The sequence below is a fragment of the Quercus robur genome, chromosome 2 (assembly GCF_932294415.1).
Source record: "Quercus robur chromosome 2, dhQueRobu3.1, whole genome shotgun sequence".
Taxonomy (NCBI): Eukaryota; Viridiplantae; Streptophyta; class Magnoliopsida; order Fagales; family Fagaceae; genus Quercus; species Quercus robur.
The window spans coordinates 75,511,863-75,633,336 of NC_065535.1; the positions used below are offsets into that span (position 1 = coordinate 75,511,863).

The window sequence follows — 121,474 nt, forward strand, 5'->3', positions numbered from 1 at the left end:
ATTGCACGAACCTCTACCTGCCTTTGTTCTTTTTGGACCACTTCTTCTTCTAATCTTAATAAACTCATACATTTATGTATTTCCCTCTTCCTTTTCTCATCGAAAACCTCCTTTCCCACCTTTCAGATTCAAATTAATATGAAAATCTCTAACATTGTATCATGTACATCTCTAACCTCATTTTAGCTATATATTTAATACATGCATACACAATTGTAACCTCCAGTTGCATATGGTTCAAAACACTCAATAAAATGTTTTTTTTTTTTTTTTTGAGTTAACAGATGTGTTAAGAGAATTAATTGATTCAGAAAATATTTTTAAAAACTTCTTTTTTTTTTTTTTTTTTGAGAAAGAAAAAAAAAACTAAAAAAAAGTAACTTTTTTTTTTCATAATTTTTATATTTTTATGAAAACAGTATCATAATTTTTATATTTTCTATTAAAAAATACTCTAAAGGCACCCCCATTAACTGGACACAATATAAAATGTTGAAATTTTTTTTTTTTTTAGAAACAAAATGTTGAATATTATCATTATGGCCAGCCAGCAGTTTTGTAACTTTATGCTTCTCTTAAATCCATCCCCAGTATTGGAAACTCTGTTGGTCTTTAATGAGGCTGAACTACTATTTTGTTAGGATTCTAGTTGTCCTTGATACATCTATTTCCCAGTGTTACAAAAACAAAAAACAAAAAAAAGGAGTTCAATATTCATTTAATATACCACCAGATACATTGATTTCTTTCTTCCACCAATCCCTCCTTCTTCTTTTTTCTTTTTTCTTTTTCTTTTTTTAAGAAACAAACAAACACACACAGCATGCTTCTCAACCTCAACTGGAAGTCCCATGGACAGCATGTTTGGATGTTTATAGGTTTTATTTTTTTAATCTTATTTTTTACCCAATTTATTATTTGTTAAGAAAAATAAATTAATCCAAACAAATGACACTACAAAGAGGGAATTTTGAAAATACCAATTGTTAAACAAAGAAATTTTGTATTCAAAACTTCATGGCTCCAACTATAGTATATGCCTATTCTATTCTATAGAAAACCTAAAATAAAATTAAAAAACTATAGTATGCTTAGCTTTCAGTGGTCCCTCACTCCCCAACTGTACAAACTCCCAAATGTTGGTTCATTTATTAATTTCCAAGGTATCTAATTCTATAAGTGACGCATCTCCATAAACGCGTCAAAGTACGATTTCATGTTGGGTGAGTTTAATGTTTATGATAAACTTTTTTTTTTTTTTTTCAAGAATTCAATGAAATGATCAACACGACTGTAATGTGCTTATGTGCACAATTCAAATTTTAAATGAAATAGTAATTAAAATCTCTGAAGAACTTTCTCATGAGTTAGTAGTACTAATTCCAAAATCACCAAAGACATTCTGAATTCTCATAGTATTTTTGGCTAAATCCAAACATTCATTGAAAATTGAAAGTAAGAAAACAACCTTTTTCAAGTGAATATTTCCCCAATTTCTGAAACATCCTTTCTCTTCTTCTGTTTTTTGGGTAGGAAAATCTTTTTCAGACCCCGAATTAGCTTTGATTTCATGTCTATACCTTTTGTTTTTATTCTAATCCTAAATGTATGTTCTAAATTAGGATCATTAATTGAAATAAAATCCAACCCCCCCTCTAAAAGAAAGTAAAAACCCCTAAAATTTTGGTATTGAGTGATTGAAAAAGATAGGGTAGGGTCTGAAAATTTCCCAACCACATAACCATCCAATCTATTGCAAGTTGATCCGACCAAATGAAACTATTAAACACGTTACAAAGAGAGGACATACTGACAAAAAGAACTATGCTAATTCATGATCAAATTGCAAAACATCAACTTAATTGATTGGATTGGAGGGGCAGGGACCTTATGAGTCAATGACATTAGTTATAAGGAGAAAAAAAAAAAAAAAAAAAAAAAAGGACAGGAGGTTCAATAATACATCTGACTCATGTTCATGAATCTACAACAAGATTGTGACTATAATTATTGAACTTTGACATAATATTGAAAAGGCAAAAAGAAAAAAGAAAAATCAAAATATTGTGGTTTAAACTCATAGAATGAAACAATTTTCTTTCTAATCACAGTCTACATCTATCTAGTTAAGTTTGAAGGTTTGGTCTACTTACTGCCTTGATTGTGGCTGCCAAAATTAGGATGACAAATAATAAGAGATTTTTTTTGGTGCTGGACAAATAAGTAAATAATAATATCGCATATGTAACACCAAAAAGAAACAAATCACATATTTTAAACAAAATTGAACCTCTTAACTTTGAATAAATATAACATTCACCCCTTAACTTCTACATTTAAACACTTGACCCCTTGGAGAGGAGAGGTCAAGTTAATGTTAGACTTAGCCACCCTTTGAAAATTCAAAGTTTTAGCTCTTTCTGACTTTTCAAAAAACTGGGCTCTACCTTTCTTAGCATCTGAAACCAAATGCTGCCTAAACATAGCAATGAAAGTTTCCACTCTCTCATTCAGCTCCTCCTTTGACAGCCTTGGAATCTCAGCATCGTCTTCAACTTTCTCTTCTGGCTCATTGTTCCCTCCACTAATAATTTTCTCTCTATGTACAATCTCCTTGCACTCTATTGTACGTTCTTCAACTTCTGGTGCTGACCATGTACAACAATGACTCTTATTATTCTTGTTCCTTTCATCCTTCATTGCCACATTGTTACTGCATTGTTGGGTTTCTTTGGAGGCCTCCTCAGACCGTGTAGATGTGAAAAGAATGGCTAAGAGAACAAGGTTGAGCACTAGAAAAACCCATGCACGCCATTGCTCGACCAGTAAAGTTAGCATAGCACATTTTACACATGCCATTAGGAGAGCTAGTGTTCCAGCTGTGAACAAAATTATGTGACCAGTACTACCATCTTCATGGTTTCTCTCTTCTATTACTCTCTCACTCTTTGTGATCTTCCTCACCTCCATGTTGTGTTTTTTTTCCTAGCTGAGTCAAGAGGAAAAATAGGGTCTTGGACTCTTGGAATGAAGGTGCTACTTGCTAGTGTTACACTTTTATAGAGAATTGGAAAATGTAGATAAAATTTGATTAATTTACTTCAAGATCTGTGGTGTTTTTTATTTAAATGATTATGTGGGAGGCAGTGAGGCTTCACTTTGAGGGACCAGGTTTGATGATAATGGTGAAAGCGGAGGTATAGGAGGAGACAAGCAAACATATTGTGCCTGCACTAGTGCAGCACAAAGAGTAGCTTTATGATTGCTCCCACAGTCCCACTGATTTTAGCTTTGTAACTTTGTGCTTGTTTAGTTTTGGCGTGCACACCATTGGCATTGATCCAACCAAAGCAATTCCATTGCCAACTACGTACGTACCTTGGAATTTGCAAATGTAATTTGAGATTGTGTTAAATATTGCATAGGCCTTATCTAGTCAAGTTATTTTAATGTGTTCGTAGAGAGTGATATTACTAGGTGTATTATGATTTTATTATATTGAGCTTAAAAAATGGATGTGTCACCTATCACCAAATTCAAACATTTTACATGTGTATTACCATTTTCTATACCAAACATTTTTTTAATTTGAGGGTACTACTACTATCCAAATTTAACTTCTTTATATATATAGGAATTTCGTTTTCTGTTTGTGATCCATTCTATGTTTTAGGATGTCTTATAATATGATATCTGTAAAAGTATAATGAACACAATCTCAATAATTTATGTTAACTTAGTCTTTCAATTATTTAAGAACTAACACTCATTTTTTACTAATTTTATTTGAATACACATTGAAGAGGTTAATTTATAAAATACTTATATTTTATTTGAAAGATAATGTATTAAATATTTTTCAGATTAATTACTGTAAGTTTTTTTTTTTTTTTTTTTTTTTGAGAAACTACTGTAAGTTATATATATATGATGTTCTTAATTTCTAAACTTTAAAACCGAACCATGTTTTCCCTTAGTTATTGGTAATAAGTACTGTGGGGGCCCAAGAATCTACGGGCCCGGCTCGCTCACTTATAGGGAATCCACAGGCCCCCAAACTAAAGGAGGCCAGGTCCCAAGCCCGAAAGTAGTGAGCTCGATATGGCCAAAAGACACGTCCGAGGACCACTCCGTCCTCGGAAAGCCCAGGACCCCACTGACGAAAATGGGATACAGGCGAGCTTGAGAGGTCAGAAAATATCTCATGGAAATAGTCCTTAATACCCTTCCTTGACATAACACTGCCCCTAACAAAGCCGGGATCTTAGGCTTTATGGATCATCTACAGCAAATTTGGGACTAGACTGATGGGACAGATATCTGTCCCGGAAAGATCGACCCTACACGTGGACGAAGGACAACTAACGTAGGCTAGTATAAAAGAGAATGTTATGTGACCAAAGAGAGACTGCCATCTGGCTTCTGGAGAAAGACTTGATGAAAGTGAGGGTCTGGATAAGACACGCCGGACATCACCTAAAATCCCACCGATGGGTGACCGGGAACAGCGCCCTCACGCCTCGGATCATATCTGAGGAGCCAAATCCTCCTAGATACAAGATTGAAGGGCCTGAATATCCAGCCCGAAGCTCTTCCTCATGTCGGTATGCCTGTAGTCCGGCCCGAGATGCCGCCCCGCGACCCAACGCTGGCCTTTTGTTAAGCCCACTCTCTACAAATATCATTGTGAGGGATTTTCCTTGCGCGAGCCCAACAACGTTGATGGGCCGCTGAAGATTTTGTGTCCCTACAATTGGCGCCGTCTGTGGGGAAAGGGCTTGCGCGTTGACACGGGTGGCGCACGAGTCAGCTCTCCAGCAAACAGAGGCTCACGGGTTTTTCCCATTCCCGGCGACGTACGGTTGTTACTCCGCCATGAGCCACCGCTAGGAGCTGCGCCGTGCACTGCCAACGGAGTGGACAGCTCTAGGGGCTTGCGGCCTCGAGCCAACTCTTCCCTCTCTGGTCTAGGGGCTGACCTTCAAGGAATAAGTCAGTATAGAGAAAAGACTATCAACAACGAAGAACTCTTATAAGTAATGGACAGAACCAAGGCCTTGCATGGTCCTCGGACCCAAGCCTGTGGGGAAACCAAGTACAAAGAGGACATCTTAAAAGTAATGGACAGAACCAAGGCCTTGCATGGTCCTCGGACCCAAGCCTGTGGGGAAACCAAGTACAACGAAGAACTCTTATAAGTAATGGACAGAACCAAGGCCTTGCATGGTCCTCGGACCCAAGCCTGTGGGGAAACCAAGTACAAAGAGGACATCTTAAAAGTAATGGACAGAACCAAGGCCTTGCATGGTCCTCGGACCCAAGCCTGTGGGGAAACCAAGTACAACGAAGAACTCTTATAAGTAATGGACAGAACCAAGGCCTTGCATGGTCCTCGGACCCAAGCCTGTGGGGAAACCAAGTACAAAGAGGACATCTTAAAAGTAATGGACAGAACCAAGGCCTTGCATGGTCCTCGGACCCAAGCCTGTGGGGAAACCAAGTACAACGAAGAACTCTTATAAGTAATGGACAGAACCAAGGCCTTGCATGGTCCTCGGACCCAAGCCTGTGGGGAAACCAAGTACAAAGAGGACATCTTAAAAGTAATGGACAGAACCAAGGCCTTGCATGGTCCTCGGACCCAAGCCTGTGGGGAAACCAAGTACAACGAAGAACTCTTATAAGTAATGGACAGAACCAAGGCCTTGCATGGTCCTCGGACCCAAGCCTGTGGGGAAACCAAGTACAAAGAGGACATCTTATAAGTAATGGACAGAACCAAGGCCTTGCATGGTCCTCGGACCCAAGCCTGTGGGGAAACCAAGTACAACGAAGAACTCTTATAAGTAATGGACAGAACCAAGGCCTTGCATGGTCCTCGGACCCAAGCCTGTGGGGAAACCAAGTACAAAGAGGACATCTTAAAAGTAATGGACAGAACCAAGGCCTTGCATGGTCCTCGGACCCAAGCCTGTGGGGAAACCAAGTACAACGAAGAACTCTTATAAGTAATGGACAGAACCAAGGCCTTGCATGGTCCTCGGACCCAAGCCTGTGGGGAAACCAAGTACAAAGAGGACATCTTATAAGTAATGGACAGAACCAAGGCCTTGCATGGTCCTCGGACCCAAGCCTGTGGGGAAACCAAGTACAACGAAGAACTCTTATAAGTAATGGACAGAACCAAGGCCTTGCATGGTCCTCGGACCCAAGTCTGTGGGGAAACCAAGTACAAAGAGGACATCTTATAAGTAATGGACAGAACCAAGGCCTTGCATGGTCCTCGGACCCAAGCCTGTGGGGAAACCAAGTACAACGAAGAACTCTTATAAGTAATGGACAGAACCAAGGCCTTGCATGGTCCTCGGACCCAAGCCTGTGGGGAAACCAAGTACAAAGAGGACATCTTAAAAGTAATGGACAGAACCAAGGCCTTGCATGGTCCTCGGACCCAAGCCTGTGGGGAAACCAAGTACAAAGAGGACATCTTAAAAGTAATGGACAGAACCAAGGCCTTGCATGGTCCTCGGACCGAAGCCTATGGGGAAACCGAATACAAGAAAGCGTCATCGGAGTCCCCTATGTCCCAGTCAATTGCTCAGATGGATTGCTTAGAAATCATCAGCCTTGGACGATATTCATGCGCTCATCACAGAATACACAACTGATATCTCGGTCAGTTTCCTAAGTTCGATTTATTACAAATTATCGATGTAATACCTGATAGTGCTGGTAGATGAGAGTTGGTTAGATTATACTTCAAAATAGCTTTGTTACAAATATTTTCAAAACAACGCATACATAGAGCACATTCGTTCACAAAGTGGTATTGCCCAATAGATCAACGCTTAAAACATGTAAGTCAATTTCCATTTTTATTACAACGAAGAAATAGTACAGAGTACAATGAAAAGCTGGAATCAGCCTACGTCAAAGCTTACTACAGAAGCAAGAAAAAGAAAAATACAAGAAAGCTGGAGAAAGCCGAGGAGGTATGTCGGAGGAAAGGTTGGCTACAGCTCCGAGACCTTATTCTTCCCCCGCGCTCCTACATGCCCATAACTCAGGCAGCCAAAGAAACCCAACTTGAGCCTGGCACCGTTGAAGGAAAGATGCAGGGAGTGGGAAACTGAGGGGCTTTCTCTAAATATTCGCCTGCTGCTAAGCAGAGGCGCTGATGGCGGAGAATCTTTCTTCTGACATACCAAAGTGCTGGCATGAACAGAGCCTGCTTCGGATTTTGACTAAAAGAGGGAGAGACGCCGTTCCCCCTCGGTGGAGATGGAGTACTCTTCTGAACTTGTGCTTCCTGTGCCCATACCTTACTGTTATAAGCCTCATGAGGACACGGCGCTTCTGCGGCGGAGAAGGTTCTTTCTTCCCAACCCTCGCTTTCCACATGTTATGCCAAGAAAGGAGAGCTACGGATATGGGGAGCGTGATATGAGAGAAAAATAAAAGGATGGGTGTATATATAAAGCAACCCTCTCTCCCTCCTATTTATTTGAAAAGACAAGATGATGGCAGTCAACTCACGCGGTGTCCCAAGGAACACTACAGACAAAGTGGCTTTGGCTCAACTTCCAACGTCAACTGCAGTCTAGAGACTCAAGAAGCCTCGTGAAGGCGCGCCTCGATCCCTGGGGCGTCAGAGAAGTACTGCGTGGCCAGAGTTTGCAGAAATGTATCTTGATCCGCGGGTTCTTGGCGTGAAGGCCTAGGGACACCCTGTTTGGCACCTCGGGAAATGCTCAATGAAAGGGAAGATCTGAACTCAAAGTCTTGGACAGAACCTAAGGCTTGCATGGTCCTCGGACTCAAGCTAAAAGGGAAAACCAAGTACTGATGCAGACATTGGTCTCGGACAGAACCTAAGGCTTGCATGGTCCTCGGACTCAAGCTAAAAGGGAAAACCAAGTACTGATGCAGACATTGGTCTCGGACAGAACCTAAGGCTTGCATGGTCCTCGGACTCAAGCTAAAAGGGAAAACCAAGTACTGATGCAGACATTGGTCTCGGACAGAACCTAAGGCTTGCATGGTCCCCGGACTCAAGCTAAAAGGGAAAACCAAGTACTGATGCAGACATTGGTCTCGGACAGAACCTAAGGCTTGCATGGTCCTCGGACTCAAGCTAAAAGGGAAAACCAAGTGCTGATGCAGACATTGGTCTCGGACAGAACCTAAGGCTTGCATGGTCCTCGGACTCAAGCTAAAAGGGAAAACCAAGTGCTGATGCAGACATTGGTCTCGGACAGAATCTAAGGCTTGCATGGTCCTCGGACTCAAGCTAAAAGGGAAAACCAAGTACCGATAAAGACACAAGTATCGGACTCAAGCCAAAGGGAAAAATCAAGCACATAAGATAAAACGCATAAGTCATGGACAAAACCCAGGTCTTGCAAAGTCCTCGGACTCAGGCTTCGCGGGAAATCGACTGCCCGAATGAAGAAATTTCTCGGTTTAAACACTGGAAAAGGTTAAGGCTCGCATGTCAGGAAGATGGCAGGCCAACCTAATGATCGTCAACCTAAGGGGGCCATTCATCCGAGGGGTAACATGTCCTCGGAAAAATACTTCTCACACTTTATCGAGCATTCAACACCCATCACTGCTAACTTTAAGATAAGTCTCATTCTTCGCTGGTTGGATTGTTATGATGAATAGTAATCTCTTTAAAGTTATCGTGGCATCTTTTTATCAAGGATTGCTTTGGCCTTAGTTATTATAGATTGAAATGCTATACTATTATGCCGAGCAGCGCTTTCACACTTGTTAAAATATACAAATAAGACATAAGAAATAGAGTAACACTAACTTTTATTACTATGAAAATTTGTTACAACGTACAAAGAAGGGCTCAAACAAGCCTATATAAAAAAAAATTTTACTGTTAAAACAGTAACAATATCCGTAATACAAATAAGTAAACCATCAGGTGCCTTCTGCATTCGTCTTCAAAGTCTTTCTGAAATCTATGCCTCGGTACTGCTCCTATCAGGGGAAGATCCTTATACAAAAATAATGAAGGAGAAGGAAGAAGAATTGGAACACATGGAAGCACTTCAGCAAGCTCTTGTTACTGAAGAATGCAAGGGCAAAAGAAAATGGAGGATATGAGCGGGAAGGAGGAGAAGAAGAGTGAAGCAATGAAAAGAAAATAAAAGGAGCAAAAGAGGGAGAAGGGGAGCCTTATTAGGTATGCTCGTGAGAGAGCAGATGGAGATGACAAGGGAAGTTTTCGACTCAGTCACACCAGAACTGGGGTGTGACGAGTCCCTGCTTCGGATTTTGGCTAAAAGAATAGGGAAGCCAGTCTTAAGCCTCCGCCATCCTTGCCCAGACCGAGCCATCTCGAGTTTTGTTGGGATATGGCGTTTCTGGGAAAAGAAGGATTTGTTCATGGTGGATTACTGAGAAATAAGTATTATAGAAGAGGGAGCAACCAGAAGGAGGAAATGGACTCTGGGAAGAACGTGAGGGATTCTGATATGAAAAGGTCACCCCCTGTTTTCTCTCTTTATATAGAGGACGAAGAAGAGGGTATGTGACACATTCGGACCCTCAAGGAAATCCAGAGTACGACGCGTCGCTTCGTTCTCCCACACCATCAGTAACCGTTACATCTGGAAGGTCTCGTAAATGGCAAGGGATTAAAGGCACGTTGCGGATAACCACGCGGCATAACGGCAGCGTACGTAAATCTAGGAAAAACGACTCGTAGACTGGCGCATTCCTCGGGGAGGTGAAGAGTCACCAACGTTGATCAAGGGCCGAAATTAAATGAGCCGCAGTTAAGGCTCGGAATTACCGAAACCCACCTCTCCAACCAGGACGTTGGACAGCAGGGTTTCGAGAGGCTATTGTGGGGGCCCAAGAATCTACGGGCCCGGCTCGCTCACTTATAGGGAATCCACAGGCCCCCAAACTAAAGGAGGCCAGGTCCCAAGCCCGAAAGTAGTGAGCTCGATATGGCCAAAAGACACGTCCGAGGACCACTCCGTCCTCGGAAAGCCCAGGACCCCACTGACGAAAATGGGATACAGGCGAGCTTGAGAGGTCAGAAAATATCTCATGGAAATAGTCCTTAATACCCTTCCTTGACATAACACTGCCCCTAACAAAGCCGGGATCTTAGGCTTTATGGATCATCTACAGCAAATTTGGGACTAGACTGATGGGACAGATATCTGTCCCGGAAAGATCGACCCTACACGTGGACGAAGGACAACTAACGTAGGCTAGTATAAAAGAGAATGTTATGTGACCAAAGAGAGACTGCCATCTGGCTTCTGGAGAAAGACTTGATGAAAGTGAGGGTCTGGATAAGACACGCCGGACATCACCTAAAATCCCACCGATGGGTGACCGGGAACAGCGCCCTCACGCCTCGGATCATATCCGAGGAGCCAAATCCTCCTAGATACAAGATTGAAGGGCCTGAATATCCAGCCCGAAGCTCTTCCTCATGTCGGTATACCTGTAGTCCGGCCCGAGATGCCGCCCCGCGACCCAACGCTGGCCTTTTGTTAAGCCCACTCTCTACAAATATCATTGTGAGGGATTTTCCTTGCGCGAGCCCAACAACGTTAATGGGCCGCTGAAGATTTTGTGTCCCTACAAGTACCTATCAAAAAAATAAACTATTGGTAATAAGTACTTTGTCTCCTACCATAAGAATTCTTGTAAAATTTGACAGACTTCCAATTTCTACCCATGTTTTGTCGGAAAATTTTAACCATTCAAAAATGTTAAAAGCTAGGATAAAGTTCTAAATATCTAATCACTAATAATTTGTTTAGAGTAATAAATCACAACATTCCAGTTAAAGGGAAAAAGTGCAATTAACCTTTTTGATTTTAACAACATGACAATGACCCTACTACTATAAACATGCCACCCCTTTCTCACTGGGAAGTGGGAACTTTTACAACGTAGGCCATCTATGCTACTTGAAATCTTGCTTATATGAAAGCACAGAAAAAGTGGCTTCAGAAAATGTTTTCTCACTAGCATTGAATTGATTCTTTTTCTTTTCGTTTTTTTCCTTTTGCTTACAGTAATTAATCTGAAATATATGATCAAGTACGAACTTATTAATCTTGAATAAGTAATTGTAAAGCTTTAAGAAACATTTCAGCACCAATTACACAAGTAAAAATAGAGATTTAAAACCAATGTTAGTACCATGGGGAAGTGGAAATATTCTCATACTCAAAAACCGCATGACTTTTACACAAAGGAAAGCAGTTTTGACAGTGCTCATGCAGATTTTTGCCGGTTGATGATAACAATTGAATTGAATGAATGAAACGTGACGATGCAAAGCACGCTTGTTGGATACACAAAATCATTCAGAAAATGACCCTACATCTTTGCTTTATACTACATCATCAGCAGTGAAGCAGATAATTTTTCTCTTGCTCCATTTTGCTATGAGCTTTTGTTTTGACACATTGTTGAAGTGGTGCACAATCACTTTGTACCCATCACCTTTTTTTTCAACTCATAATCCACCACTTAAAGTAAGTTGTGGCAAAATTTATTCCTAGACCTTCCTTTTTGCTATTCTTTATACCTTTTCTATGTTCATCAACAAGACTTTGGCCCAATACTCAAGAGTGTTAAATGGAATGCAGAACTAACACATGATCATTTTAGAACATGATCCATTTTTGTGTTGCCTATGAAACACTAGACCCATTTCAAATGGAGCCGGATACCAACACATGATCATTTTAGAACACGTACCATGCCTGTGTTGCATTTTAAGCACTGAACCCATTTTTCAAATATTTTTTCGCATGGCAAAGACAAGCCTTTCAGCTTTTTAACTCAGAAGAAGTGTTTGCTTCACAAAGGTAAGAAATTATCATTAGGGTGAGCCACAGTTGCCTTAACCATGCCGGTTGGAAAGGGCCTAGGGAAACTAAGAATATATGTTCATATGTAACTATGTAAGAGCACTAGCATTGGGGGTGTAAAGTGTAAACACCCCAAGTTGCTATTATAAAACCCAAGCTACCCAGAACCCACTCCATCCGGGTTTGCAAACTTAAAAAAATTTGCAACCTATGAATAGTAAGGTTATATATATATATATATATATTAGTTTAATCTTGTGATTGTGTGTGGAGAAAAAGTGAGTGGGAGGAAAAAAAGAGAAAATAGTACTTTATATTATTTTATTGGATTTTATGTAAAAATAAAAATTGGGATATAAGGTGAATTGTAAAATGAGTTGGTAAAATAGATAAAGTAATGTTTAAGAATGCAAAATAAGTTTTTTTTTGCATACCCAAATGCTAATGCAAGTATGTAACATTGTATAGGCTACCTAAAGAAATCTAGAATGAAAAAATAAAAAATAAAAATCTTGTGATTGTGTATGAAGAGAGAGTGGGAGAAAAAAGAGAGAGAATAGTATTTTATATTATTTTATTAGGTAGTTTATATTATTTTATTAAATTGTATATAAAAATAAAAACTGAGATATGAGATAAGTTATAAAATGAGTTAGTAAAATAGAAAAAATAGTATTTAAAGATACAAAATAGGTTTTTTTTTTTTTTTTGCATAACTGGATGCTAAAGCAAGTATGTAACATTGTATAGGCTACCTAAAGAAATCTGAAGTGAAAAAATAAAAATGGGCCTTCACAGCGATTTATTTATAAGCCCTACATGTTTTTTTTTTTTTTTTTTTTGCTAGGTAATTACGGGGGCTAGAACCCCCGAGCTCACGGTATCCTACAGATCCGGGTGCCACTGGGCTACAAGGCCCAGTGGCATAAGCCCTACATGTTGAGTCATTGCTCGTTACTCCAATCACTAGCAATCTACCACCCACTATCACCATGTGCATATAGAGATACATCCAAAATTCATAATTAGGCCACCACAATAATCTGCTCTGTTTGATATGACTGGAAAACTACTCTATCTCCGTTTTGTACATCTAAAATCGTATGATTATGTGGGGGGTTTTTGTATATATGCCTCACAAACCCATCTAGATTGAAGTAGATAAATAAAAATTAAAAACCCAGCAAAACAGAAAATGAAAAACTTCAAAATATTTATGGAAAGCTAGAACTACCTGCATATCTGTATATGCAACTTGTAGCCTGTTTATGAACAAAAATGACTCTAACCATCGATGCCTCAACTTATATACATAGCCTTATTATTCAGCATTTAATGGTGAGTTCTAAAAAAACTATAAACGATGCAAATGTCATTAGACCTTGCCCAAAAATCAGTACAGACATTACTGATAAGTAACATCTACATTTAGTAGGAGGATTTCATAGGAATGTAAAGAAATTAGGCTGGACAACAGAAACTTCTATAGAACAAAATTCAAAAGGCAACAATGATTAGAAGTTAATGGCCATTTAACAGCAGATTATTACTATCTCTCTCGCACTCTCTCTCTAATATATGCAGCCTGTTGACGTCAGATTTCTTCAGAAAAGCACTTTCTTGAGGAAAAAAAACATGCTAAGGTTAGTTTTGCTTGTATGTCATATCCAAATTTCTCCCTGTTGAATGTAAGAAACAGCCAACTTTACTACCACCACCTCTTCCCAGACAAAGAAACAAGCTGCACAAAAGGGGAAACAAAATAAAATTTTAGACAAGCTTATTAATTACCTGGTAACATGAAACTCAACAAGCATGAGATTATGCACTGAGAGCACCAAAAAGGCAAAAGAAATCAGTGATGTGTGTATATTTGGATGGGTAAAACTTAGGTACAATATTTTAAGTGCAATAAAATTAACTTCCAATAAATTTTTTTAACTCATAACTGAATTGAACTCAATTGTTATTGGAAAAAAATAACACTGGTTGTGCTTTATTGGCTCCCATAACTAAGAGTTTGAATTTGATTGGAGAACCTAAAGAAATATACCTAAATTTTACCCTATTTGGATTACAAAATGCATCTATCTACATAAACAATTATAATTAATTTCAATGGCGATATGATCTTTGGGAATCTTCTTATAGATCTCTCTGAAGAAAAAAAAACGATGTAGTTCATAGTAGAAAAGAAATTTGAACACATCATCCTAACTGCCTTATGAATCATTTATAACACTTCAGATTTTTATTTCTAGCCCTCCACATTCAATAGAAATGTTGAACACAGGATACCAATAAATGCCCAATGAACCACAATTCCTGCCCAGTATACGTTAGGCCAAACATGCAAATTCATAAATCATATCTGTTTACTACTCAGAATGTACTGAGCCAGGTCATAAAGTATTCATAGATATATGAGATCAGAATGAGGCATCTTAGGTCTGGACACAATCAAGGGGAAGAATTGAAGAAAACCAACCTGACGAGCAACTTGAGCTAGTCGCCGACCATCCCTAGATGATTCATTATTTAAACTAGAACCTTGTAGCTCTGGTGCACCACTTTGATTCTCTCCTGCCCTTCTCTTTTCAAGAGGAACACTTTCATCAAGGTTGCCCAAGGATTCCTTCTTGCGCTTCCTCTGAAAGGTGTATTTGAGAAGCCTATTGTTGTCTGATTGACAAGAAGAATCCTTTGTATCATCAGATGCTTCAGCATCTTTCAAATCAGAATTCATCAGTCGTATTTTGACCATCCCAACATTCAACTCCGGACTTGGATGCGTCAAATTATCGGCAGTGTCACCTTTGTGTTTGCCCAACTCAGAATCATCCATCTTTGTGTCCTCTACCGCATTCTGGATAAGTCCAGATTTTTTAGTTGCCTTCATGCTCACAGTAAGATTAGTAGAACCTAATCTAGGATTTATGTCACGTTTAATTAATGTCAGTCCTGGATCCAGACGAGTCAAAGGCTTAACTCTGGATTCAATTTCATTTATTTTCAGCCTATCTTCACCAGATTTGACATTTCCATTGACTGAATGTGAAAAAGTTCTGCAACAGGAGAGTACAGAGAATGACTGACAAGGTTTGCTAAGCTGATCAGGAAGAGACTTAATTGTGTCAATGGCATCCCCACGTTTCATCTCATTTTTCCCTTCCCGTTTGTTAACAGTCTTAAATTCCTCTTTGTCTGCCTTAATAGATGGTATAGTACAGGCACCCTCAGCAGATTTAACAAGCCCGTTGATGGAGTGCGGTTTACCACTGGAAAGAATAGAAGATTGCTGACAAGGTTTCATTAGATGACCAGGACGAGACTTCCGTAAGTTAGCTTTGACTTTTCCAAATCGGTTCCTTCTTCTTCGTGATGTGCGGACCTTAACAGGCTTCTTTACTTCTTCCCTAGTTGAGTTCTTCATTATTTTCATGATAATGGTCCTAGTTGAGGGCACGGGACATTTTCCTTCTTCCTTATGAATCATTTTAGTGGTCAACTCATTCTTTTTGGGGGAATGTTGATCACCTACATCTCCAGAAGTAGGCACTATTCCATCTGCTAAGTTTCTTTCACATGCATGAATTCTCTGTGTAAATCCATTTATGTATGGCTCAGGTTCCTTGCTTTTCTGATCTAATGGTGCATTCTTCAAGTCAGAAGTTGTCACAGTTTCTGATGCTGAACTTGAAGGTGGAGGAGGGATCATCAGCTGAGCTGCAGTAATTTCACGAGAAGATGCATCTTCTTTCCTGATCCGTCCATTTAAAGCTTTAGCTTGGCTTCTTTTCACCTTCTCCAACTTATCCCATACATGTTTCACCTCTGTCCTAAGATCTGCTATAACATCCTCTGCCTCATTGAGCTGCGCTTCAAGCTCATCAATCTTTCTTTGCTGATTTAATGATGTCATCTCCGCTTCAGCCGTCTGTAAGAAGGAAAGACTGGTCAATTCTGTATTAATTTCCAACAAAATCTGAGAAGTACACCCAGAGTAGGCACTGTTAGTGAACTCAGATGCTTTTTGAATATTAATGCACTGAAATTTTCTATAGGCTTGAAAGAGCAATGCAATTTATTGACACACTACTACGACTACCCATAGGGGCAGACCTCCCAATCAAACCAAGACCTTGCACAAGCCATCCTCAAAGAATGAAATTGTCAACATGTATAAATTAAATGAATCGGTAACTTACAATGATATTGGTGACACGTATAGTGCCTTTTGTTTCTATAAGGGTAGGGTAGATATAAAAAGAGGCATAGAAGCAAATTATAACCAAATAATAGGAAACAAGAGTGCAGATTTCTTTTTGACCAACAAATTACCTTTTCCTAGTATTATTTGTGGAAAAGGTCCAGGCCAAAATTCAACAAATCTGAGCAGAACATAGTGGACTCTAGTTACTCAAGTCACTAGATGACCTCTAACACCAGGGAGTGAAGACATTATTGAAAATTTGAGAACAGTTTACACCCAACTAAGAAACAATTAAATAGCAAAAGAAGATGGTTCAGAAATAGCTGAATTCATCAAAGACACAACTCCATCCTTTTCTGCACACAGAAGGTTGTGGTCCAAATTTCTTATACAAATTAATAAAGTGGATATGAAATCAACAGTCCATCATGCGATAATGAGATTAAATGAGTTTGAATACAAATTTCCAAATTGCACATAGATTGCTTCATTGGAATACTTTAGAAGAACCTACTCCAAATAAGAACCAATCTTTCTGGTCCTGTCAATCAAATATCTTTTGAAGCAATCTTTATGCTTGCTTCTCTATTGACACATTTTGCAATTGCTTGGGGAAATAACTCAAGGCCTAAGATGAGAGTTTACAGACATAGAAGTTAACATACGAGGCACAATACTAAGCCTCATGAGATGAGACCCCGATACTAACCCTTGAACATGTTCCTTTCCAAAACAAGTATATGACACACATGCACAGAATAAGCAAATATACAATCATCAAGCAATGCCCCAAAAAAAAGAAAAACATATTCAAGTTCAACTTCACCCGAAGCCAAAACTACATATTTTACTTCTACCCAATTAAAAAGACAAACCGAACACAAACTCTGTTCATTCACAATTCATCCCAAGTCCAATAGAAAATACTAGAAACTCTCCTTAACCAATAAAAGAAAATCACAGAAAACCAAAGACACATCATTTCTAGCAATGGGTATCACTCATTAATTTGGTAAGCATTTCGGAACTACTTTCTAGAGTATCAGAAATTCAAAAAGTAAATACACAGTTTTTTTTTTTTTTTTTCAATTCTTTCCAAACAGCCCCTAATGAAGTCTCAGAACCAATGTAACACTCAAGAAGATCATAATTTCACATCATTGAAACCGATACAAAACCCAATTGAACAATAAAATCAAACACAATTATTTTTTTTTTTAAAAAGGACCTTGGAATCGATGAGTTGCTTAAACCGAGTCAGCATTCGAAGCGCCTCGTCTTTGGTGGCACGAAGATCGTGCTGAAAGCGAAGCGCTTTCCTCTCCGACTGCATTACACGCGCCGCCGCCTCTTTCGCCGAGTTCAAAATGATCTCCGCGTAAGCTTTCTTCAACGCCTCCATTTTCTGCAACCAAACACAAACACAAACACACACAAATCTTTTTTGTTCAATTTCAAATCTTTATTTTATAAACGAACCGACAAAGTGAAAAGATAAAATCGAAGTTTTAAAAAAATTAAGGAAAACAACAACGTTGTATAATCGGCGGTGGTGGTAGTTACCGTTACCTGGGCTTGGTCTTCCATGAGTGTTGACTGGAATGTGCGTTGTTTTTGGGGTTTTCTCTCTGAGAGAGATTTTGATTGTGAAATGTGAGTAAGAGAGAATAGATTCAGATAAAAAGGGAGGTTTATTTAAGTTTATTTTTTCCCACTTCACTCGTTGCAGTGTGTGCCTGTTGTGTGTCTGTTATAGAAACCTCAAAGTGGGTTCACTTGCCGTATTACGTATTTGCCCCTGTTTTTGAATTTCAAATTTTATATTCCCAATGATTTCCTTTTTTTTTTTTTTTTTTTTCCTAAATAGACTTTTAGTCCTTACATTTTACATCTTTTCGATTTTGATCCTTACATTTTTATTTCACCACTTTAGTCCCTAAATCAATTAACGCATTCCATTTTGATCCTTACTGTTACTCACTTAAAATAAATTGTTGATGTGGCAAACGGGGTGTACTGTTGGCACATTAAATGCTAACGTGGCCAATAAAATAATATTAAAAAATGTCATGTCAGCATAAAATAATGATTAAAAAAAAGACACATAAGCATCCACATCAAATTTTGATTTTAAAAATTAATTTATCTATTTTAACAAAATAAAAAATGAAAAAAAAATTAGAACCTAAAATACACATGAATTCAGATCTAGTCTCATCTTAAACATTTACAAGAAAGAACACAAAGCCAAAATATTCAATCACATGAACACTAACCCAAAATATATATATATATATATATACCGACAAAAACATAAATTTCTCATCTCAAATCTGTAACTGGTTGCCTTATCTCGTTTCCCTAGATCTCTTCAACAACGCTCTTGCTGGATCAATCCCGTCGAAGATCGCAAACTGTAAGTTCTTGAATAGCTTGATTTTGAGTAATAAATGCCTCTTCGATTCGATTCCGTACGGTCTTAACTGGTTGAACCAGTTGAAGATATTCTCAGTCGCGAACAACGATCTCTTCAATTCAATACCAGCCGATTTGGTGAGCTTCAACAGTTCGGACTTTAACCGCAATGATAAACTCTGCGAGAAGCCTTTGGGTTCGCAGTGTAGTGGTCTGAGTAGCAAAAGCCTCGCCATTATCATCGTCGCCGGTGTTGTTGGTGCCGCTGCGTCTTTGTTATAGGTTTGTGATTTGGTGGTGGTTCTTTGTTAGGTCTAGTAGTGGAAGAGGCAAAAGCTATGGTTTTGGTAATGGTGGTGGTTTTAAAGGTGATAGTAATTGGGTTGAGCTACTTAGGTCTAATAAGCTAATTCAAGTCTCTTTGGGTCCGTTTGGATTGAGCTTATTGTTACTGAAACTGAAAACTGAAAACACTGTAGTAAAATAATTTTTAAATGTGTGAATAGTGTCGTGGGACCCATGAACAGTACGTGAACAGTGTATAAATAGTGTTTTTTGTTCCCTGCACAGTGATTTTACTGTTCACTGCAGAGCAAAAAAAAAAAAAAAAAAAAAAAAAAGGCATGAAAACGCAGGGCTGAAACGCAACTTTCAGCCCTACCCAAACGCTTACTTTGTTTCAAACCAATTGTCAAAGTTAGGCTATTGGATTTGTTAATTGCAACAAACAATATTGTTTTTTTCATCTTTTATTTTGTTAAAATAGATAAATTAATTTTCAAAATCAAAAGTTGATGTGGATGCTTATGTGTCTTTTTTAATCATCATTTTATGTTAATGTGGCATTTTTTTAATATTATTTTATTGGCCACGTTAGCATTTAATGTGCCAACAGTACACTCGATTTGCTATATCAGCAATTTCTGTTAAGTGAGTAATGGTTAGAACCAAAATGGAACGCACTAATTGATATAGGAACTAAAAATGGTGAAATGAAAATATAGGGACCAAAATGGAAAATATGCAAAATGTAAAGACTAAAAGTGCATTTACGCCTTTTTTTTTTAAGCTAAATTGTAAATTACACCTTATAATTTTGAAATGTTTAGGGCTTATTTGATACATATGTTTAAACATATGTTTTCAATTTTTAAACAATATTACATGTATTTTCATACACTTTTTCACCCACATGTATTTCCAAAAAGTACAAATAATGTTACTAAAACAACGTTACCAAACAACCCCTTACACAATAACATTTTCAAATTTAAATTTTATTTTTTGAAGTTTTATTCCATTTGCATTGATAGCTTTTTCGTCCATATATTTCTGTTAAGTGTCACATAAACTTGCCATGCATATTTAGTTTATCCAATAAAATGATACCACATCATTTTTGTAGTCTAAAAAATTTAAATAATTAAAAATGATATGACATAATAAAAATGATGTGGCATCATTTTATTGGATGAACAAAACATGTGTGGTAAGCATATATGACACTTCTAATAAGTAAGATCCAAATTCTGAAATTTCAAAATATCCAAATACTCCCAAATTTTAGCGCTGTAGTTTGCAATTTAAAATTTTTAGTCACTCTTATTTTATGTTTAAAACTTATGTGTCTTTTTTAATCATCATTTTATGCTAATGTGACATTTTTTTAATATTATTTTATTGGTTACGTCAGCATTTAATGTGCCAACAGTACACTCTGTTTGCTATATCAGCAATTTCTGTTAAGTGAGTAACGGTTAGAACCAAAATGGAACGCGTTAATTGATTTAGGAACTAAAAATGGTGAAATGAAAACGTAGGGACCAAAATGGAAAAAATGCAAAATGTAGAGACTAAAAGTGCATTTAAGCCTTTTTTTTAAAGCTAAATTGAAAATTACACCTTATAATTTTGAAATGTTTAGAGCTTATTTGATACATATGTTTAAACATATGTTTTCAATTTTTAAACAATATTACATGTATTTTCATACACTTTTTCACCCACATGTATTTCCAAAAAGTACAAATAATGTTACTAAAACAACGTTACCAAACGACCCCTTACACAATAACATTTTCAAATTTAGATTTTATTTTTTGAAGTTTTATTCCATTTGCATTGATAGCTTTTTCGTCCATATATTTCTGTTAAGTGTCACATAAACTTGCCATGCATATTTAGTTTATCCAATAAAATGATACCACATCATTTTTGTAGTCTAAAAAATTTAAATAATTAAAAATGATATGACATAATAAAAATGATGTGGCATCATTTTATTTGATGAACAAAACATGTGTGGTAAGCGTATATAACACTTCTAATAAGTAAGATCCAAATTCTGAAATTTCAAAATATCCAAATATTCCCAAATTTTAGTGGTATGGTTTGCAATTTAAAATTTTCAGTCACTCTTATTTATGTTTAAAACTTATATCTCTTTATCGATATCATTGTTCTTTACATTGTGTTTTCTTTTTTGTGAGAGTTTTATCTCTAACGTTGGCGGGAGAAAGTGGGGAAGACAACCTCCCACCACAAAACTCTAATCAAAATTTTATTTTTATCAGGTAAGTTGCTTTGTTAGTAATTTTTTAAGATATATATATAAGTGAAGTGTTTATATTATATTATATTATATTTTTTTTATAAGCTTTATGGTATAAATATAAGATTGAAAAAAAAAGGGACATGTTTTAATTTATCACAAGGGTTAAAAGTGGATTTGGCTTCACTTTTTTTTTTTTTTTCAGCTTTTCCCCCAAAATTTTAATTCTAGGAAGATAGAATTTTATTTATTTATTTATTTTATGATAGGAAGATGGGATTTTATTTATTTATTTATTTTGAAAAGATTTATTTATTTATTTTAAGAAGGAGAAGGTTGGAATTTAGAAGTTTATTGAGACGATGTCGTTTTTGCATATTATAATCAATTGACTGATTTACCCTTGGCGAAATGGGGCATCGTTTATCTCTCTGCAATTAAAAGCGCGCCGAAAAGGAAAGTGTGGGGACCCAATGGGAAAAGTTTTTTTTTTTTTTTTTTTGATAAAATATGAAAAGTCTTCTGAATGACGAACAGAAACGGACGCTGCAGGTGATGAGGTCAGCCTGTTCAAATGCGCGACCCAAATCCCATTTTCAATTTTTAAATTTTGAAAATTTTTACCGTTTGCGTGGGTGTTTCGTTGCTCTTGCGTGCCAAGTTCGCCAGTCGCCACTCTCTTTGCCTTTGAGTCAACCTTGTGTCTCTCAGTCTCAGGTTGATTAAAATTAAAAACAAAATAACTCGTCATAGGTTTCAAACAAATCTGATGTTAACATTTATACCTTGTCAAACTTAAGCCATTACATGTTACTTTCCTTTGTTTGATCAAAACACACAAGTTGATTGAAAAAAATGCAACCTTGATTTGCCACATATATAAAATTATATTTTATTTTGTGTGGGTTTGGATCCGTGTTTCCAAACCCACGTTTGCGTTTTGTTTTGTTTTTTTGTTTTTTTTTAAAGAGCAGTGCCTCATGAGATATGAACAGTGCACCAAAGCATATGAACAGTATAAAAAAGACTAAACAGTACTTTTTCACACATTTAAAAATTATTTCTAAATTAAGTCTAACTTGGTTCATTTATAACTTTAGTGGCGTTCAATCAGCAGCCAACTGGATTACAATTGTTAGATTCTAAAAATAAAGAAGACTTTTCTCTTTCTTTTTTTTTTTTTTTCCTTGACTCTTACATCTTTCTTTGCCTCTACTTTTCTTTTCATTTTTTTCCCTTCGTCTTTCTCTGCCTCTCCTGAACCTTTTCTCTTCTTTTCTTTTGGACTGATTTTGGCAAAACAGTCCAAAAATCTCCACATCAGTCTTGCCAGAATAGCATCAATTGACAGTCCACATCTTTTGAAGGTATCTCACCTCAATTGACGAGGATTGTTCATTGCCAAACCAAATAGGATTTTTTATTTATTTATTTTATTTTTTATATATTTGTTCTCTCTCATGCATAGATTAGTGGACTAGGTTTGAGACGACTTGTTCATTGACGGTGGTTGATGGCTTTCCACGGTGGCCATTAATTGGTGGGTTTGGTGGTGTGATGGGTTTGTGGTGTTGCTACTGAAGTGTGACTATAACCAACGAAGTGTGGCTGATGGATTTGAGTTTGCTTTTTTCTTTTTTCTTTTTTTTATGATTGAGAAATCTGGGTTTTTTATTTTTGGAGATTGTTTGAATTGAAAAGTTTGTGGGTATTGTTAGAATTGAAAAGTTTGTTTCTTGATTTTGGAAGGATGGAGAAGATGGTGGTTCTGAGCTGATGGTGGTATAGTTTACCAAAAAAAAAAAAAATGCAACCAAACCCAGAAACCCAATGTGAAAAAAAAAAAAAAAAAAACCTTTGCAACCAAACCCAAAAACCAACGTGAAAAGGAAAGGAAAGAAAAGAAGAAAAAGAAGAAGAAGAAGAAGAGAATAGCACAAAGGTGTGTCCCAGACCCAGCGTGAAAGACAAAAAAAAAAGAAAAAAGAAAAGAAGATAACGTGTGTTGGAGAGAGCAAAAGGTCTAGCCGTGCGACCCTCAGTCTGTGTTTAATTATCAAAATGCCATTGAAAACTGAGTTTTAGAAGCTAAAAACATCTAAAATGTGTTTTCAGTTTTCACAACTCATCACTAAAAATCAGAGAATTGAGTGATGGAAACAAAATTTGAAAACAAATCCAAATAGAGTTTTTTTTTTTCGTGGAACCCACATATTTTGAGTTATGGGTGATGGAAACAAAGTTATGAGTTATGGAAACAACAAGTCCAAACATCCTCTAAGCTTCTTAATCAGAGAGAGAGAGAGAGAGAGAGAGAACAGTGTTTTATTGGTAGGGAGGATCACTTTAGTAGCCTTTCGATAGACCTAATAATTTCTCGTCCAAAAGTTTAGGGCTGTTTGGATTTTCAATTTCCATAACTCATAACTCTGTGTTCATAAGTCATAACTCTGTTTCCATAACTCATAACTCAAAAATTGTGGGATCCATGGCTGAGAAGTCCGTTTGGATTTTCATAACTCTGTTTCCAGTTTTTGTTTCCATCACTCAATTTTCTGATTTTTGAGTGATGAGTTATGGAAACTAAAAACATATTTTAGTTGTTTTCAGTTTCCATAACTCTGTTTCCAATGGCATTTTGGTAATTAAACACATATGGAGGGACTCACTAGTCAAGTCAGCCGCAACTTTTGACCCTTTTTTTTTCTTTCTTCTCCACTTTTCTTTCTTCTCTACTGTTCTTCAGTTGTTCTTTCTTCTTTTCTTCCTTTTTGCTCTTGTCAATTCGTTCTTCCTTTTTCTTTTTTTTTTCTTTTTGTTTTTCTTCTTCTTTCATTGGTCTCCGTTGGCTGGATTTTTTTTCCTTCTTCTTTCATTGGGTTAGAGTTTCTGGTTTTTTTTTTTTTTTTTTTTTTTTTTTTTTTTTTTTTTTTTTTTTTTCACTAGGTTCGATGAGTTTGGGTATTGAGGGTTGAAGGGGGAAAAAAAAAGTAAAAGCTGCACCAAATTACAGGTATGGGGCTCACAAATAGTTGAAAATTTTGAGAGACGATAAGTTTAGTGATGGTGCCAAACACACTTTGTGTAGAGTGATGGGATATTTTAAGTGATAAGTGATAAATGACGGAAATTGAGTGAAGAGTGATGAGTGATGAGTGATGAAAAAAAAAATCCAAACAAGGATACCTACGACACAAGGGTATGAACTGAATGTTCTAATTTAATGCGATGTATATAATAGGGTTCACTTCAAAATAATTTAATACGGTTAAATCAACGGGCCGCAACAACTTATAATTATTCATGAAAGGCGAAGGTGATCAAAGGAGAGTTTCATCTCATCCTTGCACAGAACATTGCCATAGTTTTATCTAAACTAGTAAAACCATTTATATTAAAAAAATTTAATTTTTTTTTTGAGAAAGATTTTTAATTAAAGATTTCTAATTAAGTGTGCATTGTTTATGGTAGAACCGTAGAAGTAAATATGGTGAACTTGTGCAAGATGGGTTGTTATTTATTTATTTCCCTGAATGGGTTGTTCTTGTTACTTGTTACGAAGGTCGGCCTACAAACGAATATATAGCAGAAAAAAAAATGGTTTATGATTTCGTGTAGAAACAAGAAACAATCAAGGGTTGAAATTCAATTTTTTCTACGGAAGCAAGTGAGATTTTGGAAACAAATGATATTTTGGATGTGCTTTCATTGCCCCCCGAAGAAGGAAATGATATTTTGGAAACAGTAAGGAATTTATTTTTTATTTTTGAGAAAAAAACAATAAAGGTTTATATTATAGGGCAAAACTTAGGTACAATACTTATATGTTATTTCTTAGATTTTCCTCTTAAAATTCTACCATGTGACTTTTTTCTCATGGGATGAAAATATATTTTTTCAACAAAGAAAAAAAAAATTGAATTTTTTATTTTTTTATTTACCACTGCATGCACACCCTTAGTGCAATGGTCACTCCACGAGTATAAGTGCTTGTGGGGTGTGGGGGGCAATAGTCAGAGTTCAAGTCTCTAGAAGGGAACTTCACATACACATACACTTAGATTAGGCTAAAGTAGAATATATATCTTGTGTTAAAAAATATTATATATATATATATATATTTTAGTTAAGTAACGACATAACAGAATTTTAAAAGAGAAACCTAAGAAACAATATCTATGGTATTGTACATAAATTTTGTCCTAAACTATATAAAGTAGGAGAGTAGGACATTCATTACAGATCATTTAGAAATTATTTATTAAAAGAAACCCTTTTTTTTTGGGTGGGTGTCTTTGAAGTTTGAACACCTAACTTTTATTTGGATGGTGAGTTTCAGTTAAATCAATTGGTAAAATTTTTTGCTATCGAATAAAAAATCTGGAGTTCGAACACCACCTACACTAAAAATCGACTTGTGTTTTAATGATGATAAGAGGAACTATCATGGGAGTTGTTAAAATCCTATTATATCTAAAAATAATAATAAATAAATATATAACTATTATTTGGACGTGTGTGTATTCCCTCATTTCAAATATATCTGATAATCAATTAAATCATATAGGTTTCTATTAATTATATGTCCTTGCTTTTAGATGGACCTACTTTGCATCCAGTTTTGGAGAAAGCGGGATGCCTTATGGTAATGACATGTGTATTACATACTACCAAAAAAAAAAAGACATGTGTATTACATGTAAAACTTATCATATAAATATGTCATTGTGAAATGTGCAAAGGAATAAATTCTATTGGACAATGCATTTATTCAAAATAGAACAAGCTGTTCTCAACGCATTATTGCCATTTGCCATGTATATGATGATCAGATCAGTATATGCAAAACGTTATTTATATAAGCAATATTGTATCCATGTGATATTTTCGTAGATTGTCGCATCAATCCATGTAGTTAATGCCATTCTTTTTAATTATGCATGTACTAATACTATATTAACAGTAATAAAAATGACAATATGGTGACAACATAGTGACAATTTATGCCTTAGTACTCCTTAAGTGTTATGATTAAGCTTGACCAAGCTTTAACTGCAACCATCCACACCAGGAAATTGTGACTTTATTCATCCTTTACGTAAACTGAGGAATAAACTAGGTGGCTGCAATAACATCATATGTAAATCAAGTGTGGCCAGTGGCCACATTTCTTAAACCTATGCTGTAAGAAAACGCAAAGCACGGCTCAAGAAAAAAAGTATCAGCATGATGGAAGACCAGTTGGCTTATAAATCCAAATCCAAATATTAATAATAGGAAAAAGTTAACGGATACGCAAAGTATTGGTTTAGAAAATATTTTTAAAAACTTTTTATAGGAAAAGAAACAAAAAAAAACAAATGATTTTTTAAGCCAATTTAAATGTTTTCCATGAAAGTGACGGTATATATAATTTCTTAAAATAGTCCATTAATGAATATTTTAAGGGCATCAAAGATTCTTAATAATAAATCTAGCTACACTAGTAAGTTAACAAATTTTATTTTTTGTTACTATTGAGGTAACATATTTTGATGAGTATACAATAAAAATGATGTTTGATGACGTCGAAAACCGTCACCAATGGGTCACACCGTACTCGCGACTCGAATCGAACCTGCACGACGAAACAAACAAAAGAATCCTTCAGAGAAGCACCGGTGTGGTGCCGGCCGAAGGCTCTCCGACGGTCAAGTTAGAATTCCTTTGTTTTGCTTAGTGCGTTAGAGAGGGTTCATAAAAGCATACCTCGGTTTCTGTGGGTATTACGCCTTTTTATAGTGATAAGGGGTTGACTTTCCCTTTTTGGTTTCCACATCTTTTCAATGTGGGACTCTATTCCCAATTCTTCCAAACGTGGTGAGCAAGGATTCCCATTTCCGGATCATGGGCCCTCGCTGCGTCAGCAGTGATGGGCCTTCAAAGCTGGGACCATACTTACGCAGGCCCAAGAGACCCAATCCGTCAGGCCCATTAAGGTAAGCCTATCATGCCCAATATTTTATCATCTTCAGTTGCCCCCTTCACCCCAATGATCCGTCATCTTTAAGGACAAAGGATCAATGGGGTGACGGTCCTTATGTATGGCTATGACGGATTCATGCAGAATAGGATGACGGTCCCAGATGGATCAACTCGTCAAAGGAAGAATCATCAAGTTGACGGTTACATGACGGGTACAAATCTGTTGGTACGTACTGACAGGTTGTCAGCATTTATTAAGCATGCCACGTGTCACTCTCTGAATGGTCGTTGTATAGGATCGAAGCGTCGCTTCGTCTTCCGTGCACTTCCTATATATATAAGGCGCCTCACTCTTTCATTTTTCAATTTTCACTCAGAAAACATTTGTCAGAGCGAAGCCGTCAACCTTGTCAGAGAAATCCGTCGAGGACGAATATTTGCTGATTACACCAACCGTCACCTATCCTCTGCTAAGTTCGGTAAGTGCTTCTAATTTACTATAGTCAAGTTACATTTTCGTCCATGCATTGTTGTTAGGCTTTCCATACCCGTCAACACTTTCAAACCCGTCAGTCTTAGGTTTTATTGTCAATTGTAGGAAATGTCTAGTGCGTCAAGTAACCAGTCGGTGGTTCGTGATGGGACGGAATACGAGGATGTATACCCGTCCGGTCATAAAGACCAAGAGAGCCCCGGCGAAAGTAGGAGTCCGTCTGCCTCCTCTTCATCCTCAACAGATGAGGATGTGGAGATAGTTGAAGTAGATGGTTCCGACGATGACGGGGATCGAGCACTGGAGTCCGTCGTAGGTGCTGATGGACTAAGGCAGTTCATTATGTTACCAGAGTGGACGGTGCATAGGTTTACATCCGTCATTAGAGAAAAACACTTCAGCACCTTCAGAACCAACTTTCAAATCCCTGACTATGTTTCCATCCGTCTACCACATGTGTCGGAGAAGTGTTACTATGAGGGGGTAGACGGTGTCGGAGTGTACGAGCAGGCGTTGAAGGCTGGACTTCGATTCCTGCTTTCTACACTTCATAGGGAACTCTTACAGTATCTGGGGTTGTCCGTCACCCAGATATCCCCTAACGCCTGGAGGGTCTTCATAGCCATGGAGATTCTTTACGGTGCAATGTCGAACGGGGAAAGGAAATTGACGGTCCGTGAATTTCTTCACTGTTACCGTCCAGACGAGATTTCCGGATCAAGGGGGATGTACAGTTTTGCTAGTCGGAGCTCCTTGTTGAAGGTGATTTTTGAGACCCCAGACTCAAATAGAGACTGGAAGAGTTGGTACTTCTTCCTGGAGGGTGACAGATGGATGAACCATCCAGGGGAGACGGAGTACATGCCCGTCGACACAACTTGGGCAGTAATAAATCAGACACGTATGCATCCGTCTTAATTTTATACTGCTATTCATATCCGTCCATTTTTATGTCTATATCTTGATCACCTTTCTCTGCAGGTAGACGGCGCCCACAAGTCAGCCTTGAGGAGTTTAGTTTCCTTGAAAAGATTTGCAGGAAAACTACGCCGGAGGAAAGGACTTGGGCTAAGTTGGTGAACCCAAGGACCATACATTGGTACTGTGACGGTCCTGAGCCCACCCAAGAAGCAATTAGATACGACGAACGAGTTCATAAACGTAAGCCCGTCAACTTCACTTTGTCATCTAACTGCCCTTACGTAGTTTTAATTTCATCCGTCATTATTTGCAGAGATGGATGACGCAAAAAGGAGAGCTTTGATCAAATCCCAAGTCGTCAAGAAGAGGGAATCCGGCGAGGTGGTTCCTAAGGTGTCGGCTTCAGCACCTAAGAGGAAATCAACATCAAAATCTGACCGTCCGTTTAAGCAACCAAAAGTCTCACTTGAGCCCGTGGTTGGTTTGATGGCAGAGGGTGTCAAGACCGTCACCCCAGCTAAGAAGGGGACGGGTAAAGGACTGATGACGGCCCCAGAGGGTAAGCAAGAGAGACCTCCTTCCCTTCTCCGTGATGACTCCAAGTATGCATTGGAGAAGCTGTCGTCCATCATCACGGCAGAAGACTATGAAGACCTGGGAAACCATTCGACGGAGGCCATGGGGGAGACGGGCCTCTTCTCCATCGCTCAGGTTGGTTATGTTTGTCAAATAAGTTTTTATTTTTCTTTCTTCTTGTTACCTACATTATGTGACGGTCTCTTGTCTATTTGCAGTCCTTGGTCATGATGAAGGGACTACTTGACCGGTGTCTCAACCGTGAGAGTACCTTGGACCGGGTGCGCGCGAAGGCGCAGCAGACGGAGGAAGAGCTCGGACAACTTCAGAGATGGAGGTCCAAGATGGAGAAGAAGCTGGAGCTTTCTGAGCAGGCGAGGAAGGAGCTGGAGGAGAAGACGGCCACTTCGCTGACGGTCATAGAGAATAAAGAGGCTGAGATCAAACAACTCAAAGAAGATCTCCGTCAGGCTAAAGTGGCAGCCGTCGAGGAATACCGATGCTCGGAGTCCTGTTTGAGCGAGCTGTCGGATTCCTTCCTCCAAGGCTTCGATGATTCCCTCCGTCAAGTCAAGAAGGCTTATCCAGAGCTGGACTTGACAATGGTCAAACTTGAGGACCAAGCCCAGACTTCTGCCCTCCCCGTCGCCTCCGAAAACACGGAGGACCTTTTTGGCGACGGTGCTGCTCAAGGAGACGGAGAGTCCGCCCCGTCGAAGGATGTCCCAGTTGCTGAAGAAAAGAAAGATTGATGCCTATGTACTTTATTTTGTGAACAATCCGTCCCTCTTTTTTATTCATTTTTTAAGACAATCCGTGCTTTTTAATTGTATTAAACATTTGCCTTTGGGGCTTTTGGCTTAAAGTTCACATATGCTTTTTATAATTGTTTGGTACTGTTTAAAGCTCCATCTACCTTCTTGAGGGAGTATTTTTGTGAGAATATTTTGTTTGTCCGTCCATATTGAGGACTTATTTTTTTTTTATTGAGCACTTACAATTGGGGATCCGTTCATTCTGTGGTGTTGTATGACACTTTTGAACGGACTTATAAAAATTAACGTTGCTAGTGGTCCGTCCACTTTGCGTACATGCTCTTTTATTATCCTTGTGGGATAGTCTGTCCACTGTGTGGAATTATTTTCACCTTAGTGATCTGTCCACTGTGGACTTCTGTGTAATCACCTTGGTAGTCCGTCCATTGTGTATGTTTCATCGCATTAGTGATCCGTCCACTGTGTGGGATTATGTTCAACTAAGTGATCTGTCCACTTTGTGGCCTTGTATTTTTAATCACCATAGTGATTCGTCCACTTTGTGGACTTATGTTTCTTCACCTTAGTGTTCCGTCCACTTTGTGGACTTACGTTTCATCACCTTAGTGATCCGTCCACTTTGTGGACTTTCGTTTCATCACCTTAGTGATCCGTCCACTTTGTGGACTCTCGTTTCATCACCTTAGTGATCCGTCCACTTTGTGGACTTATGTTTCATCACCTTAGTGATCCGTCCACTTTGTGGACTTACGTTTCACCTTAGTGATCCGTCCACTTTGTGGACTTACGTTTCATCACCTTAGTGATCCGTCCACTTTGTGGACTTTCGTTTCATCACCTTAGTGATCCGTCCACTTTGTGGACTTATGTTTCATCACCTTAGTGATCCGTCCACTTTGTGGACTTACGTTTCATCACCTTAGTGATCCGTCCACTTTGTGGATTTACGTTTCATCACCTTAGTGATCCGTCCACTTTGTGGACTTTCGTTTCTTCACCTTAGTGATCCGTCCACTTTGTGGAAGTGATAATCCTTGTAGGCTTATCCGTCCATCCTGCGGACTTGTCTGTCCATCCTACGGACATCAAGTGATCATCCATTTGAAGGATCCGTCCATCTTATGGACTTTATTTTGCATCCGTATATTTGGTGGAACTCAGTTACTTTGTGGGCGACATTCAAGTAGAAAATCTAAGTTGATAGAAATGTGTAAAGGAAAAGTGCCTGCCCCCCCGGGCTTAAAAAGGCACGACAAGATTGTAGCAAAAATAGTTAAACAGTTGATGGAAAAGTTAATAATGTCAAAAAGTCTTAAAGGAAAAACTGGTTGTCGTGTCGCTATCACTGGTAGTATTTCCTCAAGTGCTCAGCATTCCACGGATGCGGCAGCTTTTCTCCGTCTACTGTCTCCAAGTGGTATGTTCCCTTCCTTTTCCACGACGCAACTCTGTAAGGTCCTTCTCAGTTGGGGCCGAGTTTTCCCTGTGTAGGGTCTCTTGTTGCACCCATGACCCTCCTGAGTACGAGGTCTCCTACTTGGAAGCTTCTTTGTCGGACCCGGGAGTTGAAATGCCTGGACATGCGATCCTGGTATCTAGCGATCCTCTGCTCTGCAGCCGACCTGACCTCATCTATAAGGTCCAGCTGTAGCCTCGTGGATTCGTCATTCCTGCCCTCGTCGTGGTTGTGAACCCTGTAGCTTGTGAGCCCAACTTCTGCTGGGATGACTGCCTCGCTCCCGTATGTCAGTCGAAACGGTGTCTCTCCTGTCGGAGTCCTCGCCGTTGTCCTATACGCCCACAGTATGCTTGGCAATTCTTCTGGCCATATGCCCTTTGCCCCCTCGAGCCGAGTCTTGATAATCTTTAGCAGGGATCGGTTTGTGACCTCAACCTGACCGTTAGCCTGAGGATGGGCGGGTGATGAGTAGTGGTTTTTTATTCCTAGCTGTGTGCAGAAATCACGGAAGGGGCCGTTATCGAACTGCCTCCCGTTATCTGAGACAAGGACTCTAGGAATACCAAACCTACATACTATGTTCCGCCAGACAAAACTTCTAATGTTCTTTTCTGTAATGGTGGCCAAGGCTTCTGCTTCTACCCATTTCGTGAAGTAGTCAATACCCACTACCAAGAACTTTAACTGCCTTATCGCCGTTGGGAAAGGTCCCATGATGTCCAGTCCCCACTGAGCGAACGGCCATGGAGCCGTTATGGGGGTTAGCTCTTCAGCTGGCTGTCCGATAAAATTGCTGAACCTCTGGCATTTGTCGCATCTTTTAACGTAGGACTCAGCATCCTTTTGCATGGTCGGCCAGTAATACCCAGCTCGTAGCAGTTTGTGCACCAACGACCGCGATCCAGAATGATTCCCGCATATTCCTTCGTGTACTTCCCTCATCACGTAGTCTGCCTCTTCAACCCCGAGACATCTTAGGTAAGGACGGGAGAAACCTCTCTTGTAAAGAATGTCTTTTATCAAGACGAACCTTGCCGCTCGGACTTTTAACTTTCTCGCTGCCTCCTTCTCTTCAGGCAATATCCCGTCCTTTAGGTATGAAGTTATCTGCGTAGTCCAGTTTCTTTCGGAGCGTATCTCCTGCATGTTGTCGGGGTCTATTAGCGGAAAGATTTGAACAAAGGAAAGCACATTACCCGGTGTTATCATATGTTCTGCTGAAGCGGCTTTGGCTAGCCGATCAGCGGGCTCATTGTCTCCCCTGGGGATCTGGACGAATATTGCTTTTAGCCCGTCGACTCTAGCCCTCACTTGATCAAGATATCTCTTCAACCTTTCCCCTTTGCATTCATAATCTCCGTTTACTTGATTGGTCACGACTTGAGAGTCGCAATGCACGACCACACTTTCAGCTCCGGCGGCTTTGACTAGGTCGAGTCCTGCTGCTACCGCTTCGTATTCTGCTTCGTTGTTGGTAATGGGGAAGTCGAGACGGACCATAGATTCAATCTCGTCTCCTTCAGGTGACAGCAATATTATGCCGGCTCCTCCAACTCGCTTATTGGATGATCCGTCGGTGTAGATGTTCCACTGGGGGGGGTTCTTCTGCCCCCTTGTCCGCGTCATGCGTAAACTCTGCTATGAAGTCGGCTACAGCTTGTCCTTTAATGGCCACACGTGGGCGGTATTTGATGTCAAACTCACTCAATTCTATTGCCCACAGCGTCAGTCGACCTGCGGCCTCAGGATTACTTAGTGCCCTTCGCAAGGGCTTGTCGGTCATTACGTTCACGGTATGGGCTTGAAAGTAGGGCTTGAGCTTGCGAGCCGCCGTGACCAACGCAAAAGCGAGTTTCTCCATAGGTTGGTATCTTTCCTCGGCACCGCGGAGCGCCCGGCTGGCGTAGTACACGGGCTTCTGTGCCCTGTCCTCCTCTCTGATTAAGGCCGCGCTGACGGCCACAGTGGAGACGGCCAAATAGAGGAAGAGCTCTTCACCTGGTTGCGAGGGGCTCAGTAGAGGTGGTGAAGATAGATAGGTTTTTAACTCCTCGAATGCTCGTTGACACTCGTCCGTCCACTCGAATGACTTTTTCAATGTTCGGAAGAAAGGTAAACATTTGTCCGTCGCTCTCGACACGAATCTATTCAATGCCGCTACCTTGCCGTTAAGGCTCTGTACTTCCTTCACGTTTCTCGGGGGGGCCATCTCCATTATGGCTCGGATTTTGTCCGGGTTAGCTTCAATCCCCCTTTGAGATACCATGAATCCTAGGAATTTTCCTGCCGTTACACCAAACGCGCACTTTCCTGGATTGAGCTTCATGTTGTAGGATCGAAGTGTGCCGAATGTTTCCTTGAGATCTTCCAAATGGTCTTCCTCATTCCGGCTCTTCACCAGCATGTCGTCGACATAAACTTGGACGTTCCTCCCGATTTGCTGTGCGAACATCTTGTTCATTAGTCTCTGGTATGTTGCCCCTGCATTCTTCAGACCGAATGGCATTACTTTGTAACAGAAGAGACCTTGACTGGTTACAAACGAAGTCTTCTCCTGGTCGTCCTCGTGCATGCGGATCTGGTTATAACCCGAGAAAGCATCCATGAAGCTTAGCAATTGGTGTTGAGCCGTCGAGTCCACTAGGATGTCGACCCTTGGAAGGGGATAGCTATCTTTGGGGCATGCTTTGTTAAGATCGGTGAAGTCCACGCACATCCGCCATTTGCCACTCGTTTTCTTCACCATTACCACATTCGCCAGCCAATCGGGGTAGTAGACTTCCCTGATGAAGCTTGCATCTTGGAGTTTGCGGACCTCTTCCGCTATTGCTTGGTCTCGTTCCGGGGCGAATACTCTCTTCTTTTGTCGGACGGGTGGAAACGAGGGCAACACGTTCAACTTATGTACCATGACCGAGGGATCGATTCCTGGCATATCGTCATGGCTCCAGGTGAACACATCCTTATTGCTTCTCAAGAAAGCCACGAGCTCTTGACGGATTGCGGGTTTTGCAAGCGTTCCGATCCTGGTGGTTCGGTCTGGATTGGAACCGTCGAGAGTTATCTCCTCTAGCTTCTCTGTAGGTTCTGTCGTCGTTCGGTGTTCTTCTATGTTCAAAGTCTGGATCTGGTCTTCCACCTCCATCATAGCTACGTAGCATTCTCGTGCGGCAATTTGACTTCCGCGTAGCTCTCCTACCCCATACTCTGTTGGGAACTTGATCATCAGGTGGTAAGTTGATGTTGCCGCCTTCCACGAGTTGAGCGTGGGTCGCCCAATAATAGCATTGTAGGCTGACGAGCAATCGACCACCAAGAATGTTACGTCCTTGGTGATTTGTTGTGGGTAATCTCCTACCGTCACCGATAACGTGACTGCGCCCAAAGGGAATATTCTACTCCCTCCGAAACCAACGAGCGGGGCGTTTGTTGGTATCAGCAGCTCCCTATCAATCCTCATTTGTTGGAACGCCGGATAATACAAGATGTCGGCCGAACTACCGTTGTCGACCAACACTCGGTGGATGTTGTAATCGCCTGCCCGCAAGGTGACGACGAGGGCATCGTCGTGTGGATGGTGTAGGCGCCTTGCATCCTCTTCCGAACCCGATAATAGGGCCTTCCCTTCTTGCCATCTTTGGCACTGTGCCTGCTAATTGGACATTCTGTACCATCCGAAGATATGTTTTGCGAGCCTTTTTTGACGATCCGGCCGCACCTATTCCTCCAATTATCATCCTTATGTCCCCCAATGGGGGCCTTGGTCGCTCGTTCTCTCGGCGGGGGTGTTGTTCTTGTGGGGGTTGATCCGTTCTCTCCTTACTGACGAACTTCTTCAATTTCCCTTGTCGGATAAGGGTTTCGATTTGTTGCTTCAAATCATAGCAGTCGGCCGTGTCGTGACCATGGTCACGGTGGAAGCGGCAGTATTTGTCTCTGGACCTTTTGTTGGGATCACTCTTCAGCTTTCCCGGAAACGTCAGGGATCCTTCGTCCTTAATCTGCATTAGGACTTGGTCTATCGGGGCGGTCAACGGAGTGAAACTTGTGAACCTTCCGCCCATTGGTTTTGGGCGTCTCTCCTCCCTTCGATCTCCCATCCGTCCTCTCTTTCGCCCCTGGTCCTGTCGGGGGTCTTCTTGTCTGTCCCTTTTCTTGGGTCTGTCTTCTCGGGCTAACAATGCGTCTTCAGCGTTCATGTACTTGGTGGCCCTGTAAAGCACCTCTGACATGGTCTTTGGGTCGTTTTTGTATAGGGAGAACAAAAACTTACCCCCCTTCAGCCCGTTCGTGAATGCTGCCACCAATATCTTGTCGTCGGCTTCGTCGATCGTGAGCGCTTCTTTATTGAAGCGTGATATGTAGGCCCGTAACGTCTCCTCCTCTCTCTGCTTGATATTCATTAAACAAGCTGTGGACTTCTTATACCGATGTCCTCCGATGAAGTGCGTAGTGAACTGAGCGCTCAGCTCCCTGAAGGTGCCGATGGAGTTTGGTGTCAGCCGGCTGAACCAAATCCTTGCCACGCCCTTCAGGGTTGTAGGGAATGCCCTACACATAATTGCGTCCGCCACTCCCTGAAGGTGCATCAGGGTCTTGAAGGTCTCTAGGTGATCGAGGGGGTCCTTGATTCCGTCATAACTGTCCATGCTTGGCATGCGGAACTTACTCGGCAGGGGGAAGGAGTTGACGGACGCCGTAAATGGCGAGTCAGTCCGGTTGACAAGGTCGTCAAGATCGCTGGACACTTGCCCCTTGAGAGCGTTCATCAGGACTTCCATCTGTTCCTTCATCGCCTGCATCTCCGCGATGATGGGTTGTGGAGCTGTGTCCGTCACTGAGGGGATGCTAGCGTCCCGTCGCACTTGTTTGCTCGGGGCGTTACTCTCCTGTGGTCCGTCATTATTTCTCCTTTCCTCACTGTTCCCTTCTTGATCTTCTCCTTGGCTATTCACGGCTGCACTCTTTTGATTCAGCTGCTCCGTTAGGTCGTGGTTTTGTTTGGTGAGGCGCTCCACGGCTGCGGCGAGCGTCTTGACCTGTCTCTCAAGGGCAGTCGTAGGGGCTTCTTCTTGGACGTCATTTGTGGTTGCCATCGAGCGCGTGAGTACCATGTAACTCCTTTATCTAGGAAATGTTACCGTACCCGGTCGTCTTTTCCCACAGACGGCGCCAACTGATGACGTCGAAAACCGTCACCAATGGGTCACACCGTACTCGCGACTCGAATCGAACCTGCACGACGAAACAAACAAAAGAATCCTTCAGAGAAGCACCGGTGTGGTGCCGGCCGAAGGCTCTCCGACGGTCAAGTTAGAATTCCTTTGTTTTACTTAGTGCGTTAGAGAGGGTTCATAAAAGCATACCTCGGTTTCTGTGGGTATTACGCCTTTTTATAGTGATAAGGGGTTGACTTTCCCTTTTTGGTTTCCACATCTTTTCAATGTGGGACTCTATTCCCAATTCTTCCAAACGTGGTGAGCAAGGATTCCCATTTCCGGATCATGGGCCCTCGCTGCGTCAGCAGTGATGGGCCTTCAAAGCTGGGACCATACTTACGCAGGCCCAAGAGACCCAATCCGTCAGGCCCATTAAGGTAAGCCCATCATGCCCAATATTTTATCATCTTCAATGTTAATGGTAAAGCAAGCAAAAAAAAAAAAAAATGATACATTAAGATATCACAACTTGACACGTTAATAAGATTTGTTTGAAAAGTAACAATTTTTTTGCCATGTAATAAAGCACTAAAATAAAATCTAAATGATGCCGCAAATGTACAAACCCTCCAAGCCTCCTCTACCAAGTGGCTTTCTCAAAGGTGACAGCATCATTTTCATAGAACTAATTAACACCATAATGAATTAGTTGGGGTAGTTAAAATAGTAAATTAGTTGTTGAGAAATATTATGGGTCTCTAACATTGCTCTTATGTAATAAAGCACTAAAATTTGTATACAAATAATGTATAAAAAAAAAACCTCCAAGATTACTAGGCCAACTTGCTTTCCCAATGGGTGACGATATCGTTTTCATAAAACCAATTACTGGTAGATTCGTTGGTTGGGTAGTTAAGATAGGCTAAAAGCTTCATAACTTCCATAACATTGTTTTTTTAGTTTTATGAATGTTTGACTCTTTGACCGCACCAACCTTGTGTCCTACCTAAAATCTATATAGACTCTCGGCCAATAAAAGATGCAACATAGAAAAAGACATCACTAATATCAAACTTATTTGCTAACATAAGATTTTTGACCAGTCTCCGATTTTAAAAAAAAATTCAAAGGATTTCACCACTTTAAAAGGCCCAGCCTCATTTCATGATTAAAGACATTCTACCCTAGTCTTCTTTACCATCAAATCTATTCTTTTCGTTGAGTGTACTATGTTACCTTATCATGTTAACATCATTTGCTATTTCATCACTATCCTATTATGATTAAATATCTGTAGATTTTTTTTTTTTTTTTTTTTGGTGGGAAATATCTTTAGATTACCAAGCTATATAATTGTGCTACGAGCTAGGTTTGGTATACTTACTTTAATTGTTTGGTTTTTTAATCTAGTTCTTTGAAAACTTGAGAATTATATGATTTTTCAATGAAGTAATGATGATATAATATAATCATATTGCAAATGACTTGATTTGTTAAATATTAAATATAATCTTATTGCAAATGACTTGATTTTTCCTGACTTGCTAAGGACAAATTGGATGGCATTACTGGGAAGTTACATGCACCTATAAAAGTTTGTGAACGGGGAAAGTGATGTGGGAGCGTATATAGCAGTTACTAGCCCATGTAAAAGTGTAAGTAGTAGAGATAAGTGACATTGAAGTAGTTTTCAAAGGTTATGATGAGCTATATATCCACCATTGCAATAAGTGTTGTTCAAGCCTAATGAGAGAGAGAGAGAGAGAGAGTTATACAATTTTTCAACGAAGTGGTGATAATATATTAAAATCCAATTGCAAATAGAGAAATGATATGTCCACAATATTTTTACAACAAATTCTAAGTGTTATTATTGATTTTTTATTGTTGGATTAAAAAAATAATCTCAATGTTAAATTCAAATTTGAACCAATAACAATTAACTGCCCATGATTTGTTGTGAAAATATTATAAAAATGTTATGGACGTAACACTTCTCATTGAAAATAACTTGATTTGTCAAAAGATAAATAGTTCGACTCATTGGTAATTTTGTTGGTAATAATTCATAATTTATTGACTGGATAAGGGCAGTTTATCTCAGCATAATAGGGAAGTCACACCTGTAAATGTATGGAAACATGGAAAGTGACGTGGGAGTGTAGATAGCAGTAACCAACATACAAGTGACATCAAAGCAATTTTAAGAAGTTTGGAGCACCATCCAACATTGAGACCAATGTCGTTCAATCCCAAGGGAAAAGAGACACGTGGAAAGACCAACTGTTAGTAACCTTTAAGCCTTAAGTATAAATAAAAGACTCATTTTCAAGAAAAACACACCATTCTCTACCGACAAACTTGCTTATATAGAGATCATATCATTGTCTTGTAACATATGTAGTTTCCTTAAGACTTATTCTATTGTAATTCATAGGGTTTTAGAAGGTGTTCATACTAATAAGTGTTTCCTTGTAATCTTGTTACTTTGTTTAATCTTGTTTATATAAGTTTAAATCATGTTCACAGTTGTTAGTCCTATTTGATCTATAATGCATTATCTTCGACATGGTTTGATGTTTAGAATGCTTACTTAGGCTTGATTTATCAGTTTTTTTTTGTACTTTTTAGCTTTGAACTATTAGTGTTATTATAATTTAGAAGTGCTCAATTTACAATTGCAATTAGTGTTATTATAATTTAGTGTCATGGATTGTAATGACATTTAGGGTGTGTTTGGATACTGTTTATTTTGCTGAAAACTAAAAACAATAAAAAAAATAATTAAAAAGTTACCGTTCACGCGCGGGTGATTATTCATTTCATGTCCCATGAACAGTGCAAGATACGCTGTTCCTTAAAAAAAAAAAAAAAAAAAAAAAAAAAAAACGCAAATGCTGCTCATTTTCATTTGAATCCAAACGCTACCTTAATCTTACTTAGAACTTTAGTCTTTTTTTTTTTTTTTTTTTTTTTTTTTTTGGTTGAGAAAGTAGAACTTTAGTCTTTATACTTGGAAACTTAGAATTTAATATATTTTCCTTTTGCAGTTTGTTGTTATTTGCATTTTTTTCATTCGAGCATAAAAAGCTCTCTTAATTGAGGCAATACCAAATTAACCACGTTCCTTCAAACACAAAGTCAAATAATTCATCCCACTCGTAATAAATTTGAAGCTTGACGAAAGTTATTCAACCGCTCATAATAAGTTAAAATAGGCTAATATTAAAATATATACTCTCTCAAACAAAGTTATATAATTTTTTTTTTTGTGGTAAAAAGTTATATAATTTTTAAACTCATAATAAGTTAAAATAGGCTAATATTAAAATATATACTCTCAAACAAAGTTTTATAATTTTTTTTTTTTTTTTTTTTTTGTGGTAAAAAGTTATATAATTTTTAATTCATTATGGAGTTAGCCTCAATTATTGGAATAAACAATTTGGGAATAAAAAATCCTTAAAAACTTTAACATGATGAATGAGAGTATTCCTACACGAATTTCACCAAATGAGACCCTATTGATGAATTAGACATATAACAGATAATACGTATTGGCTGGATGGTGTTTGGCAATCACTGACTTCAGCCACAGTCCAAACCTTCCACTACCAATCGATAAAAGAATGGCAGTATAGTAAATTTACCAGATCCAAATCCCAGACCTCTGATTGGCTGTCTATAGAAGCTAATTCCCAAATGATAAAACTAGAATATATAAAAATCAATCCAAAACCAGAATAAAAGTCAATCCAAGGGGTATCATTTTAGTGCAGCATCCAACTAGCCCTCCATAGTGGACCTGGCCAAAGCCTCTGGTCAAAAAACCCCTTAATTAAACACTCAAAAACACATAAACTCTAGTCAACAAAGCAGTAATCATCAGCCACACACTCATCCATTGAATTGAAAAAACAAAAAAACAAAAAAACAAAAGTATGATCAATAACAAACCAACCCCCTTCCTCCTCTTAAAAAGCACTTAAATAGAACACGGCTTAAATTGCATATTTGGTCATATTGACATTAATAGAATTTGTTAAATCGAGGTCACTTTAATGACGTGGCATTAATCATTATTATTTTTAATCTATAAAATAAGGGTAGTAACCTTTTTAAAATAAAACATTTTAAAGTATAAATATTATTTTAGAATAAGGGTAAAAAATCGTGGACCAAATATATAATTTAACAAAAAAAACTAAATTTATGAATTTATAACTTTTTAAACTCACTTTATTCCACAAGCTCACCCAACTAAAAATGAAAAAAAACAAAACAAAACAAAACAAAACAAAACATTACTAGAAATACAAAAGTTTCACAAATTGTTAAGGTGATAAATTATAATTGATGCAATATTACATTCACCTAGGTCCAATATTGACAACATGCCACCTTAATAATTATGAAAAAAAATTATACATTCTTTTTGTATCACTAAACTTAATCGAAAAAAAAAAAAAAAAAACATTCATAGTCAACAATGAGCCCTTCAATAAGAACTAAAAAGAAACAAAGCCCTTGCTTGACTTTAAAATAAATAAATAAATTAATTAAATCTCACTTTTTGTAAAATAAAACCATACTCTTGTGTATTGTTTATCAATTATAATTAATTCAATATGAAAGGTCAAATACAAATTTTCAAGTCCTATAATATCTATTATAAAAAAGGGGGAAAAAAAAAAAAAAAACTAATGTCATCCAACTTATATTTTAAGCAATAAATAACGAAAATAAGTATACCTACCCAACACTAATGTCATGAGGAAAAAATTCACAACAACTGTATCACCCAAATTTCGAACCAATTTCCACTTCAAGACCATTTCCGCGTATTCATTTCTTCAGTCTTCACACACACCACACAAAGTCAATGATTCTCTCTCCCCTCCCACGCATACACACACCATTTTCAACAGTTCCACGCATACCAAAATTCCATCTTTGATTCGTTCCTCTTCTCATCATTCAAGCTCCAAAATTCTGAAAACCCCATACACCAGCTTCTTCAATTCTTCCCAATGAATAATAATAATTGTTATTATTACTACTTCCTCACCATATCGATCGCTTTGTTCTTCAATTTTGTCCACTCAGCTTCTTCAGCTGTTGTGGAAGACGATATTCGGTGTCTCCAAGGTTTGAAGAGTTCATTTCACGGCTCAGAAACGAAACTGAGTTCATGGAACTTCTCGAACACCACGGTTGGGTCCATATGCAAGTTCGTTGGTGTGGGGTGTTGGAACGACCAAGAGAACAGAGTATTCAGCATCGAACTACGTGAGATGGAACTCTCAGGTACGGTTCCTGAGTCTTTGAAATACTGTGGGAGTTTACAAACTCTGGATCTCTCAGGTAACAGCCTCTCAGGTTCGATTCCTAATGATACATGTACGTGGTTACCTTATTTAGTAACTTTGGATCTGTCAAATAACGGTCTTGACGGTTCAATTCCAACTCAGCTTGCAAAGTGTTCGTATTTGAATAACTTGGTTTTGTCAGATAATAAGCTTGTGGGTACTATACCTTTTGAGCTTGCTAGTTTGGCTAGGTTGAGGAAATTCTCTGTGGCTAATAATCAGCTTTCGGGTCGGGTACCTGCGGGTTTGGATAGGTTTGGTAACGATGCTTTTGTTGGGAACAGTGGACTTTGTGGAGGACCTTTAGGAAAGTGTGGTGGATTGAGTAAGAAGAATTTGGCTATTATAATTGCTGCTGGGGTGTTTGGTGCAGCTGGGTCTTTGATATTGGGTTTTGGGGTTTGGTGGTGGAACCATTTGAGGTTAAGTAAGAGGAGGAAGAGAGCGTATGGGATTAGGGGAGATGATAATTGGGCTGAGAAGTTGAGGGCTCATAAGTTGGTTCAGGTTTCTTTGTTTCAGAAACCGCTTGTGAGGGTTAAATTGGCGGATTTGATGGCGGCCACGAATAATTTTAGCCTAGAAAGTATAATTGTGGGAACTAGGACGGGGACCACGTATAAGGCCGTGTTGCCTGATGGTTCGGCACTTGCAATTAAGCGGTTGAATACTTGTAAGCTTGGGGAGAAGCAGTTTCGTTTGGAGATGAATCGATTAGGACAGCTTAGGCATCCAAATTTGACGCCCCTTTTGGGGTTTTGTGTGGTGGAGGAGGAGAAGCTTTTGGTTTATAAGCATATGGCTAATGGGACTTTGTTTTCTTTGTTGCACGGAAGTGGTGGTGAATTGGATTGGCCAACTAGATTTAGGATTGGTTTGGGTGCAGCGAGGGGTCTTGCTTGGCTGCACCATGGGTGCCACCCTCCAATTATGCATCAGAACATATGCTCCAATGTGATCCTTGTTGATGAGGACTTTGATGCAAGGATTATGGATTTTGGGTTGGCAAGGCTGATGAATGCTGCTGATTTTAATGAGACTAGTTTTGTCAATGGGGATTTGGGAGAACTTGGTTACGTAGCTCCAGAGTACACGAGCACAATGGTTGCATCGCTGAAAGGGGATGCTTATGGATTTGGAGTGGTGCTTCTTGAATTGGTGACTGGGCAAAAACCTCTTGAAGTGAGCAATGTTGAGGATGGATTTAAGGGTAAGTTAGTGGATTGGGTGAATCACCTCTCTAGTTCTGGTCGAATCAAAGATGCCATCAGTAAGGAACTTTGTGGAAAAGGGTATGATGAGGAAATTTTGAAGTTCCTGAAAATTGCATGCAGTTGTGTGGTTTCTCGGCCCAAGGACAGGTGGTCGATGTACCAGGCTTATCAAGGATTAAAGAGTATGTCCAAGGACCATAGTTTTTCTGAACAAGAAGATGAATTTCCACTGTTATTTGGTAAGCCAGAGAATGATTCCATGTAACTTTGGAGCATTGATGGATGAAGCATGAGAAAGTGGTTTCAGGATTTCTACATCTCGTGGTAAGTTTTTGGAGACTCTTAATGTAAATGGTGTAATCTCCATTTTGGCTAGTTTTCCCCATTTCTCAGTATAGCTGTATTATATAATAAACTGCTTAAAACTATAGGCTTTTGCATTTCGAAAAAAATCTATTTGTTTGCCCTTTGTTGTATTAAATACAGCCTCTAATCAGGCTAAAAGACATTTGAAATATGCTCCCCTGTTTGTAGCCTACTGCAATTAAACATCAGTATGTTATCAAAGGGATCATTCAAATTATTCACAACTTTATCAATTAAGCTTTTTGAAGAATCAGTTTTCTGTTTAAGAAAAAACACCTTAGGTTTCCAGAATACTCAAGATATACTACACGGTCTCTACTATTTTCCTTTCTTAACAGGAATTTCCACAAGATCTGCATATTTTGCTTTACATGCCTATGCTTTGATTGTTCTTATTACCTCCTTTTACATGTTGTAGAAATCGATTTGTGTTGTTTACTGTTGTTTGACTGATGAAATACCATGAGCTCTTCAATAAATTTACAGTTCCAAGGAAAATTATGTGTCAAATTTTGAAGTACTGAGTGTTGACACAGCACACACTGGTGGTCCACTTGCAATTTTCATTTAGTCTTTCAACCAATCATTTAGGTATATTAGTGCCCTTCACTGCCACCCAACCTCTAGTTGTAGTGTTGCCTCTGGCTGACCCCAAGTGGGAGAGTCTGGGTTTGAGTCACTGTGGGTGCTAGTCCTGTATTTTCTGTAGCAAGAAAAAGATTGGTGCCCTAAACTTATAAGCGGTAAGTCCTCTTAAATAAGCAGAACTCACAAAAGCAGATGTGCTCTCTACTGCATGGAGATGAACTACATTCTATCGAGCTTTTTGCTCAACTGTTGGTGTCTTAGTCTTAGAAATATATCTGCATATTTGGACCCTGGATGTGCAATTTTTTTTCCCTAATGTCATTTCTTAACCAGATAGCAACTGACATAATATTCAAGTAGTGAACTTATTGATGAGATGTACCACAAAATTATTACACTCAAATTGGCTTTCATACTGTGATTACAAAAATGACATATTTGCTATTTGTCCCTATATTAATTGAACAAAAATTCATATTTTTCATTTCCTAAGAATTTGGCATAGAAACATTACCCAGCTTGACAGTTTCTTCAATCATTGTCTCCCCCCCCACCCCCCCTCTCTGTACTCTTTTGTTCATTAATCTATGTTCTATATTTTATTTTTGGTATTTGTGCCCTGCAAATGCTTACCCACCACCGTCAGTACTCCACACTTGATTTTTTTGAATGATACAATCTATATATATATGCTACTTTCCTTCTTGCAATTATGTTCTCAATTATCTATAGCCCTTTAATGGTGTCAGTGCTTTCAGCACAACCAGCAATATTTTTTGATAATCTGCAATATCATCATACATTTGAAATTTGAATGCAAATCATCTATAAATGCAAGACATGCGGGATCCTGCAACCTGTGAAGGTTTTTGCAATAGTGGCATATAATCTTGGACATTTGAAAAGTTTATATTGAATTAAAATATTGGCAGATTAGATCTCTATTGTTGCTAAAACTTGGGGCTATTCTGAAAAGAATGGTTTGAGTGATGTTGCTATCACATGAAATGAAGCTTGAAACTGAGGTCTTGGGTCTTGGCAATGGCTAAAAATTGTTAGGAGAAATATTGTGGCTTTGTGGGGACTTTTATGGTAAGACTCACAATTCATGTGAATTGTAGGAATATTATTCTTTGAGTCGTGCTTGGTTTTCATGCAATAGTAGTTGTTTAGAATTTTATCGCTTCATTTGCGAGTTCATAAAGAAATGGAATGAATAAATTATAAAGAAATGGAGTTGAATGTATTTAGGTAATCAAATGGAAAGGGAGAAAAAAATGAAAGAAAAAGAATGGAATGAAATTAAATAAATTTTTTTTTTGATGTTTTAAAATAAAAGAATAGAAATTAATGAAATATAAGTATCATAGAAGAAATGAAATGGATTTATTTTATAACAATATTACTATTATAGCCCTATTTTAAAATAAATGGTTGAACGTATAGGGATATTTTTAGGAAATTTAGTGTAAAATTCATTAAATTAAATTTCATTTCCTTTGATTCTTCTTAATTTTGGGAAAAAAATTGAAGGAATGAGTGTTATCTTTTACGCATACCATTCTCTTTTAAACTCCTAAGTAGGGGTGGCAAAATTGGATGCAATCTGCGAACTCGACACGACACGACACGAAATTAGCAGGTTATGGGTTGAGATTTAATGGGTTCGTGTCATATTTGAGTTGACTCGACGAACCTGTTTGATAAACAGCTTTGGTTAGGGTTCAACCTATGGAACCTGTCTGACCTGTTTAATTAAATGAAATTTTACCAATATACCATTTAAACCCTAGGTATATAAACTTATTAGTTGTTGTAATTTATTTTCTTTGACATATTGTGATTGATTATTTATGATATTGAGATATGCTTTAATTTTGAATGATTATTTGTGATGCGATTACTCATTAGTTCTGAATTTTATATTTAAAATATTTATTTGCTTGTTTTTTCATAAATGTTTTTCTTCATTTTGATAAAATCAGATAAACAGGTCGACACTACTAACCCATTTAATAAATGAGTCGTGTTAGGGTTGAGGAATCTTGATCCGTTTAATAAATATGTCGGTTTAATGTTGACCCATTTAGTCATATACGTATGAGTTGACACGACACGAATCCGACATGCGAATACGAATTGCTACCCCTACTCCTAAGCAAGAGAATTATCTTTCTATATCCTCCATTAAAACTCCCAAAAAATGGAATAGAAAGAATATTTTAAAATGATTACCTTCATTCCTTTCCTTTTTCTCTTTCCAAATGGAGTGTAAAAGGTAAGTATAAAGGGTTTAAAGCGAAATTTGCTAGTTCGTTAATATTTATTTATTCTTCCCTAATTGACTCAAAACTCCCAAATAGAGAGATTGTTTTATTTGGAAGGAAAATAATAAAGGGCCCAGCTAAAGTGTCAGCACGAATCTACTTATAAAATAATGTATCTATAACCCATTTGCCATGCCATTTCGAGACCATAAAACAAACAGCCCATAATTCAGCAAGGGTGTTTGTGGTGTTGTGAAGATTTAAGAGAGAAATCTCATATTTCGCAAAAAAAAAAAAAAAAAAAAGAGAGAGAGAAATCTCATATCTAGTTGCTCTGATGCTTTTGTAAAAGCCTGCGGCGTGTCCCTACTACCCTAGAATATCCTATAAACACTTCAATATGTTAAGTTGATATATAGAGAGGGTGGAGACCAATTGATCAAGATGGTTTTTAGCTGAGTTTGGTTATTGGTAAATGGGTTCACTAGATAATAATATTCATTAACAAGGTGATGGAATTGGAACACGTTTTGGTGTATGGTCTGGCCAATGTTGGAGGGGAAGAATTTATTCCTAATTAGGCAGAAATAAAGGTCATTTTCCATGGTGGGATGTCGTGGTTATTTTGCTCATTGAAGGTGGAATTTATTTGGAGCCAATTCCTGAAAGGCGTTTCATAGAAAATTTCTAGATTTGGGACGGTAAGCTCTTTTCAATACTTGCTGGGCTTAGTAGTAGTCTCGAAGAACATGGGGATGTGGATTCTAAGAGACCACACTTGGGACAATTACAGAGATAGGGGCTGGAGTGTCCAAAAGTTTGCTTTCTTGTGGGAATCTCTCTCATAAGCACATTTCAGAGTAAAATCTTAAAGTTTGTTTGGGATTTTGGTTTTCCAGATCCATGTACACTGTAAATTATTATAAGGTTTTGAGAATTAAGAAAATGAAAAGCTTCCTTCATTGATCAAAATCCTATAGGGACCTGACCATGTCAGGATATCTTGTACATGATGAACTAGAGGCAGAGGGGTACCCTTGATAAGGGAGTCGGAAACCAAGGGAAGGAGGTGTAGGTTACAGTTAGATTGCGGTCTTTACTCTTTAGATCCTGGACTAGTTTTTGATCATGAAAGGTTAGCGGTCCTTCAGCTGTATCTCAAGAGGGAAAAGTTTTGCTGCATAGAAGTATGTAGTAATTGCTGCGTATAGGATTATGTGGCAGTAAAAAGAAAGTGACAAGTGTTTAGGGGTCCACCTGATCATGTGCATTGCAATGACCTTTCAACACATGTTATTTTCTTTTTGTTGTCAGATAACTCATTATGCAACAATTGTTCCATACTAGTATGCCCTTTCCCATCTCAAAATGAGCCACAAGGTAGCCAGTTATGGTCCCAAAAGTTGATATTTTTTCCATTCCCACTTGCCATAAAAAGCCATTTCTAAGGTAGACATTCCCATTCTGTATGGCTTTTTAGATAGTTTTAATTTTACACATTCTCAAAAGTGACTGAAATTGTGACTTTAAAGAATTAACTCTATTTTTTAATACAATTAACTTAAGAATGGCGCGTGATGTTTGCGACATGCATAGAAGAAATGCCCTTGGGTCTATTCATGCAAACTTACAACTACATGTAGGGAAATACGAAATGCCCTTCACAACAATTTAGGCCCTGTTTGATAGAGTTGTTAAACAACTCATTTTTAGTTTTTAAACAACATTACACACATTTTTACACATATTTTCACTCACACGTATTTCAAAAAACTACAAAGAACATTACTCAAACTCCTCTACCAAAAGGGCCCTCAATCATTTGAAACAAATTTCCAGAGTGGAAGAGACTAAGAAAAAGTACAAGCCAAAATATACACATATAGAGATAATGCGTAAAATATGCAAATATCTAGGAAGTTCAAGTCGAATTATCAAGATCAATGAGATCTCCTAAAGTCATCATGTGTAGAGGCTTTGGGAAAGTGGATTTCCAAGTTTGTAATTTTTGATAAACTTGTCGCATGGTTGGATGATATTGCCGATTGGCGTGCAAGCATGCCGATGCTATCTTTGTCAACAAAATCACCTTTTTGGCAACTTCATTTGAAGGATGTGCAAGTCGTTGGTCCAGTACATCTTTCAAAAGAACATTATGGGGTGTCAATGTGGATGATGATGCAAATGGTGATGATAGAAATGAGATCAGATCACTTGGATGCTTTCCCATAACAATTTCCAATGTGATTACTCCAAAACTATAAATGTCGTACTTTTCATTGACTTCCATTGTGTATACAAGCTCTGAAAGTTAAAGATCATAGTTATGTTCTACTTTCAAAAAATGATTCAAACTAAACTCGCAATAGTCCTATGGTTGCTACCTATGTACATGCTACTCCATAACTTCGTAGTTGTAAATTTGAAGTAACAAGTCTAAACCTTTTGCTTCCAAAGGAAAATGATAAAATTATTAACAATTTACTACAAAAATTCTCATTAGAAAAAATTACTACTAAAAATCTTATAAATTAGTGTGAAGGTAATAATGAATATGATTGATGAAACATTTGTCGTGTGTACACATGTGAGTGTAGTCTCACATTGAATAAAGATAAGAATCTTGAGTGGTTTTTTGTTGTTGTTGTTGTTGTTGATAAGAAAGACTGAAACACTTTTATTAAGGATTAGAGAAATTTGTTACATCATGGATAAGAGCTTGCTCAAGAAAGCAAGGTGTCTCTTCAATCCAGCCAATGAAATCAGAAATGCCAAACACATATTTTGCTAGTAAGTGGGCGGCTCTATTACCCTGTTTCTTTGGTAGCCATGCATTCCATAGCAACCCTACACTCCTCCAAGTAGTGCATAGCCCAATAGACCACCTCCCTACCCATTCTTCCCTTTGCACCTGAATGTATCACATTTCGATTATTCCATATAGCCTAAGCGATATAGACCACCTCAGCCACCATTTCTTCGTTGACACGGTCTCCCACTAGCAAATCCCACAACACCTCAATGAACGATTGCACTCCATTTCAGCCCAGCGTCACAACTATTTTCGACCATGACCAGACCTCTCTAGCTCGTGGGCACGTCCAAAACAAGTGACCTGTCGTCTCGACATCCATTTGGCATACATCACATATCTGGTCTTGCACCACATTCCTTCGCCTGAGGCTAACTTTAGTGGGGAGGATATCCTTGCATGTACGCCATGCATAATGACGTATTTTGTGGAGGTAAAGGTAGGCCCCATAACCTCTTCCAAAATAGTCTCATCTTGTTGTTGTTCGAGCTTGCACCATGGTCCCTGGATTTGGAAAGGCGCATTGCTACACCATAGGCACTCTTAACACTGAATTTGCCATTAGGTGCTTCCGCTCATATTAGTTTATCTGGAGGAAGGCAAGAGCTTATGGGAATACCTTTTATCAACTTTGCTTCGAAAGGCATAAACAATGCGTCAATTACATTTTTCTTCCAACTTGCTATGGCTTGGTCAATCAGTTCATTGACTTTTATGTCTTAGTGCAAAAACATCCTGGGTAAGGCAACTTTGTACGTGGAGAAAGAAGGCAACCATTTGTCACCCCAAACACGGATACTACTGCCATTACCAACTTTCTATTGTGCCCCCTCTCTCACCAAGTGCTGGGTAGACATAACACTGCGCCACGAATAAGAAGGGTTGTTACCAAGTGAAGCTTCAATGAACTCACACCGAGGAAAATATCTCGCCTTGAGCACCTGGTACACCAAAAAGTTTGGATTTGTTTAGAGTCTTCAACCTTGCTTGGCTAGGAGAGCCATATTGAAATATTTGAGTTGTTCAAAACCCATACCACCACAACTTTTTGGCGCACACAGTTTCTCCCAACTAAGCCAAGCTATTCTCTTCTTTTCCTTCTGTTGACCCCACAAAAGTTCCTTTTCATGCTTGTCAATTCTTCACATAGTGAATCCGGTAATCTGAAGTAGCTCATGGTATACATTGGAATAGCTTGTGCCACCACCTTATTGAGCACCTCCTTTCCCGCCTTTGAGAGCAGCTTTTCCTTCCATCCCGCCAGTTTTCTATGAAGCTTCTCTTTAATCTCATTGAAGGTATTTCTTTTTTTCTTTCCCACCAGCGAAGGCAGACCCAAATATTTCTCATGTTGCTTAATAACTTGTGCACCAAATCTTTGCTTTATCTCCTCTTGGATTGTAGTGGGGGTGTTTTTACTAAAGAATAGTGACGTTTTGGCCCGGATAAGCTGTTGGCCCAATGCTTTCTCATAAACTCCTAGGATTCTTTGAAGGGCATAACATTCTATAAAAGAAGCCTTGCAAAAGATCAAACTATCATCTGCAAAGAAAAGGTATGATAACTTTGGGCCACAATGACACACAGCAACACCTACCATTACTCCATTTGCAACTAAGGCATGTATCATTGCTGAGAGACCCTTTGCACATAAAATAAAAAGATAAGGTGATAAGGGGCCTCCTTGATGGATTCCCTTAGATGGAATGATATTACCCCACCTCATTAATCTTTACAGAGTACGTAACAGTTGTGACACACTACATAATGAGCTTCCTCCATTTTTCATCAAAACCCAGCTTATCCATGATTTTATCCAAGCAAACCCACTCCACCTTATCATATGCCTTGTTCATGTCAAGTTTTAGAGCCATCTCCCCAACCTTCCCCCCTTTTTTCTGACTAATATGGTTTATAGTCTCAAAAGCTACAAGGACATTATCAATGATCAACCTGCCGTGCACAAAAGTACTTTGGGTATCGCTAATAATGGAAGGTAAAATTTTCTTTAACTTGTTAGCTATGGCTTTGGATGCAATTTTATACACCACATTACATAAGCTTATAGGCCTATAATCAGTTACATTCTTAGACATCTTCACTTTAGGAATAAGCACAATATGAGTTTTGTTAAAATCAGGAGGGATATTACCATGGTTAAGAAAATTCAATACCGTTGCTGTGACCACCTCACCACTTATCGCCCAAATTTTTTGGAAGAACATGGGGGGCATGCCATCCGGTCCTGGTGCTTTTAATGGGTATATATGCTTTAAAGCCAGTTTAACTTTTGCTCCTCTGAAGTTTCTAGTCAACGCCTGGTTCATTGAGGGAATAACTTTTGGCTGGACAACTTGGATCATTTTTGAGAATTCCGTGGGCTGACTGGTAGTAAACAACTCATTATAGTACGCCATCACCACCTCCTCCACCTTTTTATCTTCCTCGGGTTGAAGCTTTTGCATGGAAGAAGCTTGTGTTTTTATCCCCTGACTGAAACCAGTTAAGTTTTGATCGTTGTCTTCGAATATCATTCTACTTTTCTAGCCAACAATTCGGGTCAGTTCAGGTACCCTTTAGCTCTTGGTTGATCTCAGGGGATGGAGGTTGAAGTTTAAGCCACTCAAGCCGTTTCTGCAACTCCGCTACCTTTCTTCCCAAGTGCCCTAACTTTCTTTTGTTCCAGACTTCCAAACTGGCACGACATTAACCTAAGAAATTCTCAAAAACACCTCCTGTGCTAACCATCTTTCCTTTATCCCAAGCCTTCTTTACCACCTCTTCACACCTTTGGTCTCTTAACCACATTGATTCAAATCTGAATGTCTTCTGGGCTTTCCTTTTCCTCAGTTTCTGCACCATTCGGAGCGCTAAGGGCGAATTATCCGATACTGAGGAAGAAAGATGGAAAAGTTTGGCCTCTGGGAATATATTCACCCAATCCGGTGTTGCCAAAGCTCTATCCAGTCTCTCCCTTTATTTGCATGCCATCAGCCCGGTGATATATCCACGTGAATTTTAGGCCATTGAAACCCAAGTCACGGAGACCGCAAAAATTAATAGTGTCAATGAAGTTCTTCATCTGCTGTCATAGTCTATCACTCCCACCCTCCTTCTCTGAAGCCCCTGTGATTTCATTAAAGTCGCCAATAGTGAGCCACAGCAATGTTGAAGTTCCTTTAAGGTGTCTAAGCTATGCCCACGACTCAGGCCTTTTTACTGTATTTGGATTGCCATAAAACCCCGTGAGGTGCCACCACCCTATACCTTCTCCACCATCCACTAAAGCGTCAATATGTGTCTGAGAATACGTCTAAACCTTCACCATTGTTCCTTCCTTCCAAAGCATTGCCAGGCCCCCACTCTTCCCTTCACTTGGTATTATCAGCCCATGTTTCATGTTACACTTGTCCTTGACCATACCCATCCACTCTCTATTTGATTTCGTCTCCATAAGGAAGACTATAATGGAATCTTCATTGCTAACCACTTTTTCCAAGGCTTTAACTAATCGAAGGTTCCCAAGCCCCCAGCAGTTCCAACTAATGAGACTCATTGGACCTGGTGGGATTGCTCAGCAGCCTCTGCTGATCCCAGTTATGTCGCCATAAGAATGCTCAAGTTTTTGGTTTCCACGTCTAGGTTTAGTTTCTTTTCTGTTGGGTTCTAAGACTTTAGGTTTAAATGTATTAGAGCTTCAATTTGTAATGTTGGCAAACCATGATTAAAATGTTTTAGTCTTTGTTTTAGACTTGCTTAAAGTGTGTTTATATGTAAAGTTGGAATCGAGTGTTCTACAAGATTTACTGTGTAAATTTTCCTAGCTCGATCGATTGAAAATTAGACTCGATCGATCGAAGCTCATGCAGATTGTTTTTCTACAGAATTTTCCAACTCAGCCCAAGCCCGTTTGACGTGTAAGGTTTTATGTTTTGCCTTAAGTATAAAAGGGAAAACCCCAGCCACATTTTATAATTGCTTCTTATGTTGTGTGTGTGAATCTTTTGTGAGATCAAGAGGTGGTTGCCTTCACACATACTTAGGATTTCCAAGATTCAAGATTATGTTGAGAACTTGGGTGATCAATTTAGTTGCTAATTCAAGAGCTTAAAGATACACAAGCGGGGGTGCTTGTACTTGCTGGGAATCTAAGAAAGAAGTAGTCAGTGGACTCGGAGCTGTCACGTGGTCGTGGTAGTAAGTTTCCTACTCGAGATAACAATAGGATGTTAGTGGTCTAAGTCGCTATTGTGTAAAATTTAATTCTTTCATAGTGGATTCAGTTTTACCTTGAGGATAGCTAGGTTAAATCCTCTCAAGGTTTTTTATCGGTTTGGTTTTCCTAGGTTATCATATTGTTGTGTTCTTTATTTTCCACACTTTACAATAATATGATATTTGTGTTAACCTAGACTTGATAATTTGACTAAGTAATCACTTGGCTAATTAACTAGGTTAATCTGGTTGTGTTTTAAGGGGTTTGAAAACAAACATTTTCCATGCACGTAACCTTAGAAGGGTTAGTTTTAAGAACCTCACATTTTCTTTTTGGGTCATTTGCCAAATAAACACATTCCATTCCATCCTGGCTTTTTGAACCCAAGTGTAGTCTAGCCTAACCGCCCCTTTTTGGGCTTTCTTTAGGCACCTCATTAAATCCCACATGCCCACTATTCGGCCCAATAGAGGATTTAGGAATGGTTGAGGTCTTACTTTTATTTTTCTTAGGCCTACCTTTATTATTTTTCCTATCATCAATAGTTTCAATCCGACCCACTTAGAATTTGACTTCCATGGGGGACAGCTTAGATATTGGGGGAGGCAAGTTAGCTATTTCCTTTTCTGAAAACTTAATAGAGATCCCAAATCTTCCATTAATCTTACGTTAATCCCAATATGCCGCTTCTTGCCAAATATAGTTAGAGATGGATCTGGATTGGGAATGTTTGAATTCAAAAAGGCAGGATCAGAATTTATTGCCTCATCAATCTCCCTTATTCTCGCCTCAAAATCAGGGATTTGTGTATGTGGGCCCATTGTGTTAGTGCCATGCACATGGCTTTCATTTTGTGCGCTATCGCTGCTCCTCATGTCCACATACATCGACGCCGACTAAGCTTCAGTAATAACATCTCTGGCACCAATGTTGATCACCTCATCGGCCTTTGAACTTGCTATCATGTTCGCATGGTGGGCCAAAACCCGTCCTTCAGTTTGTCGTGGTGCAGATCAGTTGGTACCTAAACTTTCAAAACCTTGCATCTCTACTATCGTTTTCCTCGTCGGACTGAACTGAGGAGCTCTAAGCCACGGACCGAACTATTGCTCCTCCCTTGATAGAGTGCCCTTGCTGTTCAGCCACACACCACACTCTTTGTCGTCATGCATAAGGTGTCCACACCAATAACATATATTCGGCAACCGCTCATACATAAATGAAACCCATCCTTTTCTGCCTTGATCCTAGGTAATCATTCTGCCTCTGTTCAATGGTTTTGTGACATCCACCATGTAACATCCCGTGAGTTTAAAAAAATAATAATTAAAATAAATAAAAGAAGGTAAGTCAGATTTTTGTGGACCAAGTGTGCCCCCACCTAACCCCACTACCCATCACACAATCCACTCCCTCTTTTCTCTCTTTGGCCGGTCACTCCCACTCTTGTTCTCCTTTTCTTTTTCTTTTTCAGTCAACACAACACACATACACACACTCCTCTCCCTCACCCTCCCACCGGTACATTCCTCATCCTCACCTCTACCATTTTTTCCGGCAAAATCACTAGAAAATCCTCAAGAACATCACACCTTCACATAAGTTAATTGAGGTAAAAGTCTTAATCTCTTTTGATGAGTATTATGTTCTTATTTGAGGTTATTTTACCCAAGCTTTAATAATGATTTTCATGTGATTTAAGAGCTTTGAAAATGATATTCATGTGTTATATGTATGGGTTTTGGTCTTGGTGGATGTAATTGTTGAGTGAGTTCATGCTTTTTACAATGTTGGGTATCTAGGGCTTGTTATGGTGAAAATTTAGGGGTTTTGAGGTATATCTTGTGAAATGATATTGTGAATATATTTATGGTTTATTTGGAGCTAGTTAAAGATCTAAATTGTTTGTTTGAAAGGATATTGTGATTTTGGTGTCATGGGTCTCTTGATGATGTTGTGAAAACCATGTGGAAACTATTTATAAATTATTGAGGTTTTGATGTTAGAAATAACACCTTGTATGATTCATAAGTATAATGGGAGTCTATGTCTTGTAAAGTAATTGGTTGAGAAACTTTGGAGATGGAAAATATTATTTGTGAGGCTAAATCTAGGCTTGCCTAATTTAGTGCTTATTTGGCAATTCCTAATATGTAGCTAGATACAATTTCAAGCTTTGTGCTCATTGTGATAGATTTGCTTGACATTGTTTAGGTTCTAGCTAATCTCCCCTTGGAGCTTGGAGAATTAGGATTTTGCGGTTGCTAGGTAAGTAGCTTTTAATGGGCATTTTTGAAAAATAACCATATCTTATAAATATTGTTTTTGGGTCAACACATTTTGGAAAATTAATGGTGGAGCTATGTTTTTCTAAAAGGTGTTGTGTTATGACCCTACTATATATGATTATATATGAAAATACATATTCTTATTACATATGGGGGATTTGCATGATTTGTTAGCAAAGAAAAGACTAGCATCTTTGATTAAATTCTAGAAAATGCGTATTATGGATTTATTGCATTATTTGCAAAAATATAAAGATGCTTTATCTTGGCCTATGTTAATTGGGAAGTTAATACAAAATCTCTTTGGCAAGAAATAAGTTGAAGGCATTGAGAACCTTGTGAATATCTTGGGCATTCAAATATTTTATGAAACTACTTAGAAGTGAATTATGTATTTTGAATTAAAGTTATGTGAGCTCTTTATGTTCTACCCATGCGCTGTGACATGTGATTACTCGGTGATTACCTAGCTAAATACTATAGTCTGTGTGACATTAGTATCTTAGCACCCGTCCTTGTGATGGTTATTAGTTCCGGCTTTGTGTCGGCGATGAGTTCCGGCTTTGTGTCGGCAGTTTAGTTCCGGCTTTGTGTCGGCAATGAGTTCCGGCTTTGTGTCGGCGATTATCATGTGGCCTTGGGTTAGATTTTCTGGTTTGGAACGGTGTTGTTATTGCTCATAGTATAGTAAGTAGTTTCATGTTGAGATATTTTGAGGAATATATAGTATGTAATCTCATGAGAACATTTTGAGAAGTTTTGTGTTGTGTCAATTTATTCATTATTGTCATATTATTTAATGGAAATGGTTTTGTAGAAACTATTTGGAAACTCCCGAATTAAAAGCATGATTTGTAAATTGTTACCATCATGAAACTTGCATTTACCCACCCCCTTTAATTATGCTACTTACTGGGGTTTGTCTCATTCCATTATTTTTATAACTTTTCAGAGTAGGCAACAATCTTTTGAGACAGCTTTTTGGTGGCTAATAGTAGTTAGACTAACTACTGATGGAGGCTGAATTTTTGTGTAATGGATATATTAGATGGCGTACATCTTAGTCTAGGCTTGACTCATTCTTTTGTATTATAGTGGTTATGACTGTATTTCCACTGTTGGGACAAGCTGTTGTTACATAATTGTTGTTTTCAGACCTCTATTCTTTTGTGGCCTATGGTCCTTGTAATTAATGCTTAGAGCTCTGACTTACTCTGAAAGTATATTCTATGGGATGATTATGATAATTCTTGTTGTTGGCACTTGATAATGATTATGTGGATTGAATTGTCAAAAAAGGAAAAATTTACAGGTAATTGAGACGTCTCTCTCATGTTTTGGACCCTTTGGGGTTTGGGGCGTGACACACCACCACTCTGACTCTCATGAAATTACCACCTTTCATCTCGGCCCCATCCTTTGGTCTTGAAACTGTACCCAGAGTTGCTCCAAGACTTATTGCGGCCTCCACCGTCATCAACGAGAATGGCAAATTATGAATCTGGACCCAGAACGATGTTCTATTGAAACTGAGTTCTTTGATTGGGCATGAACCATCATATCGCTGTAAGACCACCAAGTGTCTGTCGAAAGCCCATGGCTCACCTTGAAGAACTTTCTCCGCATCCGCCTCCAGTTCAAAAGCTATTAGTAAGATGTTATCGCCTGCTATGATCACTTCAAAGTTTCGTTTTGGGCACCATATTGGTTTGAAAGTTCTCGCTACTGCCTCAATGTTGAGCGTTCTTCTAGTGAAGAACTTTGCGGCAAATACAAATTCCATCACCTTTTTATCTTTTGATAGGTCACACTTCGTTCCCTCCACTTTAGACAGCGACATCTTCTTCCACTGCTGATTGAGATCCTCCATGGTGCCTTAGTGGTAGCGCACCAACCAAACCTAGCCCTCCTAGCACTAAGAGTACTATAAGGAACGAACGTCCTTTTTAAGGAGAAGGGGATAGAACTATACTACAAGGGTGAGAGGGGGCCTACTCGCACCTTGAGAACTGCACCTATAAGATTTTTACAGAAAAGCAATTGTTACCTATGAAAGTATGAATACTAACCAACAAGTGACATCGCTTGGGTGATTAATATAACATAGTTAAGCTCGTATCCTTTTGGGATAAGTGTATCTCATATAATATATTAAGGCATAAATGTACTTTTAGTCCCTACATTTTGGTCCCTACATTTTCATTTTACCACTTTTAGTCCCTAAACCAATTAACGCATGACATTTAAGTCCTTACCGTCACCCAACTAACAGAAAAAACTGACGTGGCTGACGGCACATTAAAATAATAATTAAAAAAATCTATTTTGGCATTAAAAAATGCCACATCAGCATTAATTTATTAATTTTAATTAAATAAAAAAATTAAAAACAAAATTAAAAACAAAAAATTACAGATCTAAGAACATAAGAACATAAGAACTTGTTCTTCAATGTTCTTCTTAAATCAAGAAATAAACCCAGCAACGACATCAAACCCAGAATCAAAGAGCAAACCCAGAATAAAAGAACATGAACATCAAAGAACTTGAACACTACTTTAAAAAAATCAATTTAATATATAAAACCACCTAAAATTTAAAATAAAATATATTATCCAGAAATAAATTATTCACCAATCGCTCAGTGTCCTTGAGCGCAAACCAACCAACCCACCAACTTCCATTCCATGACCACATCTCCATGGCTCTAACTGCACCTCCTTCTTCTTCTTCTTCCTCCAATCTCCTCCAATTTCCACTTCACTCTTGCTCCACAACCGCTCTCTTCTCTAATCTCGCCACCAGCTCTCGCTTCTTCCAGTCTCCATGGCCACCGCCTCTGCTTTCGTCGCACAAGACCGCGATTTCTCCAATTATGATCAAGAAGATTCAGTGTAAAGTGAAATGCTCTGCGAAATCCACGGCGGAGGAGGACCAGTTGAGCGAACCGGAAACCCTAGCCGTTGATGGTGATGAATCCAGAGAAGATGAGAAGGTCGAGCAACCCCAGAGCTCATTGGCAACTACTGAACATCAATAAAGGAAAATGTCGTTGCTGGGTTTGATCTTTGATTTTGGGTTTGATGTCATTGATGGGTTTGATGTCTTTGATATTCAATCTGGGTTTGCTCCTTGATTCTGGGTTTGATGTTGTTGCTGGGTTTATTTCTTGATTTAAGAATAACATTGAAGAACAAGTTCTTATGTTCTTAGATCTGTAATTTTTTGTTTTTAATTTTTTAATTTAATTAAAATTAATAAATTAATGCTGATGTGGCATTTTTTAATGCCAAAATAGATTTTTTAAATTATTATATTTATGTGCCGTCAGCCATGTCAGCTTTTTCTGTTAGTTGGGTGACGGTAAGGACTTAAATGTCACGCGTTAATTGGTTTAGAGACTAAAAGTGGTAAAATGAAAATATAGGAACCAAAATGGAAAAAAGCCAAAATGTAGGGACTAAAAGTGCATTTACGCATTATATTAACTATGCGTGATCTCATCATTATTCAATGTACATGAGACTTCACTTACATGTGTACATCCAATAACATTAGCAATATGATAAATAAGTTGATATGAAAATGAATGTGATTGATATGACACATTAATTTGAAAAGCCTATATAATAAAATTTGTATTAGCTAGTTTTACAATCACTATTTAGGGAAAAATGCCCATACACTTTTTGAACTCTCAACCATTGGACAAAACATTCCCTGAACTTTTATATTGGCCAATTCACTTCATAAACTATACATATATGCCAAATCAATACATTTGTTAGTTTGGAGTTAAAAAATTAATTGAATATGTGAGATGCACATGTTCCTAAAAAACTAACTAAACTAAAGAGATCCAACCCAAAAATTAAAGCAAACCAAGTATTTCTACTAGAGAATTAAATTCGCATATGGAGATTAAAAAAAAATTCTTTGTGGATCTAAATAGCAATTTCTTTCAAGTGGACCCTATAATCCCTTCACCCAAATCCGCCCATATATCGATCCTAGCTATATCATCAATGGCACTATAAATACTCCAAGCCCAAGAGAATAAGTTAAGCTTTTTATAACCATTAGTATTTGTTTATTTCAATCATCCTCATACTACTGCGTCGCTGGTAAGTGTTGCTTCCAAAACACAGCTTAATAATTAAAGCCTTGAACACAGTTTCGTGACGTTGTTATAGTAGTAAAATGACAGCTTTAACAAGTGTTCTTAAAAGCGGCCAGGATATGAAGATCAATACCACACAGTATGAGCAGAGAGAAACACCACATCTCTTTAATATACAATGGTATATTACTGTTTGTACAATTGCACCCACTATATACAAAAATCCGCAACACTTCTGAAATCGCCTCACATGTTTCTTCATCAACTTTAGCAAACATGATTAGATCGTCCAAGAAGAATAAGTGTGAGATATATTGTTACTGAAACTGAAAACTGAAAACACTGTAGCAAAATAATTTTTAAATGTGTGAATAGTATATGGACTCATGAACAGTGCATAAATCGTGTTTTGTCTCCTGCACAGTAAAATCATGTGATTTTACTGTTCACACGCAAAAAAAAAAAAAAAAAAAAAAAAAAAAAAAAAACTGAAAACACAAAACATGGACGCCACTTTCAGCTGAAACCAAACGGGTACATAATATATAACATATTATATATTATTATATGTTAATTCATTATACTAGTAAAATATAATATATAATATTCTCAGCAAAAAAAAAAAAAAATATATATATATATATATATAATAGAATTGATATTGATGGTTATAAATAAATAAATAAAATTGATATTGATGTGTTAGTAATAATACTAAAATAGGCCTCAAATAAATAGTCTTAGTCATTGTACATGTAGTGTTCTGATGTGTGGGCAGAGCACACAAATCAAATAAGTATTAAATAGTTATAATGTTATATATATATATATATATATTTTTTTTTTTTGATGAAAGTTATAATGTTATATTAAAAAAAAAACAAAAGAGGTAGAGTTTGAATTTTTGAATGATGTTCACGTGGGCTATCAGTGACTTGTCAAGCACACAAAAGGAAGAGAAAGTATATTATAAGATATATGCTTATTATGTGACAAACTATTGTTGGTAGTCATTCTTTATTAAGCAAAAAGAGAAAAAGTTGTCCATTATTTGAAAGAGTCAAAGAGCAGCCACTGGTTATGTCTCATATGTTTGGCATCCAAGGAAGAGAAGAGTCAAAGAGCAATCTCATATGTTTGGCGTCCAAGGAAGAGAATGTATATATTATAAGACTAGGCATATGCATTTTGCACTCACACACACTACAGAACGAAGGAAATGGATTCAAAGGCACAAGTAGCTGATAAGCCACATGCAGTTTGTATTCCATGCCCAACTCAAAGTCACATGAAGGCAATGCTAAAGCTTTCAAAGCTTCTCCATCATGAAGGGTTTCACATAACCTTTGTGAACACTGAGTTCAACCACCAACGTCTTATGAAATCTAGAGGTCCCAACTCCTTTGATGGCTTGTCTGACTTTCGATTCGAAACCATCCCCGATGGCCTTCCTCCATCAGATATCAACGCCACCCAAGACATCCCTTCTCTTAATGAATCCATTATGAACAATTTCTTGGCTCCATTTTCTGACCTCCTTGTAAAACTCAACAGTGCAACTTCAGATAATCCTCCAGTTACTTGTATTGTTTCAGATGGTTTCATGCCGTTTACAATTACTGCTGCTCAAGAATTCAAAATCCCTGTTGTGATGTTCTTCTCTATCTCTGCTTGCAGCTTAATGGGTGTTCTGCAGCTTCCTTCTCTCAAGGACAAAGGCATCATACCTCTTAAAGGTGTAACAAAAAGTGCAAAATCCAATTGAAATCTTGCATTATTTTATTGTAATTAATCATTGTATGCTGAAAACTTTTTTGTCTTTGCAGATGAGAGCTATCTGACAAATGGGTATCTTGACACAATTATAGACTGGATTCCTGGTATGACAGACATACGTTTAAGGGATCTTCCAATTAGCTTTGTAAGTACCATTGATCCAAATGAAATTGTTTTTAGATCTGTGGTTGATGCAGCAGAGAGAGCTCCTAGTGCTTCAGGAATTATTGTTCACACATTCGATGAGTTAGAGCATGAAGTTTTGCATGCTCTCTCTACCATGTTTCCTCATGTATATGCTATTGGCCCTCTAGAACCACAACTCAATCACTTATCCAATGATCATTTGGAATCAATTGGGTATGGTTTATGGAAGGAAGAAAATGTGTGCCTCAATTGGCTTAATTCAAAGGCACCCAACTCAGTGATATATGTGAGTTTTGGTAGCATAGTTGTCATGACACCATCGCAATTGGTTGAGATTGGTTGGGGACTCGCAAATAGTAAGCACCCATTTTTGTGGATAATTAGGTCTGACTTAGTTGAAGGTGGATCAACGATTTTGTCACCTGAATTTCAAGAGGAAATTAAAGAAAGAGGTCTAATAACTAGTTGGTGCCCTCAAGAGGAAGTGCTAAACCACCCCTCAATTGGAGGGTTCTTGACACATAGCGGCTGGAATTCAACCATTGAAAGTGTGTGTGCAGGAGTGCCAATGCTTTGCTTACCATTCTTTTCAGATCAGCAAATGAATTGCAAGTATACTTACAATGAATGGGCCATCGGCATGGAAATTGACTTTGATGTCAAAAGAGAGGAAGTAGAGAAGATTGTAAGAGAATTGTTGCAAGGAGATAAGGGAAAGAAAATGAAGAAAAAGGCCATGGAGTGGAAAAAATTGGCCGAAGAGGCCACAAGTCCACTTGGTTCCTCATCCATTAATTTAAAAAATTTGGTGAGTGAAGTGCTTTTATCGAAAGGCTAATGTATGCTACTACTTTCCTTAAGCTTAGGATCTGTTACTTCGCTTGTCTTTAGACTCTCTCTCAATTTGGTCTTCCTTTTTTAAAGTTATTTTTTATATTTTCTTGTTTATGAGGTTGGTCGTTTGTTGTTATTGTTAATGTTTTTTAATAATAAACAGAAGGTATTATTTAAGATATAGACATTTAGATTTACTGCATCGGCACTCTCTGAGTGAACCCAATTATATTACATCCTAGGCATAGCATTGAAAAACAAAAGGAAACTGAGAAAAATCAATAGCTCTGCTACTTTGATCTCTACTCGTTGTTGTCAAAATATTAGTGCTGTTGATACCATATTTTATTGACTTTTAATTTTAACGGAAATTTAAGTCTTAAATAAAGAGATTAAGCAAATTTTATCTGCCCAAAATTTTTGTTCGTTTCAATCAATTTTGATTGGATTAACCAAATTTAATTGAGATTTACTTGAAATCCGACCATTTGAATCTTTGATTGAAGTAATTTGGTCCTATATAAATATCGTGAAACTCCCTTCAGAATGACTGTTCACAAGCAAAAGTCAGGCTTGAAACGTTTATTATTTTATAAAATATACCACAATTTTCTATTAAAAATCTGAAATACATCATGGATTTTTCTTTTTCTGAAACATTGTCAAATGTTTCTTTGTGGCTTGGATGATCCCAAAATTTTGGACAAAAATTAACTCTTAATTGTCTTCTTCTTCTTTTTTATTTTTATTTTATAGAATTTGATAGTTATAACAATAAGTGAGGGGAGACACAAACTCTGATTCTTTTAATAAAGGATTTGTAATTTTTTTATAATTAGCTTTTATATTTTTTGAAACGTTTTTCAAATTTTATTAATATTGAGATGTGAAGTAACGTCTCTTTCATCAACATCGATAAATAACTAACATATCTAGCAAAGTTGTGAGCTACAAAATTACTTTATCTTCAAACATGGGAAAAACTAACACTAGTAAAAGCTATGTCATCTTTCTATTGTTGAGGCTACAAATTTGCAACAACCAAGTTTGTACCCAAACTTTGTCTTTCACAATATACTCTCTAAAAAAACAAATTTGGCTCCAAAAATCTGTTTTCTACTCAAAATACCCTGACATTTTTTTTTCTCAAAATCCCTATTTTACCCTCTATTTTTTAATTACAAAACACAATACCTTTTTTTTTTTTTTTTTGGTCAGCAAAAGAACTTTCATTAAACTTAAAAATTAATAAGTCTATTACATCTTAGGCTAGCTTTGTCAGCAGCTAATATACTTTCCACCACAGACGGAGGATTCAAAAAGATTACAAAAGAGTTAACACTACTAGCACCAAGCTTAGCCAACGCATCAGCACACTGGTTGGCCTCCCTATATATGTGAACTATTTGCTTGTTGGGGATCTCGCTCAGCAGGTTCCTGCAATCAGTTAGTAATGGTTCCATTAACAAGTTGACAGTATTATTATTCATCAACAAAACAACACTCAAAGCATCCATCTCGATAATTAGATTACTAAGTCCCATCTCCTTGGCTAATAGAAGCCCATCTCTTAGAGCCCACAATTCTGCCATATAGCTATTTGAGCCCCCAAGAGGCCTTGCAAATCCTTTCAACCATTGCCCATCATGATCTCTAATGACTCCACCACCACCAGCCCATCCAGTGCTCAACACAATACCTTTGTGACTTTGTTAATGGTCTTTCACTGTCCGCTCAAAAACCCAATCTCACAAAGCACACCTTGCTTCAAAATATGAGATTATTTTGGATTCGTTTTCCTTATTATTATTATTTTTTTGGTTAGCACATATATATCTGAAGCTCAAAGACCACCAATGAGTCAACGACCAACCTAGCTCCCTTCAAAATTTGAGTTTTTTTTTTTTTTTTTTTTTTTTTTTTTTAAATAATTTTTTTTAACCCAATAAAAGATCAAGGTTTGGTGGGTGTTGAAAGCTAGTAGAATTGTGTGGTTAAAATGATTAAATTTACCATATTCCAATAGCTTAAACTTTTAGGATAATCGTTAACTTAACAAGGTATTAGAGTAGGAGGTCCTAAATTCGATTATTGTCTCCTCCACTCCAGCTTTGATATCATGTTAAATTAACGACCCCACTCTTTCTTTAATACCATGTTAAATTACCGATTGTCTAGAAAGCTTAGGTAGTTCCACCCTTGTCTCCTCAACTCCTGCTCTGATATCATGTTAAATTACCGATTGTCTAAAAAGCTTGGGTAGTTCCTAGGGGCACATCCCCCGGGGACCCCCTAGTTACACTCCATCCCTGCCCTTTCGCACAAAAGTCCTATAGGTCGTAGAAGTTTAATTACATAAGTGACTATTGAGACTTCAAGTGACAACAAACAAAAGGAATGTTCTTACAGGAATCAAAAGCTTGGGGGCTGGTCACCTAAACTACATGTCATGGGAAAATGTTTTTTTCAAACTAATTTAGAGAAAAACCCTTCAAATTCTTCTTATATTTTTTTATTGGATGTGAATTTTGAAAATTTAATCATTGAATTGCATATTTTTATTATATCTTTCATGTTTGCAAAATTTCAAGAATATAAAAATATATGTTGTCAATAAAATGTTTATATTAAAGAAGTAAGTGTAATTTATTGTAAGAGGTAATAATAAATAATTATGACACTTTAAAAGGCAAATAAGAAAAAAATCTATAATAATAATAGTAATAATAATTTTGTCTAGTTGCTCTCAGTCTCACACAGTCACGCTTACGCTTGGGCTTTGGAACTTCATACCAATAAAGCTCCACTTTGAGCAAACTGGGCTCGACCTCTAGCAAGTGTAAAATAAACTATCCTGAAAGAAGAAAAAAAAAAAGGACTTCTAAACTGTAAAAAGTAAAAACCCCTCCAATATCCATTGAGCTAACTAACTGGGCTAGAATTGAATTGGGCTTTCTTAAAGCAATGGCGGTGGTTTCATTTTTATCATCCTCGCTATCTCTTATCTGAACCTCCTCCTCCTAATGTTCTCTCTACTAGTTCTGTTTGATTGCTGAGAAAATTGAAAAAATAATGGTATAAAAAATTGTTGTGCATTTTATATTATTTTGGTTGTGAAAATGAGAGACTTGCAACTAAAACTAAGCCAAGTGATTGTACTAATTGTAGTTAGTTGGATTTAAATTTTTTTTTTTGGTTCACATTCTGTTTGGTAGCTGAGAAAATTGAGAAAAGGAAGAGAATTTGAAGATATAAATGTTGTGCATTTTTAAGTTCTTTTGGTTTTTGTGAAAACGAGAGACTTGCCAATGTAGCTAAGCTTGTAGTTATTTGTTTTCCCAATAATTCAATCATTGAACAAAGAGAAAATATTTTTGATAAGTTAAAAAAAAAAAAAAAAATCTCTTTGTTCAATGATTTCTCTTAATTATTGGGAAAACAAATAATCATAGTTTTAAAACTTTCACTGGTTTCAAAATTTTGTATTTTTGGTTTTTAAATTTTTGTATAGAATTTGATTTTTTAGAGTAAGAGGACAAAGGAAGTGCAAAAGAGAGAATGACGAATTTCCAAGTACCATAGTTTTTTCTGAACAAGAAGATGAATTTCCACCGTTATTTGGTAAGCCAAAGAATGATTCCATGCAACTTTGGTAAGGTTTTGGAGACTCTTAATGTAAATGGTGTAATCTCCATTTTAGCTAGTTTTCCCCATTTGTCAGTATAGCTGTATTATATAATAAACTGCTTATAACTATAGGCTCTTCCATTTCGAAAAAAACCTATTTGTTTGCCCTTTGTTGCATTAAATACAGCCTCTAATCAGGCTAAAAGGCATTTGAAATATGCTCACCAGCCCCTGTTTGTAGCCTACTGCAATTAAACATCAGTATGTTATCAAAGGGATCATTCAAATTATTTACAACTTTATAGTTTAAGCTTTTTGAAGAATCGATTTTCTGTTTAAGAAAAAACGCCTTAGGTTTCCAGATTACTTAAGATATACTATATGGTCTCTACTATTTTCCTTTCTAACAGGAATTTCCACAAGATCTGCATCTTTTACTTTACATGCCTATGCAATAATTGTTCTTATTACCTCCTTTTACATGTTGAAGTAATCCATTTGTATTGTTTACTATTTTTTGACTGATAAAATACCATTAACTCTTCAATAAATTAACAGTTCCAAAGAAATTTATCTGTCAAATTTTACTTAAAAAAAAAAGAAAAAAATTATTTGCCAAATTTTGAAGTACTGAGTGTTGACAGTTGACACAGCACACACTGGTGGTCCACTGGCAATTTTCATTTGGTCTTTCAACCAATCATTTAGGCAGATTAGTGCTCTCCACTACCACCCAACCTCTAGTCGGGGTGGTACCTCTGGCTGGTCCCCAAGTGGGAGAGTCGGGTTCGAGTCCGTGTGGGTGCTAGTCCTGTATTTTCTGTAGCAAGAAAAAAGATTGGTGCCCTGAACTTACAAGCCGCTAAGTCCTCTTAAATAAGCAGAACTCACGAAATCAGATGTGCTATCTGCTGCATGGAGATAAGCCAGATCAGTGATTACCACTACTTTGTAGTTCTGTCATTAAGGCTTGTCGATTATAAACACTGATTTTGCTCGACTGTTGGTGTCTTAGTCTTAGAAATATATCTGCATATTTGGACCCTGGATGTGCAATTTTTGTTCCCTAATGTCATTTCTTAACCAGATAGCAACTGACATAACATTCAAATAGTGAACTTATTCATGAGATGTACCACAAAATTATTACACTCAAATTGGCTTTCATACTGAGATCACAAAAGTGAAATGTTTGCTATAATTTGTCCCTATATTAATAGAACAAAAGTTCCTGTTTTCCATTTCCTGAGCATTCGCATTTGGTATTGCAAATGCTATATGTAAGAGAATTTTATCATTAACGCACCAAACAAGCCCAGCATCAGGACTTGCAAACACCAACTATTGCAAAAAAATTTGCAATAGTGCTAGAATTGCACTGTAGCATTATTTTTTTTTTATTTTTTTTTTTAATTTTATTTTAAAAAAACTAATATTTTATTCACTTTATCAATTCCTCTCTCTCTCACTAGGTTTTGGGTTTTAAGATATATTATTTTATTATGTTGAAATATTATTTTAATGTGTTGTATTGTAAAATAAAAGTTGGGATGCTGAGAGTATTGTAAAATGGTATGGTATAATTGATAAATTAGTTTTTTTAGATGATAAAATAGGATGTGATAGAATTTTGAGATGTGAATGCTCTAAGAATTTGGCATAGAAACATTACCCAATTTGACAGTTTCTTCATGTTAAGACATATGTGTTTCACTTGTTAGAAACATATGTCATTATTTTATGTAATTGGTTTATCCTTTGACAAAATGCACTTTACTTGTATTTGGGTAGATTTAGGATGTGTTTAAATACTTAAAGAAATCATGTTTCAAGATCAAGTGTTGAAACCTTCAAGTCTGTCCAAGAGAACAAGCTGATAGTGCAAATTCATTAAAACTCAACAGCTGTATCTATTGAGCTTAAGAAAGTTGTTCAAAGCTCCGTGTGCTCGACAGTTGCTTAACACCTTCTATCTATCGAGATTTAAGAATTTTAGAATTCTGATATGATTTTCTTGGGATCCGTGAATATGTCTTTGGGCTTTTTTTTTCTCCTAACCCTAGACATATAAAAGGATTGTTTTAAGGGCCATCAAAGAGTTTACAAGTTGCATAAGCATTGAGCAAACTCCCTTCAAGCAAATTGTGACCAGAAACGAAGTTCTTGCCCTAGTTCATCTCTTTCTCTTGAAGAAGTTGCTGGGTATGTGCACCGTAGGGTTTTGTGACCAAGCATCTTCTTGATCTTCATTGTGTGGATGAACTGAAGAACTTTGCAACCAACAATCTTCTTAGTTGGTGATTGAAGTTGCATACTGGAATCTGCGCAATTGGTTAGTTACGTACTTGGGAGTCGTGCATCAGAAAGGGGAACTGTCACTATAGAATAAGTCTAATTGGGTATTTGGGTAAGGGTTCAACTATAGGTTGGTAAGGTACTTGGGATTCCTTTACTTGTAATCGCTTGTTGTGATAATAGTGGAGTTTCGGGAGTGGTGACCTGAAAATCACCTGGTAGGGTTTTTGCCGTTAGGTTTTCCCCATTTGTAAACAAATCACCGTGTTATTTATTTTCCGCTGCATAATTAGTTTATTGGTGATTTTTTTGTGCTACCACGCATTTGCAGGATAAATTGATTAATTAATAACTTGACTAATTAATTGATTAATTTCTATCACAAGGGGTCATTCAGTTTGTGGCCTATCACTTCAATCATTATCCCCCCCCTCTCTGTATTCATTTGTTCATTAATCTATGTTCTATATTTTATTTTTGGTATTTGTGCCCTGCGAATGCTTAAACCCATAACTGACAGTATTGCACACTTTGTTTTTTTTTTTGAATGATACAATCTAATGATATCTTTTCCTATCACACTTGCAGAGGTATTCCTTGGAAAGTCGATAGTAAATTTTCATATTTTTGTGGGTTAAGACAAACATACGTACATATATATCTATATCTATATAATAACTAATAGCCGAAACGTTTGACTTTTTGTTGACCACGTCTCATTGCACCACGTGGTTACATAAATTAATGCCACGTCTACCATTAAAAACATAGAACAATGTATCTTTTCGGTCATTTGTTTATTTACTTTCAGTGGGCTTTTGTTTGCTTTTTGTTTTCTTCTCTCCATTTTTCCGTTTTCTGTATTTTTTTTCCTGCTGCGAGAACAAACCCAGCGAAGGTTCTTCACAAACATTAGTTGCTCTTGCTTATTCTTGCATTAGTTGGTCTAACTCTTTCAAACCCACACTATTCACTTTTTGTTTTCGGTTTTCTGTTTTCTTTTTTCCCTCTGTGAGAAGAAACCCAACAAAGGTTGTGGAGAAAAAAACAGAGTAACCTAGCAAAATCATTACAGTAACCTTCCACTAATTTGATAGAAATATTGTTATTGTGCGATTTATATTCATATTTGCGTTAATATTACTTTCGGTGGTCATATTGATTTTGATGTTGGATTACATAGTAACATTGGGTAACTACCTTTTGTTTGCTTTTTGTTTTCTTCTCTCCATTTTTCCCTTTTTTTTTTTTTTTTTTTTTTTTTTTTTTTTTTTTTTTGCTGCTGCGAGAACAAACCCAGCAAAGGTTCTTCACAAACATTAGTTGCTCTTGCTTATTCTTGCATTAGTTGGTCTAACTCTTCCAAACCCACATTGTTGACTTTTTGTTTTCTGTTTTCTGCTTTGTTTTTTCCCTCTGTGAGAAGAAACCTAGCAAAGGTTGTGGAGAAAAGAACAGAGTAACCCAGCAAAATCATTACAGTAACTGGTTTATTCTTTTCTAATATTATTCCTTTTTCAAACAACAACTTTGGACAACCTTACAATGCAACAGTAAAATGAATACAGTAAATAGAATATGTTTGCTTTGGCGATTTAAAAACAAATGTTAGACATGTTGATGAGAAATATAAAAGCCATGGAAGAGTTGGGTTTCTAGCATTACCAGAACTGTTCAATTTGTTAGCAGGTTGTGTATTTCTGTTTTAATTTTTTTTCCTTAATAATAACGAATGTTAATAACTAAGACATTGAAATTTTGTGCATACCATGTGTTTTTTTTTTTTTTTTTTTTTTGGGAATATTACTGCATAACATTAATAAAACTTAAGTGCAGCAAGCAGCTACATTAGAGGCCAAAGCAGCTTCTAAAAAGTTGGGGGTTTCTTCAACCCATGCCTCAAAATCAACTACAGACTTAGCATGATGAGCTAGAAGATGCGCTAGCCTATTGCCTACCCTTTTTATGTGAGAAAAATCAAAAGAAAAAAAAGCTTGAAGATGATAGAGAATGCCTTCCAACACATTAGCAATAGCAGGTGGACTAAGGAGCCTCCTTTAAGAAAATTGTGTACTTGTAGTGAGTCCCCTTTGAAAATGATCTCTTGAATTCCAACATCCCTTGCAAACATCATAGCAGCTTCCATCGCCTTAGCTTTAGCTTCAAGAGCCCCTAATGGAGCATATATATGCTGACTTAAGGCACCAACAACCTGACCATCAGCATCACGAATAATCACACCCAAGCCAGCAGTAAGTTGCTCCTTGAACATAGCTCCATCAACATTTGCTTTATACATACCAGGCATGGGGGGTTTCCACCTAGTATGGAGAGGGATTGTAGGCAGTTTGGGGCGATCTTGAATAGCCTGAAATTCTGCTATTAGTCGAGAAGCTTCAAGACCAATTTTTGTCACAGATTTTGGCACATCACCATGTCGAATCCCATTCCGATTGTTCCATAAATTCCACAAGATAGCCATGAAGTGAGCAAATTCAAAAATTGCTGGACCTGAGCCATTCCTACATTTCCAAATCATATCCTTAAAAGTGCAATTTCTATCCACCACCAGACCGCAAGCTTCCTATACTGATTGAGCAAAAGCACAGTGCAGAAGAACATGGATTATTGTCTCCCTACCCTGGTCACAATGCTCACAAACCTTAGAACTGATCACTTTCCTGTGGAATAGATTAGCTTTTGTAGGGAGTATATTTTAACAAGCCCTCCAAGCAAAGTTCTTTATTTTATTGGGCACATTAGCACTCCAAATGGACCTCCAAAATTTCTGTTGTCCACTAGGGCCTGAGGTACTTTCATTTTCTGCACTTTTCATATCCAAAGCCAACCAATAAGCACTTTTCACTGTGAACTTACCATTTGGTGTTGTTGCCCAGACCACTTTATCCCTAGGCATACGAGTGCTCAGAGGAATACTGAGGATAATATCCACTTCAAAGTTTAGGAACAACTCCCTTACTAGATCAGATCTCCAAGTGCCATGGTCTACATCAATCAGAACATTTACTGTTGCATCCTCAGGTAATAAGGTTCTAGGAGAGATAACTTGATAGGTGGATGGATTTGGGATCCATTTATCTTTCCAAATACAGATATTCTCCTCATTTCCAACTTGCCAACGCATCCCATGCTTAATTATTGGCTGTGCTGCTAGAATGCTTCGCCAAACATAGGACGGATTCCTGCCTTGTTAAGCTTGTACAAAGGAAGTGTCAGGGAAGTACTTACTTTTGAAAACTTGATAGAAAAGTGAGTTTGATTGTTGTTGCAGCCACCACCCTTGCTTAGCTAGAAGGGCAAGATTGAAAGATCTTAGGTCCCTGAAACCCATACCACCACAAGCTTTAGGAGTACAGAACTTTTCCCATCTCATCCAAGCCAGTTTACGCTCATCATTTTTCTGCCCCCACTAGAATTTGCTTACCATACTATTCAAGTCATCACAAAGGGACTTTGGTAGTAGAAAGCAACTCATAGTATATGTTGGGATTGCTTGCACAACAGCCTTAATCAGCACCTCCCTACTTGCCATAGACAAAAAATTTTCCTTCCAACTAGCTAGTTTGTTCGCCACTCGTTCCTTTAATTGTTGGAATGTATTACGCTTGTTTCTACCCACTAAGGATGGCAAACCCAGGTACTTCTCATGCTGACAGATGATTTCTGTCCTAAATCTTTGCTTAATATCTTCTTGGATCTCCATGGCTGTATTGGGGCTAAAAAATAACGAGGTTTTTTGTCTATTTACTTGCTGCCCTGTTGCTCTTTCATAGACCAGCAGCAATCTTTGGATTTCTTCACAGTCCACAATGGTAGTATTATAGAAGAGAAAGCTGTCATCGGCAAAGAAAAGATGAGTGATGTGAGGGCTTCTCTTGCAAACTTGGAGACCTTGAAGGGTGCCGGCCTCAGAAGCTCTGTGTAGTAAGGTTGAAGGACTTTCTGCACACAAAAGAAACAAATAGGGAGATAGAGGGTCTCCTTGACGTAAACCCCTAGTTGGAGTAATACGTCCTTGGGGAATGCCATTTATACGAATAGAATATGTGACAGAGGTGACACAACTCATAACCATAGATATCCACCTAGGATGAAAGCTCATCTTAGTCATGATTTTTTCCAAGAAACTCCATTCAACCCTATCAAAAGCCTTACTCATATCAAGCTTTGAAGCCATGGCTCCTGTTTTCCCACTTCTCTTTTGACTAATAGAATTCATAATTTCAAAAGCAACAAGCACATTATCCGTAATAAGCCTCTCTGAGAGAAAAGCACTTTGATTTTCAGTGATAAGAGATGGAATAAGAGTCTTAAGTCTATTAGCAAGAACCTTTGATGCCAATTTATAGATGACATTAGATAGACTAATGGGCCTATATTCTGACACCTTTGTAGGGCTCTTTACCTTAGAAATAAGAACAATATGTGTATCATGAAAATTAGGAGGAGCCACACCAGTGTTTAAAAAATTAATAACATTATTAACAACACTATCCCTAACAACATGCCAAAAATACTGATAAAAGAGAGGGGGCATACCATTCGGACCTGGAGATTTTAGAGGGTACATCTGATCAAGGGCTTTTTTCACCTCTGTAGCATTGAATTCTCTGGTGAGCATATGGTTCATTTGAGGGGTCACACCCAAATTTATTGCATTAAGAAATTCCAAAGTAATATCTGGTTGGGAGGTGGTAAACAGCTCCTGGTAGTAATCAATGATCATCTCAGAAATCTTGTCCTCATTTTCCTGCCATTTATTGGTTTTGTCCATGATGCCCATAATTGTGTTACGCTACTTTCGACTAGAGGCCTTTCCACATCCTTTCCTCTAGATCAAGCAAGCGGTTCACTTCTGCCCTCTGCTGACATACCTCTAATGTGTTTGACAACCCCACTGCTCTCTCCTTTAAAGCTTGGAGTAAGTCTTGTGCCTTTGCCAATTTTTTCCCAATATGTCCAAACTCCCGAATATTCCATCTGGTTAGAGCCATACGGCATGAATCCAAACAAGCCACAAAATTATTTTCTACACCCTTAAGTGAACCTTCAGCCCAAGCTTCTTCCACAATCGCGCCACACCTATCATCTTTAAGCCACATGGATTCGAATCTAAAGAGCTTTTTTGGCTTCTTTCGCTGTACCCTTTGAGAACTAATCCTCAACATTAAAGCATAGTGGTCAGAAGCAAAGGAAGCCAAGTGGTGTAGTCTCGCATTTGGAAACAAATTTAGCCTCTCTGTTGTTGCAAACACGCGATCAAGTCTTTCCCGTATCCAACCCAAATCATTTCTAAACATACTCCACGTAAACCATGAACCGAAATATCCAATATCTTTCAACCCACAAGTATCGATACAATGCCGGAAATTTTCAATCTGCATACTCGGCCTATTCGACCCACCCTGTTTTTCCGTAACACTGAGGATCTCATTGAAGTCCCCCACACACATCCAAGGGAGATTATTAACTGTAGCAAGTTGAGAAAGATGAGCCCATGACTCTGGCCTACCACTTGTATCGGGGTTGCTATAGAAACCTATCAAATGCCACTTCCCAATACAGCTCCCAGAATCAATGACAGCATCGATATGCCACCGAGAGAAAGATTGAATATGAACATTAGTCTCTGGTTTCCAAAGCAGTGCAATTCCACCACTCTTTCCTTCACTTGGGACTACCAAACCTTGTGTCAATCCAAGAGAGTGTTTAATGTTGGACATTCGTTTCATGGATTTCAAAGGAAGTTTGGTTTCCATGAGGAAGACCAAACTGGGAGCTTCAGCTTGCACTAATTTCTTTAGTGCATTAACTGTACGGGGGTTCCCAAGCCCCCAACAGTTCCAACTTAAAGTATTCATTGTGCCTAGTGGGGTTGCCTAGCAACCTCCACTGATCCAAATTGATCCTCAAACACCTTCCCCAAAGACACAGCATCATCCAACTTGATTTTCTTTTCTACCCCTGATGTCGTAGAATTAGTCTAGCCTTCAAATTTCCTCTTAGGCTCCTCTTTTTGAATTTCCATCACCATATCCTCAGATGCCTCTGTTTTTTTTGGTCTCGGTCCAGTTCCTGTTGTACCCTTACAACCACCTTTGCCCTTAGTATATTGCCCAGATTTTTTTGGCTGCACATGAACAATCCCACCTTTTGAATTAGCCACCTAAGTAAAATTATATCCAGGACCCATAATGAAAGCAATAGGGACCTTATTAACCTCACCTTGAGGTACTTCAAGAGTAGGCCCATGTAGAGGGGTGATGTCAGCCCCATTTGACTTGGAGTCAACATCATTTGAAAGTGGGGATATAGAATCAAAAATTTCCTTATCCTTTTCAACCATCTCTGATACTTTCCACTTAAGCGCCCTATCAATCTCCCTTATATGTGCCTCAAAATCATTGGAATGGCTGAAATTTTTTGAATTGAAGGGAACTCTGGATCTTTAGGGACATGATGTATAGGTGGAGAACTAGTTACAGAAATATTGGGATTTGAGAGTACCTTGTGCTGCATCGTATCCCCTGTACTCCCCACATGCTCCGCCATGGTCCGGCGTAGATTCCCAGGACTTTTGGTACTGTGGTTGACTTGGTGAGTATCTTGACAACTAACTCGAACAACTTGCGGCTTTTGTAAGGACTAGCTCAGAGCCACGGACCATATGGCTGTGCATCTCTGTTCAGAGAATCATTGCTTTGAATCCACAAACGACAATCTTTTTCATTGTGGTCAAGTTTGCCACACCAGTAGTAGAAAATGGGAAGACGCTCGTACTGAAAAGACACCCAGCGTCGGTCCGAACCACCCAACCGGACCATTCTGCCCCAACATAATGGCTAGGTAATGTCCATTTTCACTCGCACACGCATATTGTTTCCCCAAGCTTGACCACCCTAAGGAGCATCCATAGAGACAACCTCACCCAAAGAGCTCCCAATGAGTTCTCCATTTGCCTTCATCATGAGTTGGCTTGGTAGATTTGAGATCTGAACCCAGAAAAAAGCTTTGTCATAGCGAACAGAGCCGACACATTCATTCTCACCCAACCTATGAAGAACCAGTAGATACTTATCAAAAGTCCAAGGGCTCTGCAATAAGACCCTATTCATGTCAACTTCATCGGTGAAAACAATAAGGGCCTTGTTATTTCCCAAGTCCCTAAATTCAAAATTGCCATCAGACTTCCAAACACTTCGAAAAGTCCTTGCTACTGCTTCGAGGTTAATCTTTCGTTTTGTAAAAAACTTGGCCACTAAAGCGAAGGAATCGTCTATCACACCATCTATAAGAGCACACTCATTGGCCTCAACATCGGTCAGAAAGAGCTTTTCCCACTTCTTAGTAACGTCATCCATGGAGAGCGCAAGGAGAAAGAGATAAAGCTGTTTTAGAGAAATAGAAGGGGGTTGTTTGAGAGAAATAGATGGAGAGTATGGAGGAAAGAGTAAAAATGATAGAGAGAAATAGATGGGAAAGGTAGAAAGGAAAGCAAAGAGGGGAGTAGATTTCACTAGAGAGTCTGGGAAAATGACGGCACTTGTGGGCAAGTGAAAAAGTTCCACCGTATAGGGTTTCAGAGAAAACCTAGGGACAAGGAAAAGATAGAATTACTATGTGTTTGATAAAATGCCTTACTTACTCTTGCATTAATTTTTTACTGTGGGGTTGTATTGCTTTAGTCCATGGTCTGTTAACCCTACCCAAAATTTATCTTTGGGATTGAATCTATATTCATGAATATATAGGATCAAATGGCCCATATTTAATATAGGATTCATTTCTGACAGTGCCGATTTGTAATGATGATATAGGATTCAATAGAATTTTTTTTTTAAAAAAAAAAAATTAGAATTTAATGCATACGAATTCTTGACGCATATAAAAGCATTGACACGACACTTGATGTAAAGAAACATAATCATGGCCTACTACGATTAACGTGAATCAATATTTATCTCATATATTAAACGTAGCATAGCATATAGGTTCAAAAGAGATTTACAAAAACAATCACAGCATATAGGTTTAAAAGAGATTTACAAAAACAATCACGGCAGAAAACTAGAACACCAAGAAATCAGTTTTTCTTTAATTGTAAAACTTAATCACATGTTATATATTTTCTAAATTTTCTTTATTTATAATGAACGATGATATATTCATCAAGTTTGTATGTGTTGAGACAATGTTGTCACTTTTAGATGGTTCTTGGACTTAAAAATTCATTATTTTTCATTTCACCTATTGGTTTTTCTTTGTGGGTGTTAATAAATGTCTAAAACGTATAGCTGTTAGCAAATGTTTTAGCTACATAATTTTATTTTACAAATTCAATTTTGGTGTTGTAGTAAAATAAACCAAGATTAAATTTTATATTATACTCAATAACTTTCCCGTGCATCGCACGGGTTAGCGACTAGTGTATATATATATATGTGTGGGTTAGAAGAAAAGAAAGCCCAAACACATAATCTCGGATTAGAGTCAAAACAGAATTGGAATTTTATTTTTCATAAAGCTCGACAGATACCTATCTGTCGAGATGCTGTCGAGCAGCTGTTGAGCCACGGGGCTAGAATAGCTTCTTAAGCTCAATGGATAGCTAGCTGTCAAGCTTTAATGAACAACACTTCTTCAGCTTGAATCTTGGACAGACTTGCATGTTTTCAACACTTAATCTTGAAACACAGTTTCTTGAAGTATTAAATACATCCTAGATCTACCCAAATAAAAGTAAAGTGCGTTTTGTCAAAGGATAAACCAATTACATAAAATAGTGACATATGTTCCTAACAAGTGAATCACATATGTCCTAACAGATGTCTATGAAGGTGTTCTCCTTGAGCTTCATGAGAAAGATAGCTCTAGTATTGTTGATTGTAGTCAACTTCCTTACTGGGTACAAGTTGAACATCATGATGGTGGTTAGACACCTCATGTCAGCGAAAAGGCATTAGTGTTAAGGCATCTTCCCTCTCTAACACCACCAATATGAGATTGGACAGTTTCTATGGATAGCATCCTGTCCTTCTAATTGGTGAAGTCATGGTCATCTAAACCTTCAAGCCCTAGCACCTCATCTATAACACCCACATCTATAGTGAATTCCTTTCCTTATCCAACAATTAATCTCATCCTTTTTTAGCATAGCATTTGCATAAAACTCCCTGATCAAAGGCTTACACACTCTAGGCAAGTCACTCAACAGCTTATCCCAACCTTTACCCTCAAAAGATTTGGGAATGAAAGTGTCCTTCAAATCCCCTAAGTCCACAAATCTTTCTTGAATGATTGTTGCCTTTATGTAGTACTCTTTGTATCTCTCAAAGTGTTGAGTAGATCTAAACTTGGAGTTGTCCATTTTCAGCCTTTTATCACCCTTCTAGGCAATGGTTTTCTTCTTGGTAGGAGTCATTTGCAAACATAGCAAAAAAGGCCACAAAAACAAAGCACAATAGATGGAAATTCAAACATTAGTAACAAGTTAGTATAACTGAAAAGAACATAGAACTATACCATCCTTCAATCCATATTCAGTTGAGATTTAGACATTGAAAGAGATAGCTCAAATAAAAAAAGGATAGAACAACCTATCAACAATACTTTTGCATAACAAATTGTGACAATGAGCACAACATCTTAATCAAGAACACTCTAGGGCACATTCCCAAGCACAAACTTCAACATGCAATAATCAGCTGTATTGAAGCAGTGTATACCACATTCATCCAAAAGAAAGCATATGTCTATGAGACATATCTTAATGAGTATGAGATGTTCAAACCAACATGGAGCAGACAATATCCTCAAGGCAGAAGCAACACACATGATATCAATAGTCAATAGCAACTTTAAAGTAAAAAAAATATGACCCAACCATTTAAGCTCAACCATTTTGAACCAACCATACTCACAAATAGAGTATATCACAGTAAACCCAATCAAATAGCATATGACAATGAGACATATTATCATGGGTATGAGATTTACCAACCAACACAGATCAGTTTACAAACTCAAACAGTGAAACTAAAACATGATAACAACCATATTAAGCATCCTAGAAACAAGATCAACCAAACCCAAACATCCAAACTCAACAAACATGAACCCAACCCATACCCAAAACTACAGATATCACAAATCAAAACCACAACTCACAGATTCAAGAAAATAAAGCTCAAAACATAAAATATGTAGCGAGAAAGAGAAAGCCCATACCTTTTTCTTGAAGATTTGAAGTTGAAAAGATGCAAAAAATGGAGGTTTTTCAAGAGTGACATGGTGAGTTTGAGAGAGGTTTAAGTGAGGAAGATAATGAATAGTCACAAAATTTCGAGGGAAAACTCAAAAAGGTTTTAAAAAATGACCTATTTGCGCAAAACACGCAATTTTCGCAACTGGGTTAAGTCGCGAGCAAGTCGCCAAGTCCAATTGGCAGAACACTTAAGACAAAAATGAATATGACATTCATTGAACATAGACATGTGTGATGTGTGTGGGTATCAACAATAAGATAGTCCTTAGTCTAACATGAAGCTTCAATGATCAATTCAACCAAGCCATACACAATTAGCACTAGATAAAGTGACCCATCTCAATTATAGAAATATGCATATATGACCTCCCACAAAACTTGATTACATAACTTGTGAAGCTTTTCATTTGGCTCCATATACCTCATATCATTTGATCTTTTTGAATCAATACATCTCATCGTGAGATCGATACTTGAAATTTTTGATATTTCAATTTGATGAGTTAGCCTTTGACTTTTTGGGCATCATACATTTTATTTTACGTCGCTTTCCCTTTTTCCTAGTCAAATACTATTTTCCTAGTCAAATACTAGTATGTGTGACAGGCTTTCGCAACTCAATATCTCTTTTCATTTGGAGATTTACATTTGGTGAGTTCTTTAAGCAAAAAATAAAATAAAATAAATGAGTGGGAAGATATATAGGCACAAGTCTACGTATGTCTCAAGATCAACAATACCATTGACTAATCATTCATGACAAGTTTGAAGATCTATTTACAACAGTCACATAGATGTCAAGATTTCTCCCACAAAGATATAGAGTGTCATAGGGAACAAGCTACGCTCGTAAATGCACAAGGCCATTTGTACAAAGGTACAAGGCAAAATGTGTTTTGAGACAAAACTTAGCGAAGTCGATCAAACTTTTTAGATTTTCTACTTTTTATGTGTTTTTGGCTTTTTGACATAAAAACAAGAAAAGATAGATCAAAAACACCAATGTAAAATCATTTAAAGCAAAAGCAAACTAACAAACAATTATCAACTCAAACTTGCAGCAACACACAACCAAGCATAGTCACAAAACATTGGAAGTATTAATGCATGGACATGTTGTAATGCTTATGCATGAGTACCCCTCTTCACCCACACGTCACGTGCGTTTAGGGTGATATCCTTATAGGATTGGGTACGAGAGTTAGGACTTTCAAATCTTCTAGTAAAGCTTTCCAAGCAAGTGGTGAATGCACCAATCATCTTCATCATGTCCACCACACCGGGATCACCATTTTGACCTCTTGATGACTCAACAGCCCAAGTCCTCTTGTCATCTCTTGGTCCTCTTGACCTTTTATCACTTGCATTCTTCAATGCTCTTAGCTTATGACAATTCGGTCTAGTGTGCCCTTGAAGTCCACAATGGTGACAGACATGGTTCATTCTTGAACCTCTTTGTGATCTTGGAAGAGATTTCCCTTTGGCTTTAGACCTGACCACAGATTGGTTATGGGGTTTGTTCAACACCTTTTGGTCAGCCACATTCTTCTTTTTCTCAACCTTTGCCTTCTCCATAGTAGGGGCAACTACAACAGGCTCTTTGGCCTTCACAAACTTCACTTCTTTGGAGATATTCACAGTTGAACTACTTTCTCTTGTGTATCCTAATCCAGTTTTGTCGAAGAAAAGTTTTTAATGAGAGAGGACATCATCAAGCTTCTTTGTGGATACATGCTCTACCTTGGCATTTGCTTGAACCACCTCAAGCTCAAGGAATTTCAACTTGGTGTAAGCTTCGGTTAGCTCACCATTTAGCGTCTCAATCTCACACTTGGCCTCCTTATATCTTACTAGGAGACTTCTATAGTCTTCTCTGCTTTCTTCATCTTCTTCATAGTCGCCTTGGCCACCCGTGCATACTCTCTCGACTTCTCAAGGAGAGAGTTGTAATTCTCTTGAAAACCGGCTGTATCTTAATCTTCTTCAGCATCCGATTCTTCTACAATTCCCATGGATTCCTTATCATTATGCTCCCCAAGTTCTTGCACAAGCAAATTCAAGTCCTCTAAAGATTCAACATGAGCAATAGTTATAAATGCTGAGAAATTCCCTTCTTTATCACAGCTATTCTCCGAATCAAAGGTGGAGGAATCTGAGTCACTGAGAGTGGTGGCATACGCCTTGTCCTTTGATCTTAAGTAATTAGGACATTCCTTTTTGAAATGGCCATGTCCATTACATTAAAAACAAGTGACTCCTTGATTAGATTGGGACTCCTTCTCGTCCCTCTTTTTGAAGTCCTTTTTCTCCTTTCCGGAAATTGCAAATTTCCCTTTATTACCAAATTTCCCACTGTTCTTGAACTTCAGGAATTTGCGAAATTTTTTTGCAAGGTAAACAACATCTTTCTCGACAACATCCTCATCTGAGGAGTCGTGTGCTTCTACCCTTTCATTTATGGTCTTAAGAGCAAGAGATTTGCTCTTCCTTTAAGTGGGCAACGACAATTCTTAAGTCTGAAGCGAGCCAACCAGTTCTAGGACTTTGATATCATCAAGATCTTTGCTCTCTTCAACCGCCATCACCTTGGCACGGAAGCTTTCCGGCAATGACCAAAGGATCTTCCTTACTACCTTGGAATCCTTTGTTTTCTCTCCCAAATTAAACTTGCCGATGACCACTTCATTAAGCTTACTATAGAAAGAGTTAAAGGACTTGTCCTCACTCATTCTGAGCTCCTCAAATCGGGTGGTCAACATCCGTAGCTTCGTGTCTTTTACTTTCTTCGTTCCCTCATAAGTATTCTCCAATATCTGCCAAGCCTCCTTGGCAATGGTAATGTGAGAAATCTGATGGAACTCATCTGGAGACACACCACAAAAATAGCGTTAAGTGCTTTGCTATTAGCATTTGATGCCGCGAGGGCTGCCTTATCCCATGTGGATTTGGCTGCCTCCAGCCTAGTCCAGCCAATATCAACTGCATCCCAAACAGCTTCATCAATAAAACAAAAAAATGCTCTTATCCATACCTTCCAAAAGGCATAATTGTTACCATCAAAATGTGGCGGAGCATTTAAAGATTGAGACCGGTCCATCTCAATATGAGGTCAAGGATCACAGTAAGGTAATAAACCAATATAAGTGTACCCACTCTGATACTAATTGAATATTCAAAATGTGTATAAACAACAATGAATGTTTAAACCCCCAATTTCCAAATTATCAATTCAAGCTTATTATCAAACAATTAATGTACGGAACATGAACATAAGCATATAACAAAATTGATAAATAATCTAAACCAAATAAAATCACATCCACAGCAGAAATTAAATGGCAAAGATTAAGGGAAGAGAGATGCAAACACAAGGGCAACATAATGATGTGTTATCGAAGAGGAAACCGAAGCCCTCGGCGTAAAACCTCTCCGCCACCCTCCAAGCAGTAAATAATCCACTAAAGAATATAGTTGGGATACATGAACAGCAGAAGACCCTCCAAGCCTAATCAACCTAGTATACCTAAGCCCTCCAAGCTCCTACTCGAACGAGGTTACGCCGAACCTATTTCTTCTTTAGTTTACCGGATTCTACTATAACCCATAGCATCAACCAATATGAATTAGTTCCTTCCAAACTACTTCCCAAAGCACCAAAATGCATTCTCACAGATATGGGTAAGGTGAGAAAAGGATTTGGTTAAAGAACCTCTCAAGGATGTAACAATGGAGAGGGTGAGAGTTGAGGAATTTGAATAGTCACTATTTAAAGATTGTAGATGAGTCAATCTTGTTTTTATCTAGGATTTCTCTCTCAAAATTCTCTCTGGAAGCTCTCAATATTTCGTGGGTATAAGGGGTATTTATACTAGAGTGAAAAAGGAATGCGAAGAGTCAGTTTTTCCATAACAGAGTGGACTGGCAACTTGGCCTCACGACTTGACTAAGTCGTGAGTGTTAGGACATATGTGATTCACTTGTTAGGAACATATGTCACTATTTTATGTAATTGACTTATCCTTTGACAAAACGCACTTTACTTGTATTCAGGTAGATTTAGGATGTATTTAATACTTCAAGAAACTGTGTTTCAAGATCAAGTGTTGAAGACATGCAAGTCTGTCCAAGATTCAAGTTGAAGAAGTGTTGTTCATTAAAACTCGACAGCTAGCTATCCATCAAGCTTAAGAAGTTGTTCCAGCCTCGTGGTGACTGCTGCTCGACAGCACCTCGACAGACAGCTATCTGTTGAGCTTTATGAAAAATAGAATTCTAGTTCTGTTTTGACTTTAATCTGTGATTATGTGTTTGGGCCTTCTTTTCTTCTAACACAAGTTGCACAAGTGTTGAGCAAAGTTTGTTTAAGCAATTTGTAACCGGAGACAAAGTTTTGCCCTAGTTCATCATTCTTGTGAAGAAGTTGTTGTGTATGTGCACCATAGGGTTTTGTGACCAAGCATCTTCTTGATCTTCATTATTGATGAAGTGAAGAACTTTGCAGCCAATAATCTTCTTCTAGAAGGTGATTAAGTCACGTACTAGGATCCACACAATTTGTTAGTCACGTATTGGGATTCGTGCATTAAAGGTTGGTATTCATATATTGAAGAGTTCAGAGGTTCTTAAGTGGTAGAAGGTTTCTGCTATGAGTTCATCTACGAGGATTGTAGAGTCTAGGGACAAAGATTTTGTACTAGATCTGAAACTTCTCTTTATCATAGTGGATTGCTTTTTGGGAAGGTTTCCCCCCAGTTTTTTTACTGTGAAACTAGTTTGTTTCATTGGTTTTCCTGGGTCATCATATCTTATCTTATTTACTTTTTCGCTGCATTCATTATTGACATGATATTGATGTTTGTTTGTTTTAACAAGTTTTATTCATAATAAATCTAATTAACAACTTGGATTTAAAACTTGTTAATTATATCAACCAGGGTCTAAATTTCCCAACAGCAAGTTCAAGCCGCGAGCTAACTGAATGACCAGTTTGGACTTTTTGTCCTGTAGTGCTACAATTGGCATGATGGTTCAACTTCTTTGCATGCTTCACTTGTGTGCATCTTCTGGCGGCTTGCAAGCCATGAGCCACCCGCGAAATCCAGCCGCGAGTCCTTACTTTTCTACACAGTCTTGAGCATTTCTTTACATAGTCTTGAGCATTTCTTTACACACTACCCTTACATGATTCCCACCTAAACACAGGGTTACTAATTGCTAAATTACAAGCAAATTTGGTACGAAATAAAGTCAACAAGATGGTTGATTAAATTCAACCTTACATACAAGAACATTCAAGCTGCAGAAAGGAGAATTCAATTTTTGAAGAGTTTGACTGATCGAGAAATAGGTTCGACCGATCGAAATTTGCAGACATGAAATTTCTGTAGAATTCTATTTCAGCCTAAACTCTGCTTAAACATTTTAGATTTCAAGTGAAACACTTCTAGTATATTAAGGAAAATCCTAACTACGTTTTCAAAGCTGTTAGAGACTTTGGAGGTGCTCTTGTGAGATCTAAAAAGGTATTATACCTTCCTCTTTTAAAGCCACTACCAAAAATTATTCTTATGCCATTAGAGCTGGTAGATCTAAATTTGTTGCAACAAGATCAATATCTGTTGATGATCTAAACCTTCAGGGTGGTCTTGGAATCATAAACTAGAGAGTTTGTGTTGCTAAACCTTTAAGTGGGATCTCAAAGTCATAAGCGTGGGTGCTTGTGTTGCAGTAAGTCCAACAAAAGAAGGAGTCTGTGAATTTGGAGTTTACACGTGGTCATGTCAGTAAGTTACTACTGGAGGTAACAATAGATTTAGAGTTAAATCTGAATATAAAAACTTTGATTCTCTTATAGTGGATTTGTTTTACCTTGAGGAAAGCTAGGTCAAATCCTCTCCAGATTTTTACCTTGAGATAGTTTGTTTCATTGGTTTTCTTGGATCATCATATCGTGGTGTTATTTATTTTCTATTGTTGTGCATGATATGATTTATTATTGTTTAACCTAGATCTGAATAATTAACCTAAGTAATCACTTGGCTAATATATTAGGTTATACAATTTTCTTTAAGGGGTCTAAACAAACAAACAAGTGGTATCAGAGTGGGTTCACTTTGATTGGACTAATGTCCTGAGTGAGATCCTTGATCCCTTCTGTTATGGATAATTTTAAGTGTCTTATTGCTTTTGGCTGTGATGTTTTGAATAAAAAGGACACTAATGTTTTTGTTGATCTTATTGATGCTTGTGAAACTCTTCGTAGGGAATTAACTAAATCTATGAAAATTGCTAAGAAATTTAAGGAAGAGCTAAAACTGGCTAATCTTGGAAAAGAGGAATTGATTGTGAGATTAGATGAATCTAATAAAAAGAATGATTTTTTGAGAAATCAATTTTCCTCTTTAAGATGAAAAGTTTGGAACAAAAGTTAGCTGAGGCTGAAGCTAAACTTGAAAATTTTTCCAATACCAAACTTACTATTGTTAACAGGTCTGTTCCTGTTCCTGTTAAGCCTAAAGAAAAAATTTATATTCCTCCTTTCAAAAGGCTTATGTTGCTAGGTTAGACAAAGGTAAAACTTATGACGTAGATGCTGAAGTTTCTAAACCTGTGTCTAAACCTACTATTAGAGTGTATAAGAAATCTGTTTTTGTGCCTACTTGTTACATTTGCAGTGTTATTAGTCACATTAGACCAAATTGTTTTTTGTTGAGGCAAAAACCAAAATCAGAGACTAGATTTGCTGTTAGGAATACTGATGTTCCTAAATTTGTTCATCTTTGTCACTTTTGTGGTGTGTCTAGTCACATTCGTCCTAACTGTCAGAAATTGAAATTTAAGCATGTTGTGTTTCAGTCTAGGATATGTGATGATATTTCTCTTGCCATAAGTCCTGATAAATTATTTCATATGCTTGTGAAAAATTTAAGCTTGTTGGCTTATGAAAGGAAATTGCAGGATTTCAGCCTCTCTCAGAAGAAGTGTGTAATCCCCCAAATACAATCTGGTTCTCATGGTTTTTCACCTACAAAGCCAAAGACTCGAGTTGTATGGGTGAGAAAAGATTCTCTAAGGTAAGTGTTGCTTACTTGTCCCTGATTTAATTCTTTCAATTATTTGTGGACATGTTTTATTTTCTTTTAGGTTGTTTTGTTTAAAAAAAAAAAAAATCCAAAAACATTGAAAATTTTCAAAAAGACAAAAATATTTTATTTTGTGTCTAGTTTTATTTTTCTTGAGGATTACATGAATTATAGTATCTCTTTCTTGATTTAGAATATACTTGATATTGTGGAGAAACATAGAAAGTATGTATTGCATAACTAAGTGCATGACTATTTTGAGATAAATATAATTTTGTATGAGTGTGTACTAGTTTGTACAAGTACTCATGGGTTAATTAAGAAATTGATATTTCTTATTTGTGTACCCTCTATAGCTTAGTTGACCACTATTCATGCATTGTTGTTGTAGCATATTGTGTACTCTTTGTTTTTGGTCATAATATGAAAATCCAAAAAGATTTTTATTTTTTTTGTATTACATATCACCAAGTGTGTAATTGAGATTGGCCTATGAAATTTGGATTTCATGACTGTGTACCTTATTTAGCTTAGATGAGCTATTTTTCTACACTTTGCTAGTTTGTGTTATGTACTGCTTATATTGTGTGAGTTGTTTATGGTTTTTAAACACAAGCTCTTGATTTTGAAGTCACATTCTTTTAATTGTAAGGACTAAAAAATCCTAGGAGAAAGGCATAAATAACCATTTCACCACTATTGTGGACACCCCATTTTGCAACTTGCATTTAATCTCACATGGAGGGTAAAAGGGTAATTTCCTCTTGGAAATATGCATCTTGATTATAGTCATTAGATCCTTAATCTCATTTCACCAAAATGATCTTGATGTTGTAACGATCAAATCAACTAGTCATAAACCTTAATCGGACCACCAGATTGAAAGTTATCGTCAAATCAAGTTTTAATGGTTGAGATGCACTATCACAAATTGAGTCCGACTATATGTGATTATGAACAATTGATTTCAATTGGTTATAAGTATAATCAATTTGAGATCAATGATGTGTCATAATTTGATTGGTTAAGACTACATTTTATGATAGGGTTGCATACACCTAATTAATTAGATAGTTAAACATTAATTATTCAATGAGTAATTTGTGCAATTATCTTTTAATTAGGGTAAATTTGGAACTAATTAAGTCTAAAATAGGAGTGATTGGAGCCTATTAATATTAATTGAAAATTAATTTGGGACCTATTAATGTTAATTGTGCTGAAATTATTTTCTAGCAAATGACCATTGCTCACCATTTCATTGATATCTCTCCGAATATTTTGAATTTGTGAATGAGGCTAATTTTCTCAGAAACTAGACATCTGAGACTTCAATTTGAGCACAATAACGAGACAATTCCAATCGGAATTGAGTAGAATATGATTTTTTGAAATTGGCTCCACAGGCTGTTATAGTGGCTACGGGAAAATCAAATTTTGACTTGCTCCTCACTTCCACCAATCTCTACATTTAATGCATTAGATTTTCGCCAAGGCTAAAATGAGGTCTAGGTTTATGATTCTTTTTCAACCCTCTTTAAATGGCATTCCATTCATATTTCTTTCACCACTACTATATAAACCCTCCCTTTCCTTCATTCCAAAGGACAAAAAAAAAAAAAAACCCCCCCTCTCTTTCCCTCTCTTGAGTTCAGTGAAGTTGAGTAATCTTGTCATATCTTGATCTTCTTGAGACTCACTCTTCCTCTCCTAACTCTTCTTTTCCTCCACCCTTAGGATCTTTGCTAAGAGTCTCCTCCTCCACCATATGGATCTTGCATGAAGGTATAATTCATTTCCCTAACTTGTTTTTTTGTGTTGCTATAATGAGAATTTAGAATTAAAGCATGATAGTAACTATTTAAATTCTCTTGAGTATGTTTGAATGTTCTTGAATGTTCTTATGTGTTCTTCACATGTTTTTGGTTGTTCATCACATGTTTGTTTCATAATTCTTTCAAATCATTGAATATAGGATATCACAATTGACACACATTCACTAGAATTTATTTTTGAAATGCTTAATAAATTGAATTAGGGTTTATCACATGCACACACTTTGAATCAACATGTGATGTAATATGAATGTTGGCCACTATAATCTAGAAGACCAGTTTCACTAGGCAAGGTGGGTGCCTAACACCTTTCCCACCTTGTAACATAGTCTCTGAACTTAGATCAAGGGTTGATAGACCAGTATTTATCTTTGTAATTTTCAATTTCTAGATTGTATCCAGGATACAAAGCCATGCACTTTATCTTAGATTGTATCTAGGACCAAAGGCATGTAATTTTCCTATGATCAATGTAAATTCAATTGAAAATTAATAAAATGAGGAATTTTTCAATTTTGGTTTTCTTATTTATCCTAATAATTAAATAAGTGACGACTTCATTGTAAAACCCCTAATCTAAAGGGGAAAAATATAACTAGTCGAACCTCCATTTTGAGAGGTAATAACACGACTCCATCCATTCACGTGGGTTTGGTCCAACATCATAAAAAGGGGCCGGGGGCACGGTCTCTCACAACTGTTACTCGCCAATCATGAACACCTGTGTGTAAATCATAAAAGCCATGCTCAGTAAGGTGTAGCACTTGCATAGCAAGATTAAATGAGGTGTTATTTATGAAATGTATGTGAAAATCAAAAGAAAAAAAAAAGTGAATTAAAGAAAAAAAAAAAAAGCAAACAAAAAGCATCATTTTTTTTTTTGCATGATTGCAAGCATGTTTTCTAGGAGATATGAAAGTTATATTATGTAATTCTTTAGGTGATAGTCACTTTCAAAATTAAGTGATTGATAATGTAGAAATTGTATTTAATTACTATCTACATATCACCTTTTATGTATCTCATACACTTACTAGTTGCACACACCACTCACAAATCTTTGTTAACAAATTTGGTCATCCTTAATTGCATATGATCTGATGTGTAAATGCAAATTTTGGTTTTGGTTGGGAATTTGAGGAAAAATAATATTTTTAGGTTTTAGAAATTTAAATTTTGTGATTTTAACTTCTTGACTAATTTTGATATTTGCATTTAAGAGGCATCATTTTTTAAAAACTTTTCTAGATCATGTTCATCTACTTTGAGTCATATAAAAATTTCCTTCAAGTTGTTTTTCTTCATAAAATTTCCAAATTTTTAAGTTTTATAAATTTTCACTGTTTCTACCGATTGAAGATCTCCCTCGACCAATTGACAATGTTCAAGTTTTGAATCAAAACTCTCTGCCTCTCTCAATTGCTGCTTGATTGATGTTCAACCGATTGAAACTGGAAAACTTTCAATTTTTAGTTTCTTGACCGATCTATCTTTTTATGCGTCATTTTAGGATTCACATGCATTGCATTGTTTTATTTATCTATCTTGCATTTTTGCAGTCATATCTCTCATTGTTTTTCACACACAACACGCATACATTTTGCTAAATTGGGTACTCAACTTGATTTAAAAATTGATTGATTAATTTTTGAGTTCTGTACATTTTAGTATTGCTATTTTTCTTATGTGTGAACTGTTGAAAACTGAATTTTATTTATTTATTTTTTATATGGTGGATATTAAATGTGGAAATATTTTCTCTACTCATGAGGTTGATTTGAGTTCAAAATACCTTGACACATGAGAACATTACTTGCTGAATTTTTATATCATTGAGATCTATATTGTATAGTCTTAACTAATTGTGCCTGAAATGTTTGCATGCATCTGTTTATGGGTCACATAGTGTCAAGTTTGCATATATTGAAAGAGAGAATATTTTTCTTCACATGTATCCTCAACTTAATTTTTTTAAGTTTGGTTTGTATCTTTTTAGTTTTCCCCACATCCTAAATTTTCCCCAAAACTTTTTTTAAAACTAGAGAAAAAGCTATTTTTAAAACCTATGCTGTTTATAGGGGGAGTTGTTGCTCTTTATAGGGGGAGTTGCCTCTATTTTTTATAGAGCTGAATTGTTTTGTGTTCCCTTGATTCTTTATTTTCGTTTATCTTCTGTTGTGTATGTTTTCTATCTACCTTTTGATTGGGTTGTCTTTGTCAATATGTGACAAAAAGGGGGAGAAATAGATGAAATTTGGGAAATTATGTCTACTTGTAGGTTTCTAATTGTCTTTATTTAGGGGGAGATGAAATTGTTTTTTGAAAGGGGGAGAAATAAAAGTTTTTTTTTTTAATTTTTTTATTTTTTTTTTATGTGTCTAACTTAGGGGGAGAGTTAGTTTACCTTTTTTTTATTTGCTGTTGTTATTGCATATTTGCTATTTGTTGTTTATCTGTCTTTATTTCCACACATGCAGTGATGTGCTCTTTTGAGTGTTTCAGGAAAAACAGGTACATTCTGATCAAGACCTACTGCTTCTTCTTCCTCTAGCAACTTTTGGGTTAGAAATCTTAGATTGGAATTTGTGAAGTATTTGGGCATTTTATTGTAATTGAGCATTTCATTTTGTATGTGAGTTTTGTCATAGATTGCCAAAGGGGGAGATTGTTAGGTTCTAAAACTTTAAAACAATTGGCAAACTGTGAGTACAAACCTGTCTAGATATAGATTCCTTAAATCTATAGATTTGATTAGACAATGCTCAAGGTGTTACAAGTTAGAGTACAAGAACATTCAGGCTGCAGAAAGGAGAATTCAATTTCTGAAGAGTTCGACCGATTGAGATACAAGTTCGATTGATTGAAATTTGCAGACATGAAATTTATACAAAATTCTATTTCAGTCCAAACTCTACTTAAATGTTTTAGGTTTCAAGTAAAACACTTCTAGTATATTAAGGAAAACCCTAACTACATTTTCAGAGCACTTGGAGACTTCGGAGGTGCTTTTGTGAGATCTAAAAAGGTATTTTGCCTTCCTCTTTTAAAGTCACTACCAGAAATCATTCTCATGCTGTTAGAACCAGTAGATCTGAAGTTGTTGCAACAAGATCAATATGTTGATGATCTAAACCTTCAAGGGTGGTCTTGGAGTCACAAACTGGAGAGTTTGTGTTGCTAAACCTTTGAGTGGGATCTCAAAGTCATAAGCGTGGGTGCTTGTGTTGCAGTAAGTCCAACAAGAGAAGGAGTTTGTGGCTTTGGAGCTTGCACGTGTTCGTATCAGTAAGTTACTACTGGAGGTAACAATAGATTTAGGGTTAAATCTGATTGTAAAAACTTTGATTCTCTTATAGTGGATTTGATTTACCTTGAGGATAGCTAGATCAAATCCTCCCCAAGTTTTTACCTTGAGATGATTCGCTTCATTGGTTTTCCTTGGTCATCATATCGTGATGTTATTTATTTTTCGCTGTTGTGCATGATATGATTTATTATTGTTTAACCTAGATCTGAAGAATTAACCTAAGTAATCACTTGACTAATATATTAGGTTAAAAAATGTTCTTTAAGGGGTCTAAACAAACAAAGAAAATGCATCTCAAATCACATATAAGCAACTTAAATTTTAGTCAAATCATAGGTGGGTAAGTTGTAATTTGCTCAAACTTTACAAACTACACTAGCAGCTCTACATAAAGCCTAGGGTGGTCATAGGACCACCTTGGCTTGGAAAAAATAATTATTATTATGTATAAATTTTTAAAATTTATGATTTTTTTATCCTTAAAAAAATTGTGACAACCCTAAATTTTTTTAGGCCTAACATAATTAAACTTTGGACAAAATTTGGCAACAAACTTGATTGTAAGCTAAGTCTATGACTCCATTCAATGTTTATTTTTTTTTTATTTTTTTTATTGGTTGTGAATTTTGACAAATCTATCATTTAATTACATTTTTTTCTTATATCCTCTATACTTGTAAAATTTCAAGAAGATCAAAGATCAATAGCTATGTCATCAATCAAATGTTTAAATTTCAAGTTTTTGTAATGTAAAATTATACATAAAAAATAAGTTTATGGATTGAATAGTAAATAACATCCGATTGACATGTGTTTTAAGAACATAGAGAACATGTAATTCAGTGGTTAGATTTTCAAAATATGTAGCAATGTTAATTTGTTTAGTAAGCGTTGTAGCCTTGTGCTACAACTTACTTTGTAGCTAGACTTTGTCCTTAAACCTTGTAAAATTGTGATTTACAACTATGTATTTGTTGGCTTTAATTTCGTGTCAAATTTGATTGTATTTCTGTTCAATCATTTTCTGTATTTTTGAGGGATTTAATGTAAGGGCTGTGTGTGAGAGTTTGGTGAAGAATCTATGAAGAAGTGGTTTTTGTGACTTGACTCACGACTGACTCATGACTGCTAACTTGTGAAACAAGCCATGTGAGAAGCACACTACGGAATTTGAAGAGTCATTGATAGCCTGGATTTTGTGAGTGACTTGTGACTCAGGCCAAGTTGCGAGTGACCTGCAAAACTCATTACCTGTTGCTTTTTGGAGTGTGATTTTTCCCATTCTTTAGCAACAATGTATAAACCCTCATTACCCATGAAATGTAAGAAGAAGAAGGAGTATTTTCTAAAGAAACTTTTGAGAGAGAAACCCTAGCCAAACACTTGAGAGTTGGAGATTGTTTTACCCACAATCCTCTACATCATTTCTCTAAAGTTTCCATCTAATCCTACCTCTCCATCTACACATGCTTGAGACGTTCTTAGCCCAAACACTTACCTCTCCCATTTTGAGTATTGAGAGATGTTTTGGTGCCTTTGGGAAGCATTAGAAGAAGCCATTGAGTGGTGGATGCAATTGGGTGGAATTGCGAAATCCAGATAGCTAGTGAAGACAAGACTCCAAGAAGTCCGTTGGTAGCAACAACTTGGAGGGCTCAAGTATATTGGATGTATTTGGCTTGGAGGGTCTTTTTGATATTCGTATACTCCAACTTATTCACTAATGGATCGATTTTGGTTTGGAGGGTTATGGAGAGGTTTTTCATAGAGTACTTTGGTTTCCTCTTCGATAAAACTTTTCAGTATTATTTTTGCATTTGCATCTCTCTTCCCTACTCTTTATGTTTTACATTTATTACTTATTATACTTGCTTATGGCTTAGAGTAGTGTTCCGGTTTATTATGCTTGTTTTACTCTTGTTCTGCACTTAGATAAGTTAGAGTAAGACCAATTAAGCCATAATTTAAATCTGGGGGGGGGGGGGGTTCTAAAAAAGCATTAGTGTTTTCACACTAATTAAGCTTTCAATTGGTATTAGAGCGGGTACACTTTTTGGATTTCATTGTCCTTGTGTGATCCTAGACCCCGTTTGATGGATAAATCTCAATCCCTCAACACACCTCCTTTCTTTGACGGGAGTAACTATGCATTTTGGAAAGTACGTATGTGTGCTTTTCTAGGTGCTATTGATAATACCGTTTGGGATTCCGTTGAGAATGGTTGGGTGAGACAACAACACCCAAGGCGGAGTGGGACAAGGCTGCACTTGCTTTGGTAAATGCCAATAGCAAAGCAATTAATTCAATTTTTTTGTGGTGTTTCTATTGAATAATTTCACAAGATCTCTCATGTGAAGACCGCTAAAGAGGCGTGGACTATCCTCGAAACTACCTACAAGGGAACCAAGAAGGTCAAGGACTCCAAATTGCAAATACTCACTATCCGGTTTGAGGAAGTGAAGATGGGTGAAGATGAGTCATTCGACTCATTCTATGGGAGACTTAATGAGATTTTCATTGCCTAACTCAATCTAGGAGAAAAGATTGAGGATGCCAAAGTTGTAAGGAAATTCTTGAGATCCTTGCCTAAAAGCTTCCGAGCAAAAGTCACTGCCATTGAGGAGAGTAAAGATTTGGATGAGATCAAGATCCAAGAGCTTGTTGGCTCTCTTCAAACTTATGAGCTTGGATTGCCCTTTCACAAGTCTAGCAAATCACTTGCTCTCAAAACCATAAATGAGAGAATCGGTGATTCCTCGGATGAGGATGATGTTGAAAAAGAGGTGGCATATCTTGCAAAGAACTTCTGAAAGTTTCTAAAGATGAAGACGATGGGAAGTCGTTTGGCAAAGGAAAATTCTCACCCTCTAAGAATGACAAAAGAGACTTGAAGAAGAAGGACATAAAAGACTCATCACCATCCCAAGTGATTGTTTGTTATGAATGCAATGGTCATGGGCATTTGAAGAAGGAGTGTCCGAATTATTAGAGGAAAGGGTAAAGTGCTAATAACTACCCTTAGTGACTCAGAGAGCTCAAATTCTGATTCAAAAGAAGAATGCGAAGGTGATGGTAATTATTTAGCATTTATGGCAATTACCTCGGTTGATTCCAAAGATGAATTGAGTGATTTGGTTGAAGAACTTGGTGTTCACTTTGAGGTTGAAGAAGATGACGTTTCGGATGATGAGGATGTGTACCTCAATGAAGGTTATAAGAATCTTCAAGATGTGTATAATGCATTGCTGAGGATTGTGCCAAAAATGCTAAAGTTGCTAAGAGTGCAGTCAAGAAGATGAAGAAAATTGAAGAAGAACACAAATCCACTCTTACACAAATTAAAAATGCAAAGTGTGAAGTTGAAGAGTTGAAAGAGGAGTTGTTGAATGCTTACTTTCTCAAACTTGAAGTGATTCAAGCCAATGTCAAAGTGGAGCGCATAACAACCAAGAAGCTTGATAGTGTACTTTCATCTCAAAAGCCTTCCACGGACAAAATCGGATTGGGTTACACTGGTGAAGGAAGTTCGAGTAGCAAACCAAGAAGGGAGATGAAGTTTGTATTGGTGAAGGATGTAGAGAAGCTCCAGATTGAGATCCCTATCATTGAGAAGAAGGACATTGAACCAAAATCAAAGGCAAAAGGGAAAATTGCCTAAGAATCAAAGGGGACCTCAAGTGAAGTATTTTTGTTACCATTGTGGTATTCGAGAGCACATAAGACCAAATTGCTTCAAGCTTCATGCTTTCAGAAGGGTTGATTCTTTGCATGCTCAAGGAAATACAAGAAGAATGTTAAGAGGAAAGCAAGCTAAGGGAGAAAATGATGGTCAACTAATTGGATAAGTCATGGAAATGCTTAAAAACATCTCATATTGCCTAGCTAACTTCATCCTAAGGTTTGAGAGTTATGTTGGTCGTACCCCTCCGTCTAAGGTCCTCACCCAAAGCACCTATGTAGTGTGGGTGAAAAAGGGTACTCATGCATGATTATTTACTATGTACATGCATTAATACTTCCAATGTATTAGGGTTGTAGTTTCATGCATCATGTCATATGTATTCTTCTTCACTCAATGCTTCCTTCCTAGCATGTTTCTTTTATTACTTTTTGCTTTGTTTGCTTTTTTTGTTGATCTTACTTTAATGTTTTTGTTTTGTGTGAGTAAAAAATCCAAAAAATCATAAAAGGTATAAGATCTTAAAAAGTTTGATCGCTTGTGCTGTGTAATATCACTGTTGACACCCCATTTTGCAACTCGCATTTAACCTCACATAGGGGGTAAAAGGGTAATTTCGCCTTGAAAATATGCATCTTGATTTTGGTCACTAGTCCTTAATCTCACTTCACCAAAATGATCTTGATATTGTGACGATCAAATTGACTAGTCATAAGCCCTAATCGGATCATGAGATTGAAAGTTATCATCAAATCAAGTTTTGATAGCCGAGGTGCACTATTACAAATTGAGTCTGACTATATGTGATTATGAACAATTGATTCCAATTGGTTATAATTATAATCAATTTAAGATTAACGTTGTGTCATGATTTGATTGGTTAGGACTACATTTTATGGTGAGGTTAGATAGATAAACATTAATTATTCAATGAGTAATTTGCACAATTATCTTTTAATTAGGGTAAATTGGAAACCAATTAAGTCTGAAATGGGAGTGATTGGAGCCATTTAATGTTAATTGGGAGCTAATTTGAGACCTATTAATGTTAATTGTGTTGAAATAATTTTCTAACAAATGACCTCTTCTCACCATTTCATTGATATCTTTCAGAATATTTTGAATCTGTGAATGAGGTTAATTTTCCCAGAAACTAGAAATCTGGGGTTTCAATTTGATTACAAGAACAAGACAATTCCGATCAGAATTAAGTCAGATATGATTTTTCAAAGTTGGCCCTACAAGCTGTTACAGTAGCTACGTGAAAACCAAATTTTGGTTTGCTCCTTACTCTCACCAATCTCCACATTTAATGCACCAAATTTGCCCAAAGGCTAAAACGAGGTCTAGGTTCATGATTCTTTTTCAACCCTCATTAAATGGTCTTCCATTCATATTTCCTCCACCACTACTATATAAACCCTCCTCTTCTTCATTCTAGAGGATACACAAAAACCCCCTATCTTCTCTTCTCTTGAATTCTAGTGAAATTGAGTAGTCTTGTCATATCTTGATCTTCTTGAGACTTAAGGTATTGAGTGAGACTCACTCTCCCTCTCCTATCTTTTCTTTTCCTCCACTCTTAAGACCCTCTATCAAGAGTCCCTTCCTCCACCATATGGATCTTGCATGAAGGTATAACCCCCATCCCTAACTGTTTGTTTATGTTGCCGTGATGTGAATTTAAGATTAAAGAATGATAGTAATTATTTAAATTTCCTTGAATATGTTTGAATGCTCGTAATTGTTCTTATATGTTCTTCATATGTTCTTGATTGTTCATCACATATTCATGCATAACACTAGTTTTAATCTTAAATCCACATAAAAAATATGAAAAAACATGTTTGTTTAATAATTCTTTCAAATCCTTGAATCTAGGATATCACCATCCACACACATTCACTAGAATTTATTTTTCAATCCAAATGAAATGCTTAATAAATGGAATTAGGGTTTATCACATGCACACACTTTAAATTAAACATGCAAATTGATTGACATATTGGATGATATGATATGAATGTTGGTCACCATAGTCTAGAAGACCGGTTTTGCTGGGTAAGGTGGGTGCCTAACACCTTTCCACCTTGTAACATAACCTTCGAGCTTAGATCAAGGGTTAGTAGATCAAATGCTTATCCATGTAATTTTCGATTTTTAGATTGTAACTAGAAAACAAAGTCATGTACTTTATCTTAGATTGTATCTAGAACCAAAACCATGTAATTTTCCTATGATCAACGTAAATCCAATTACAAATTAATAAAATGAGAAATTTTTCAATTTTAGTTTTCTTATTTATTCCAATAATTAAATAAGTGATGACTTCATTGTAAAACCCTTAATCTAAAGGGGAAAATATAACTAGTCAAACCTCTATTTTGAGAGGCAATAACATGACTCCACTCATTCACATGGGTTTGACCCAACATCTTATAAAACGGGCCAGGGGGCACGGTCTCTCACAATCACATGTTGAGTTTGGCCTAATACCTTCATACTAATGGTGTAGTGCATTTACAAGCTTTGCTTGTTATGTATGCACATTTTAAGTGTGAGCGAAATCTAGAAATCTATGTTTGATTATTATAAATAGATTTTCAAGCTTGTCATGAATGTCTAGCCAATAGTCTTGTTTAATCTTGATACATGCGTATACTTGATCCTATATATCTCCTCACATTTATTTTTATGTCAAAAAGTTCTTTAAACGTCAATCTCTAAAAAAAGGAGTTGAAAAAGCCTTGCTTCGAAAACTAGTTTGACTAAGAAAAGGTGAAACAGAATGTATTCAAAATGTATGATGTCAAAGCCAAAGACATATTCATCGAAGAAATATAAAAAATTTCATAGCATCATTGCTCAAAAATTGAGTTGTATTAATAAAAAAGTATGAAAAATGGAAGTCAAATGAAAAGCTTTCAATCTATGTAAACACTTTAGTGAGGGGTCATATATGTTCATTTCTACTAGTGAGATAGGTCTCTTGATTTCATGCTATTTGTGTATGACTTGATTGAATTATTCATTGAAGTTTCATACTAGACTATGGACTAGTTCATACATGATTCCCACACACAACACACAAGTTTAATGTTTAATGAATGCCTATTTCATTTGTGTGATTATACATGTTCAAATGTGTTTTATGTATGCTCAATTGCTTGATGATCAAACCCAAAAAGATTTTGGAGTGTTTCATGTGTTTCTGGAAGTGATTTTTGTCACTTTGGTCCTTCAAGTTTTTCTCAAAATGTCAAATTTTTAGTGTTGAAAAACTTTTTTTTGGCCTTTTCGCGAGTGGCCCCCAGTCATGAAATTCTTAAGAAATTTTAATTTCTTAAAAATTTCAGGAAAAGAGTTTTGCGAGTCCCTCACGAGTGCTTTAACCCATGAAAATCTGCCCTATGCATCTGCATATTTCGCGAGTAGGCTTGTGACTTGCTCGCAAGTCACTGACTCGCGAAATGTAGAAAGACAGTTTTTAAAGGGCTCGAAATGTTAGTTTTCAAAATCCTTGTCTTTTTGCATTCCGCGACTCCCACACTCAAAAACTCACATTTTTCTTCAAAACTCAACCAAACTTCATTGGATTTCATCTCTAAGACTTCATTCAAGGTATTTCTAACCTTTTTCATCTTTCAAATTCATGGATTTTGTCTTAGATTTCTTAAAACCTAGGGTTGGGTTTATTTGTGTGCTTGGGTTGGGAAAACTTAATTTTTAAAAATCTTTCAATTTTGTGTGTTTGGGTTGGGTTTAGTCCCATTTTGTTTCTTGTTGATTATGTTGGCCCCATATTGCATTTTAACATGTATTGAGGCAAGTTTTTCACATTTTCATGCATTGTTCATCACACGTGTATAGTGTGTGCATTCTAGGTGTTTGATAAAATGCCTCTATGTTATTTATTTTTTCACTTTTTTGGACTCTGATGAGTACCAAATTTTGGGGTTTACCACATTTATACATGTTTAACATGTTTTGATCATTGGTTGTGTGTTTTACACACTTTGCCCCATGAGTGCTTGTTCATGCATTGATCATGCATTGCACATGCACACCTGATACACCCTTAATGCACACACCCTATCACTTGACATGTTTTGTATACATTCATGCTAGGAACCCTTTCTTATCCAAACAGAACGATTGTTTGGAATGAGTGTCTCATGAAAAACGAGACAAAGGTTGGAAAAATGAGAACCAAAGATGCATATAGACAAGGAGGTGAGAACATTAAAAACTTTCTTCAACAACTTACCATTTTTCCCAAAATCCGGTTTTGCTTTTATAACACAACTTCCAAAAAGCTCAAGTTTCTCTTTTCTTTTGATTCTTTTAAGAGCTTGAAACTTAGAGCAATGAGGTCTAAGATGACCAAAGGCACCACAATGGTGACAAACAATGGGTTTAGGTCCACTAGGCTTTTTGGGAAGGGATCTAGCAACATGGTTTTCTTCTCTTTTCAACTTTGGACACTGAGGTCTTATATGGCTAATCACACCACAATGGTGACAAGTTGTAACAAACTTAGATCCATCCAAAGTCTTAGGTTGAGACCTAAACGAAGGCTTAGGCTTAAGAGTCTTTCTCTCCACTTTGGATTTCTTTTGTGTGGAGGAATGTACACTGATTTGTCCTTTGAGGTAGAACACACAATAGGCACACAATCGGGTACCACAACATGATTGCAACAAATATTTTCATCCTTTTTAGCAATAGGTTCAGCAATCAAACACTTGGGAATCATCTTAAGAGATTCATTTTCACATTTTAGCTCATCAACTAGTTTGTTAGACAAAACAAGTTTAGCATCCAAGTCCATATTCAAACATTCAAACTCTTTCAACTTTTCAAGAGAATTTTCAACAAGCTTCTTATATTTTTCAACCAATTTATTGGATTCATTGAACTTAGCAATCAAATCATCATTTTCACAAATGAACTTGCTCAAATTCTCATGAAACTTGGAATATCAACAACACCCATAGATTTATGTAACATGTCATCAAAATTATGAGGATTAACACTCATAGAGGCATTTTCACAAACACATAGCATGTTACACTCAACAACATCCAAAACATCCATAGAAGCATACAAAACACTATCCATGGCAAGACACACAAGGGGTCAAGGATCACACTTAAGTAATGAAACCAAAACAAGTGTACCCGCTCTGATACCAATTGAAAGCTTGAATATGTGTGTAAACACAAGAGCTATTTAGACCCCAAAATTAAAAATTATGGCTCAGTTGATTTTACTCTAACTTAAACTAAGTGTAGACTAGAGTAAATGTGAGCATACAAACAATAAAATTACTCTAAACCATATTCATCAAATATCAACAATAAAATGAAAGATAAAAGAGTGAAGAAGAAGGATGCAAACACAAAATAACACAAAAACGTGTTATCGAAGAGGAAACCGAAGAACTCGGCGAAAAACCTCTCCGCCGCCCTCCAAGCGGTAAATCGATCCACTAAAGAATAAAGTTGGAGTACACGAATAACAAAAGACCCTCCAAGCCTAGTCTACCCCCATGTACTTGAGTCCTCCAAGCTCCTGCTACCAACTGACTTAACGAAGTCTTGTCTTCTCTAACTCTCCGGATCCCGTAATATGCCCAATTGCATCTGCTAAGCTTTACCGGCTTCTTTTGGCAAATCCCCAAAACTTCCCAAGCTCCAAAACACTCTCTACACTCTGAATAGGTGTGGGTTGTGTTTGGGTACAAATCTCCTCTCAATATATGACAATGGAAGAGGGAATGAGAAGAGCCTAGAATGATTTTTCACTAAGGATGAGTAGCTCTCTCTCTCTAAAAGACGGGTGTGTCTGTTGTTGAAAACCTATCTAGGGTTTTTTTTTTTTTTTTTTTTTTTTTTTCTCTAAATGGCCTCCTTAATACTTTTGTGAGTAATGAGGGTATATGTAGTATGGGTGAAAGGTAAGAAAGTCACTCTTAAAAATCTTCCAGACAGAATGTTTCAAGAATACTTCGCGAGAAGGCCTTACCCGCGAGACACTCGCGAAACCCTCCAGGCTGGCATGACTCTTCAGCTTCCAACATGTGCTTCTCACATGGCTATTTCGCGGGTAAGCTTCTAGCGAGACACTCACAAAATCCACTGATTCTTCATTTTATACTCAATTCTTCACCAACTTAATACTAAACCCAATACAATAAAATCCCACAAAAATACAAAGAAAAAAAATTAATGCAATTACAACACTTTTTGTCATGGAATAAGCCAACAATAATGTTACGATAAAAATCATAACTTAACAATCTCCCCCTTTGGCTATTTTGTGACAAAACACTCTAAAACAAACTCTAGACTTAAACGTGAGTTTGGGAACAATGGCAAAACTTATTCACACCTAAATCTAGAAGCTGTGATGAACTTGGAACATATATACCTGGAACCTGAAACACTTGCACAAAATGCATTAGACCCTCAAGGTAAATCAAGTGATAAAAGGACAAGTATAATATAATAAGTAAAATGCAATTAAGTAAACATGATATGAAACATATGAGGAACTTGATTAAACACAAAACAGTCATATGGAAATGACCACAATGATCATACAGCAAAGCAAATGATCATCTAAACATACAATCAATAAAGCACACTAATAATGATATATGCATGTCCAACACATAAACACGATGCGATGAGAGCAACAAAACATAAATACTAAATGTAACTCAAAACACCATAAAGCAATGAGAAAACAAGCATAAAGTAAAACAAGACAAAATAAGGTTTTCTCATAAAAGGTGTCTTCTCCCCCTTAGTATATGCATCTCCTCTATGGCTTTCTCCCCCTACGAATATGCACAAGAGTCATATAAAAATGACGACACACACCGGTATACTCTCTGGTATACACACAATATAGATATCCACAATCAATAATATTCACGTTTAAAAATTAAAAGAAAATTTCTACATTTAAAATGTGAAATAAAAGTAAACGTAAAAAAGTGAATGTGAGAGTATCATTGCCCCTAATTTTAAATATTGGTGAGGTTCGTGACATTGATAAGAGAAATGCCCGTAGATTTATTCATGCAACTTTCAAACTACATATAGTGAATACGAATTGTCCTTCAAAACAATCCAATCATTTTAATCAAATTTCAAGGATAGAAGAGACTAATATATAAAAAGTACTGGACAAAATTACACAAGCAAATATGACACATAAAATATGTAAATATCTAGGAAACTTAAGTCGAAGTATCAAGATCAATGAGCTCTCCTAATGTTATCATGTGTAGAGGCTTTAGGAAAGCAGATTTTCGAGTTTGTAACTTCTGATAAACTTGTTGCATGGTTGGACGATATTGTGGATTGGCGTGCAAGCATGCCAACGCTAACTTCGTCACCATAACCACCTCTTTGGCAACTTCATTTGAAGGATGCGCAAGTCGTTGGTCCAGTACATCTTTCAGTAGCACATCATGAGGTTTTGATGTAGATGATGATGCAAATGGTAATGATAAAAATGATATCAGATTACCTGGATGCTTTCCCATAACAATTTCCAATATGACTACTCCAAAGCTGTAAATGTCGCACTTTTCATTGACTTCCATGGTATATACAAGTTCTGAAAGTATAAAAGTCTTAGTTATTACAAAAATTCTCTTTTAAAAAAATTACTACAAAAATCTTATAAACTAATGGGAAAGTTATAATTAATGAATATGATTGATGACACATTAACAATATAATAAATAAGTTGACATAAAAATGAATGTGATTAATATGATACACTAATTTGAAAATTTTAAATAATAAAATTTATATTAGTTTTATAATCACTATTCAACAAAAAAAAAAAATGTTCTCCAATAGGGGTGGCCGAACCGTATTTAATTTGCACCCACTGAAATCAATTTTAAAAAGGGTAAATTAGATAATTAGTTTTTATCCTTTACACCAAATGTCAATTCCGTCCCTAACCTTTTAATTGTATTAATTTGGTCCTTAACTTTTCAGTGTCATTTCAATTCGGTCATTGTCATTATCTTTTAGATGGAAAAATATGATGTGTCAAATGAAATAAATGACACGATAATGAAAAGTAGAGGACTAAATTGATGCAATCAAAAAGTTAGGATCAAATTGACATTTGATGTAAAAGATAAGGGCCAACTAGGTAATTTACCCTATGAAAAAAGGTAAGAAAGTTCTATATAAAGTATATTAAAGAGATTTGGTGGGTTTTTTGACATTTGCACCCACTATAAAACTTTTTCTAGGTTAATTATGATAGAATTTTTGAAAACTTAGATCTTATTGCAATTTTTAAAAAAAATTACGAGTATACCAAAATATAAAAAGGAATGAAAATTATTTTAATTTTATATATGATCTTAATTCTCAAAACATATATATATATATATATATATCTCATATAAGTAAAAAATGAATTAACCCAATATTTTTGAATTGGAGTGTAATTAATTGATTGTTATAATTGAAATGGACCATTAACACTTATATTATGTTTTAATTTTTAATTTAACATAATATATATTTTTTATAGGAATTTAACATAATATTGGTTTAAGTGTTGACACATGTATTTACTACAATATTATATATATATATATATATATAAAAGATAGAAATTCTACTCTAACCTAATCTAAGTGTATATATGTGTGAAGCTCCCTCCTGGAAACTTGAACTTCAACCTTTGCCCCCCACACCCCACAAACACTTATACTACAATATTATTTTTGAATAACTTGTAAAATTTCTCAAGAGAAAACCAATGTTAGAGCAAACACCACATCCCAATAAACTAGTACGGAGTAGTTACACCTTACTATAAAATTAAAAATTAAAAAAAAAAATCATAGCTGAATCATGTTGAAGTTGGCTTCGAAAATCTTTACAGAAATCCTAAATTCTGTAGATTACCATCAAAATTATCTGAAAAAAGTTGGAAGATTCAATAGTAATGCTTATTTAGAGCTACAGTATGAAATTTTGTTGCAGTATAGTATAACAAATAATAATTTTCTTTTTGACAAAATAATATCGTTTATATATTAATTAAGAGTTTGTACCCACTTATTAAAAAAATACTGGCTCATAAGTCATAACTAGGATTCTAGCATTTCCCGTTCTGTGGTGGAGAAAACTAATGAAATTGTATGCAGCTATTCTTTCTATTTAAGGGCAAAAAAGAGAGCAAAGAAGGGTGGGATGTGGTGTCTGCTCTAACATTGTTGATTGGTTTTCTCTCGAGAAATTTTACAAGTTATTCAAAAATAATAAGGTAGTCAATACTTGTCAACACTTAAAACTAATATTATGTTAAATTAGTTTTTATATGCATAAAAACATTCACAGTTAACACACCTACACACACATACATAATATATAACATATAATATATTTCTACCTAGTTAGTAATGGACTGTTCATAGTTATAGTATATTACATAAATGACATATAAATTTGAATTATTTTAGTTACACAAAAAAAAAGGCTCAAAAAAGTAAAATCAATCAAACTCTCTCTTTCTCTAATTTTATATATAAAGTTAAATATATGATTAGAGCTTTTATGATTTATTTAAATTGAACTCCTCCTTTTTTACACAAAGTTGACTCACTTGACACAAAAATTAAAATATTTAAATTAGGTAGGACACATGATGCAAAATTAGACTTTAATTAAATCCAATTTGAAATCTAATTGAATTTTCTCTTAACTTTGGCTTTAATATATATATATATATATATATATAGATTCCTATAAAAAAAAAATATTATGTTAAATTAAAAATTATTATTTACAAATTAATATAAGTGTTAATAATCCATTTCAGTTATAACAATAAATTAATTACACTCCAATTCAAAAATAGTATTTGTGACTTAATCACTTAGTCTTTTAACTGATAAATTGAAAAATATGGAATTTGAAGGAATTGAACAAATTAGAAAATGAAGCTAACTCAGTAAAAATGATTCTTTAACTACTAAAAGTTAGTCAGGATATTCAAGCACAAACGACACGTGGAAGATTTGGAAAACTTGTTATAAGGGGTTTCCAAAGACAAGTCATGCCAATAGAAATAACATACCTGGAGCAACATAGCCGAAAGTGCCAGCAAATGAAGTCTGATATGAAGAGTCAGAACTCAATATCCTAGCTGTCCCAAAGTCAGATATGCATGCTTCATATTCTGAATCTAGTAGAACATTTTTACTTGAAATGTCCCGATGAATTATTGGACATGAACAGTCATGGTGCATATAAAATAAAGCACTTGCCACACCTTTTACAACATTTAGCCTGTAAATCCAATCAAATTTCATGGCTTGTTCATCAACCTTCAATACCTTGTCCAAGCTCCCACCTTCCAAGAACTCATAAACCAATAGCAAGTGTCGCGGATGTGAGCAAAAGCCATGAAGCTGCACAATGTTACGATGTCGTATTTCTGTTAAAGCACGTATCTCACTCTCAAAAGCTTTTAGATTGACAATACTATCATCTGAGAGGGCATTAAGTTTCTTCACAGCAACAACTTGACCTGTTGGTAGCTCAGCTTTATAAACATTTCCATACCCTCCCACTCCAATACAATGTTTGTCATCAAAATCCTCTGTTGCTTCAATAATGTTTTCATACACCATTTTCCCATCATAGCTCCATATTGTGAACAAATTTTGATTTTGTGCTTCTTGTGGCTTGTTTTCTGTTCTCTCCTTTCTTCGGCGAAGAATTGATGTAAAACTAGCAGTCACAAATGCAAGAAATATGGTGCCAAGACAAAGAAATAAAATCAGTTTCACAATTTTATTCCCTCTTTTAATATAATGATTTGCAGAGGGGCAAGCCTTTAAACCAATGGCATTGCCACACAAGCCCTTATTGTTTCTAAATGCTTCTTTAGGTGCCACACGAAATGGTTTAGTATTTGGAATAGGACCCTCCAATTGATTGTTGGACAAATCAACAGATGTCAAGCTTATCAATTGATCAAAAGTAGATGGAATAGAACCAGAAAGACCATTGTGAGAAAGATTCAAAATTTCCAAAGTTTTCAAATCTCCAAGTTGCTGTGGTATGTCTCTTGTAAGATTATTTTGGCTAAGATCAAGATAACGAAGAGAGTGCAAATAGCCAAATTGAAAGGGAATCCCTTCGTTTAAGTAATTGTTGCTCAAATTCAAGTACCACAATTTTTCACAATTCCCCAGTTCCGCAGTAAGGCCACTTAGAGTATTTCTGGCTAAGTTAAGCCCCTCTAAATTGGACAGCATTCCAAAATTATAAGGAATATTTTGGGAAAGTTTGTTGTTGTTTAGATAAAGCTCTACCAAAAAAGTCAACGTTCCCAATTCCTTTGGAATCTCTCCATCTAGATGATTTGAGGAGAGATCAAGGAAATGTAACTGAACTGCTTCTCCAAGCTCAGGAGGTATCCTTCCAGAGATATTATTGTTAGCGACTTTTAGGCTTTTGAGGTTATGACATTGGCCCCAATTTGCTGAAAGTTGGCCATATAAATTATTATAACTCAGATCTATATAATCCAAATTCGGGTATATGCCAAAATCTTCTGCAATATTTCCGGTAAGATGGTTTTGGTCAAGCCTAACTCTAAACAAATTGGTGCAATTTTTTAGGCTTTTTGGGATTGGACCAGTGAAATGATTATCAAAAGCAGATAAGTTTTGAAGCAATCCACCAAGGCATATATTTTCAGGTAAACGACCAGTAAACCGGTTGCTTGATAGTGACAAGAGGTTTAATTGTGTGAGATTGTTCATTTCATTTGGAACGTGCCCGCTAAGATTATTCTCGAGTAGTGCTAACTCAATTAGGAATTGAAGTTTTCCCAATTCTGGAGGAATGGAACCAGACAGTTCATTCTTATGAAGATAGAGATTGGTTAGGCTGCTTAAGTTTCCAAGAGAAGCAGGGATGGCGCCAATGAGATGATTTGATGACAATTCAAGGTCACTGAGAGAACTTAACATTCCTAATTCTTTGGGAATGGAACCAGAAAGTTGGTTTTTATAAAGATGGAGAATGGTTAGGCTGCTTAAGTTTCCAAGAGAAGCTGGAATGATGCCAGTGAGATTGTTTTTTGATAATGATAGACTACGTAGAGAACTTAACATTCCTAATTCTTTGGGAATGGAACCAGAAAGTTGGTTTTTATAAAAATAGAGAATGGTTAGGCTGCTTAAGTTTCCAAGAGAAGCTGGAATGATGCCAGTTAGATTGTTTTTTGATAATGATAGACTACGTAGAGAACTTAACATTCCTAATTCTTTGGGGATGGAACCAAAAAGTTGGTTTTGATAAAGATATAAAATGGTTAGGTTGCTTAAGTTACCAAGAGAAGCAGGAATGACACCAACAAGATTGTTTGATGACAAATCAAGGTTACTGACAGAACTTAGCATTCCTAATTCCTCAGGAATGGAACCAGAAAGTTGGTTCTCAAAAAGATATAAGATGGTCAAGTTGCTTAAGTTCCCAAAAAAAGTAGGGATGGCACCAATGAGATGGTTTGATGACAATTCAAGGTCACTGACAGAATTTAACATTCCTAATTCTTTGGGAATGGAACCAGAAAGTTGGTTTTCATAAAGATAAAGATTGGTTAGGCTGCTTAAGTTTCCAAGAGAAGCTGGAATGATGCCAGTGAGATTGTTTTTTGATAATGATAGACTACGTAGAGAACTTAGCATTCCTAATTCTTTGGGGATGGAACCAAAAAATTGGTTTTGATCAAGATATAAAATGGTTAGGTTGCTTAAGTTTCCAAGAGAAGCAGGAATAGTACTTGTGAGATTGTTTGATGACAAATCAAGCTCAGACAAATAACTTAGCATTCCTAATTCTTGAGGAATGAGTCCAGAAAGTCTATTTTCACCCAAGTTTAGATTTTTGAGAACTTTTAGCTTTCCCAGCTCCTTTGGAATTGATTTGGAAAGCTTATTTGTGGAGAGAGAAAGATTGGTCAAGTAGCTGAAGTTTCTGAAGGAGGAGGGTATAGATCCTGTGAGATTATTTTTGGCTAGGCAAAGGACTCGAAGACTTGTTAATTGGCCTATTTCAGATGGAATGTTCTCACTGAATTGATTAGCAGAAAGATCAAGATAGGAGAGTTTAGAGAGATGATAAATAGATGAGGGGATGGGCCCATAGAGGAAGTTGTAAGAAAGGTTAAGACTAAGTATATTGGAGAAAGATGGGAAGCTGAGATTTTGAAGCTTACCTCTCAACCCATAACTTGAAAGGTTTAGATCAGTGACGCTTCCAAACTCGTCGCAATTTACTCCAGTCCAATTGCAAGTGGTGCTTCCAGCCCAAGAAGACAAGAGAGACTGGCTTTTGATGTCAAGGCTGGTTTTCCATTTTAAAAGAGCCTCCCCTTCATTCAGTTCTTTAGCTACCTTAGCCTTACCATTAGCGTAAGCAGAAGGAGAAACTGAAGAAGCCGAAGGAAGGAATGAGAAAAGCAGTGCAAGGATGGTGAGAACAAGAAGGAAGAACAAGAGTGGAGATGAAATAAGGTGGGTGGAGGGTGGTTTCTTTAACAGGGTTGTCATTATGTTGGCGGGTTACGAAGAAAGGACTGTTACTACAGAGTGCTATGGTTGGAGTAGCGGATATGAATCACATGAAATGGATGGAGAGTTCTTTATAGAAGGCAACGTTGGTTTTATTTAATTATTTTATTTAATTATTTTATTTTATTTTTTAATCAGATGGATAAAAATATTATTGTGTGCAGCACGAGTATTATCCTACTAATTATGCTGCCCTGGTAACGACTAACGTGGTTCTTAAGCTTAAGATAGTGAGGCATTTTCCACTCCTTTGAGAAATTTGTATATTAAATGGACTCTGTTGGACGATCTGATTGAAGCTTTTTCGTCCTAAACTATTTTAGTCATAGTCATTGATCGAGTTAAATTGAACACGGAAGCTTTCTGCATCCATTGACTGATGATCCCGTGTGGGGCCTAGGTAGGATGATCCCAAACAAGTAATTTGTCCGGATTTGACTAAAAAGCACTGTTCAGTGTTTTCAACTTCTGTATCTGTATTCAGAGCGGCTCAACTATTTTAGAGGTCCTAAGTGAAAATAACTAATAATAATTAATAAAGTAAAAACTTGTATTAAAAAATATATATATTATTTTGAGTGGGGATAAATTGGGTGTGGCCCGTGTGAGTGGATTAGGGAGTTTGTAGCTGTGTTGGTGAGAGCCCAAAATTGTTTTTCGCTTTTTTAGATTATAAAATATTATATACTCAACAACTGCACTGTACCTGCATGGGCAGTGCCAAGTCCTGTCATTTTATCAAGTACCTGTGCAGTGTGTATTGTCACCATCCAGTGGCATCGGTACTATGGAGTGTGAGCAGATTGTGCAAGTGGAGCAAACTCAGCGTGTCGTACTTGTCCTGTCAAACAAGTAGATTACAAAATATAACTTAAAATAAATGACTGAGTCTATAGAAAAATATTAAGCGTGTTGTCCTTCTCATATCAATTAAGTAGATTAAAAAATAAAAATGAATGACTAAGATGGTAGAAAAAGATAAAAAATTAAGACTTAGCGTGTTGTCCTTGTCCTATCAATCAAGTAGATTAAAATATATAACTTAAAATGAGTGATTGAGCTTATAGAAAAAAATCGAGAATCAAGATAAAGAAAAGAAAGTAAAGAATATAGATAGAGAGGCAGAGGGATAGAAAGGTGAGAGCATTTCCAGCAGAATTTCTAAATTTTTGTAATATTTGAAGAATAAACAGTAATTTTTACCTTTTAGAGCCTGTTTGATTTGTCATTTCAAAACACAGTATTCAGTGTTTAAATACTGAACACTAGTGTCTAAAATTTGAAACAATATGTTTGGTGACAGAGTTTAAAATAGGGTTGTTTGAAAATGGTTGCTCAAAAACCCATGTTTGAAATATATTTTTTGAAACGTGCTCGGCTGTGATTTTAAACACTGAACAGATGTTTCGGATGGCACAACGGTAATAAAAATTGAACTCAGTTTTGACTGTGCCCGGACCCACTGATCAGTTTTTTTCTAATGTTTGTCTCCTCTCCTCTCTACTCTCATCTCTTCAGTCTTCACGCCCCAAACCCAAATATACAAAGAATGTCACAGTCCGAACTCCATTACTCCTCTCACCCACCTCCATTACTCCTCTGACCCAGCGGCATTCTACCTCACCCCTCACGGATTCGGTGCCATTACTCCTAACAGTAGCTTCATAAACGCGTCAAAATCTCACACACACATCATCACCAATAACCCCTATCAATCACAGTAATCCCTTTCTCCCAATTAATTCCTCACCAACGAAGCTCTGTTGCTAAGGAAAAGGCAAACTCACACAGTCCGAAGGGGTTGGTCAGGTAAAGGTTTTTAATTTTGTTAATTACTTGTTTCAGCTTTCTTTCACATCCCAATCAAGTTCATATCATTTCACATTAATTCATGTTAGGGCTTCTTTTAATCCCATATATTCTTTCAGATGGAAGCCTCACTCCCATCCTCATCCACCTCTCTCGTGCATTACAGAGCATCTGCTTCCTCCTCTCACCGTGTTCCCTTACTGGTACGTCTGTGTAATATATAGTGAATCATGCTTCTAAGTTCTGTTTTAATTTTGTACGTAGCTCATTGAAAAAATCTCTTCATTTTGTGGCTCACTGATGTATGCTTGTTCTGTGTTATGGTTTAATGTTTTCGTTGAAGTAGAAAGGGAGTATGTATAAACGGCCGTGTGAGAGAGAGACTTCAACTATTATATAGGGTTCCCATCCCCTGCAAATGTCTCCAAACATTTTAAAATCCAGTACATGAAAAAAACTTATACAATACACTGTTGGTCTATTTAGTTGCCAAAAAGTGGAAGGAGGGGAAAGAAAGTTTGGATTCCTAAAACTACCATTTTAATCCCAGATAGCTACAAGATCCCTCAAGAAATAAATGAAGCATAAGTCAAATGTGGGTAATCACAAACTGTGAAAAAAACCTGAATATACATAAAATTTTATAAGAACTTATTAAATGGCAGAAAGGATTCTTCATTTTCCTTCCACATACCCATTCTTCTCTTTTACTATTACTTATTTGAATACTTCGTCATATTATTGACAAGCAAGGTTTTAAAGTTATTATCAAAATTTTCTTTTCTTGACATTATAAGTTCATGAAAAAATGAATGTGGTAATTCACAGCTAAGATTTCTATTGGCCTGCTTGAACTTGGTGTTGCTAATGCTGTTAACCTCTTTGGAGGCTCTTGTTGTTTTGAGTGTGGCCTTTTGGCCTGACTGTGTGTTGAGTCTCTTGTTGTTTTGAGTCTAGCCTTTTGGCCGGACTGTGTGTTGTTGTTGATGGTAGTTACAACTTCTTATAAGTTTCTTGATTATTTAAAAAAGAAGTGATTATTACTAAATACAAATCATTTTGAATTATTATTTTTTAAATTTTATATTTAAAAGTTAACATATTAAACAGCGCCCTTTTTTTTTTTTCCTGCTAGTGCAGGTATGAGAGTTGTCTCATATTGAATTGCTAATGTTTCTGTCCTATCTTCAGTTTGCATTGAAAATAGAATGTAGACCACTTTCTTCTTAACTTTTTTAATCAATTCTTATATGGTAGATTGCCATAGTTTTAAACCATAGGTTGATGTTTAAATTAGCAAGTACTGACAATGGACCTTGATAACTCATTTTTATTTGTAAGCTTTATTAGGCTTTGATCATCTTCAATTACAACTTCTCAGATTTACATACAATCTCTGAAACATACTTTTGGTCTCTTCATATATATACGTGTTATCTAAGGTTAAGTTTAATTTCGAACATTACTTAATAGTTCTTTGAAGCTTCACTTCTGTCTATGATAATTGAAAAATAGTATTGTGCATTCCTTGAAAAGATTCAAAGTAGTATAATTGCTTCTTTATGTCATGAACAAAAAAGGCTTCAGCTTTGGTTGATTCTGGGGAAAAATAGCAGTACAACCATCCACTAAAAAGTTAAATATCATTAGTTTTATGGGAACAAAAGTTTGATACATTAAATGACATTGACCTTTCAACATATATTCAACTATAAATTTATAATATACTCCTATGCCTTGATAAATATACAATGCCACTGCAAGTTGAGCTAAAACTGATGTGTATACAATGTGTATCTTTGTATTTTTCCTTTATATGGGGTGAATTTTCTCTTATATGCCTGCTGCTTGGGTCTTTTAGTGAGTAGTAAGTTAAAGATTTTAAATCCATATCATAGAAGACTATTTTTCGAGTCTATGTAAGTATACCAACATTTATTTAGATGGATGATGCCGAGGATAAGAAGTGGCCTAAAGCAGTCGAGAGACATTTCATTGATATCTTGTTAGAAGAGGATGCTAAAGGGAATATGCCCTAAGGCCAGTTCAAGTCTGGAACTTGGACAACAGTTGTGAATGAGTTTAACAAGCGTGCGTCTAAAAGTTACACCAAGGCACAACTTACACAAAAATATCAACGAATGAAATAGAGACACCGCACATTCTCCTAGCTCATCGCACGTATAGGAATGGGATGGGACCCCATTTCAAATATGGTGACGGCCAGTGAGGATGCTTGGGCTGTTACATTTGCGGTAAGTCCTTAAATCTGACTTAAATATCAAAAATATAAAAAATATGAGGTTTATTGGGTTATGAGTATATTAATAAATAGTGGCTTTAAATAGTTTTTTTGTAGCATTTTCTCATGATGATACTTTTAGGAATGGAATAAAATCTGACTTATATATGGGGTTTACTGTGGGTTTAATGGGGTTTAATGTGACTTATAAAATCTGACTTATATCTTTGACTTATATTCTTTTATTTATATTATTCATCTACCAAATTACTCAATGTCTACAATTTCCTAAAAACCCTTTTTGGCTTTTTGAAATTTGGAATAAAGAGTGTTGTTATACGGTTATTAAAATTAGCCATCTACTTTGCATTGTGTTTTATATCAATAAAACATCTAACCCAATATATATGGTTGTTAATAGGTCAATCATAAATTCAGGGAGTTCAAGAAAAAAGGGATGAGACACTATGAGCTGGTGGGCACGCTTTTCAATTCAAACACAGCCACGGGTTTCCTCCAAATGTCATCTGCCCAACCAGCTCCCAATAGTGATGAAGAGAGAGAACTTGATGCAGCCTTCCTATCTGAGGGGGTACATGTCAATGTCAGCATTGATGGTTTGGATGACGTGGAGGAGTTGCCCACACCGAGTGAAGCCCAAAGCCGGAGGCAAGTTGAAAAGCGGTCAGCTGAACCGTCTCATTCAAGTGGAAAAAGGAAGAAAGGGCACTCCCTTGAATCCATGACTGAGGCAATATGGGATTTTACTGACATGAGGAACCGTCAGGGGAAAAAGTTCATCGACACTGGAGACTCTGCTGTGGGGGCTGTAACTCTTTTGAACCAGCACATCGATGTGGATCATGTCACATATTGCAAGGTCGTGCAGGAGCTTCATAACGCCAAGAGTAGAGCCGCTTTTTTCGCTATGACGGTTGATAGAAGAAGAGCCTGGATTGAGTTTATTGGGGGTGGATTGCAGTAGTGGTGGTTGTGGTTGATAGCCTAGGAAGTTAACTGATGATGTGCGCTGTGTAGACAGCCTAGGAAGTTAATTAGTACTCTTAGTTTGCTTTAATGTGAATAGGCAAAGTTTGTATTATGTTAATACTATGAACAATGTTTGCATTATGCCTTCCTTTATTATGTTAACTTCCTTGGGACATCTATGGTATTTATGTAAGAAATATGTTTTGTGGTTGTCGTGTCTTCTATGAATTTCTAACTTTGGTGACATATATATATATATATATATATTTATATTTAAAAAGTAAGCTAATGCATTCAATTTTGCAAATTTCTTTTTTGTGTCACATATCTGCTTCATACGTTGTCAGTTATTTTAAGAATGTAGTATTTTATTGAGCATACAAATGACATTGGCTAGAATGAGTATTTGGCTCATCCTTTCTCTTTTGTTAGTTATTTGTAGTTTTGCTAGAATTAGTTTGAAAGCAGCACATGAATTGTCTGCAAAATTCGTATACAACACTGCCTAAAAGGATTGTAATTTCTATGAAATCCGCAGGTATCAGAGAGCCACGCCTGTTATAATTGATCCAGGTCTATATAGCTTGCATAAATCAGGTGTATTTTGGGTCTCAGAGCAAAGGAGTGTACCATCTGCATATAGGGTATTTACAGGTGAGGATTTTTGTTTATTGCCTCTCATTACTAAATCTTCATGCCTCCACAACCAGCTTTAGCTTTCAGGTATTCCTTTTTATAAATCTTTGTTTCATTCTTTGTTAATTATGATTTGATTTTGCTGGAAGTATCAGTTTCTTGGTTGAAAAATTTTAGATTTAGCTCTTGTTTAGTGCTCTAGGGCATTAAACATTCATAGGAAATGATTTCTTTTCTAGTAATTAGAAGGATGTACTGAAGTTTGCTGCAGACCCCTGGAAACTGATGTTCATTAATTTCCTATTCTTTTCCTTTCTTCTTCTTTGCATGCATTTCTGGGTGAATAATAGCTTCCATTTGATTTGAATCTGTCTTTTTTTTTTTTTGGGTTATTTCAATTTCTTCTTTTTGTTCTTCCTTTTTCTATTTGATAAATTTTTCTGGTTAGTTTCTCATCAACAAAATAATAATAATAATAATTGTGGTCTGTCATAATATCTTTCTGAGGAATTAATCAGAGTTATAAAATTATGAATTCTAATATGTCTATTATCTTGTCAATATATTTGTCATGCCTTACCCATGAGGTTGTTGGTTTTTTTAAAATCTGGCAACACTTTGTTACAGGAATACACGTTCTAGCCAAATTTGAACGTGTTTTCCTATAACGATTTTGACGTAGAGAAATATTTTCACACATTGTTACGTCTTATATTGCTTTAGAAAAAAGATACTAGTGACTTTTGGCCTCTATTGGGTCAGCATTAATACGCTTCCCATGCGCTTTAGTGTTTCTGTTTGTTTTTTCTTTCTTAATTATAGAAAATGTTAGCTAATCGGTTTAAATGTCATTAAGCTAGTTGATTCTCAAGCCTACTGCTCTTGATTCAAGAGAAGTGGGCTTGAGATTCAGCAGAATACATACTGCAGAGCCAGAACTGCCAAACAATAAACTATGTTTTGTTTTTTTTTTTTTTCTTTCTTGTGTTAAAGACTATGTTTTGATTTAGTTTTGGAAAAGTAGTTGTGTATTGGTTTCGGGAAAGCAAGGATTTTGGTGTTGGTTGGTGTTGCTTTAAGCCAATGACTATGGAGTCTTGATAATTGGCTGACGTTTTTATTTGTTTGATTGTTTGAGATATGGGATGGTATGGTGGTGGGTTGTTGGCTTGCACTGCACTACAGAACATGGGGATTGATTTGATTGGGATAGTAGTAATGGGGAGGAATGGGTTTGGTTTTGGTGCTTTGGTTTCATAGTAATTGTTTTTATTCATGATGTGGAGGACTAGAGGTGGTGGTGTAGCTTGGAAAGGAAAAGAATTTTCCTTTTCAGTCTTTGGTGCTTTGAAGCGAAGCATCTAGTTTGAGCTAATTCTTTAGGTGAGAAAAAAAACAAAAGACATTAAACTCCAGAAAAAGAAAGAGGGGAAAGAGAAAAGTATCTATGTTGTTTGTAATGACCAAATTTATAATTTATCTAATATAAATGTTATTTTCATTTCTCATAAAGAATGGCCCTTGTGGAACTCATCTGCATGGGACCCTCATGTGTGATGTGTCATTAGAATTTTGTTTGTTTAGATCATAGAAGCATGATGATAAATATCTATTGATTGCTACATTGAAGCATGGTGTTCAAACCTCACAGGTTTCAAGTTTTGAATAAAATATATATGATGTATAAATAATTGGTAGATAATATTTAACTGTTACATGCTCTAAAAGCAGTTTAATGATATTTTGCACACACTCTCACAATCGGCTTTTCTTCTTGAGTTTTTGAAAAGGAATTAATGAATGTGAGTCAAATTATGAGCAATAATGAAGGTACATAATTATTTTTAGGAATATCAAAGTTAGTAATGAATGAGAATTGAATTGATGGCATAGGATAGGGTAAATGCCAACATCTTGGGTAAAAGCTAGTGAACATACCATAGGACAGGGTACCTTACTTGGCTGCATTTCCATGATTGCAGGGAAAACTTCAAAATGTACATTAATGACCACTTGGCAAATAAAACCCTACAAATAAAAAAGAGAGTGGCAGCAATTGAATATGAGTGAAAGTCATAGCTAAATATTAGATTGGTATATTTTCACCTCATATTGATCATTCAATATTTCACTTTGAGATTCTTTCACCCATGTAAAACGCAAGGGCAATGCAGTAGCTGATAAATTAAGTAAATGAGCGAAGATCTTTCTCCAACCTTCAAATTTGGTTAGAAGACATCCATTGTGATGCTGCCAATCTTGTAATGTTTGATAGAAGTTTCTATTAATTCAATAAAGGACTAGTCTTATTTCTCAACAAAAAAAAAAAAAAAAATCCATTTCGAGATTTTTTTTTTTGAGAAATTAAAAAAAATTATTACAAAAAATCAATACATTTTATGCTTTTTAAAAGGTTAAGGAGGAAGTCAGGTGAACTCATACTTAATCTTGTCTATAGTAACTTGTCAATTCTATCCATAGAGGATTCCATGTATAGTAGTCAATTACTGTGGAGGCTCCTTCAACTAATTAAGCCATAACAAACTAATGGAATCCATTTACTTTTTTGAAAAGGTAATACTATTTTGTTCATATGTTGTATTTGAGTATAAGCCAATAATAATAATAATAATAATAATATCATTGTGAAGAAAATATATTAAATGGAATCATTTTAAATTTTTGGAATTTTTTAAAAAACTAAACCAAAGATAATATGTAAAATTATCAATGTCATAATAATCTCTTAGAAATATTTCTTTGCTATTCCTTAAATTAGGTCTTCTTGTGTTTGACAAACCATATTTGTCCTGAAGTCCTAAAGGTTTAATATTTTTTGGATTATATGGTGAGATCAATTGATCAAACACTTGCCTTCAAGGTTGGCCACATATCCACTTGATGGACTTAGATATTTTTGCCATTAGAAAGGGGTTAACTCACAATTTTTATTTTATTAAAATATTAACATCATTAAAAGAAAAGAAAAGAAAAAAAAAATCATAGTGTACTCTATGAAGTAAAGCAATTTGTCTTGGAGGTATTGATTAGGAAGGATTGGAATCTTAGAGTTCGTTTGCTTCCCTTAAACAAATGAAACTAAGCTATTTGATTGGGATACAAAATGACACAACGCAATCACTTTGTGGGACAGACCAACTAGAATCCAATTAGATTTAACATATAAGTATCCCAAATTGCAAGTAACCCCTTCATCTTTCCAACATAATGACATTTATTTATTTATTATATATATAACTCAACATAATATACATACATCCTATCTTAGGGGTGAGTGGCCCCAATGATAAAAGACATATGTATAGACAGTCAAAATAGGAGGCCCCACTAAGGAGATTTGGTTTTTCTTGTAATCAATAAACACTTCTTTAGGGTATCATTTTCTCTTTTCCATCATAAAACACACTCAATTCGTAAGAGAGTGTATATAGGGCACTTATTTGGGAGCATAGGTGCTCTTAAGAGGATTCCTTTGTATTTGTTTGAGTGTACCACTTGTATAAACCTAATGTAGGGTAAATATTTTGTTCAATGTTTAGTAAGTCCAGAATGTAGAATTAGCGAAGGCGCCTGCATTTTTTTAGGCTGCAAGGTTCATGTGATTGTAGGATCTACCATTAAAAATTCCTTGAGAAGCAGGTTTCTATACATACAGCAATGTAGATATATATACATAAAGCGATATATATATATATATATATGTACTTCTTTATAGTGGCTGATGTGAACTTAATGGCTGCCCACAGGTGTGATTCAGTTATGGCCGACACCGATTCAGATCGTGATTCAGGCATGGCTGAGTCCGATTCAGATGAATACGATAGTGAGGTGGAGCTCGAGATTGCCACAACCTACGTTCAGCTGTGTATAGAGTACGTGCAAAAGTATTACATGAAGCGACCTATGTGCACTAGTATCCTGAGTGGGAGGTCATATGTGATTGAAGTACTAGAAGGAAATCCCCAAGTGTGTTATGACATATTCCGCATGGAGAAGACCATTTTTAGACACTTGTGTAATGAGTTGAAGTGGCTGCACCTATTAGAGGAGGACACTGGTTGGGTTTCAGTTGAGGAGTCCGTTGGGACAGTGCTATTTATTGTCGGACACAACGCTAACTACCGGGTAACTGCCAACCGCTTCGAACATTCTCTCGAGACCATTCAAAGGCGGTTCCAGCGTACCTTGCGTGCTATCCATGCTTTGGGACGTATCATCATCCGGCCCGACGTTGATGCAGCTGAGCTCCCTCAATCACTTCGAGGGAATGGGAAATATTATCCATGGTTTGAGGTATGCTTTGATTTTTCTTTTTTTAGTTCTTAGCTAAATTATCCTTGTGATGAAATTCAATTGTGAAAGATCTCTAATAGAGAATAGAAAGAAAACAATATGAAGTATGAAAGAATTCTGAAGTTGACAAATATTAAATAAACTAGACAAGTTAACATATCAAAGTTGATGTAGACAACCTTGAGTACGCAGACCATTGAAAAAATTCCAATGTCAAATGCAAGTACTACGTCCAACCGTGACTATTGGTTATATGAATTGTTCAAAATGTTCCAATATCTCTAGCTACGTACCTAGGTGGTTGGACAGAACTGTTCAGCCTGTAATAATTGGATACATATATTTTTGTACTAGCAAACTTCACTTTGGTGAATTTCATATTGTTCACACTATATTGCACATAAGTTTAATTTATTAATTACAGCTACCTATTTTTTTAACAGAAATGTGTGGGGGCTATCGATGGGACGCACATAAGTGCTTCTGCCCCATTCGATAGGACCACCGCATTTAGAGATAGACGGAGTGATATCACCTAAAACGTGATGTGTGCATGCAACTTTGACATGCGGTTTATGTATGTGCATTCGGGATGGGAAGGGAGTGCAAATGATCCACGAGTCATGCAGGACGCACTTGGATATGCTAAGAATGAGTTCCCTTGGCCGCCTAGAGGTAAAAAAAAAAAAAAAAAAAATTACCACATTTAAAATTCGATTTGGTCATTGTTGCATCTGACTTTGCATTTCCAAAGTATTTTGTAGCATAGTACAGATGTGAAAAACTATTCAAAATGGGATTATGGAGTAGTAGAATGAAATTCTTGTCTATGATAATTCTCAAAAAGGGTGTGAATTTTTGTGGGTTGTGTGGTTTATATGTCATATTTTTTTAAATCTCATGTCACATATTTTATTCATGAATGTCTTTTTATGGGTTTGTTTAGATTTAGATATTTACGTTAGTTCACTTAGAAATCCAAACTGAGGTCAATGAGTTTGTAACTACTTTATATTTTGTCCTTTCTATAAAAAAAAAAAAAATACCTTGTATACACTGCACTTGATTGGTAGCTAGGTAATTTTATTATATCTAAACTAATTCACTCAATACATGAACTGCGTGATTCACATTTAGCACTCTATATCATGGATAAAAGGCCGTGTAAAAGTTTGTCATCTCACTAGGAAAATTTGCTTTCGTGGAGTAGTAAGTTAAAGTCAGTCACTGCATGGTCACTCATTGTTTAAGCTGACATCAAAAAACTTTAGTGCATGCTTCGTATACATACATGTATAGATACACTTTGGTAGTAAGGAACTAGCAAGAATAGTTGTGTTGTGTTGGGTAGCATTAATTGGCAATGGTTATCACTCGTATTGCAGGATCGTACTACCTCGTTGACTCAGGGTACGCAATAGGCAGTGCATTCCTCCCCCCACACAAGTCCACACGCTACCATGCCCAAGAGTTTCGGGGTGCGAACCGGCAGCCTAGTACCCCACAAGAGTTGTTCAATTATAGGCATTCCTTATTGCGGATGGTGATTGAACGATGCTTTGGTGTCTTGAAGGCGAGGTTCCCGATCTTGACTGGAATGCACTCCTTCTCTATCTCTAGACAACGGCTGATTGTGATTGCTTGCTGTGCACTGCACAACTTTATTCACATGTATAACCGGGCGGATGAAATCTTCCATGTGTAGGAAGGATCATTTGTGCGTAACAGCGACGCAAACCTAGCAGGAGCTGCACGCGTAGGCAGTGGGGGCATTGAAGAAGCTTTTAATTCTCAGGCACAACGAGCAATGTCGGCGTATCGTGATGTGTTAACTGCTGCTATGTGGGCAGATTACATTGTTCAATGATTGAGCTTTTTGGGAATAGATTGTAAATGTGGATGACATGGAACTTTGTATAAGTTTAGATGAAGATTACTGTGTTTTGTTTTTTTATAGGTTTGTATAACGGGGTAGTGAGCCTCTTTATTTTGGACTGCAGGGGCTCTTATTGTTATTTATGGTGAACTTAATGGCTGCCCATGAAGCTGGATGATATCGTTGTGATCCATTGTAAACAGGACTTTTTCATTGACAGGGCTGATCCTAGATAATGTCCTTGGGGCTTTCTTGTATCTGGCCCTGGTCAATTTGGTTTGATTTGGTGATAAGTTCTTGTTTTCAAAAGGGAAATGTTGTCGCTTTTTTCTATGTACTTATTTATTATGTAATTGAGTTGTAACTTATACAAGGATTGTAATTTTCAGCATGACTCATTGTGAGGGTTTCAGACTTTTTACAATGCTTGCCCCTTTTTTTGTCTTGGTGTCTTGTTTTTATTGGTATTTTTATATGTAAAATTATTTTATTAAAAATTTTAGAATATGTTGATTTAAAAACTACACTATGATTCATAGAACCATGCCACCAACCTTTAGATTATAAGAGTAGTCAATTTTTCGCTTATTAAGAAAGTGTGGTCAATTGTAAAAAATTTTAATACTTGTTTTTTTTATATAACTTTAACAGTTTACATGAGACATGAATTTATCGATATGTTGATAAATAACATCTGATTAATACATAGTTTGGCTTGCAAGTTAGGAACAAAAAAAAAATGTGATCTAATAATAAAATTTCAAAATATTAATCTAATAAAAAAATGTGGCGAGGTGTATCACAAAAAGTTTTTATTAAGGCTCCATTCGATTCACATATTTGAGTAACAATGTTGGATTTTATATGTGCATGTTTAACTTATAGTTGAACACTAATTGTATATGCAAGTGATGAATATATTTAAAAGCAGTCTCATATACCAAATCTTGTTCGTTCGTACTCAACAAATTCTATCAAAAGGATACTGTTAACAACCTTTGGTGGCATATTTGAATAAGTCTTAAAAAAAAAAAAAAAAAGATACGTACTATTATCATCCAACAAGGATAAGGTACAAATAAACACCCAAGTTAAGCGTAAGTGGATATAGAGGCAATATCTTGACAATGAACGGCCTATATTCAAATATATATATACTTACTATCATCAATAATAACTTTGTCAAATAATTACTATCATCAATATTCTAAAATTGTAACTTATGATTCTCCTATCTTCCAATAAATTATCAGTACTATAAAAGTACCATTAAGCCAATAACATACTATTGTAAGAGTCAAGAGTCAGCCCGATACATATTATATACACTAGCAAAATGGATGACTCAAGATTGTCTAAAAATATTACATAGCGCATCAAGTTCAAAAGGAGTTAGTAGTACATAATAAGATAATATGGTTACATAGTAGGAATGAACACATCATCATAACAGTTTGGTTTACACCATCG

General features: G+C 36.7%; 9 protein-coding genes and 1 long non-coding RNA gene across 11 annotated transcripts; 5 read left to right on the forward strand and 5 right to left on the reverse strand.

Moving 5' to 3' along the window:
* Positions 1–2,257: 2,257 nt before the first annotated feature.
* Positions 2,258–3,089, reverse strand: LOC126715038 (uncharacterized). The gene has a single exon (XM_050415469.1). It carries the CDS (start codon positions 2,968–2,970, stop codon positions 2,317–2,319), a length of 654 nt encoding a protein of 217 aa, XP_050271426.1. The 5' UTR covers positions 2,971–3,089; the 3' UTR covers positions 2,258–2,316.
* A 9,961-nt stretch (positions 3,090–13,050) lies between these two features.
* Positions 13,051–17,793, reverse strand: LOC126715039 (uncharacterized). 2 transcript variants are annotated; one of them, XM_050415471.1, is made up of 4 exons: positions 17,647–17,793; positions 17,306–17,482; positions 14,353–15,801; positions 13,051–13,605 (listed from the first exon to the last, which is right to left on the reverse strand). In XM_050415471.1, exons 1-4 carry the CDS (start codon positions 17,662–17,664, stop codon positions 13,573–13,575), a joined length of 1,677 nt encoding a protein of 558 aa, XP_050271428.1. In that variant the 5' UTR covers positions 17,665–17,793; the 3' UTR covers positions 13,051–13,572. The 2 variants fall into 2 exon arrangements, with proteins under 2 accessions (XP_050271428.1, XP_050271427.1); XM_050415470.1 differs by having other exon boundaries at positions 17,641–17,793.
* A 9,255-nt stretch (positions 17,794–27,048) lies between these two features.
* LOC126703435 (uncharacterized) lies at positions 27,049–29,965 on the forward strand. Its single transcript, XM_050402395.1, has 4 exons — positions 27,049–27,486; positions 28,482–28,661; positions 28,735–28,980; positions 29,904–29,965. Exons 1-4 carry the CDS (start codon positions 27,123–27,125, stop codon positions 29,963–29,965), a joined length of 852 nt encoding a protein of 283 aa, XP_050258352.1. The 5' UTR covers positions 27,049–27,122.
* An 11,214-nt stretch (positions 29,966–41,179) lies between these two features.
* On the forward strand, positions 41,180–43,590 carry LOC126715040 (probable inactive receptor kinase At1g27190). Its single transcript, XM_050415472.1, has one exon. It carries the CDS (start codon positions 41,422–41,424, stop codon positions 43,237–43,239), a length of 1,818 nt encoding a protein of 605 aa, XP_050271429.1. The 5' UTR covers positions 41,180–41,421; the 3' UTR covers positions 43,240–43,590.
* Positions 43,591–50,088: 6,498 nt separating this feature from the next.
* Positions 50,089–50,607, reverse strand: LOC126703447 (uncharacterized). Its single transcript, XM_050402404.1, has one exon. The coding sequence runs from the start codon at positions 50,605–50,607 to the stop codon at positions 50,089–50,091; it is 519 nt and encodes a 172-aa protein (XP_050258361.1).
* Positions 50,608–54,581: 3,974 nt separating this feature from the next.
* Positions 54,582–56,758, forward strand: LOC126715041 (uncharacterized). Its single transcript, XR_007651739.1, has 3 exons — positions 54,582–54,835; positions 55,438–55,491; positions 56,464–56,758. It is a non-coding gene; the product is annotated as an uncharacterized LOC126715041 (long non-coding RNA).
* Positions 56,759–60,834: 4,076 nt separating this feature from the next.
* LOC126715043 (7-deoxyloganetin glucosyltransferase-like) lies at positions 60,835–62,444 on the forward strand. The gene is made up of 2 exons (XM_050415473.1): positions 60,835–61,367; positions 61,458–62,444. The coding sequence occupies exons 1-2, from the start codon at positions 60,851–60,853 to the stop codon at positions 62,390–62,392; spliced, it is 1,452 nt and encodes a 483-aa protein (XP_050271430.1). The 5' UTR covers positions 60,835–60,850; the 3' UTR covers positions 62,393–62,444.
* A 10,692-nt stretch (positions 62,445–73,136) lies between these two features.
* Positions 73,137–74,192, reverse strand: LOC126703469 (uncharacterized). Its single transcript, XM_050402429.1, has one exon. The coding sequence runs from the start codon at positions 74,190–74,192 to the stop codon at positions 73,137–73,139; it is 1,056 nt and encodes a 351-aa protein (XP_050258386.1).
* A 25,712-nt stretch (positions 74,193–99,904) lies between these two features.
* Positions 99,905–108,194, reverse strand: LOC126715044 (probable leucine-rich repeat receptor-like protein kinase At1g35710). The gene is made up of 2 exons (XM_050415474.1): positions 104,627–108,194; positions 99,905–102,130 (listed from the first exon to the last, which is right to left on the reverse strand). Exons 1-2 carry the CDS (start codon positions 108,114–108,116, stop codon positions 101,748–101,750), a joined length of 3,873 nt encoding a protein of 1,290 aa, XP_050271431.1. The 5' UTR covers positions 108,117–108,194; the 3' UTR covers positions 99,905–101,747.
* A 3,941-nt stretch (positions 108,195–112,135) lies between these two features.
* On the forward strand, positions 112,136–113,173 carry LOC126703474 (uncharacterized protein At2g29880-like). Its single transcript, XM_050402437.1, has 2 exons — positions 112,136–112,201; positions 112,610–113,173. Exons 1-2 carry the CDS (start codon positions 112,136–112,138, stop codon positions 113,171–113,173), a joined length of 630 nt encoding a protein of 209 aa, XP_050258394.1.
* Positions 113,174–121,474: the final 8,301 nt, after the last annotated feature.

Coding starts and splice junctions, on each gene's coding strand:
- LOC126715038 (XM_050415469.1), bottom strand. CDS start 2,970: ATGGAGGTGAGGAAGATCACAAAGAGTGAGAGAGTAATAGAAGAGAGA.
- LOC126715039 (XM_050415470.1), bottom strand. CDS start 17,664: ATGGAAGACCAAGCCCAGGTAACG. Junction 15,802..17,305: donor AGCAACTCATCGATTCCAAG/GTCCTTTTTAAA, acceptor TCCTTCTTACAG/ACGGCTGAAGCGGAGATGAC. Junction 13,606..14,352: donor TAGCTCAAGTTGCTCGTCAG/GTTGGTTTTCTT, acceptor CCTTTTGTGCAG/CTTGTTTCTTTGTCTGGGAA.
- LOC126703435 (XM_050402395.1), top strand. CDS start 27,123: ATGTATGGCTATGACGGATTCATGCAGAATAGGATGACGGTCCCAGAT. Junction 28,662..28,734: donor CGACGAACGAGTTCATAAAC/GTAAGCCCGTCA, acceptor CATTATTTGCAG/AGATGGATGACGCAAAAAGG. Junction 28,981..29,903: donor ACTGATGACGGCCCCAGAGG/GTAAGCAAGAGA, acceptor TACTGTTTAAAG/CTCCATCTACCTTCTTGAGG.
- LOC126715040 (XM_050415472.1), top strand. CDS start 41,422: ATGAATAATAATAATTGTTATTATTACTACTTCCTCACCATATCGATC.
- LOC126703447 (XM_050402404.1), bottom strand. CDS start 50,607: ATGGTAGGTGTTGCTGTGTGTCATTGTGGCCCAAAGTTATCATACCTT.
- LOC126715043 (XM_050415473.1), top strand. CDS start 60,851: ATGGATTCAAAGGCACAAGTAGCTGATAAGCCACATGCAGTTTGTATT. Junction 61,368..61,457: donor AGGCATCATACCTCTTAAAG/GTGTAACAAAAA, acceptor TTGTCTTTGCAG/ATGAGAGCTATCTGACAAAT.
- LOC126703469 (XM_050402429.1), bottom strand. CDS start 74,192: ATGAATACTTTAAGTTGGAACTGTTGGGGGCTTGGGAACCCCCGTACA.
- LOC126715044 (XM_050415474.1), bottom strand. CDS start 108,116: ATGACAACCCTGTTAAAGAAACCACCCTCCACCCACCTTATTTCATCT. Junction 102,131..104,626: donor TTTCGGCTATGTTGCTCCAG/GTATGTTATTTC, acceptor TTATACTTTCAG/AACTTGTATATACCATGGAA.
- LOC126703474 (XM_050402437.1), top strand. CDS start 112,136: ATGGGATGGGACCCCATTTCAAATATGGTGACGGCCAGTGAGGATGCT. Junction 112,202..112,609: donor CTTGGGCTGTTACATTTGCG/GTAAGTCCTTAA, acceptor GGTTGTTAATAG/GTCAATCATAAATTCAGGGA.